The following is a 143,442-nucleotide window of genomic DNA, read 5'->3' on the forward strand; positions in this document are numbered from 1 at the left end:
CAGTGTTTCTTCAGCCAGTAACTAGGTTTTAAGAGACAGAAGGAAGATCAATGTATTGATTCTGTGTTGCAGTTAGTGGATAGAAAAGAAGTCATTGAGTTATCACGATGAGGCTTTTATAGGGCACTGGATAGTTTAAGGAGAGTTATGGGGAGACTCTACTAATGAAGGATACATGCTCGTGGCAAGATGATATATGTTAGCTGACCCCAAATGATTCATGTTATGGGGATCAATGTATGGATTCTGTGTTGAAGTTAATGGATAGAATTGAAGCCATTGAGTTATCACGATGAGGTTTTTATAGGGCACTGGATAGTTTGAGGAGAGTTATGGGGAGACTGTACTAATGAAGGATACATGCTCGTGGCAAGATGATTTATGTTAGCTGACCCTAAATGATTCATGTTATGGGGATCAATGTATGGATTCTGTGTTGAAGTTAGTGGATAGAATTGAAGCCATTGAGTTATCACGATGAGGTTTTTATAGGGCACTGGATAGTTTGAGGAGGGTTATGGGGAGACTGTACTACTGAAGGACACATGCTCGTGGCAAGATGATTTATGTTAGTTGACCCCAAATCATTTTAGGAGTAAGGCTTTGTTGTTGTTGTATTGCAAGATGATTTATCTAGCATGTTGTCCTTCTGAAATACGGTATATGAAGTTAGCAAGTTGGTAACTTGGTATTGGTGTATCAGGTCACAGGGGGCTCTAATTTATTAGGGTTTGTCTTGTATTGAAAAATTAACTTAATTGGGGAAATGGATGTTAAACAACTTTTAAGCATGTAAAATGAATAATATCAAGTGACTGGTACATTGTGTTATGGTTTTACCCATCTAAATTATTCAAGGTATTGGAGAAATTTATGTCTCAGGATCTACTGGTATTGGTGATCTATGTATATAGATGTGTGAATTGGGTCTCCTTGAGTAAATATTTTTTTTTGCTTCTGGACCCAAATCTTTACAACTATAGCTTGCAAAGAAGCGTGATGGAAAATGGAATAGATTGTGCTTTTAATGAAGATTCGAGAGGGCTCATGATGTTCTTTATATATATATATATATATATATATATATATATATATATATATATATATATATATATATATTTTAGAATAAATGCGCGTAACATGAAGTTTCCATGTTTACTCTCTATGGTTGAACTTTCTATACATAATCCCCTGTTCTTTAACTAATTTATAATCTTTTAGAAATTGTATCGTAATCAAAATCAAAATATCTTAACCTGTTAAGATGTTAAATTGTTTGTGTTATACATTGGAAGAACTAGCTACATTGAGCAAACATTTAAATTATTTTAACAATGTGCATTTGTGTTTTTTTAATCATAGGAAAGTTAGAAAATGTGGAACAATGAGGCTTTGTTTTTGTGTGTTGTGCATTATGTTCTCTTATTCATTGTCAATGGAACAATGGCGGTATCTCATGGGGTACTTTTGTGGTCTGAGTTTTTGAGTATTATAGTATGTCATTTACCCTGAAGGTTTGCATTCTGTTGATTGATATTAGATTGAGGCTTCTTGTAATTTGCAATTATTGGAAATGTTCACCCGTCACTGATTCACTTTCCTTATTTTTTGATGCCTTCTAATAGTCTATCTAGCTTATCTACTTTCCTCCCTGGGAATTGTTATTTTTAGCGGAAGTAGTTGTCCTTAATACCACAGTGATGTTTATTGAGCTTGATTGTGGTTCTTCAGCCCTTAACTAGGTTTAAAGAGAGGAAGATCAATGGTAGGAATGGATTCCGTGTCGAAGTTATTGAATAGAGTAGAAGCCATTGAGTACACAATGAGGGTTTTTAGGGCTCTGGACAGTTTGCGGAGAGCTATGAGGAGACTTTTTTTTATGTAAAGATGATTTATCTGGCATGTTGCCTTTTTGAAAGACGGAGTATGAATTTAACAAGTTGGTATTGGTGCCTCAATATGTTTTACCATTTTTGTTGAGAGGTGCCATATCATATTATCAGTTTACCATGGGGGGCTCCAATTTATTAGGGTTTGTCTTGCATTGAGAAATTAACTTAATAGTTGGAAAATGTTTATAATTCTTGAAGCATGAAAAATAGTGACTGTGTTATGTTGTGTTATGGCTTTACTCATCTATTCTCAAGGTTTTGGAGAAATTTATATTTCAGGATGGTTTACTTGTATCGGTGATCTATGTATGTGGATGCATGAGTTGCTACTCCTTGAGTTGGATTTTTTCCCTCTGGACCCAGATCTTTACAACTTGCAAAGAAGAGTAATGGGAATATAGAATAGATTGTGCTTGTAATGGAGACTGAAGAGGACTTATGATGTTCCTGTAGCTTCTTTCCATTGCATAATCTTAAATGAACTGCTGCATTAATGTTTAGATATTTTATTTTTCCATTTCTGTTTGTACTTTTAGAATAAATGAGCGTAACCTGAAGTTTCCATGTTTAATCTCGATGGTTGAACTTTCTATACATAATCCCCAGTTTTTCAACTAGTTTAAACTGTTTTTATTCTTCTCCTTTGGATCATAGTGTTATAACCAAACATTGGGCTGGCTTTAGGATGAATGGAGCAGGTAAACATAAAGATTGATAATTTGTGGAGGAAAATTATGTGAGAAAAAGGGTGACTGTCGACCTGTCCTCTGGGGGAGGGGGTATAAATATCATAGTAGAGTTAATCTGATGTGCACTTGCCTATTCTCACTTTGGATTTGTACTGGGTGGCTGAGATGTCCTAAGATAATGAGCAGAATAGGAGCTCTGGACTCTGGAATACTTGCATAGTGGCATTATGCCTTCTTGTCTTTACAACTGAAGGGAGATTGACTTTGTTATTGTTGATCTGGTTAATAAGCTTATTTTTTCTCTTTCTCAGCAGTATTTGCAACATACACTTGCCAAACTCACAGTATATTGTAGTGATGACTTGAATGCCAAAGAGAAAACTTGCATTATGACTTTGTCTTGAATGGCGTAAAACAGAGACATATGTGTAGTTACTTTCCTGTCTATTTTTTTTGTTAAGAGCATCTGCATCCTTTTGTTGAATTTCCTCGTGTCAGCTATAATAGGGTGTTGATTTGATCATTTCAAGAGCTCTTTTGGTCCTTCTTAGAGTTCAGGTTTGGTTCACTCTTGGCATCCTGTACATTGTATTCTGCCATCTTTGTAGAAGTATTGTGCTCTGTCAGTCAGCACTTGACTGTTTTGTGATTGTTACTTGTCTGATCTGCATACTTGCATAGTTGCATTATCCTCTATTATGCGTAATCTCTATCTCTTTATTGTTTAGTACCTGCTTGTTACATTTGTTGTAATGTTCTTGGCATTTTTTCACCAATGTCAGTTTTATATGATCTTCATCTGCTGTTTTTTCTTTCATGTGTAAGATCTTAGTTTCTTCTTTCCTAATGCTCTGTATTAGGAAATTATTAAAGCAAAATATTCGAAGGGAAGATATGTATGCTTGTCATATCCTCTAATCTTTTGAAGGTTCAACGCATGAAGGGATTGATATATCTATTGATGTCAAGAATTCCCTGTGGAATCATGTCAAGTTTATAGTTACTTTTGAAAAGAAAAAGGCTGAAAAAAGAGGAAGCTCATTAAACAAAGCACCGTGTTTCAAAATTTCAATTTTTATAATACTGTCTCCTAATATTATTTGTGATTCATGGTTCATGAAAAATAAAATCATGGTTTATTGTCTGTTCGCTTGAGAGCTGTAGTATGTGTGCTTTCTATCAGTTTCTGTGTGCCTGTGTGGATGATGAGTTTGAAAATTTGAAGTTTCTTAGGGTACTTTTCATAAGAAACTTGGTTCTAGCGATTATTGGATTTCATTGCAAGACTTGCAACCCTCATTCTCATTGACTCCTTTAGTACATTTGCTTGGTGTTGGAGCTATGTAAATTGGTTTGCCATGATTGCTTATTTACCATAATTTAGGATACTTTTATACCCAGTATTAGACAACTGTTACAAATTGGCTTCTCAAAAGCATTCTAATTTCTGACTATATATTAAATTTAGAAGACAATTTAAGATTTTTTTGGGCATATCCTGCCTGGATTTTAGATGTAATGAAGCCGCGATGTATAACTTGAATGCATTGGGCAAAGGAAAATGTTGTCTTTTGAGGTAAGCTATATGAACATTGAGTGGTATTGGTAATTGCTGAAATTCATAGAGAATTAAAGACCAAAATATGTAAGTGTTGGCACTAGGACGTGAGTGTCGTTGGTTGCTTGGTGGTCAGTGTGATGCAACGTAATTAAATTGCATTGTAAACAGCATACTGCTACTTGTGCTTTATTGATCTGTGTACTTCCCCAAATGATGCTGCAGCTGTATCATCTATATTGTTGTTAACAGGTAGATGTGCTTGGATCTACATACAGACGTTTGACTCTGTTTTTCCAGAAGAATTCAGAATTGCAGAACAAGAAGCTCGAGATGGTGGAAGACTTCAGCTTGCATCCTTTTGGAATCCAGACATCCAGCTCTCATAAATTCCGGAAGCTGCTCCTGTTATTTTTGGTATCTATCAACCCTTCAACTCTTTGGATTGAATATTTCAGTTCCTGTTGCACATTTAACCTTGAAGGTGATGATACTATGTCTTTCCAAATAGAGCCATCTTGACATGCTGGGTTTGGGTCCTTGTAAAGCTCATAAATGTTGTCTGCTTCCTCGTTCAACTCTGAAATTATCTTTAGGCACTTGAATTCCTCTGGATCAACAAGTAGGGTTTTGTCTCTGTCCTTCCATCCTATCAACTTTATACAATAATGGTCTTTAGTACAATAGTTTTATAAAATGCCACGCAAGAAACAGTTTAATATTCTGGCTGGCTGCGTGCAGGCTTGACGTGGGTGGTGTGGGTGAAATCGTTTTGAGCATGTGTGATTTTTGATTTCTGATTTTGTCCAGATCATGCACACACAATAAGATTGAATAGAAAATTGAATATTTCCTTCAGATGCGGGAATGATCTTATGCCTAATGTAACCATGGCTGTTTCGCTCTATGAATGATCTTAATTTGTAATTAGTGCATGTGCAGATACAGTCAGCCAGACAATAGAAAATAACACAGATATATATTTTTGGGCTGAGCAGATATAATCCTGATCTGTGTTGTGCCTTATTTACCAATTTTGAATGGTGATCTAATTTGTTTAGATGAATTTTGTTGGGGATGCTTTTGGTTATTTGTAATAATGACAACAGTAATGTTAACTAAACCATAGAAAGAGAGTGGGAAGGTGAGAAAAAATACCTTAGGTGGACCCTCCAAAGCATTTGTGCAATATAATCTGGCCTGGTCTACTAGTTGGCAATATGCTGGAAATGCTGTTGCAAATCTTTTGTGAGACTTTAGTTGTGAACTTACCCTCACACCTCTCCCACATAAGATAGCCCTCCTGCATGTAAAATGAGAAATTAATCATTAGTTCTACATTTGAACATTTATTTTGTCAGTATCCTGCCTATAATATATTAATATGGTATGAAGATCCTAATATGTCTGTTAAGAGAAATCTTGTAGGGATGAATGTTGAACTGTAAAAGTCATTCACATGCATATTTTCAGTTTTGTAAATTTTTTCTAAAATGTAGTCTCATATTTGACTGGTTTAATGCAGGTCTTTATGAGCTGTACTCCCTTTCTCACCTTTGTTTCCAGTGGTTTGTAATGTACTTAATATGACTAGGTATCATGCCTGCCATTATGCACAATATACAAGTACATCCTTTGCAACTCAGTTTTGTAGAAGGAATGGTGTTATATGAGTTGATGGTAGGAGTTCCATATATGAGCCTATGATTGATGGTAGCAGATTTATAGAACATTGCAGTATATGCTTACCTTATGCCTCTAATTACTGCTAAATAGGCATCACAAACAACACCAACCAACTCTATTCGGTATGGCCTTCTTTTTTTAATGGATGAGTGTTCTTCCTCTTCATCTTCTACTTGTTCCCAGTAGTTTTCTGTCACAGTTCCATCTTTAGCCACATGGTATCCAGGTCCCATACGATATCGTTTACGGTGGACATTCCTGGCCATAGTAATTGTCTGCACTACAAAGGGAAGCCAAGATAGGGTGCCATCCATGATAACATCCCGACCTTCATTCAGTGCTGTCACAAGTACTGAAGCTGCAGCGTCTGCAGATGATTGGTGAACCTGTTTGAAATAAAATCTTATGACCCAAACAATCATGATATGTCACATACTGTACACAAGAATAAGGAAATAGTGAAGATATGGTGCTGGCCTAGTAACTTAGGAAGTGCATATGCAATTTGATCTTTCTATGTTTTATCCTGCAAGATATAGACATGATACGTAAAATCTCAAGTTGTGATTCAATAGCTTCATAATATTAGATTTTTTAGGAATTATGTGTATTGTTATTTAAATCACAAGTTATTGTTATCTCTAGGCACTTCTGTTCAAATAGGTTCTGGAAGATGCACCTTACCCCTGCAAATCCTGCAATATGCACTGAGGTTTTTCTAACCGATTGTATTAGTTTTTAGAATGGTGATAGCTATTGATATTAATTGGTCTATATGCAATTGAGGCAAGATCATGTCTGGAGAAGAGAAAACAATTACCAGCTCTGCTGTGTGGACTGCGTCGTGATGTCCCCGTGAACTAAGGGCTCTATAAAATAAGTCTGTTTCTTTGAAAGCATCTGCTTCTATGACCACTGCCTGCCCTGATGCTTCTTGCCAAAATGGCCTGCATGGATGATCGAGATCATGAGGTTAGTTTTCAGAGGTTCCAGTACTTAGTTTTGCAGCTGAACTTTTATATTTGTAGCACTCAATGTCTAAGCATGACCAAATTGCATTAAGATTCTCGTTTCAATTGAAACATTATTGTTGATAGAGATTAAGAGTCATACGAGATCATATATATCGGTTATTATTTTAGTGAGCTGCAATAAACAGTAATTTTCCTCAACTTGACTCATTGGGCTAAGATCGTGTAGCAGCAAGCAGATTCAGGTATTGTCAACCCCTAAAATGTCAGCAGGGAACAATTTCTTTTGACCGTTAAACATATATTGGGAGTTAAGCAATGAAGTAGAGCCCTTGTGGCCCTGTCTTTTGTAAATTAGTAATTTGTATCAGGGGAGTAACCTGAAAATTTTCCTTTTGCAGAGACATCTGTTTTGATTGATTTCATCAAAGAATTATTTATTGTTATTCTATGATTCCCTTGTTGTTTAAATCATCTTTCTCAATATATTTTGCAGGTTTCATGCATAATAAAAGAGATGTATTCCTTACTCAATGAGGATGTCTTTAAGCACTGTACTTTTCCCAGCTCCCATTCCACCACCCATAAAGAGGAGAACTGGACTTCTATCTTTGAAAGCTACCGGTGCCATCACATCTGTGCATTCAGACTCATCGATCTCGGGTTTTGGCTGAGCGAGTCCAATTGCTTTCATTTCTTGTACCAATGTGGTAAATACTCTAGCTACCTTCAAGTCTTTGGTCACCTTCTCTATTATCTTCTCCCTAAACTCATCACATAGCATGAGAAAATGAATATTGGTTTCCCTTTTAGTGTCGCATTTCTCATATTGTATCATGTAAAAGTATTTAATTCATTGTAAGAAACCATATTGTTCGTTTCTCATGTTTTATACAATGCAAGAGTTTTTCTCTGACTTACCTTGAGGCAGCTAGCAAAATATTCTTGAGCTTCTTTTTCGGTTCTGGTTCTGGCCCTTGCATCACCTGAAATTTATACCAGCCTAGAATAAGATTCTGTCATGTAATATGGTACAAAAACTGCTACAAACTTATGGCTTTTTTTTGCAGGGCCTTAGGCAAAAGTTTCAATTACCCATTACTTTTCAGCATGATAAATTTTTGGGGTGCTAATTAGATTGCATGCCGGGTCTTTGATGGATTACCTGTTTGAGGGAAGTTTCTGCAAAACTCCAATGAAAGGCGAAATAACTGAGAATGCATCGTTCAAATTCCTCGACTAGCTTGATAAAGAGTGAATCACAATCTGGATCACGGGCGAAAAAGGAGTAGACGGTATCCTCCCAACCTTCTCTCTTTTGAATATAATCAGATGCCAATCTGTTGAGCTGTGGACAAAGCCGTCTGTCAGGGAATCCTAACTGCCTTGCTGCCCATATTGATCACAAGAGACATTCATGATTATATTATGAGTCATATTATGTAATGTCCCAAATTTTATATCAGGAGATCATAAGATGTATGTTAGCTTGTAATTGATCTATAAACATGTATCAGGTAGAATTAGATATAATTACCTACATAATGGGAAAATCGCTCGAGCTTTGCCACCCTCTTGGAGCTATCAAACTTGATCCTAGGGACAAGTTTTTGGTTTTTAAGGTTGCGTTGATGATATAATGCAGCAGCTGCAGCAATTATTAATCCAACAGTAGACGCGATAAGCATTGCATAGCCATCTGAGGAGTTGTGACATTTAGAATTGTCAGAATCAGATTGAGAGGAAAGGATATCATCAAGGTAAGTAGTTATGAAGGTTGATGTTTCCATTGTAGAAAAGATGATGCATTGCCAAAATTAGTAGAAATAGGAAGCAAAACTATATTTATTGATGGATTATGTTATTGAAAAGATCTTACCTTGCTGCATTTCTCTGAATGATTGGGCTGAGGAGAGAGAAAATTCATAATCTGTGTTGAGATGGCAGATAAGGGGGGTGATTAGTGGAAGAGATCACTCTTTGCCATGCAAATCGTTGTGATTTGTATTGGCTATGAATTTAATTCTTGTAATTTTGACAAGTGGGTTGTGTTTGTTAGGGAAAAATTTATTTCTTTTCTCTTCTATTATTTTTTTTCCTCAAATTAAATTCTTTCAAATTTTAACTTTTTTATTTATTTATCACGAGTAATTTATTATTTTACTCCGTATTATTTCAAGATTTTACTACTTTGTTAATTTCTAATTTTAAGATGAGCATTAAATTCTTTAAAAACTAACTGGTTTATTTATTTACAGTAAATTTATGATATATTATCTCAAGATTTAACTTATCTATTAATTTCTAAATTTAAGACAAGCATTTACTTTTTTGCGATTAATTATTTTGACAACAAAAATGAATTTATCGTAGTAGTCAAAAGTCAAAACTCCCAATATTTTGTACGGTTTTGCTGTTTAATAGGAGTTAAATTATTTGAGCAAGTCATTCACATTAGATGATATGGAGCAAAAAAAAAAACCTTTATTTGCATTAAGTATTTTAAATTGCTCCATGTAATTGGATGCTAAGCGCCTAAGAGCACTCTCATTCGTGGGCAAAAAAATGCCCATGAGGAGAATTTAATGGTAAAAATGCTAAAAATGTTATCCCACTCATGAGCAAAAAAAAAATATGCCCATGAGGAGATTATCAAATGCCAATAGGAATGGCAAAAATAAATTGCTACAGTACCTATGGGCCCATGAGTGTTTGTGAGAGAAAATATATGAGAGATGGTGGTGTGGTTTTTTTTTTTGTTTAGCCCATGAGTGTGGGAAGAGTTCTTAAATAAAATGCCCATAAGAAAAAATAGAAAAGAGGATTGAGAAAGTGAGTAGAGAGAGAGTGACATTTTTATTTTTTGCCCATGAGTGAGAGTGGTCTAAGAGCACTCTCACTCATGGGCATATTTTTGCCCATGAGGAGAATTATGTGAAAAAAATGAGTATTATAGCTCCACACTCATGGGCAATAAAAAATATGACCATGAGGAATTTGGCAAATGCCCATAGCTATGGCTAATGGAAAAGGCTACAGTGAAGGTGGGCCCCCATATTTAATTAAAAAAAAAACAAAACTTGAAAATGTAAAAAGGAGTCGTTGCATGGCTCACCTGACAGGACCGTCAGAGCGACCAATCATTTGCAGCCACGTGTCCCTGTCAGTCACCAAGGTTGACAACTTATGGTTAACATTCATAATTATATAAATAATTAGATGATGATGATAATGGGTAGGAGAGAGAAAGAGTAGGAGAGAGAGTGGTGTGGGGTTTTATTTTAGCCCATGAGTGTGTAAGAAGTTATAAAAATAAAATGCCCATGAGGAAAAGTGGGAAAGAGGAGTGAGAAAGTAGGTAGAGAGATAATGACATTTTTTTTTTCACCCATGAATGAAGCATAAGAAAACTCACCAATAGTTACACATTAAGACATTTGATTTAAAAGGGGTGGGATGATTTTAGATAGACATTACTAACATTTAAAACAATACTTGTATATACGAAGCACCTAAGAGCACTATCAGCAGAGATAAAAAAAAAATTCCCTCACCACTCTCTCTCTAACTTTCCCTCTCCTCCACATCAGATTTTTAAAGAAAGAATTTTTTCCATCCCACCAACAACAAACCAAAAAATTCCCTCACCACTCTCTTTCTTACTTTTCACTATACCCCACTATATTCTCTCTCTTACTTATTTTCAATTATTATAATAATTATTATTCATATACTTGATGATAATTAAATTGTGACTTTAATTAATTACGAACTAATTAAATAATAATGATTAGTGGAAGACATAAGTAATAAAACTAGAAATGCATTACATTAATAAAAAGTAAAATATGATTACGATACATGATGATTAAAGCGTCATTAGATTTTAAGGGTTATTGTCACCAAACTTTTCCCAAATGTGCTCTATCAAGTCATCTTTCAAGGATTGATGAGTTCGTCTATTGCGCATAGCATCCCTTATCTCCAAATATTTATTAATGTCGATAGGACGTCCTGTTTGAAACTGAAATGTCTCATCATTATTTGGAGTACCACTTGTACTAGCTTCACCTCCTAGACGTGACATTGGGCGATCTGTTTCGTAATATCTTCTTGTTACTTCAGCATTTTTATAAGTATCTCGTTCATCCTCTACTATCATGTTATGAATTATGATACAAGCCTTCATAATGTCAGCTGGCACATCTTCATCTTAAGCAAGAGCTGGTTGTCGTACAATTGCAAACCTCGCTTGTAGGACACCAAATGCACGTTCGATATCTTTACGTGCAGCAGCTTGTCGTTCAGCAAAAAGCTTATGCTTATGAGTTTGAGGATTGGTAAATCCTTGCACAAAAGTAGCCCAACTCGGATAAATACCATCAGCTAGGTAGTATATTTACTGTTAGAACAAAGCTCTTCCAAAAAATAATTTACTGTTAGATCAAGTTTTTTTTCCGTTGGTAATTTTAGTTTCTTTTTAAAAATAATTTACTGTATACAAAATAGCCGTTTTACACTAAAACGGTAATATATTTACTGTTAGAACAAAGCTCTTCCAAAAAATGACACGTGTAAGAAGATCAATGGCTGACAATTAAACTCACCACAACATTGTATTTTTACCGTTGAAATATTAATTAATGTTAACTTTATGGTGGGCCCCACACAAAATTAATAAAAAAAAAAAAGAAAAAAACACAAAAACCTGCGCCATGCCCCACCAAAAGTCAGCAACAATCAAGTTGAGAAAATTTTCTCCAAGAGAAAAAAATCTCATTTTTTCTAGATTTTTTTTGAGAAATTTTGTTGGTGGGATACTTTTTTTGGGGGAAAAAAAATTCTAGAGGAGAAAATTTTCTCTATTGCAAGTGCTCTAATAAGATCTAAGTTGCTTACATTTTTATTGATGTACATAAGGGCTTGCCCTAGAAAAAATAAAAACAATTTAAGGAGGAATAAAATGTGGCAAAACAACACTTACTGCATCATTATGCAAATACAATATAAATTAGGGTCTTTTTTGAGATACTCCTGGATTAACAAGCCAATTTGCAACTTTGTTTCCTTCTTTGTAAATGTGCTTCACTTCTACATTTTAGATTAGCGATAACTTTTAACAATTCGCAATGTGATATCATCTTGTGTATAAGTCAAACGGTTACCATTAATTTAAAACAGAGGAAAAACCAAATCGGGCCTCCGTTAGTCCGTTACATTGTGTCTTTTTTTTTTTTTTTTTTTTTATTTTTTTTTATGCGAACACTTCAAACCCGAAAAAAAAAAACATGTTCTAATTAAGAAAGTAATGAAATATGCTAATTGAGTTCACTAGTTCAACACTTCAACTTCCCTTGGCACTATCATTTCCTCTTTCGCTCGTTTGTGGGCATTGTGGCGCTGCTAACTGCTATTCATGGCTTTCATCATTCGAAGACGTTTTTCTGATGCACCATCAATGGCAGCTTCTGCAATAACGGGTAACAAGCTTTCATCTTTATTTCATGTAGATCCTTCCGAACTTACTCCCAGAAAAACTACTCTAAATTCAATGTCTCAATCTGAAGAAGGTACCCAATTGCTTCAATGGTTAAGTACTACTTGCAAATCAAGCAATATCACTATAGAAGAAGCAAAATCTTTATTTGATCATATGATTCATTTACACCCCACCCCACCAATTTCGTCTTTCAATTGTTTGTTGGGTGCTATGGTTAAAAGTAAGCAATTTCATCCTGTTATTTGCTATTATAAACGATTGAATTCAATTGGGTTGATTCCCAATTTTATATCCTTGAATACTGTGTTGAATTGTTATTGTAGTATGAAATGTACTAGTGCTGGGTTTTCGGTTCTAGGGTTGATTTTAAAGAAGGGTTTTAAGCCAAATGTGATGACATTAAACTTTTTGGTTAGAGGGTTGTGTTTGGAGGTCAAAATTGGTGAAGCTGCTGGTTTGTTTAGGAAGATGGTGCATTTGGGTTGTAAGCCAAATGTGGCTACTTGTGGGATTTTGATCAATGGGTTGTGTAGGACTGGGAATGCCAAAGCCGCGTTGCGGTTGCATCGAGAAATGGGGAATGGGAAACTTGGTTTTGGTTTTAAACCTAGTTTAGTGTCTTATACTGCTCTTATTGATGGTCTTTGTAAAGCAGGATTTGTCCATAAGGCGAAAACATTGTTCATGGAAATGAAATCCGAGGGTATTTCTCCCGATGTTGTGGCTTATAGTTCTTTGATTGATGGGTTTTGTCATTTTGGGACATGGAAAGAGGCAATAGGACTTTTTAACGAAATGTTGGACCAACGTATCCAGCCTAATGTGGTGACGTTCAATATGCTCATTAGTGTGCTTTGCAAAGTTGGCAAAGCAAAAGAAGCGAAAGGACTGTTGGAGAAAATGAAGGAGCTAGGTGTGCTTCCTGATGTGTTTACACATAACACACTTATAGATGGCCTCTGTTTACTTGGTAATGTTGATGGTGCAAGAGAAGTGTTTGACTTATTAGCAAGTAGTAGTGATGGTTGTGATGTAATTAGCTACAATACTTTGATGAATGGGTATTTTAGAAACCGGAACGCAGATGAAGCAATGAAGCTATATGAAGATATGGTTAGTAAAGGAATTAAGCCAACAATTGTAACAATGAATACCTTGCTAACTGGTCTTCTTAGAGGTGGAAGAGTTGAGGATTCTGGAAGAATATTTGGTGAGATAAGAGATCTTGGCCTCGCACCAAATTCAGTTACCTATACCATATATTTGGATGGGCTTTGCAAAAACGATTGCCTTCAAGAGGCATTGGAACTTTTTAATACTTTAGAAGCTCGTGGTTCTAAGCTGGAAGTCAAGACCTATAATTGCCTCATTGATGGGCTTTGTAAAGCGAAGAACTTTGAAGCTGCCAAAGAGCTGTTCTCTAGATTACCATCTGTCGGTTTGCAACCGACAACTGTAACCTATGGAGCCATGATCCATGGGTTATGCATGGAAAGCAAATTAGAAGAGGCTTACAGTTATTTTGGAGAAATGGAAGAGAAAGGTTGTGCCCCTAATGATTTTATATTCAATACCCTTATGCATGGATTTTGTAAGAAAAATGAGAGCAAGATGGTGGTGGAGCTTCTTCAAGAAATGAAGAAAAGAAAACTTTCACCAGATTTATTCACTGCTTCTATATTGGTAGATTTACTTTCTAAGAACGAAGATCATAAGAAGTTGCTCAATATGCTACCAACCTTTCCCATGCAAGCATCAGCAAAAAAGTCCTGATGATCTGACTAGGCTACAAAATTCTTTCTCTTCTTACTTCTTTGAAAGTGAGATTTGTCTACAGAGTAGCTGCTCTCTATGGCAGATTTGAGCCTACATTTAACAGATTGCCATGGCCCACCCACTCACAGACCCAGGAAGCTGATTCTTATTTCAGTAGTCTTGGTGACTTCAATTGTAATATGTACACACAGGCAGTCATTTTCTGGGACAATTTGAGCACATCTGGTAGGGTCATAGGGTGGTACTTGGTAGCACCTGTCTCCTTCGTAGTATGCCAGTTTATGTCCTACACGCTTTCAAGATGATACTAAGATTCCAGGACGAGCAGCACCACTAACAAGGTTGAGGATGCCCGTTGCTCTTACCTCTGTCAATTGTAGGCTAAATATAATCTCATTTGGATGCATATTAGTTCTTTGTAAAGCCATTGGTCCTATCTAGCAGTGAAAAAAAATGGAGGCAAAGTGACCGAGAACAATTGGAGGCTGCCTATTTTCTTGCCTGAGTTGGCGTTACATGATATCAAGCTGTGATGTAGATTATCGCTTGTCATTCTGTAGGTATGAAAGTTTTTGGCTTTCCTCACATGATTATCATGACTGTAAATGGATGTGGGCTTTACACTTCTATATGTACCAGAGACTTGCAATGTGGCCCATGAAAATCATGCTACGAGAACAACTGGTTGATCAAACTTGTAAGTTTACTGGTACTTTAAGCATAAATGAATCTCATTAATATTTTCATTTATGACAGATATTTATCAATCTTAGTAGACTCTCTGCACAATCAAACTGATTCAGACATTCCCTATGCATGTATTGCTCGGATCTTGTATGTTCATTTTAATTTTCTTGCAGTTATATCTTCTATATGAGTTGCATGGTCAGCCTTTTAATGCGGCATAAACTGTTTTTTTTTTTTTTTTTTTTTTTTTTTTTTTTGTGCTGCAGCTGTAGCAGCGAGTCTAAAGAGAGGAATGTGAGGAGTATGGTGATCAAAGTAGCATAGGTACGAACTCTAAGGTTCACAAAAAACAACTCTTACAAATATTGTTATGCAAAAAAAAAAAAAAAAAAAAAATTTAACTTATTGCTGATAGAAATTTACAGTGGCCCAAGTGGCCTCAGTGGGAACCACAATCCAGAAAATGTTTAATAGTGAATTGGTTTGCCTTTACCCTCATCCTTAGTTTACCTGGAAGAAGATGTTAGTATTAGAATGAAAAGTGTCTTTAATGGCCTCTTAAGAATTCTTTCAAACTAAATTAAAGCTTAACAATTGCTATAAGCTATACAATAGTGAATAGTGTGCATATAATGATATGAGATTGCATGTAAAGTCTAGGCTAGCCCTTTGGTAATGAGAGTGTAAAATATTGTTTGTTAGCTGAACTATTGTAAATATTTGTCATGTCACGCGTCATGTGAGGTGACAACGATTGTTTGGTTGTCACTGGCCTACCGTAACTAGAGTTGTCAATGGGTCAGGTTTGGGTCGGGTAAGAGTGGGTCGGGTCAACTCGGGTTGGGTCAATTTGGATTAATTCCAAAACCTATGCGGGTCGGGTTTGGGTTGGGTCATGCTTGAGTCGGGTCATACTTCTTATCGGGTTTGGGTCGGGTTGGGTGAACAATAGGTCGGGTTTAATTCGGGTTTTCACAGGTTAAAACGGGTTAGGGTAATTCTCGGGTTTGAGTCGGGTTCGGTTCAAGTCAATAATTTGCGGGTTAGAATCAGATCGGGTCATTCTCGAGTTTGAGTTGGGTTCGTTTCAAGTCAATAATTTGCGGATTATAATCGTGTCATTTTCAAGTCGAGTCATTCTCGGGTTCGAGTCGGGTTCGGTTCAAGTCAATAAATTGCGGGTTACAATCACTTTGGGTCATTTCCAAGCCGGGTCATTCTCGGATTCAAGTCGGATTATGTTCAAGTCAATAATTTGCAGGTTACAATCAGGTCGGGTCATTGCTAAGCTAGGTCATATTTGGGTTCAAGTAACTATAAATAGATAATTATTATTTTTACCAAGCTAATTATTTCCTTTGACAATAATATATATGACAATATACTAGGGAACCATAGTTTATAATTTAGGAAGATAATTATCTCCTTTGACCATACAACAAATATATACTATATTTAACTCTTAAATTTGAGGATGATGCTCTTTTCTTTTGGTGCCTGGACCGACTTGGTTTCCATAGATAAAATGCTTTGATCAACAATAATAATGTGGTCTAAATTGCATTTAAAGTGATTTGAAATCGGGTTAGGAACAATTTGGGTTGAATTTAGGTCGGGTCAATAACAAGTCATGTTAATATCGAGTCGGGTTAGTAACAGATCGGGTTGAATTTTTGGGTCGGGTAAGTAATAGGTCTGGTAAAATTCGGGTTGGGTCAATAACAAGTCGGGTTGAATTTGGGTCTGGTCAATAACAAGTCGGGTTGATTTCGGGTCGGGTTTTTAACAGGTTGGGTTAAATTCGGGTCGGGTTAGGAACAAGTCGGGTTGAATTAAGGTCGGGTTAGTAACAAGTCGGGTTAAATTCGGGTTTTGATGGGTTAAATTGGGTTAGGGTCAATTTCGGTTCAAGTCAGGTTCGGTGCAAGTTAATTAAATTGGCCGTTGTAAACCGATAAATCGGTGCAAGTTTAAAACCGGTAAATTGGCCGTTTAACAACAAATTGGATGGTTCTACACAACCAATTGGACTTCCGTAGGGTATTAAGGACCATGGTTAACATTTTGGCAATTTTTTTTCCGGGCAAAAAAAAGTAAAAAAAGTCCAAAACTGAAGGCTAATATCCACGTTTTTTTAGGATTTTGAAAGTTTCAGGCCCGGTGTCGAAAAGCTTTGAGATTTTAGGGAATACATCTCGGGGTCATATAATGACGTTTGGAACCATATATGATCATTATATGTTGTCATAAATGTTCGTTATAGGCTTGATTTAATGAAATCGGTGCAAGTTATAAACCGGTAAATAGGCCGTTCAAATTGGATGGTTGCACCCACCTAATTGGACTCCCGGAATGTAATAGGGACCATGGTAAACATTTCAGCAATTTCTATTTTCGGACTAAAAAAGTTAAAAAAAACTCCAAAATTAAAGGCTAATATACACGTTATTTGAAAAATTTTGGAAGTTTTGGGGCCCGGTGTCGAAAAGTCTTGAAATTTTAGGGGACACATCCATTGTGTAAAAAAGCTCAAGGCGCGCTGAGGCGATAAGGGATATGCAGCACCTTAGTGCGCCTCATTGAATTTTGCTTCAGGTGCGCCTAATCAAAATCGCCTCGCCCAGGCCAAAAAAAGCGCTTTCCCCCTATCGCCTTGCGCCTCAGCGCCTAGGCGCGCCTTTTCAAACACTGGACACATCTTGGGGTCATATAATGCCGTTTGGAACAACGTTACAAGGTTCGCGGTACGTTGCTGCGAATCGCGACCTGATTTGCTCGTACAGGAACACGGTACAGATGCGACTCAGTTCGCCGGTGGTCGCGACTCAAGTCGCCGGACTCTGCGACCCGATTTCGTAGCTTGGAACGTGTAAAAACTCGGCCGTGATTTTGCGAAGACTCCATTGTTAAGCTTGTTGTAGACTCCAAATTGAGAGAAAAGGGACAAGGCTACTAGGGTAAGTGGAGGGGGAGTTGGGTGGGACAGCTGTCCACATTTTGTGGTTTCTTTTATTTTCATCTTTTATTTATTTCTTGACTTTTTGACCCCACTAAAGAAAGTCACGTGATGATTTAGGGGATTTCAATTTTCTTTATCATTTTTTAAAATTCCACTACTTTTAATTTTCCATTTAAATTTAATTGTTACATTATTATACTAATATAAAAAATAATTGGATAGATGACAATTAATTTAGAATTTTAACTCTTTTTTTTTTTTGAAAAAGAGTAAACGTTATTTCACTTAAAAAGTACAGTATTAGATTTTTAAACACATCGTACCCATCGTACCGGATTCATACATGGTAACATACCACGTATCTGTTTCTGTTCCTCGTTTCGAATCGTACCTCGTACCTTGTAACGTTGGTTTGGAACCATATCTGATCATTATTTGTTGTCATAAATGTTCGTGGTAGGCTTTAGTTAATGAAATCGGTGCAAGTTGTAAACCGGTAGGTAAATTGGTCGTTTAAAGGAAAGTTGGATGGTTCCACCAACCCAATCGAACTCCCGGAGAATATTAGGGGCCATGGTAAACATTTTGGCAATTTTTATTTCTAGGCGAAAAAAGTCTAAAAATTCCAAAATTGAAGACTAATATCTACTTTTTTTTTAGAAATTTTGGGGCCCGGTGTCGAAAAGTCTTGAAATTTAAGGGGACACATATCGGGGTCATATAATGCCATTTGGAACCATATCTGATTATTATTTGTTGTCATAAATGTTCGTGGTGGGCTTGAGTTAATGAAATCGGTGCAAGTTGTAAACCGGCAAATTGGTCATTTAAAGGCAAATTGGATGGTTCCAGCCACCCAATGGGACTCCCGGACGATATTAGGGATCATGGTATACATTTCGGCAATTTTTATTTTCGGGCGAAAAAAAGTTTAAATTACAAAATTGAAGACTAATATCCACGTTTTTTGAGAAATTTTTGACGATTCGGGGCCTGGTGTCGAATGTCTTGAAATTATAGGGATACATCTCGAAGTCATATAATGCCGTTTGGAGCCATTTATGATCATTATATGTTGTCATAAATGTTCGTGGTAGGCTTGATTTGATGAAATCGGTGCAAGTTGTAAACCGGTAAATTGGCCGTTTAAAGGCAAATTGGGTAGTTCCACCCACCCAATTGGACTCCCGGAGGGTATAAGGGACCATGGTTAAAATTTTGGCAATATTTATTTCCGGGCAAAAAAAAGTCAAAAAAATCTGAAATTGAAGGCTTATATCCATGCTTTTTGAGAAATTTTGAAGGTTTCGGGGCACGGTGTCGAAAAGCTCTGAGATTTTAGGGAATACATCTTGGGGTCATATAATGACGTTTGGAACCATATATGATCATTTTATGTTGTCATAAATGTTCGCGGTAGGCTTTATTTAATGAAATCGGTGTAAGTTATAAACCGGTAAATAGGCCGTTTAAAAGCAAATTGGATGGTTGCACCCACCCAATTGGACTCTCGAAGGGTATTAGGCTAGGAAGCACGGGTACGGCAGTTTTAGGCCGTTTCCCGTACCGGAGACGGTTAGGGGACGGGTACGGTACGGGGACGACAAAACTACATCCCCAGGACGTTTCCAAAATTTTGGGTACGGCTGTAAATTTTGGGTACGGCCCGCGCTAAATCTGGGGGCGTTTCGGGTCCGGTTCAGCACATTTTAGACGTCCCCAAGAGCAAATTGAACATTCTGACTTTCAAAGCCCAAGCTCAGTTCAAAAAATAATAAAAAAAAGAAGGGCCCAAATAAAAAAAAAACCACTTACTCCTTGAATCTAAGGGAGCAGGGCTAGGGCACTCATTAGTCATTATAGTTTCTTTTTGAAACCTTAAGACTGAAGTAGCCGACCGCCCACCACTCAATCTGCTCGGCAGCGCCGCGGTGATCGGTAAGTTCTCTGATTTACATCCACAATAACCTTCGTTTCGCTTCAAGAAATTTCAATGAGTATGGAGATGATAACACGAAGATGTGGGATGTTGGTGGAGATGCATGTGATTCTATGGAGGATGTGGGATTTTTAGATTTTGCGGAACCCTCACTTGATGAGCCCGAGTTGGAAAACGAGTTGATTTTTGTAGAATGATCTGTTTTTTCACATGCTTTTGTCAAAAACTTTAATCTTGAATTTGTAATAATGACTTATGTATGAATTTAATTTCCTATATTTTTAGGTTTTTTTTTTTGCCGTATCCATGCCGTACTCGTTTTTTACATTTTTAATTTTGCCGTTTTCCGTCCCGGCACCCGTACCCGTTTTTTGTCCCCGTGCCCGTCTTAGTGCCTCTTTGGTATTGGGGACCATGGTAAACATTTTGACAATTATTATTTCCGGGCGAAAAAAGTCTAAAAATTCCAAAAATAAAGGCTAATATTTATGCTTTTTGAGAAATTTTGGAGGTTTCGGAGCCCGGTATCCAAAAGCCTGGAGATTTTAGGGAATAATCTTAGGGTCGTTTGGAACCATATATGATCATTATTTGTTGTCATAAATGTTCATGGTAGGCTTGAGTTAATGAAATTTGTGCAAGTTGTAACCTGGTAAATTGGTCGTTTAAAGGGAAAATTGGATGGTTCCACCATTGGACTCCCAGATGATATTAGGGACCATGGTAAACATTTCGGCAATTTTTATTTTCGAGCGAAAAAAAGTCTAAAAATTCCAAAATTGAAGACTAATATTCACGTTTTTTGAGAAATTTTGGAGATTTTGGGGCTCGGTGTCGAATAGTCTTGAAATTTTGGGGGAGATATCTCGGGGTCATATAATGCCGTTTGGAACCATATTTGGTCATTATTTGTTGTCATAAGTGTTCGTGGTAGGCTTGAGTTAATGAAATCGGTGCAAGTTGTAAACCGGTAAATTAGTCATTTAAAGGCAAATTGGATGGTTCTACCCACCCAATGGGAATCCCAGATGGTATTAGGGATCATGGTAAACATTTCGGCGATTTTAATTTCCGGGCAAAAAAAAGTAAAAAATTACAAAATAGAAGACTAATATCCACGTTTTTTGAGAAATTTTTGAGGATTCGGGGCCCGGTGTCGATGGTCTTGAAATTATAGGGGATACATCTCGAAATCATATAATGTCTTTTGGAGCCATTTATGATCATTATATGTTGTCATAAATGTTCGTGGTAGGCTTGATTTGATGAAATCGGTGCAAGTTGTAAACCTTTAAATTGGTCGTTTAAAGGCAAATTGGGTAATTCCACCCACCCAATTGGACTCCCGGAGGGTATAAGGGACTATAGTAAAAATTTCGGCAATTTTTATTTCTGGGCGAAAAAAAGTCAAAAAAATCTGAAATTGAAGGCTTATATCCATGCTTTTTGAGAAAATTTGAAGGTTTCGGGTCACGGTGTCGAAAAGCTTTGAGATTTTAGGGAATACATCTCGGGGTCATATAATGACGTTTGGAACCATATATGATAATTTTATGTTGTCATAATTGTTCGCGGTAGTCTTTATTTAATAAAATCGGTTCAAGTTATAAACCGGTAAATAGGCCATTTAAAAGCAAATTGGATGGTTGCACCCACCCAATTGGACTCCCGAATGGTATTAGGGACCATGGTAAACATTTCGGCAATTATTATTTCCGGGCGAAAAAAGTCTAAAAATTCCAAAAATAGAGGCTAATATTTATGTTTTTTGAGAAATTTTGGAGGTTTCGGGGCCCGGTATCCAAAAGCCTAGAGATTCCAGGGAATACATCTTATGGTCATATAATGTTGTTTCGAACCATATATGATCATTATTTGTTGTCATAAATGTTCGTGGTAGGCTTGAGTTAATGAAATCTGTGCAAGTTATAACTGGTAAATTGGTCGTTTAAAGGGAAATTGGATGGTTCCACCAACCCAATTGGAATCCCGGGTGATATTAGGGACCATGGTAAACATTTCGGCAATATTTATTTTCGGGCGAAAAATAGTCTAAAAATTCTAAAATTGAAGACTAATATCCATGTATTTTTGAGAAATATTGGAGATTTCGGGACCCGGAGTCGAATAGTCTTGAAATTTTAGGGGAGATATCTCGGGGTCATATAATGCCATTTGGAACCATATTTGATCATTATTTGTTCTCATAAGTGTTCGTGGTAGGCTTGAGTTAATGAAATTAGTGCAAGTTGTAAACCGGTAAATTGGTCATTTAAAGGTAAATTGGATGATTCCACCCACCCAATGGGACTCCCGGACGGTATTAGGGATCATGGTATACATTTCGGCAATTTTTATTTACGGGCGAAAAAAAGTCAAAAATTACAAAATAGAAGACTAATATCCATGCTTTTTGATAAATTTTTGACGATTTGGGGCCTGGTGTCGAAAGTCTTGAAATTATAGGGGATACATCTCGAAGTCATATAATGCCGTTTGGAGCCATTTATGATCATTATATGTTGTCATAAATGTTCGTGGTAGGCTTGATTTAATGAAATCGGTGCAAGTTGTAAATCTATAAATTGGTCGTTTAAAGGCAAATTTGATAGTTCAACCTACCCAATTGACTACCGGAGGGTATCGGGGACCATGGTTAAAATTTAGGCAGTTTTTATTTCCGGGCAAAAAAAAGTCAAAAAATTCCAAAATTAAAGGCTTATATCCACGCTTTTTGAGAAATTTTGGACGTTTCGTGGCACGGTGTCGAAAAGCGATGATATTTTAGGGAATACATCTCGGCATCATATAATGACGTTTGGTACCATATATGATAATTTTATGTTGTCATAAATGTTCGTGGTAGGCTTTTTTTAATGAAATCGTGGCAAGTTATAAACCGGTAAACAGGCCGTTTAAAGGCAAATTGGATGGTTGCAACCACTCAATTGGATTCCCGAAGGGTATAAGGGATCATGGTAAACATTTCGGCAATTATTATTTCTGGGCGAAAAAAGTCTAAAAATTCCAAAAATAAAGGCTAATATCTATGCTTTTTGAGAAATTTTGGAGGTTTCGGGGCCCAGTATCCAAAAGCCTAGAGATTGTAGGGAATACATCTTAGGGTCATATAATGTCATTTGGAACCATATATGATCATTATTTGTTGTCATAAATGTTCGTAGTAGGCTTGAGTTAATGAAATCTGTGCAAGTTGTAAACCGGTAAATTGGTCGTTTAAAGGGAAATTGGATGGTTCCACCAACTCAATTGGACTTCCGCGGGATATTAGGGACCATGGTAAACATTTCGGCAATTTTTATTTTCGGACGAAAAAAGTCTAAAAATTCCAAAATTGAAGGTTAATGCCCACGCTTTTTGAGAAATTTTGGAGGTTTTGGAGCCTGGTGTCGAAAAGTCTTGAGATTTTGTGGAATACATATGGGGTCATATAATGTCGTTTGGAACCATATATGATCATTATATGTTGTCACAGATCTTCGTGGTAAGCTTGAGTTAATGAAATCGGTGCAAGTTGTAAACCGGTAAATTGGTCGTTTAAAGGCAAATTGGATGGTTCCACCCAATCAATTGGACTCCCGGACGGTATTAGGGATCATGGTAAACATTTCGGCAGTTTTTATTTGTGGGTGAAAAAAAGTTAAAAAAATTCCAAAATTGAAGAATAATATCCACGCTTTTTGAGAAATTTTGGAGGTTTCAAGTAAAGCTGTCAATTCGATTAAAAGGGTCGGGTTTGGGTCGGTAAGAGTGAGTCTGGTCAATTCGGATTAATACCATAACCTATGCGGGTCGGATTTGGGTTGGGTCATGCTTTAGTCGGGTCACGTCAGGTCATACTTCTTATCGGGTTTGGGTCGGGTTAATAACAGGTCGGGTTACATTCGGGTAGGGTGAACAATAAGTCGGGTTTAATTCGGGTTTTCACGGGTTTAAACGGGTTAGGTTAATTCTCGGTTCGAGTCGGGTTTGGTTCAAGTCAATAATATGCGGGTTATAATCAGGTTGGGTCATTCTCGAATTTTGGTCGGGTTCGGTTCAAGTCAATAATTTGAGGGTTATAATTAGGTTGGGTCATTTTCAAGTCGGGTCATTCTCGGGTTCAAGTTGGGTTCGCTTCAAGTCAATAATTTACGGGTTATGATCAGGTTGGGTCATTTTCAAGTCGGGTTATTCTCAAATTCAAGTCGGGTTATGTTCAAGTCAATAATTTGCAGGTTACAATCAGGTCGGGTTATTTCCAAAGTGAGGTCATGTTTGGGTTCAACTAACTATAAATAGATAATTATTATTTTTATCAAGCTAATTATTTCCTTTGACTATAATATATATGACAATATACTAGGGAATTATAGTCTATAATTTAGAAAGATAATTATCTTCTTTGACCATACAACAAATGCATACTATATTTAACTCTTAAATTTGAGGATGATTCTCCTTTCTTTTGCCTTGGTCTCCCTAGAAAAAATGCTTTGATCAATAATAATAAGGTGGTCTAAATTGCATATAAGGTGATTTGAAATCGGGTCAGGAACGATTTGAGTTTATTTTAGGTCGGGTCAATAACAAGTCGTGTTGATTTCGAGTCGGGTTAGTAACAGATGGGGTTGAATTTTTGGGTCGTGTTAGTAACATGTCTGGTAAAATTCGGGTCGGGTTGAATTTGGGTTAGGTCAATAACAAGCCGGGATGATTTCAGGTCGGGTTTGTAACAGGTTGGGTTAAATTCGGGTCAGGTTAGGAACGGGTCGGGTTAAATTCAGGTCAGGCTAGTAACAAGTCGGTTTAAATTCGGGTTTTGACGGGTTAAAACGGGTTTGGGTCAATTTTGGTTCAAGTCGGGTTCGGTTCAGGTCAATAATTTATGGGTTACATTCAGTTCGCGTCATCTCCAGGTGAGTTCATATTCGGGTCTCACATACTCGGGCCAACTCGGGTCTAGGGTTGGTTTCCGGTCGGGTCAGATCGGGTTTGGGTCACCATTTTTAAGTGTTTAGATGGGTCGGTTAATAATCGGGTTTGAGTCGGTATTTCGGGTCGGGTCAACTTTTGACGGCTCTACCATAACCCTCCTTTATCTAGGCTTGGGACTGGCAGCGGGAAACCCACTGGCTGTCACTGTAAATAATACAGATTTAAAAGTCTGATTGATTGTAAGAACACTGAGATAGTATTCCTCATTTCTGTTGATTGATGTAATATAATGCTCTCTCTCGGAGCTTCTATTTAGCTGCAGTTCTCCAAAATTCAAAGTTTCTCAGGTGGCAATATGTTAACCTTTTTTTTTTTTTTTGGTTTGTTTGTTTGCTTGCAAGACCTTGTTTTACCAACTTAGAAAATCAGAATTTGCCTGCACAATGAATTGCTTCTGGACTGTCTGATGTCCATAATTCGCTCGATGTCTGGGGCTATTGAGGTTCTAGAAAGAAACAAAAAGGCCATGAAAATGTTTAAACTGATATTAAGTAACTGGAGAGGAGACCAACTAAGAGCCTAGAGGGTTCAAATAGCCTGAGGTGTCTTTAGTTCATGGTCACTTTCTCGAGCAGAGTCACTTTTGTTGCCAAATTGATAATATTGAAGCCTGTGTGATTCAACTAGAATTTGAGTGGTGTTAGATAAAGTAAAGGAATGTATTCTATCCTCTTATTAAAGCTGTTTGGTTATTTTTCTCTAATAATTGATTCCTCAAGCTCTGTTCTTTACTCCGCTGCCTTTGCATGACTCTGCTTCACATCCTTTTGCATGTCACCGACCATCCTCTCATCTGCTTAAAGTCATACTATCTCTAATAAAGATAATTACTGCTCCTTTCTCCTTGATATTATAATTGATGTATTGTCAACCATGGTTGCTGGGTCTGGGTGTGGGGAATTCATCAACTCTACGGCCAGATGTGGGTCATATGGTCTTTTAGTGGTGATGGACTCAACCCTTGATCAACTTGCTTGGTGTTGTGGGTATTGTCTATGATTCGTTGCAATTTGGTGTGATATTGTGTTCTCTCTTTTCCCTTTCCTCCCGAGGATTTAATCTTTTGTCTCATACTGATTTCTATTCATAATATTCTTGTGTGATAATCTAATTAAAGATTTCATGCTATTTTTTTTTATGTTGTTTTCTGAGGTGTAATCTAGAAATTGTGTAAATTGGCTGTGTTGGTCACATGAGAGAGTGGGAGTGATGCTATGGGGGGAGTGGATTTTGTGACCTGGGTTTGGAATGCATCATGCAATGGAGACATTGTGTTTTAAACCTTGAGAACAGAGTCTAAAATTGAAAGTTTGAACAAGCACTGAACAATAAAGTTTATCATCCAAACTTAATAATTAACTATTAAACAGCTTTTCAGAGTATTTGTAATTGATTTCAGAATATTTAGTGCAGTAATGTGCATGGGGCGATTCAATAAAGCCAAAACTTTTTATGAATTGCAATGGCCGGAAGAATTTTATACCGGATGCCATTTTCTTAGGCCTCAGTCCGTTGAATGACAAATGCATCAGTTTATAGATAAGCGGTTTTATTCAATTCGTATTCATAGATGCACAAAATGACCTTGTTTTCTTCTTTGATGCAGCAACTTCTTTTGAAAAAAACCAATAGAGAAGATCAGTTTGCTCTTAGCTGCACTGGGACAAAGGGGTAGCAAATTCCCTGATGTCTTTGAAGATCTGCATGCAAATGCTTACCAAAGATTTTTGGTTGTGTGAGGAGGGAGGTTTGCAGTTTGGCATATGCGGAAAATAACTTCTGGGTCGAGAAAGGCAGTGTTCCCACTGACTGGATATCTTTCAGCAATGTCTAGCGAGTGACCTTGTATGTTGTATCATAGGCATGCCTGGTGATTTATTTCGGAAATGGTGACATATATGGAAGATTCAGTGTGCTCAGGTTAAGGGTAAATTTTCCGTAATCAAATTTATACTGTAAATATGTAATAGATCTCCCAGACATGCTCAAGAACATGGACACTGGACAGCAGCAGTAGCATGGATAGCTGAATCTAGAGAACTTGATCATTTAAGAGAAGTGGAGAGAATCCATGCAAGCACTTCCAATCAAGCTGAAGGGATGGCTATGCTCAAAGCAATCAAGGGAATTCCAGAGAACTTTGGTAATATAATTATAAAGACGGATTCTCAGCAGGTTATTCAAGCTCTGCAGGACCGCAGTAAGGCGGAGGAGGAGCAGAAGCATCTCATCAAAGATATCAGAGAGGCTGTCAGCGCAAGAGATTTTGTTGTTTGTATAAAAGTGGATAGACAATCAGTCCAAGAGGCTCATGAATGCAGAAGATATGGGTAATTCGAGAGGACTACTGTCTTTCTTTGTAACCACTGCCTAAAAAAAAAAAAAAAAATCTGCTTGACACAATGACACTGGTGCAGAAACTGCGGAAGTATCATTGTTACAATGATGTAACATTATACTATAACATTCTCAATCTATAACTTTCCAAATTGTGCATTGAAAATCTTCTTGTATGCCTATATTATGCTGTTGCCTGGAAATTATTTTGACATTTATCTCATTTCAGCGGAATTGGTAACGAATATCTGACTGCTCTTTAACGTTATAACTAAAATTACAGCCACACCCCAGCACCGCGCTGGAAGCTGCAAAATGTTTTAACTGAAACTCACAACAATCCAGATTGACTGCAACCTTTAACTTTACACGATACAGAGTAACACAAAACATAAATCAAGCCAAATTGACTGAATATTTGCCATATCGTGCCTTTAATCAATTAATCTCTATAATTTTCGATCTATTTTGTGAACAACTTGAAAAATCAACTTGAAACCAAACACAAACACGACCCATTCATACAATCGTCAACTCTTGAGACGTACATACCTGCAGTCTCAGCAGAATTCTTTTTTGGACTGATATTGTTGTAGTTAGTATATGCAAGACTTAAACTCTGCAAGAAGTTACTGACATTGCAAGCCTGTCAATCTGTCATATCTTCCTATGATACATAATACATCTAACATAATGTTCTTGTACTTGATTATTATTGTGTGATTTAAATTTCCTTCACATTGTGAAACAAATTAATTGCTATGTAACGAAAAACAAATCATGTTTTCTGCTCTTTTTATATATGAACTTCCTGAAGAACATGACCCACATGTATCATTACTAGTAAAATTCACATGCAATTGATAACTTTCCTTGTATCATTCGAGCAATTTCTGTTTCAAATGCATGGAAGTTGCAAAATATTAAGTAGAAAAGTTAGAAAAAAACAGCTTATTTATTTCATATTATTTGTACAATATTAATAAATACATATTTTAGAAAAAGTAATGTAATATGCTAATTAATCAATAAATTATGTTTATATATTAAAAATTCGAAGGGCTTGTTTTGAAATGAAGAATGTATTACGAATTTTCTAAGATGGGTATGATAAATCAATCAATTTGTTAATGCTTTAATTTTACCTAACATACTACGGAGTACTATATAATATGTGTGCATAACCTTATAACATATGTACCTTGGTTTAAAATGCCTACTGTTTTATCATTGATAAAACAAAAACATGTGTTTTTAAATTAAAATCTGTAAAAAATACTTGAAATGATTTGCTTTCTTTTGCAAAATAATATGAAGTCAATCTCACAGCTGACAAATTAGATTAATTAAAAAAAAATAAAAATTGTCCACAATTAAAGCTACAAGATTCAAGTCCATATATAACAAACAAAGTAATTCTTATCGACTCTTAACACTTCTTGCAACAGCTCACCCTTTGACAGAAGATCAAATGTTCACATTTTCTTGAAACTCAAAACATACAAACCCTGAATAAAGATAAATAAATAAACAAAATAAATAAATTTCAAAGCCAAAAACATTATTGTTAATGCCTTTTTAGAATTATAAAATCACCAAATATATTCACACCTTAACTGAAGAAGATGAGAAGACCACACTTTGGACTTGAAAAAAGAATGAAACCACACTTTGATTAGTAAAGGAAGCATAAAACATTGATTTTATTAAAGAAACTCACTTTATATGTTTTGCTCGAAATAGCATGCATCTGCTAATGTTGCTAGTAAGGTTGTGTACATCTGAACCTTCTTAGAACCTGCCAGTGGTGTAGTAGTATGCACCATATGAAGATTAACCTACATGTGTATGTTGAGGGGAATGAAGCCTGGTCCGAAATCATTCATATTAAAAATATATATCAATAACTGAAAGACATCGAGCCAAACAACATTCCCCTCAACCATGATTCACAATAAGGAAAAGTTTGAGTTTGAGTTTGAGTTTGAGTTTGAGTGTGAGAGAGAAGTGGAATGAGAATGAGAATAAGAATAAGGTCTACTATTTGTTCCATGCATTATAATCTATCAATATTATTCAAGTTGTAAATTAAAGGTGTGAAGTCCATCCTCCCTTTATATGTAAGAATAAGTTCTTTTTTTTTTTTTTTTTATAAAAAATTTGTGACACGTGAAAATAAGTCCACTTTCTACAGCACCTCAAAAAATGCCTTGTTCACACGCAAAAGTATGTTATTTGATTTTTTTTATATATATATTTTAGTTGAAAATTTATGCAGGGAATTAATTTATCATTATTCTGACTTATTGTTGACATAATTAGTTAATTATTAATTAAATTACTAGTTTGACTTCATTTCTTTTGGTTGTCACTAAACGATAAGTTGGACTACTTCATTTGTAACATTTACATTACTAATAGTTAGGTAATTTGTACCCTTTTCCCACTAGCTACTCAATATAATTGGACGTGTAACAAAAAATAAAACCAGTTTTTCTGTATATTGGACCGGTATTCTACAAAAAAACTTGCGTGGACCTGGTCCACAATAATATTATTGTGGACCCGGGGTCTATACACACGCGACTGACATCTATACTTAGTATTTAAAAACTATAACCAAGGGAAACACATGTCTCTATCCTATTGCACTTCAAAATCTCTTTCTCTAACCTAAATGCCACATGTCCTCTTACACTATTAATTAATTTTTTATTACACTATATTTTTTTAATTCTTTCATTAAAATTATATGCTTCATCTTCTATATACACTTCATCTTCATCTCCCCTCTTCAATTCAACCTTTTGCTTTTCTCTCTTTAATTTTAACCTCTCCACCTTTATTTAATCCCCATTTTCAATTGCAATTCCAAAAATTAAATTTCTTAATCATATTTTTGATCACACATTATAACCATAATGACTTATTGATATTTCCTAATTCATCTTTCAATGCAATTTTTTATGAATAACCCGTGCATTGTACGGGTCAGAAGACTAGTTATATTGAATATAGTGACCATTATTTTTAACATAGTAACCTTTATTAAAACTACTACAACATTTAATAATATTGTGAACTTGAAATACGACGCTATTATCCTAGTGGCCTTTATTATTCATATTGATCAGTATATAAAATATTTCATTACAAAAATAACCACTTAGGCCTGTATATTACCAAAATGATTTTTATTTCAACATAGTGACCTTTTTTTTAATTATAGTGACCCTTTTTTTATTAATAAAAGAACCATACTTTCTCTAATGTTAGTGGTCCACAATAAATTAGTGTGAATCAGGTCCATTTAAAAATTTGTAGGTATTCTATGCACCCTTCAATTGAAAAATACTTATCGACGGAATAATTATAAGAAGCAATCTTTTCAAGAATGATAAAAAAGTAAAGGAAACAACTGTATTCAAACAAGAAAGTTTAGAAGGTTATTAAAAAAGATATTTTTGACATAAAGAAATAATTTATAATTTTGTATGAATTATTAAGAAGAACTTGTTTATTGTACGTATATATTAATATATTTATATTTTTTTTCCTGAATAGTACGTATTAATAATATGATAAATCATGGTTTAAAGAGCTGATATTCAATTCAATGTTACAATAAGTAAATTGGCCAATAATATAGACCTATTCATTAATATGTTTTTGTACCAAAACCAATTAGAGAGTGTCAATGATGATAAGAATTCCAATTTAGACTAAAGGTGTAGATTCCCTTTGTAGCAATATAATTGCAATCCATTCCAATTTAAAAAATATAACTCCTAATTATATAATTTACTACCCTATATTATAGTGTCACTATCATTGTTAAAATATTAATAGACCCTTTAATTCAATTTCAACAAAATGAGGTCTGCTTAATTGCTAATTTCAATTATCTTTTTACGGGCTATCAATCTTTTTTAAGGAGAAGAACCATGTATTTGGTAAAATTTAGGTCCTGTTCTCATTGATCAAACTGAGCTGAACTGAACTGAACCTATTAGAGTTGAACTGAACTGAAATGAATATTTTATAAGAGAAGGAAATCAAGAGCTGAACTGAATTGAACTGAACTTGTTAGAGCTGAGCTGAATTAAACTAAACTGAAAATAATCGCATGAGAACAAGCCCTTAATTTAGAGACCTTCCGCTTATTAATGACCAAATTTTATATAACCTTCTATTTCATAATCCATTTGCAGTCAAAGTATACTTCTACCTTAATTCCGTATTTCCATTCCAATTAATCAATTCAAAAATAGTAGTCATGCAAAAACTTCTATACAAAAGTTACATCATGGTATTGTACAATATACAACATATTTAGTCACTTGAATTTATTTAAATTTAATTAATTTGCATGTGCAAAGAGGTGATGAAGTTTATCATATATGACGTAAAATAATAAAATACACCTGTTATATACAAGTACAAGACTTACTTGATCGGTCGAGGAGGTAAGTTGTATGTCTTCATAGCTAAAAGGAATAAAGGATGAATGAAGAGCACAGAAGAATCCAATAATAATACAAATTAAGTATAATTTCAGACAAAAACACATGTCTTTATATTCAAAGTTAGACTAGTATACTTGTATAACATAACTAATAAATACATAAAGAAATTTTAAAAGCTATAATATCTACTGTTATTTTCCATTTTTTTTCCAGACTTTTATCCTGTAAGCCTTTTACCTCAAAAGGGCATTGAAAGGGTTAAGATTGGCATTTAAGCTTGGCATCAAATTAGCTCTCCATCTCTTTACTCTAGTGGGAAGTAAAAGATATATTCTTTTTATTGCAGAATCAAAATATTATATTAATTGACATTTTTCTTAACTTATTCATAAAACAAAGTTATGTCAAACCTTTCAAAAGTACTGTGAATTATTTCCTTTAATTTTTGTTGTGCTCATTTTTCTAGATTTTATTTCAAACCCACTAATCAAGATTTCAATGACATAAAATTTTTTGCTTAAAACAAACAAACAAATGATGATATTGCTCTATTTTATACAAAAGTCATGAGGTGAAACTGACCTAACTTGTTATTAAGTTCACCATTACTTCAATTCGGTTCCTCTAATTTCTAACAATAATAATTAATTTAATAGATTTGATTTAGAATTGTTACTCTTCTATAAATTGTTTTAAACAACCATGTTTCCTTTATAATGTCACCCGATATCAACTAGAAATCTCCCCTTTGCGAATAGAGACCTCCGTATACGATTTGGTAAAAATAGGTATATATGTTGTATACAATACTCGTTGTCTTTCGACAAGTTTAAACTAAAGTCCATTATAGTTCAAGTTGGAACTCACCTTGTGATTTTGAGGTCACAAGGTCGAGCCCCACCAATTACTTTTGCTTGGGAGTATAGAAATTTCCTTACCTCCCCCCTCGATCTACTCTCAAGTGTTGACTTGCGGAGCTGGACTGGTTTAACCTGTGAGAGGTGCCGGTTCAATAGAGTTTTTCATCTTACTTTAATAAATAAATAAATAAAAAATATATAGTTCAAGTTCATCCACCTCTTCTATAAAAACCTATATAGTAAGAAAACATAACACAATTTTACTTAATATGGAGTATGTTAAAGTAAGCTAAAATTCACTATCATCATTCTAAACCTTTCTTTGCTTGAGAGCGAGGGATAGCTCAAGTGGTTAGAGCATCCCTCCCGATTCCCGGAGATCTTGGGATCGATTCTCACCTCTGCCCTTGTGGCTCTCTAAAAACCAAAAAAAAAAAAAACCTTTCTTTGGTAGTGACACAAAAAATTACCTGTTAAATGATACTAGTGCACAGATGGTAACGGTGACCAAGTGTCACAATTTTAGTGTCAATTATCATCATTATTCCAAAGCCATTATTTTACAGCTTTGAAGCCCATACTTGCAGGGTAAATTGTAGCACAAGGGATAATACATTATTCATAGACAACTTTTACTAAGATCAGTAGAACATTTTACTTTGCTTTTGTTCAATTATAATTCCTAAAACATATATGTAATTAGGAAAAAAATTGACTTTAACACTAGTCAAGCATATTGAAAATGATTAATTATGTCTATAGTCTTTTGGCTTTTGATTTATAATATTGTAGGTTCTTACTTCTTAGACAAAAATGATGGTATGACTAATATGTAAATTATTGAGTTGGACTTAATTTTGTAAAGGTTTGGATTTGCATGGATTTGACCCAAATACAAATCCAAATGCTTGTATTATCCAAACAGGCCATTTGGCCCAAATAAGAATTTCAAATGAAATCCCCATATCCAAACAGGCCATAAGTACATTCGTGTATACAACATGTCAACATGACATAGAACAATAAGGTTATTTAGGCCATATAGACAAAGAAATAGCAAGTAAAAGAATTTGGTTTGGTTCGTCAAAAAAAAAGTCAAGCAAAAGTAGCTCGATATATAAAAAAACCTTCTTTGTAATTACTATTCAGTATATTCACAATCCCTACTTTGACTGGTTTTTTTTGTAATTTTATACGGAGTGATAAAACAGTCACGTGAAAACATGTTGAATTTGTCCATATACTTGTATATAATTTCAGAATACGAGATATCAACTTTTTACTATAATACTTGTTAAACTTATGTTACATGAATCGTGTTCAACTAAGAAATATAGCAACGAAACTTCTATGAACAAATCAATTAAAATTGCGAGAATTAGTTGCACTCAACTGGAACTCTTGTTGTATTAGAACTAATAACAGAGCCTGATACTGAAGTACAATGAACTCTTAATGCAACTACAGAAAAACATAGCAAGGAAAATAAAGATGATGAATCATCATGCATTTAATTATCTATATAGGAGCTGCACAGGTAGTTCTAAAATGTCCTGTTTGATTGCAACGGCTACAGTGCACAACTCGCTTCACTGGGCCAGCTCGGTCTTCAGCCCGGACACGCTTTTTCCTAGGACGTGGAGGTGGCCGAAGTGACTTAGGCGGGCTCAAGATGATGTCAGTACAACTATTGCTATTGTTATTGCCCTCATTCCACAGGGTCTTATCTGGAATAGGGTGAATGGTCTGGGAGTAAGCCTTTCTGTAAGTAGCTACTGTGAAGCAGCTCTCAGCAAACCGGTGAACATTCTGCCTACAAGAAAGTAAAGCCGCTACAGCATGAGCACACGGCAATCCATATGCCTGCCATCCATGACAAAGGCAACAACGATTTCTGATATCAACAATATTGGTCCCCTCATGGGATATAACTTCGAATTCAGCTTCATTAGCTCGGAGAACTTGGTAAGTCCGAGCTTGCTCTATGGCTTCTGCCACCTGTCTTTCTGCGTTTGGTACCAGTGTGCTTGCCCATTGCATACTTACCTCACGCCGTTCATTGAACAAAGTCATCAGCTGCCTTCTTATATTCTCCATCATCTGAACCATTGGGAGAGTAGAAGCTTCTAGAATCCATGGGCTCACTGATTCAGCCATACTAGCTGTTAAATGGCCAAATCTCGTCCCTTCAAAATATGCAGTAGCCCATAAGCGTGGTGGAAGCCGTCTGATCCAATAGGCTGCATCTGATGAAATTTCCTCAATCTCAAGAATTTTGGTCTCATACTCTATGACAGTAAGGGCCCGAGCAGCTTCCCAGAATAGATTGACGAGCATGGTGTTGTTAAACTCTTTACGAAAGCTTTCACTAAGATGTCGCATACAAAACCCATGGAATGCAGTGGGGAAATTTGCTTCCACCCCCTCAACTATACCCTTTTGCCTATCAGACAAGATGGTTAGCCTTGGCATATTCTCTGTATTCAACTCGAGCAAACTATGCAACTCAGAGAGGAACCACATCCAATTGTCATCAGTTTCCTCATCAATTACCCCAAAAGCTAAAGGGAATAGAGCTCCATCCCCATCATAACCAGCAGCCAGAAGTAAGGTCCCCAGGTATTTGCTCTTTAAGGCAATCCTATCAAGTCCAAGAAGGGGGCGACATCCATTGAGAAAACCATAAATTGATGCTTGAAACGACACAAACAGCCGGTGGAAAGAGTTATCCTCTGGATTGGGAAACACCGCTGCTATACTCCCTGGATTTGTTCGTTCAATCTGTTCAACATACTGAGGAAGGAGTCGATATCCCTCCTCGAATGATCCACGGACAGTAGCCATGATTCGTTCCTTCCCTCTCCAGGCTTGTTTGTATGATAAAGCAATTCCATGAACCCGATGGATCTCTTCCAATATTTCTTTTGGCTTGCAATTTGGATTCTCCCTAAGTTGCTGCTCCACGGAATGAGCAACCCATTCAACAGTGGCTTGTTGATGGCCAAGATGAGTTAAACCATCACATGTATGATAACTGTTAAGGGTTCGAATTGAGAATGTAGGAACACCAGGAAGCTTAGCAGCATGGATCCTCCAAGGGCATCCCTCGTTGACACATTTGGCAGTGAAGCGAGTTTTATCAGACTTGACAGTCTGAATTTCAAAATGAAGGGCGATGGCTGCATCTCTAAGTGCCCTACGACAGCTCTGCACATCAGGAAATTCCTGTCCCACATGCAATTCATGGTCAGGCGCTTGAACAACACACCGTGACTGCACAATAGGAGGCGCAGAGTAAATCATCTCAGGCACCCCAATTTCAAAATCTGAAGTAGGAGCGATGCTCATCTCTTGAGTATGGTTGCTATTCATCTCAAGGCTTTTATCATAATCATGGGTATCTGAAACATCTAAGTGATCTAACTTATGACTTTCATCTGTAGCACACAACTGATGACCCGGCTCCTCAAAACTCCCTTTGTCTACCACCTGTCCACTAGAACCTACATTTGATTCAGCCTCGTCTTCATGACTATATCCATCATCTTGATCATAATCACGAGTAACTAATTGAAGCGGACTCATATTATCCTCATCAATCTGGCTAATAGTCAAATGGTGGCTCTGCTCATGAGCTAATCCCAAATCATGCTCATTGTCATGTTGCACATCTAATTCAATCTCATGGTTCTCTTCTAAAGGTAAAGAATTCCCATGCCCTAAACCATGATTTTGACTAGAAATAAATTCATGGTTATTAAAAAATCCATATTCTTGTTTCACATTAGGAAAACCATGACTCGACCCAATAACCAAATCGCGGTCTTCCATGAGCCCACAACTAAATTGACTCACACCAAATAGAAATTAATCCTCCATATCACTCCCACTCCTATTTACTCAACAAGACTCATCAAGCAACAGTCAAGCAGTTCAGATATTCAGCTTCAGCAACAAGATTCCAGCAAACACACTGAAAACCCAATTACAAACAAGATTTCAACATTACATTTGATCTAAATGAACTAATAACAAAAATCAATCACAATCTTTGGAGCCCTATATATCATTAACTAATTAAGCATCAATTGGAGGAAAAATAATAGGAAAAATTGAAAAATCCATAGATGAATACCGAGCAAATTACCAGAAACAGCGAATTCTAGAAGCAGAAATTACAGAATCACCAAATTCTTGATCTGGGTATCTTCCAAATTGTAGAAAGATTCGAACTTTATAAAAAAACCCACCTCAGAAATCACCTGAAAAATCAAAACACAAACAGAATGAGACATTGATTAAACAAAAATTACAGATCTAGCAAACAAAATTGAAAAAAAAATAGGCACGAGAAGATAGAATAAGTTTAGAAAGAGAGAATCAAAATAGATTTTGGCGGGCACAAAAAAAAAATTGGGTAAAAAGACAGCACCTTATAGGAGGAGGGTAGAGGTAGGGAAGAGATAAATTTGCAGGGGCAAAAGGGTAGCTAAGAGTTGAGCAAGATTGTTGGCGATTCAAAGAGGATTTTTTTTAGGGTAATTGAATTATACATCAAAATTCATATAAAAAGGGGTATTTTTGGGTCATCCAACTACTTGCTCTGTTTTTGTTCTGTGCTTTCCCTTTACTACCCTCGTCAATTTCTGATATGATAGGGAATTTCTTTTTACTTTATTTTTTCTTTATTTTATTTTATACACTTGTTATTTTAATTTAATTTTGCTTCTATTAGGAGTTTAAGACTAAATTTGAAGGCTATAGTGCATGAAATTAAAGCAATTTCAGCATTTCAAAAAAAAAAAAAAAAAAAAAAAAAAAAAAAAAAAAGAGCAATTTCGGAGATTTTAAGAACTTGATATTGAAATTTTTTTAGATTATAGGAAGTGCATCCCAAGGTGAAATAATATTGTTTGGAACTATAAATAATCATTAGTCTGTCAAAGTATTGAGGTAGGCTTAATTATATATAAAATTATAAATGGCTAATTAACACTTTGTAGAAAAAATAGACAATTCCAACCACTCCAAGTGTCTCTTCAAGGCGTTGTGGGGTCCATGGAAAGCACCTCAACCTCTTTTTATTTGGTCCGAAAAAGTTGAAAATTGTCCAAAATTTAAGGTTATACTTATAATCCACACTTTAGGGCCAATTTTGAATTTTTACAAAATTAAAGAAGATGTGTCGGGTGTCTCTTAGGATCATATTTCGTATAAGTTGGTTTGGATATATAAAAGGTCTACCAATATGTTTATGAAGTCTTGAAAATGAGTTCGATTCAACTATATGGCATTTTAGGATTATGTTACAGTGGTAGTTAAGAACAATGTTTGTTTAAACTAAATTGGTATCACGAGTAGAGCTGTCAAAAATTGACCCGACCCGAAATACTGAATCAAACCCGATAATTAACCGACCCATTTGAACCCGAAAAAATGGTGACCCAAACCCGACCTAAAACCAACCTAAGACCCGAGTTGACCCGAGTATGTGAGACCCAAACCCGAACATGAACTGACCTGGAGATGACCGATCCAAATGTAATCCGTAAATTAATGACCTGAATCGAACCCGACTTGTACCGAAATTGACTCAAACTCGTTCAAAACCGTCAAAACCCGAATTCAACCCGACTTGTTACTAACCTGACCTGAATTCAACCCGACCTGTTCCAAACCCGACTCGAATTTAACCCAACCTGTTACAAACCCGACTTGTTATTGACCTGACCCAAATTCAACCCGACTTGTTATTGACCCGGTCCAAATTTTACCAGACCTATTACTAAACCGAACCGAAAATTCAACCCGATCTGTAACTAACCCGACTCGGAATCAACACGACTTGTTATTGACCCGACCTAAAATCAACCCAAATTGTTCCTGACCCCATTTCAAATCACCTTAAACGCAATTTAGACCACCTTATTATTGTTGATCAAAACATTTTGTCTAGGGAGACCAAGTCGGTCCAGGCCAGCAAAATAAAGGAGTATTATCCTCAAATTTCAGAGTTAAATAAAGTATATATTTGTTGTATGGTCAAAGGAGATAATTATCTTCCTAAATTACAAACTATAGTTCTCTAGTTTATTGCCATATATATTATAGTCAAAATAAATAATTAGCTTGATAAAAATGATAATTGTCTATTTATAGTGAGTTTAACCCGAATTTGACCTGACTTGGAAATGATCCAACCTGATTGTAACCTGCAAATTATTGATTAAAACATAACCCGACTTGACTCCGAGAATGACCCGACCTAGAAATAACCCAACCTGATTATAACCCACAAATTATTGACTTGAACTGAACCCGACTTGAACTCGAAAATAACACGACTTGAAAATGACCCGACCTGATTATAACCCGCAAATTATTGACTTGAATCGAACCGTACTCAACCCGAGAATGACCCGACCTGATCCTAACCAGAAAATTATCGACTTGAACCGAACTCGACTCGAACCCGAGAATTACCCTAACCCGTTTTATCCCGTGAAAACACGAATTAAACCCAACCTATTGTTCATCCGACCCGAATGTAACCCGACCCGTTATTAACCCGACCTAAAAGGCATTATATGACAACATATAAGGATCATATATGGTTCAAGCCTACCACAAACATTTATTGCCAATTTACCGATTTACAACTTGCACCGATTTCATTAATTCAAACCTACCACGAACATTTATGACAACATATAATGATCATATATGGTTCCAAACTGCATTATATGACCCCGAGATGTATATCCTTAAATCTCAAGCCTTTTCGACACTAGCCCCGAAACTTCCAAAATTTCTCAAAAAGCGTGGATATTAGCCTTCAATTTTGGAATTTTTTGACTTTTTTTCACCCGAAAATAAAAATTGCCGAAATTTTTAACATGGTCCCTAATACCTCCCGGGAGTTCAATTGGCTGGGTGGAACCATCCAATTTGCCTTTAAACGACCAATTTACCGGTTTACATCTTGCACCAATTTCATTAACTTAAGCCTACCACGAACATTTATAACAACAAATAATGACCATATATGGTTCCAAACAGCATTATATGACCCGAGATATATCATCTGGAATTTCAAGACTTTTCGATACCGGGCCCAAAAACCTCCAAAAGTTCTCAAAAAGTGTGGATATTAGCCTTCAATTTGGAATTTTTTGACTTTTTTTTGCCCAGAAATAAAAATTTCCGAAATGTTTACCATAGTCCCTAATACCCTCTATGAGTCCAATTGGTTGGGTGTAACCATCTAATTTTCCTTTAAACGACCAATTACTGATTTACAACTTAAACTGATTTCATTAATTCAAGTCTACCACGAACATTTATGACAATATATAATGATCATATATGGTTCCAAATAATATTATATGACTCCGAGATGTATCCCTTAAAATATCAAGCCTTTTCGACAGCGGGCCCTGAAACCTCCAAAATTTCTCAAAAAGCGTGGATAATAGCCTTCAATTTTTAAAATTTTTGACTTTTTTCGCCAGAAATAAAAATTGCCGAAATGTTTATCATGTTCCCTAATACCCTCTAGAAGTCCAATTGGGTGGGTGGAACCATCCAATTTGCCTTTAAACGACCAATTTATCGATTTACGGTTGGACCGATTTCATTAATTCAAGCCTACCACGATCATTTAAAACAATATATAATGATCATTTATGGTTTCTAACGGCATTATATGACCTCGAGATGTATCTCCTTAAATCTCATGCCTTTTCGACACTAGCCCCGAAACCTCCAAAATTTCTCAAAAAGCGTGGATAAGCCTTCAATTTTGGAATTTTTTGACTTTTTTTACCGGAAAATAAAAATTGTCGAAATGTTTACCATGGTCCCCAATATCCTCCGGGAGTCCAATTGGCTGGGTGGAACCATCCAATTTGCCTTTAAACGACTTATTTACCGGTTTACAACTTGAACCGATTTCATTAACTCAAGCTTACCACGAACATTTATGACAACATATAATGATCACATATGGATCCAAACAGCATTATATGACCCCGAGACGTATCCCCTAAAATCTCAATACTTTTCGACACCGGGCCCCAAAACCTTCGGAATTTCTCAAAAAGCGTGGATATTAGCCTTCAATTTTGGAATTTTTTGACTTTTTTTCGCCCGGAAATAAAAATTGCCGAAATGTTTACCATGGTCCCTAATACCCTCTGGGGGTCCAATTGGGTGGGTGGAACCATCTAATTTGCCTTTAAACAATCAATTTACCAGTTTTCAACTTGCACCGATTTCATTAACTCAAGCCTACAACGAACATTTATGACAACAAATAATGATCACATATGGTTCTAAACGACATTATATGACCCTCAGATGTATTCCCTAGAATTTCGAGACTTTTAGACACCGAACCCGAAGACTCCAAAATTTCTCAAAAAACGTGGATATTAGCCTTCAATTTTTAAATTTTTTGACTTTTTTTCGTCCGTGAATAAAAATTGCCGAAATGTTTACATGGTCCTTTATACCCTCCGGGAGTCCAATTGTGTGGGTGGAACCATCCTATTTTCCTTTAAACGGCCTATTTACCAGTTTACAACTTGCACCGATTTCATTAACTCAAGCTTACCACGAACATTTATGACAACATATAATGATCACATATGGTTCCAAACGGCATTACATGACCCAAAGATGTATCGCTTAAAATATCAAGCCTTTTCGACACCGGGCCCCGAAACCTCCAAAATTTCTCAAAAAGCGTGGATAAATAGCCTTCAATTTTGAAAAATTTTGACTTTTTTTTTCGCCCGAAATAAAAATTGCCGAAATGTTTACCATGGTCCCTAATACCGTCCGGGGGTCCCATTTGGTGGGCGAAACCATCCAATTTTCCTTTAAACGACCAATTAACTAGTTTACAACTTGCACCGATTTCATTAACTCAAGCCTACCACGAACATTTATGACAACAAATAATGGTCATATATGGTTCCAAACAGCATCATATGACCCCAAGATGTATCCCCTAAAATTTCAAGACTTTACGACACCGGGCCCCGAAACCTCCAAAATTTCTCAAAACGCGTGGATATTAGTCTTCAATTTCTGAATTTTTTTGACTTTTTTTCGCCCGAAAATAAAAATTGCCGAAATGTTTACCATGGTCCCTAATACTCTTCGGGAGTCCAATTGGGTTGGTGGAACCATCCAATTTGCCTTCATACGACCAATTTAATCACCGGTTTACAACTTGCACGGATTTCATTAACTCAAGCCTACTACGAACGTTTATGAGAATATATAATGATCATATATGGTTCCAACTAACATTATATGACTCCGAGATGTATCCCTTAAAATATCAAGCCTTTTCGACACCGGGTCCTGAAACCTCCAAAATTTCTCAAAAAGCGTGGATAATAGCCTTCAATTTTGAAAATTTTTGACTTTTTTTTCGACCGAAATAAAAATTGCCGAAATGTTTATCATGGTCCCTAATACCCTCTAGGAGTCCAATTGGGTGGGTGGAACCATCCAATTTACCTTTAAACGACCAATTTATCGATTTACAACTTGCACCGATTTTATTACTTCAAGCCTACCACGATCATTTATAACAATATATAATTGTAGGGAATAATTTCAAGCCTTAATCCCACTAGCTTGAAACCCACTGTGATCATACACTAAAGTACGGTGGCGTCCAAAAGGGAAGAAGATAGAGCAAAAGAGTCGCCAACAAGTTTTAGGAACTTGTAAACCGTTCACAGGGTGAAGGTTACACCCCTTAACGATCCAAGAGATCGTCAACTCCATAAGGTCTAGAACCAAATAAGGGTTCGGGGATGAAGGTACAAATCCAACCTAAAAGAGATTGAACCTGCCATAATAATAGGCCTCTACTTTATTCTGATCGTATTCATGTGCGCTTTTTAATTAACATGTAATCATTAGGTTAACCCTAAACCTGTTTAATCTATGTTGGTTGAACATTAATGCACAAATAAATCTATTATTGACGATCACTTGAAATTATAATCACAATTAACCCTAAACAAGATTATTAAATATCTTATTAAGCGTGATTACAAACACAAATTCCCTTTAAACATGCATAAAGGCGATCAAGCAATAACAATAAATAAGCATCAAGCAACATAATAAATAATAATAATCATCATAAATAAAATAATCATCAAAATAACAATAATAATATTCATGATCATGTTCATATTGATATTAAAGCATAATAGCAAGATCCTAGGCATGATACTAACAAGATTAATAACAAACCTTAGCATGTCACTAAGCAATAAAAATCAAATCTTTAACCCTAACATGATACTAACAATTATAAATATTAGGAAGAACATATGAAGCATCATAACAATCATATTTAATATTAAAGTTACCCTAGACATGATACTAGGAATATCATAATAACAATATAAACATGATTTCTACATCATAACATCAATAAAAACCAATTAAAGTACTTACTTTGATGCCTCGTACCTCTTTCTAATAACAAAATACACACGTTAGTAACTTCAAGGAAAATAATAAACAACAATTAAATTAAATAATTGAAATAGAGATTTGGGACCAAACCCTCAAAAATTAAAACCTTTCACGTCTAGGGCGAAGGCAATTTCGAATATGGCTAGGTGTTTCTAGATCTTGTGAATGCGGAATTTTGTATGCAAAAACAAAGTTTTGAAAAGAGAAAGAGAGAGATGATGAATGAGAGAATTAGAAAACTGATTGTCGATGAATATTCTTGAGAATTGGTGAATGAAAACGGAGTTTTTAATACGATATTTATAGAGAAAATCAGCCAAAAAAGATAAATTAACAAAACAGAGTCTGACGCTCAGAAAACAGGGCTGGCGCCAACCCTGGCTAGCTGGCGCCAGGCACCAACACTAGCGCCAGGCGCCAGGCCTGGTTCTAGGCGCCAAGGCCTGGGGTTAGGCGCCAAGCCTGATTCCAACGCGTTTTCGAAAATCCGATAAGTTTACCGTACTGGAAGATAAAATAATATAATTTCTTCGAAAATGCTATTTGATTTTGATTAAAACTCTGAAAAGTCAACAAAAGTCAATTTATCAATGCTAATTGAATTAGGAATGAAAAGAACCTTCTAGAAGAATCTAGAAGACTAAAACCATTCCTAATTGCATTAGGAATGATAAATCATATTAGGCCCTCGCCTAGATCATTGGGCCGTATATAAAGCTCAAACCGGGCCCAGTTTAGTAAATTGGCCATAACTTCCTCAATATTCATCGGAATTGGGCTTATAATATATCGTTGGAAAGGTCTTTGCAAGCCCCATCCAACTACACAACTATTGGACCCATATCATGGACCAACCAAACTGGATTGGCTGTTTTCTTAAAATAAGTTTTCAAAAACAGAGAGAAGAGAAAAGAAATAAAAACTTTCCGCAACACTAGACCTTTCCACACTTTCGTTTCATTCGATTATGATTCGACGTGAAAGGTACTCATCACTAGGTTTGGTTTTGGGGAGACACAAATGGGTGTCTACAATAATGATCATTTATGGTTTCTAACGGCATTATATGACCCCGAGATGTATCTCCTTAAATCTCATGCCTTTTCGACACTAGCCCCGAAACCTCAAAAATTTCTCAAAAAGCGTGGATATTAGCCTTCAATTTTGGAATTTTTTGACTTTTTTTCACCCGAAAATAAAAATTGCCGAAATGTTTACCATGGTCCCTAATATCCTCCGGGAGTCCAATTGGCTGGGTGGAACCATCCAATTTGCCTTTAAACGACTTATTTACCGGTTTACAACTTGAACTGATTTCATTAACTCAAGCTTACCACGAACATTTATGACAACATATAATGATCAGATATGGATCCAAACGACATTATATGACCCCGAGGTGTATCCCCTAAAATATCAATACTTTTCGACACCGGGCCCCAAAACTTTCGGAATTTCTTAAAAGGCGTGGATATTAGCCTTCAATTTTGGAATTTTTTGACTTTTTTTTCGTCTGGTGACAGGGTAAAGTCGTATCCCCTAATCAAAAATAAATACCTAAATCACTAACTAAGGTAGATAGGGAAGTAGGGTCGATCTCCACAGGGAAACAAGTCTTTTTACTTCCAATTAATTATTATAATCTAAATTATTTAAGTAACTAATATTTATGAGTGAATAAGAAGCTAAACTACAAAGAATAAGAGTAGGGAGAAAACAATATATAAAGGGATCTAGGGTATAGGTTCACCAATAAATAACACTCCGGGGTAAAGTAGAGTAATCAATCATTGACATTGCATAAATAACATGATTAACAGGCTCTCGCAATTTATTAACCAACATAGATCTAACAGGCTCTCGCAATTTACTAGATCTAAGTTCTTATTGAAAATAGCCTTTAATACCAAATTAACATCTGCTCGATTCATCAATTTAATATTGCTATACTTTTACAAGCCGCAATTGTAAAACATTAAAACAATCCAATAAGAAATCATCATGCAATACCAACAATCAATAATAGTCAATCATCAATGCATCAATTAACCAGATTGTAAAGGGCTCTCGCTACTTATTACAATCACACAATTAAATTACCGGTATTAAACCTCATCTCTCGAATCTTGACTTAACCATTTATAAATTAACTTGCCTATTGAAACTAGACCTAAACATTAATTCTCATCTCTCGATTCTTGAATCAATATTGTCAAACTCATGCATAAAAGATAGGCCTAATCTAGTCACAGAGCATTAAATCAATCAATAGGAAATTAATCTAGCATTGATAATTAACAACAATAAATTACTCCTTCATATTATTTATTAGATCCCCATAAACCCTAGAAATTAAACTACTCACACATAATTAAATATAAACTAAGCAAAGCAATGAAATAAATCATGATCAAAAGAATAAAATAAAGAACTAAGATTAAGGGAAGAGAAATCGTTACCAAAACAATTCTGGAATTAATTAAAGAAATAATAACAAAGGTTTAGAGAGAGATTAAGAGAGAGAAAACTAAGTAGAGAGAGAAAGTCTAGGAGAAAGGATTAAGAGAAAAGAAAGTCGTCCTAAAATCGTATTACGGAGGAGTATTTATACTCCGTACAAAAATCCTAAACTGAAACAAATTAAAACGACGTTAATCGTCTCCTAAATAAACACGCGCCCGATCGGGCGAGGCACCGCCCGATCGGGCACGCTTTTTTATCTTTAATAGCTATCTCGCGCCCGGCCGGGCGCGTCACCGGGCGCTCCTCCCGCCCGGCCGGGCGCGCCTCCGGGCGCCAGCCTTTTTGGCCGGGCGGATCATTTGGGCCAATATTTGGACTTCGATTGGGCTCCAATTCTTCGGGCCAATCTGGGTTTCCTCTTTGGGTCTTGAATACTCGGTCCAAACGCCCCGGTATCACCTCTACCGAGCCCTTAATCACCGGTTCGATGGCTCCAACCGGCCCTGGGCTATAAAATCTGGTCGTGCTTCTCCAGTGCTTGTGATTGCCCCTAAATATCTCGGGAAAATACTCCAAAAGCATAAATCCCTGCAAAAGTCAACCAAATCTACGAAAACACTAGAAAACACCAATTAGTAATAAAAGTGGCTCTAAAGAGCCAAAAACACTACTAATTATGACCAAGGGACGGGGGTAAAATACTATATAAAATGGATACATCACCTGGAAATAAAAATTGCGGAAATGTTTACCATGGTCCCTAATACCCTCTGGGGGTTCAATTGGGTGGGTGGAACCATCCAATTTGCCTTTAAACGATCAATTTACCAGTTTTCAACTTGCACCGATTTCATTAACTCAAGCCTATAACGAACATTTATGACAACAAATAATGATCACATATGGTTCTAAACGACATTATATGACCTTGAGATGTATTCCCTAGAATTTTGAGACTTTTAGACACCGGCCCCGAAGACTCCAAAATTTCTCAAAAAGCATGGATATTAGCCTTCAATTTTTAATTTTTTTTGACTTTTTTTCGTCCAAGAATAAAAACTGCCGAAATGTTTACATGGTCCCTTATACCCTCCGGGAGTCCAATTGTGTGGGTGTAACCATCCTCTTTGCCTTTAAACGGCCTATTTACCGCTTTACAACTTGCACCGATTTCATTAACTCAAGCTTACCATGAACATTTATGACAACATATAATGATCACATATGGTTCCAAACGGCATTACATGACCCAAAAATGTATCCCCTAAAATTTCAAGGCTTTTCGACACCGGGCCTCCAAACCTTCAAAATTTTTCAAAAAGCGTGGATTAGCCTTCAATTTTGAAATTTTTGACTTTTTTTTCTCTAGGAAATAAAAATTGCCGAAATGTTTACCATGGTCCCTAATACCTTCCGGGTGTCCCATTTGGTGGGTGAAACCATCCAATTTGCCTTTAAACGACCAATTAACTGGTTTACAACTTGCACCGATTTCATTAACTCAAGCCTACCACGAACATTTATGACAACAAATAATGGTCATATATGGTTCCAAACAGCATCATATGACCCCGAGATGTATCCCCTAAAATTTCAAGACTTTTCGACACCGGGCCCTGAAACCTCCAAAATTTCTCAAAACGCGTGGATATTAGTCTTTAATTTCGGATTTTTTTCACTTTTTTTCGCCCGGAAATAAAAATTACCGAAATGTTTACCATGGTCCCTAATACTCTTCGGGAGTCCAATTAAGTTGGTGGAACCACCCAATTTGCCTTTATACGGCCAATTTAATCATCAGTTTACAACTTGCACGGATTTCATTAACTCAAGCCTACTACGAACATTTATGAGAATATATAATGATCATATATGGTTCCAAATAACATTATATGACTCCGAGATGTATCCCTTAAAATCTCAAGCCTTTTCAACTAACGCCGGGCCCCAAAACCTCCAAAATTTCTCAACAAGCGTGGATAATAGCCTTCAATTCTAAAATTTTTTTGACCTTTTTCGTCCGCAAATAAAATTTGCTGAAATGTTTACCATGGTCCCTAATACTCTCCGGGAGTCCAATTGGGTGGGTCAGTGGGTGGAAGTATCCTATTTGCCTTTAAACGACCAATTTATCGGTTTACAACTTGCACCGATTTCATTAATTCAAGCCAACCACGACACATTTATGACAACAAATAATGATTATATATGGTCCCAAACGGCATTAGATGAACTCGATATGTATCCCATTGAATTTCAAGACTTTTCCACACCGGGCCGCGAAACCTCCAAAATTTCTCAAAAAGCGTGGATAGTAGCCTTTAATTTTGGATTTTTTTTTACTTTTTTCCGCCTGGAATTAAAAATTGCTAAAATGTTAACCATGGTCCCTAATACCCTTTGGGAGTCCAATTGTGTGTGTGGAACCATTCAATTTGCTTTTAAACGGTCAATTTACCGTTTTACAACTTGCACCGATTTACCGGTTTACAACGACCAATTTAATTAACTTGCACTGAACGCGACTTGAACCGAAGTTGACCCAAACCCGTTTTAATCTGTCAAAACCCGAATTTAACCCGACTTTTTACTAACCTGACCTGAATTCAACCCTACCCGTTCCTAACCCGACCCAAATTTAACCCAACCTGTTACAAACCCGACCTGAAATCAATCCGACTTGTTATTGACCTGACCCAAATTTAACCCGTCTTGTTATTGACCCGACCTGAATTTTACCATACCTATTACTTACCCAACCCAAAAATTCAACCCGATCTGTTACTAACCCGACTCGAAATTAACACAACTTGTTATTGACCCGATCTAAATTCAACCCAAATTGTTCCTGACCCGATTTCAAATCACCTTAAATGCAATTTAGACCACCTTATTATTATTGATCAAAGCATTTTGTCTTGGGAGACCAAGGCGGTCCAGGGCAGCAATAGAAAGGAGCATCATCCTCAAATTTAAGAGTTAAATATAGTATATATTTGTTGTATGGTCAAAGGAGATAATTATCTTTCTAAATTGTAGATTATAATTCCCTAGTATATTGTCATATATATTATAGTCAATGGAAATAATTAGCTTGATAAAATTGATAATTATCTATTTATAGTTAGTTGAACCCGAATATGACCTGACTTGGAAATGACCCGACCTGATTGTAACCTGCAAATTATTGACTTGAACATATCCTGATTTGAATCCGAGGATGACCCGACTTGGAAATGACCCAACCTGATTATAACCGGCAAATTATTGACTTGAACCTAACCCGACTTGAACCTGAGAATGACCTGACCTGATTATAATCCGCAAATTATTGACCTGAACCGAACCCGACTCAAACTCGAGAATGACCCGACCTGATTCTATCCGCAAATTATTGACTTGAAACGAACCCGAATCGAACCCGAGAATTGCCCTAACCTGTTTTAACCCGTGAAAACCCGACCTATTGTTCACCCGACCCGAATGTAACCCGACCCGAACCCGACCCAAACCCGATTAGAAGTATGACCCGACTCAAGCATGACCCAACTCGCATAGGTTATGGAATTAATCTAAATTGACTCGACCCGAGTTGACCCGACCCACTTTTGCCCGACCCAAACACGACCCGTTTACCCGAATTGACAGCTATTCACGGGGTCATGTTAAGACATTGGAAAATCATTTTCATTGAATTGTCAAATATACCCAAATTCATTACTTACCATATTATGATTATTATCATCCTGTATTATACGAGTTTTGTGTTTGTTAACACAATAGAGTCAATACGAATCATTGTTGTTGCTTTTGGTTGATTGATTGCTACAATTGTTCATTCATAATAGATTAAAAGAATCTTTCCCCTTTTAATAATAAAATACATCAATAAATATGTTTCAAAAAAAAAAATTGATCTGCTCTAATGTTAATTTGCAGCTTGGTTTCAAAAAAAAAAAAAATGTTCCAAAAAATATATATATATATAATCAATAAATAGTATAATTCACAAAAAAGAAAAAGAAACATGTCTACCATATACGAAGTATTTCATTTTATGAGAACAAATTATGTACGTACTAAGTCTATATGCAAACAATAATGCCCGTCCTTCATCACCAACAACACAAACCACACGGTCAAATAAAGCTTGATACCCATTTGTTGGATTCCACAGAGATAAAAAAAAAAAAAACAAAAAATTTACCACAGTTTTAAAGTTTTGAGCCATTATTATGAATTTATGATACTTTCAATTGAGAGTAGACACCATTTGAATCTTGAAGACTTCTGGTCTTCTGCATATTGTGCACAGTAATCTATCATTTCGTTAGCAGTCGCCAATGCCTATCAGCACAGAATAATATAACAGAATAATGCTTGAACAAATACATACGAAGTCACAAATTCACAATACAGGTCCCAACTTTAGATCAGGGTGTCTTTGTACCCGTCGCTCTCTAAATACAAAAATATTGCCAGATTTTTTTTTATACACCATTCACCAATGTGGCAGACACAGACCCCCTATTTTTACCAATATGGTGGCAATCTAAGTACATATCCTTGCAATTCTAGTTACAAAAATTCAATAGCTCTGCTATCACTTCCTCCTATCATATCTGCAACTATTAGCAGTTTGTTACAATGTAACAGTGAACCAAAATTCACACAGCCTATCCCAGAATACAAAAGGTGAAGGGATAGGGTGGAGAATGGGGCAAGATGCCAACAATCAATACTGGTATGTGCAGTAATAGAAAATGACTATGATTCGGAAGAGAAGACTTTAGTGAATAACTTGGCTAATTCAAGCTTACTTGTCAATTCAGGATATATCTTCTCGAAGGACACACAATTCAAATTACTATCTGTTTCATTGAATACTTTCTTTGAGAGCAAAGTGAATTCCTGATCCTCTGCAGATTTATCAAGAAGATCCCTCCAAAATTTGTCCTCCTCATTTAGATCACCAGCCTTGATGAGTTCCACTGCTTTTGTTAAGGTTGCAACATTCCTGCCAGCACCACAACCCATAGCTGTGGCAGCACCAACTGCATTAGCTATAGCTAATGTGTGAATCATAGGCATTTCATGCACGAAACCAAATGCCACAGCAGCTACAAAACTATCCCCGCAGCCAACAGTGTCAATGATCTTCACCTGAAACATTCATGGTAGCAACTTGTATTCATCTGTTATATAAAGGCAAAACAAAGAAAAACCTTTATACAATAACAAGTTCTATAAGGACAGATTTTCACAATACTTTATATAGTCAAACACATTTGGCGTCAAGACCAGAAAATCATTACAAAAAAGGCAGCATCAACCCAAAATGTGGGGAACCCAAACATATGTGAATTTGCTAAAAAGAGTTGCTAGAAAAGTCTAGTTAAGCAGGTAGTTTAATGATATTTTTTTTGCTACTAATATGGGGAGCTACAAAGAATGTGCTAGAAAGAAAATTTAATGAAGAGATTTCCTGTAGGTTAACACAGTTACACAGTAGATTTGTGAAAGAGGAAACATGGAAATAGTATGTGCACCATAGAAGGTAGGTTTGTGCATAGAGTAGGGGCTTAGTTTTTTTTTTTTTTTTTTTTTTGTTTGTTGGTTTGTACCCATTGTATATCATTAATCTTGAGGTCTAAGCCATCTGCATGCAGATTGAACAAAAAAACATACTCATTGTGCGGAATATAAACACTTAAAATCCTAGTCTCAGCATTTCTTTATCTTAAACAGCACATTATACGTGTGTTATCTGCACCAAAGCTTATTAAATTGAGACTAGAGCAAAGCCCCACACGTGTTGACATGGTCATAAACATCACACAAGTTGATCTTCATCACATTACAGCTTAAGGTATGTACCATAGGTAGTTTAATGTTTTATGAATTGATGACAACACTCATTTCAATTTACATCTGCGTGTGAAACAATTTTATAAAGTTAACACTTTCAGACATCATATATGATGACATCCCTCAAATTAGGTTCTCGCTAAGTTGGACAGATGCACAATAAAGTAATGAGAGTTCAAGAATGTATATGTGAACATGCAGCCAAGAACAGATTTCTCTTTCATTGAAACTTATTTAATGATAATTGTTCAGCATATGAAAAGTGCAGAAGGTGAAGACAATTTTCTACCCTTTTAAAGCAGCATCTTGGGTATACAGAGTATAAACTACTTTTCACAAAGTTTTAGATGACTAAATGTTACCTTGTATGATGGGGCACAAGATGTCCCAGAAAAAGTGACAAGTATTGAACCCTTCGATCCCATTTTGATGATGACCCATTTGGTCCTTGACCCTCTTTTGAGCAACTCTTTCCCAGCTAAAATTGGATTCCCAATGCCAGTCAAGGATTCAGCCTAAAAAATTGTTTGCATACACACGTTACAAACAAGCAGACATGATAGATACAGCAGCATGGTGATGTAAAGCATCTATAAAAAGCAAACAAACGCATGCCTAAAGCCTAAAAAAGGTCCAATAAAGAGCCAAATGAGGTTTTTGCAGAGGAAGCACAACATTCAGTATGAGGAATAAATTTAGACGCGTAATGTAGATTACTGGTAAGTTTATGAGCTTTAACCTCATCAGAAGTTAGAAGCAGAACATCACTCATCTTCAAAAGCTCATTAAGGGCAATTTGTTCTTCAGGAGATCCCATAGATAAAGATTTTCCCTTTGGTCCAGGATCAAAGAAGACAGAAGTTCCAACTTCCACAGCATACTTCAAAGCAGACAATATAAAACCAGGGGAGAGCTCATCAAAACCATACCCATTGACCACCAAAATCTTTGACTGTTTGATAGCCAATTTTACATCCCTTGAGAGCTCATTTATCCAACTAAAAGCAGGCTCGTCACTAAAATCTGCTCGGCTGATAGAGAAAACATACATTTAGTTAACAAGTAAAGTGAAAGTTTAATCATGAATTTTATAATGTCATGTCATTTTGTTTCGTTTGTCTTGAATATTCACAACAGATAATCTACTCTCTAGCACGTAGAACAAATTGTAATCAACCTTCATCACTTCTCTATCTATCCAGAACAACACTTAAGGAACACAAACCTGCAAAAACCATGCCTATGCAAAGGATCCACCAAAACCCAGCAAAGGAGGGTTTGATATGCTTCGGTTGCACTCTTAACAGCTTCAAGATCATCAACCATCTCCACAAAACCAATTCCCTCATCATCTAGCACATTCTGAAGAAAACTGCCATAAATTTCATTACCCACATGACCAATAGCACGGCATCGTAGTCCCAGTCTGGCTGCTGCAATGGCTGTATTACAGTGGCCACCAGCTTCCCAATATTGCTATGGGATAAACATATGATCACCAATGTAAGAATTCAGAAATACAGTCAGGAAAAGAAATATAAAAGTTAATCAACCAATCATTAAGCATTTAGCAAGCAACAAAGAACTCTATATAAGACAAAGAAGCTTACAAAATCACAAAGTAAAAACTTCACCAATTTTGAATTTATGTTAATCAAGCAATCATTAACCATTTAGAAAGCAACAAAGAACTCTATATAAGACACAGAAGCTTACAAAATCACAAAGTTAAAACTTCTCCAATGAAAGAACTCTAATTCTGGCCTTTTGGAAAACTCAACCTCCATGGAATTTAAGCTTTTATACTAGCAAGGTCTTAAACAAATTGCTGTAGAAGAAAGGAAGGCCCTAAACTTCCTAATTTCTAACATTGGGAGTTTTCTAATACCACTGACATCTTACTCTATAAGCACGAACATGCTTGCAGGATTCTAATCTGTATTATATCAAGCAAAGTAGCAACTCCTTCCATTTTTAATAGGGGGGCCTACTTCAGTTTATAATCTAAAGTTTAAATGCTATTGACCATCATGGCCCAATTGGTAAGTAATAATAAATTATGGTAATGGGAATGAATTAGCATATAAATTTGAAAGAAAAATCAATATTTATTTCCGTGGTAATGCTAGTTCAACCAAAAAGCTGTATTGGGTGGTAACGGACATTTATGAAGAAAAACACAAGTTGGGGATGAGAAAGCCTTACTATGGACATTAGAATGTTAGTTTGCTTGCCAAATTTAACGCAAATCTGTTCATATTATTGCTATTTATAACTATTATAACTTTATAAGTGGTTACCAAATGGGTTATCAATGAATCTTTGTGTCATGGACTAGATAAGGAGTAATATGTTATCCTAAAATCTTGGCGGCAATAAGATTATACATTAATCATCAGTTTCCATGGCCCATGGATAATCAAGTTATTAGTTAACCAGTAAAGTTTGGAGCTGGTAAATCATGTACGCATAGTTTGGAACATACCCAGGCACAACATAGGCTCCATTCTCAACCAACAAAACCATGATCAATATATTGCATTTAATCAAACAAACTCAAGTAAGCCTTTAACTTTCTTTCTTCATTTTCCCTTAAATTTCTTTCCAAATTGAGAGCAAAAACATAGGCTCCATTCTCAACCAACAAAACCTCTTTCCCATTACATTTTCTTGGGATTAAATTGGCACAAGATATTTCATGAAACAAGAAATGGCATAAGCATATTATAATTAAGGAACTTAAAAAAATTGCTCCAAAAAGAGGCTAATCATTGTTATCTAACATTTTGCTAATGTATAATCAATATATATACCCAAAGACTTAAATTAAAGCAGCAAAAATTAAGCAAACTATTCATTAATAACCACATAAAATATTTTAATTAACAAAAAAATGAAAATCAAACAATTTCTTGATAAAAATTGAACAAGAAAATGTGAAATAAAAGAAAAAGAAAAATACCTTATCAGGAGGAGAAGAAGACAGGGAATCCATGTAAGCTTTTCTTTCAGGCAATGGCTTCGGGGGAAGCTGAGGAACATTAAGAACAATGTCGACGCAAAGATTTCCAAGCGTCGCAATATCAACATCTTTAACATCTACATTTCTCAACTTCTCATTTCCAATTGAGCCATTATAATTCGAAGAACTGAGCGAATTGGAGTGATTACTTAGGACCGAAACTTCAATTCCTCTGCAATTAACGATGGAATTTCTGAGGGTTTTAGAAGAATTTGAGGGGATGATTGAATTAGGGTTTGTGGGAGAGAGGAGAGGGAGTGAGGGGAAGAAGACATTGGAAGAAATTAGGGATTTGGGGGATAAGATGAGGTGATGCATTCAGACTTGATTGATTTGGGGAAGAACAACTCACTCAACGAAGAAGAAGATGGAGGAGAGAGAAAGTGTGAATTGAATTCAAGTTCTGAAATGCATGGAGTTTTCGAGCCCAGAAAAGTGTGATTATTAGTACTAGTATAGTGAAGTTAAAATGGTCTTTTTTGTGGGCTTTTTATTCGATGTAATGACAAACAAAACATCTTTCAGTTGCTTTTGTTGTGGCGAATAGGCGCGATTCCTTTTCTAGTATGTACTATGTATGTACCTTTTATGGCAACACGTGTTAGTGTTTGAGATATATATAAGATGATATTATTACTTCGTAATAACTTTCATCGAACACTAAGTTGACTTAGTTGGTTAAAGTCTTGAAGGTGGTATGAGTGGTATCTGTGATTTGCGATTAAATCACGTTTACATCACTATTGTTTATCATTGTAAGCCTATAGCAAAAGGTAAGGTATCCTAGTTTAGTAAAGTGGTAGCCAAGCAATGAACGTAAAGAGCATTAAGGGCGTCAATCACCATTCACCAGCCACTTGCTAACTGTATAAACATGGTTTAGTTGAAGATATGAAAACAATGAAATGGCATAAGCGTATTGAAGAACATTAGCAATGAGGTAGCCATAGAGGAAATTGTATCGAGCTATAAAGAGCAGCAATCTGGAACAATTGTGGCTGAAAACTTTTATACTCAAGTAAATAGAAGGCGTTTCAACAAAACTTGAAAAGTAAATACAGAGACAATTAAAAACCGGAGGGGTAACCCCCATGAATTTTGAAGCGCAATACCATGATTGCACACCATAGTTACCACACAAGAGGATTTGATTACATGTAGACCCTGATATTAGAATTTTCTGAGTGCACAAAAATACTGTTAGACTACAAGATCTACCCAAACGCTCCCAACACCCCCCCCCCCCCCCACCCCCCACCCCTCTCTTTTTTCCTCAGAAAGGCACAAGGTCACAGAGCACTGGAAATTTGTCTTGCAAGTCCTGAAAATCATAATGAAATTTCAGGGCTAAATTGCTTCTCTGAAATTTCCTCTAGTCGCTTTATAACCTTCTGAGCCACATCAGTGTATCTTCTGGCACTGGTTGAATCTGGTGACGATATTACAATAGGGACACCATCATCACAGCAAGTTCTAATGTCCATCTCTATGGGTATCTGCAATGGTTATAACATAAACTTGTAAAAACATCTTTAAAGGAAATAAAATCATAGTCAAAATCCATCTAAAAACATAATATCTGTATATAGTTACATTAGCTTTCAATCATGGGGATAATTGGATATTTGCAGAGTGGGCTGAGAGCAAAGAATAGGGAACTCAGGGCTAAGTAACAGACACACAAACTGACAAAATGAGGACACTGAGAAGTACTCACATGCGGTATTGTGGTGTGTTGGCAAGGTAGTGTAATTGTTATTGTCAGGCACGCTTAGGATATTGTGAAAGGGCAAACTTTTTTTCTAGGGACTGAGGGCATAAGATAGTTCACAATCTCATCTATCATTCCTTAACCAAGCATAATCTTCACAGCTACACTTTTGGGGTTTCACTTTGAGCCTTAGAGATCAGGCTTGGTTATCTCCAATGAAGACAGAAACACTCAATCAGTTGGAAAACACATCATCTCTTCTAGCACAATTAATTCCATGACAATGCTTATCCATTTTTAGGGAGTTTCCTCAGAACTTCTTGCAGGATTTATTAAAATCGAGATTAACTATCTGTAGGTCAGGTTTTTGGATGTTGATATTTTTCCCTCATCAACTCTAAGGAAATATGCGGTTGGTGCACCAAGAGATCTTCCTTATACCATAACTCATAGGCAGGACAGGTAAAAACTTGTTTGATGCTAATGAACTAAGGCTGGTCTTGTAAAACACAAGTTCATCATCAACCAGTATTACACATAGCATGTTTCAGTTCCCACGCAGAGAGGGTGAGGGGAAAATCAACTGACAGGCAACACAAACAAAATTAAACCCAAAACAATTTCAACCCAAGCATTTGCTGGGAGAATGGACTTGAGACTTTGACAGTAGAATACAAAAGAACAATACTAAGAATTTTGATTCTTTATGATTCCAAAAAGAAAAATTTAGGACATAGCTTCCTCATACTAAAGTTCTCGAAAAGATAATCACTTACATCACCAAGAAATTCAAGAGACAATTCAGATCCTGTCCTCCTTGCTCCTCCTTCCCCAAAAATAAATGAAGGTTGGCTACAGTGAGGACACATAAAGCAGCTCATGTTTTCAATGATTCCTATAATCTGCAGGGAAAACCAAAGCCCATACATTATTGTACTATTGAACAGATATAACTGACAAGCAACATGGAGATTAATCAGCAAACTTCTAATCTCCTTAGTCCCAACTCTCAAGAGGCAAATCGTCCTTACAGATTCTGTCTCAGAGGTACCAGGTACATCATAACAGAAACAGATACTTACAGGTAACCAACTAGACTATAACGGTCCATCAAGACGATGGTCAAACAGTGAAGGTAAAATTATGCTTTTATTTATCATGGGATCTACTTAACTAGAGGATCAAAGAGCGCACAAATGGTCATCAAGACCAGAGGGCAGTAAACATCATTTAACCTAAAGGATGAAACAAATAGGCAGCAGAAGAGAGTTTATTAGTTTAACAATTGGTCAGCCTTAGGAAAGCTTGAGTTTTCATTCTTGAAATATATTAAGTCCTATGTACAGAATTTCAACACGTCCAAAAGCATCAATGTTCCATATTTGCTCAAATATTATCACATTAAGCGATTCAGGAGAGCAGTTAATAGTTTCAAAAGAGTTAATCATACCGGAACATTGACTTTGGAGAACATGTGAGCACCTCTTCTAGCATCAAGTAATGCAATATCTTGAGGAGTGGAGACAATTATAGCACCTATACAAGAAAAAACAGAAAAGTTACATTTCAGGGGAAATAGTTCAAGCTGGACTACTAACCAAAGCAACCAAAGTGAGCAAAACATATTAGTTTAAATGACATCACAGTGAACACTGTGCTGTCACCGCCTCCTGAATACCCCAACACCCCTCGCGGGGCCAAAACAGAAAGATTCTTCACTACAAAGATGCATTGACTTAATTAATCTGCTAAGTTTATTTACGCTTAATGATATAAGTGATGATGCTATGCGTAAGCCCGCAAACGAATGTTGGGTTCCTACACTAAACTGTTAACAAATTACAAAATTAAAGTACCTGATAATTGCAGCCGTTGAGAAATAGTCAGCTGAGCATCACCAGTTCCAGGTGGCATGTCAACTACAAGAATGTCAAGCTTCCCCCAATCAACTCCTTTGGCCATTTTCTCTAGAGCACTCATTACCTGAAAGACTAAAGTCAAGCCAAGATGAAACCCAGAGTTTGATGCCAGAAATCAAAAGATAATACAAGCATATGATGCAGTATTATGTACCATGGGACCTCTCCAAACAATTGGTGCATCCTTTTCCACAAGCAATCCCATTGACATGCACTTTACTCCATAGTTTTCCTTGGGAATCATCTTCAAATCTAAAAATTTAGCAAAAAAAGGAAATCATTTATATCAAGTATGAGATAATATGCTCATAGCAGAAAGAGCCCCTCAACCAGAAGAAGATGATGTATGAACTATATAGAGACAGACAAGAAATCAACTAAGTGTCCATTTACATATACACCAAAAATTTATAACATGTTACACAGAACTAAAAACTCACCCTCAGTGGCTTCTGGCTTTCCATGAATCTTCATCATTGTAGGGATAGAAGGTCCATAGACATCAGCATCAAGCAGACCAACAGCAAGCTGACATCTTTTAGCAAGGGCAACAGCTAAATTAACTGCAAATTAAATTATCACACAAAAACATATCAGCTATATTAGCAAAGTTTCTAATATGACTCTATTCCTCTTCAAATTAAGGTCAAAACATTTAATTAGAATCTCTAAGTAGAAATTACATGTAGTATTTGGAAAACTCCACTCATGCCAGCCACCCCAAAGGAAAGAAAAAAATAAAAATTTAGAAACAAGTCTTTGTCTTTTTTTTTTTTTTAATTAATTAATTTTTAATTTTTTTTTTAATGATATACAAAACACCCTTATTTCTCCTCCATGAGTGTGACCCAAACTGAAGAATCAGCGGAGGTGGAGATAAAAAATGACGCTAACTAAAATGCTAAGGATGCAACATCTAAAAGTGAAGACCTAGAAAAGAGAAAAGCCATTTTTTAAACCAAATTTACTCCTCCAAACTGAAATTCTAAGCTAGAAGCCAATATTAAGAGAAATAAATAAAAAAAAAGAGGGGGGGGGGGGGGGGGGGGCTAAAAGTAGATAGATAAATGATTCAGTCATGACTAATGCCTCAGTGATTATTGTAATTGGTCATTTTAGGAGTCACTAGCTTAATACTCTGATGGTTCATAACAAGAGTCAGCAGATCTCATATCTACGTGAGTACGTGAACAGTGAACACCACACTGTAGTGGCATCAATGGACAACTAGTTACACTATGAAAAAATTATCATTAATAACAAAATCAACATCAGAAAAGCTTGTCTTCCAGCACTCTCCTCACTGCTGAGTATCTGGACGGAGTATGTGAGCAAAGTTCCTAGAAACCTAGCATATCTTAATATCTACATATATTAACCTAAAACATTCTACAACATGTTCAACATTACTCCTATTTTGGAGCAGAGAAACAAGCATTTCTCCTTTATGTTGCCACCAATGTTCAAAAAACCTTACAAAAAAGCCAATATACAGCCATTTACTCACCATTTGACTGCCCTGAAAAAACTATAAAACAGTAATGTTGGAGTTCAATCAATTTCCTTCCTATGATTCATTTACCATACAGACAATTTCAACACAACTCCAAAATTCCACGGTTCGACATCTAAAAAACAAGCCAAAGTTTGAGACTTGAAATCATCAATTAGCAATTAAATTATACTATCAATCCCAATATCAACCAATTACTACACAATGAGTAACCAAATAAAAATCATCACAAGTTATCAACAGCAGAAAACCCCATTTCCTCCTTCATTCACCCTAACAAAATTCCAATATAATTTTAAGAGAAAGAGGAGAGAGAATGGAGGAAGAGGCAATACCTGCAGTGGTTGACTTGCCAACTCCACCTTTACCAGAAGCCACTGCTATAATATCCTTAACCCCAGATATTTGCAGCCCTTTTCCCTTTCCAGCCAATGCTGATAAACCCCTAATTCCCACATTTCTCTGCAAAATTCAATTAATTGAATCAATAAACCCCCCAAAAAAGAAATTAATAACACTCAGAGTTTCAAAACATTCAATAAATTTCAATACTTTGATAAACTAACAAAACCCAGAAATTTTAGTTACCCAATTATTAACAAAACTATTGATCTCGAATGCCCTTTTCATGGTTTTCCTTATTTCCTGAAACCCAATAATTAGTAAACAAGGTTTATTAGTTATAATTAATCACAGATATATCAACTTAATCAATCATTGAAGGATAATTTTACTTAACCCTAAACTAAAGCTGAAAATACCTCGAATAAATTCTGATATTTGCACCTCTGTTTGTAGAATTTGGTTTAATTTTCATGTATTTATTGAAGGAGATTAAAGCATTGCCAAGCTCAACAATGGAGTTTCGTACTTGTTCTCTTTCAGGTTAATCGAATCCAAGCCTGTTAACTGTGTCGAAGAGGCCCATTGGATTGGTATGATTTGAAGAAGCCCAACTTCTATATGGTGCTACAGACTAACGACAGCAAAATTCTCATAGTTGCACGGTTGCACTGTGCATTGAGTTTATATAACAATCTCTTATACTAGACGATGTTTGTAAATAGGTTTTCAATACGAAGTACTACTCTTATCTTTCAAGATTGTAACCAACTAGACTGTTACCATTTACTTAAGGAGTTTGTTGTAGTAAAGCGTGTAAATATCGACTCTTTTAATATTTATAAATATCAATTTTTAATCCATTGTAAATTAACGTGTTTCAACACTATGACAGTATTAAAAGTATATAAAACAAAAAAATTGTATGATGTGTATAATGTACTCTGTACTTAGGGTTGTTTTCTTCAGCTTAATTTCAGTTTAGTTCAGCTCCAATTAGTTTAGTTCTTAATTTCTTTCTCTCATAAACAATTTATTTTAGTTTAGTTCAGTAAATCAGAACATACCATTAATTTTATTTTATGGCCAAAGCTAAGCCATTGCAGCTTTAGATACGAGATCTAAATGTAAACACATCGTGATATGATGTAGCCGTAATTGACCACTTAGCTCCGTATGGATGATATCGTTTAAAATCAAACTAACCATTCAATAAAGTAAGCCATAAAGTCAACATTTGAGAATAATACTTATTTTATTTTATTTTCAACAACCAACTTTGATTTTAACCACTAATGATCCAATTATTCACAATCACAATATTCAAATAACATTTTTCAATAGACTATGACTCCAAAAGTCTCCCTCACTAGTTAATTGCCTTCCTTAGCTTGTTCCCTTCACGCCATTTTCAATTTCTCACCACAAACTCAAATCCTTAATCTTCCCCCTTGATGCTACAACAACCCGTGATTAGCGATTGCGAAACCGACAGCTTGGTGATCGATCACAAATGAACTTGGAAGAGTTGTTGAAGGAGCAAAATGAGTGGAATAATGGAAAACGCAGTAGGTGGACTAATAGCATCAGAAACTCATGGAATGCTTGCACTACTATTGTCACGTATCGCCGACGAAATCAAGCTAGGATGGGATTACACGAAAGAGTTAAAGGAGCTACAAAGTCAGTTCACTACACTAAGTTTATTATTAGAGGGTGCTTCCTTTCAATCCTACAACAACAATAGCCTAGTACATGATTGGCTCAACAAGGTAAACGATGCAGCCTACGAAGCAGATGATTTACTCGACGAGTGTTCGTATGATGCTTTGAAGCGTAGAGACCGGACTAGAAAGGCTAGAGGCAAGCTCAAAGATGGAGTTATTTCTTCCTTTTCGCGCTATCATATGGCGCGTAGGGTGAAGAAGTTGAGGAAATTGATAGATAAAATATATAGTGATGCTAAGGTTATTGGCCTTAAACCAATAAAAGTTGCTAGTGGTAATAATAATAATAATAATAATAGCACGTCAAGATGTCATGGTGATGAAGTTGAAAACAGGACACAACAAAACCGGCGACAATGGGTGGATGATCGGTTTCTTGTTGGAAGAGACGAGGACATAACTCGGCTTGTTAAGTTGTTATGTGACCCTAGAGACACCGCGACAGATTTAAACATTGTTGGAATTGTGGGCTTGGCTGGTAAGTTTACAAGTCATGATTAATACAAAGTGTTTTTTTTTTTACTTCCTTTATATACTCTGTATTTTCTTTGATTCAAAACAGAACATTTGATCACTTTGAATTTGGAAATATTTTAGCTATTTTTGGTTATTTGTTATATGTTAGTAGCTATAAACAGGGGTTTAATTGACACATAAATAAATCAATCCAATCATATTGTTGTTAATAAGAAATAAGTAAGAGCTTAAAAGATGATCATCAATCTAAGAAGCTAGTGTTTCTATGTATCAACGTTTGGAAAGAAAAATATATACTAGAACACTTATACCTTCCATATGTTCATGATAGGCTTAGGAAAGACGGCATTGAGCAAACGAGTTGCTAAGGCACAAGAAGTGATGGAATTCTTCAATTCTCATGTTATTTGGCTTGTGGTCTCTCATAGCTTTGATCAAATCGATATTTTGAAGAAAATGGTTGAGATTCTTTATGGAGAGGCTTCCAATTTGTCGGAAAGTCAAGCAATAGTAAAAAAGCTTCGCGACAAGCTCAATGGGAAGAGGTACTTACTCGTACTAGATGATGTGTGGGATACATTTGATTGGGAACCATTTCGATGTGCTTTGCAAGAAATTAGTGGTTCCAAAGGTACTAGCCTTCTAGTGACCTCACGAGGGAAAAATGTGGTGGCGAAGATGGACACATATAGTTGTGACAACTATGGTGAAAATGTCATACAAAAGGCTCATAGCTATCAGTTACAAGGGTTGAGTGAAGACGATAGTTGGTCTTTATTTATGGCGAGAATGAATAATGACTATCTAGTGGGTGCTGGTTATGAGGCATACGTGATAGCAAGGAGGATGATAAAGAAATGTGGCGGCGTTCCTCTAGCCATAAGAGCACTCGGAGACTTGTTAAGGGAACAAAATATAAAGGCATGGAAAGAAATTGAGAAAAGTGATTTATGGGAGAAAGAAGATAAATATGGTATTTTGCCTTCCTTAAAATTAAGTTTCATTTACTTGCCAAATACGGCGTTGAGAAGATGTTTTTCCTATTGTGCCATTTTTGGGGAAGACGAAGTCATAGAAAAGGACAAGTTAATTCAATTGTGGATGGCACAAGGCTTCTTGCAACCATGTGATAAAATGGAGTTAACAGGGGAAAAATACTTGAACATTTTGTTGAATTGTTCTCTTTTTCAAGAAGCTGAAATGGATGAGCTTGGAAATGTGGAGACGTTCAAGATACATGACCTTGTATTGTCTCTTGCACGCGTTGTTTCAAGTGACTCGAAGTTTTTGAATCTAGAAGAGAAGATAAAGATCAATGATACTTCAAGTGGGCATCAACACCAATCGACTACACTCTTTGAAGGAGAGATCACGGCTGCATATTGTAAGCAATTTCGTAAATACTATTACAGTCCTCGGTCATTTTATCTAAGGGTGTACATGAGTTTAAAATTCTTGGCGCATTCTAGGAGCTTAAGAGTGTTATGTTTGTGTAATCTAGGACTAAAGGAGTTGCCAGAGTCGGTTGGTTGCTTAAAACATTTGAGGTATCTAGATATCTCTGGGAATGAGTTTGGGATACTTCCGAAAGTGATCACCAAAATTTACCATTTGCAAACATTGAGAGTATTATCGATTGGTAAGGTATATGGAAGAAAACACTTTCCAATTCTTTCCAAAGAAGTTAGTAGTTTGGTAAATTTGAGGCACATTTGTGCCAGTAAATACCCAGGCATTGGTATACCCTTAGGCTTGTGTCATTTGACTGCTTTGCAAACTATACCGGTAATCGATTTAAGAGAAGATTGGGGTGGTAGATTAAGTGAGCTAGGTCCGTTGGTTAACCTTAAGGGTACATTGAACATCCAAGGCTTAGAATGTGTACATTGTTTAGACGAGGCTCGAGGTCTAAATTTGGGAAGCAAGTTGAATGTTGATAGGTTAATCCTAAAATGGTCTAGAATTCAAGATCAATCATACCATATGAATAATGAAATCCTAGAAGCCCTGCAGCCCCATGAGAGTTTGTCTACGCTTGAGGTTGGATTTTACGGCGGTACAAGACTCCCTAGGTGGTTGATGGAGATGAAAGGCATAGAAGGATCACCACTGTACAACCTCGTCTCCCTAAGATTGACTCATTTTACATACGCAGTGGGAAATCTTAATGTCGAAAACCTTAGGTCACTAAGATTTTTGTCAATAAAACAGTGTTACTTGTTAACTGTTACATTTCCAAAACATGGGTTCCAATGCTGCAGACTGCTAGAAGTACTGATGCTAGATGGTTGTAACATTGAAAATCTCCCGGACCTTTCGCCATTAACCCGGCTTCGTGCACTAGGCATCACATCATGTCATGGAAGAAGAAAGTACAAATTAGAGCTAGCAGGGTTGGCTAGTCTCCCCTGTTTACAAAAATTGTACACTGATGAACTGTTACCTACAGACTTGGTGAAAGATAGTCCACTTTGCGAATCGCTTCGGATATTGGATTTGGCATGTAGAGATTATTTGTATGATGGAAGGGAAACACTTCCTGTACAACTTCAGCATTTAGAGGGACTTCAAATGCTGGAAATAACCGAGTTCGAATGCCTCGAAACGTTACCGGATTGGTTAGGGAAACTGACATCCCTTGAAAGGTTGATGCTTGTTTCATTGCCGAAGTTGAAGTGTCTTCCTTCACAAGATGTTATGCAATCTCTCAACAACTTGAAGTATTTACAGGTTAGAGGATGTCCTTTGCTAGAGGAAAAGTTTAGCAAAAAGAATGGAGAGTTGTTCAAAGTTATACGTGTCCTTGATGTTAGCTGGTATGTTTATTTCCTCTGTCTTGTTTTTTTTTAAATAATATGATATGGAGTAAGATTATCATTTATCCTATACATTCAGGAGTACGGTACATCCTATAGTATTTGTTTGTTCATTTGATGATAAAATGATCAATAATCATCAAAAAAAAAAAAAAAAAAAAAAAAAAAAAACACTCTTGGGTGCACCGTGCACCCGTATATATAAAACAAATTCTAGCATTTTTTTGATGAATTATTACAATAGACCTCCACTTAAATTTTTAAGACTAATTATGTATATTTGGGACGCATGTAGGTTGAATAGCGAGAGGCAGGCGTCATCATCAGTTGAACAATCATTTGTAGAGGATAAATTTAATGTAATATCTAAAAACAATATGAGAAACTCAATATAGACAAATTTGTACGGTACTCCAATAGCAGGCACACATGGAAAATTGAACGAAGATTATTTCATGCTATATAATGACTCTAACTAATGAATCTAACAGTATACGTTGGTATTTCACATGATACTAACAACAAATTATATCGATATCAAAAAAACATTTTAACGCTCGTTGGTATCACTGAATAAGGTGGTTGGTATCATGGTGATACTATCTAAAGTATAATGAAATACCAACATGTGTTATGACATTATTTTTTTTAATTCCGGTAGAAGTGATCGAATGGACGATTATGCCAAATGACTCTAATAGTTAGAGTCCAAAAATTCCTCATATAACATTATACAATATACATAATTGATATAATTTGATATTTTTCATGTTTTTCAAGGTTAAAGTGAAAAACTTGTTTATGTTAAATTATACTTGTTCGTATTCTTTAATAAAAAATGATACAGTATATACAACTCTTATAACTGCATATAATACGAAGCTAAAATTAAATAATTTAGGGTTCGTTTGGCATTGCTGTGGTTTTCTGTTTTTTGGTTTTTTGTTTTCTAAAAGTATATGATATGAGTCCCATAATGAATCAAAAATTATATAAACTTATTAAAATTATGATAATTTTGAAAACTGACAACAGAAAAGTGGAAACTCCTTTTTCTTGTTTCCTGTTTTATGTTTTTGGTTTTTAAAAAAAAACAGAAAACTGAAAACCAAAACTGATGCCAAACAAGCCCTTAGGTAAAGTTTTTTACTCGGTTGCCCAGAATTATCCGATTAAAGTTTTATTGGGTGTCAGACTACTAGCCAGCCACACAAAATACGCGAATTAATAATATTTAACAAAATTAATTGCTAGAAATATAGGAAAAATATATTATTTTTAATTATTCGTTATGACTGCAATATAAGGTAGAGGAGAAGTAAAACTCCATCCAGCGACGTTCATCAATTGGCTTGGCAGTTGGCAAGCGAGCGAGTATACGGCGGCGGTGGCAAGCAGGTAATAAGCTTTCCAATTTAATTAGAAGGATAATTGCTGAAATCTAAAACTTCAAAGTTAAATTAATTCAGTAATTTGAAATCCACAATATTTGATCCGAAGTTATGTTAATTCATGAATCATGAATTCATGATTGATAATACATAAACCCTAATTATTGTAGGATAATGGAGAAGAGAGTAAGAAGAGAGGAGGAAGATCGGATATCGAAACTACCACTGGATCTCAAGCACCAAATATTGTACTATCTTCCCACCAAAGAGGCTGCTGCAACTTCCGTGTTGTCGACTTTGTGGAGGGATGTCTGGCTCACCCTCCCTCGGTTAAACCTCAGTAAACAATTCTTCCAACACATCCTACTTACTCACCCTGACCTTAGAAATTCTCACGAACAAATTATCATTTTCATCGATCATTACATCTTTAAAAGACGGCGAGTTCATAATAATAACATTATGCTGAAGCACCTCATACTTCATATTCCTAGATTGGATTTTAGAGGTGGCGACAATCTCCCTGAATCAACAATTTCGCTATTGAACCGATTTCTTGTTTGGGTAGTCGTCGAATTCCAAGTGAAGAAGATTGATTTTTCTCTTGGTTATCGTCAAGATAGATACACAAGGCAATGGCTTCCTGGAAACAGCTTCATATCATCCACCGTGGCTTCCTGGAAAGAATTAGCACAAGTAAGTGAGTTGAAGCTAAGTGGATGTGTACTCAACTCTTGCCTCGAAACCACTTGGTCTACCCTAAGGATTTTGTATTTGAAATGCGTCAGCTTACTCCATCAGCAGCTACTCGACAGTGTCATGGCTCATTGTCGTCTGATAAAATCATTGAGCATTGTCGATTGCATTGGTGAATTTGACACACTAAACGCCTTGGATCTCAAAAGACTTGTCACTCTATACATATATGATCGACGTAATTATTTCAAGATGATTCAGATAGATGCCCCTAACCTTAAGAATTTATACACTTTACATAGTATTGGTGGACAGACTAATGAATCAACTGGATCTTGCATTATTCGCAATCTAGCAGTCAGCAAGAGATTAAAAAGTATAAAGATTATCAGTAATGCTAGAATAACGGATGGATGGCTGAATCACATTTGTATTGACAATCTCTCCAAGCTAAAGCGACTCACCTTGGATAATTGTCATAATCTTAAGCGTGTTAGAATATCAAGTAAATCTCTTGAGACTATTTTTCTATCTACTAATGGGCTAGAGGAACTCAAGATTGTTGATGTCCCAAGATTTCTGTACCTAAAGTTCTGGTTTTGGTATGCTTATCGATCTTTTCCTACCCCATCTTTTGTGTTAAATGATGCTAGTCGTGCTTCAGCAATGGCTAATATTTGGTTGCGAGGGTACGACTACACCGATAATGCTCTTGAGTGTGAGAAGCTAGTTAAGTGTCTGGGCAATTTTAATGTCTGGAGAAGATTGAAACTATATTTTTTCGGGGTTAGTTATCTTTTTTAAAATCCTCTTCCCATATTGAAATTTTGTATCAGCGAGTAATTAAAAATATTAATGGTCAAAGATGAATGTGTTATGAAACCATGAATATGACTTAGCTTGTTGTACTTATTGTAATACTTGTAATTGTTTTTCGATTGTGCAGGGTATGGTGGTTCCTTCGGATATAAGAAAATTACTGAACCCTCCTCTTGTTGTCAAGGACCAGAAACTCAAATATGTTGTGTACTTTCATAAGAGGAACACCACTATCAATCAAGTTATTGATGGTCTATTTTGGCTTTCTGCATGTGGTCCAGAGACGATTACTATTAACTTCGCTCTCAATGCATCAAAGAAGTTTGAGGTATGAATACTAAAATATACTTCCTCCGTTCTATTAATATTACAACAAGGATAAAATTACGCATTAAAAAGTTTGAGTATGAGCTAGTTAGTAAATATGTATAATTTCTTTGCTTACATCTTGCTGTTTTAGCTTAAATATATGATAATAGTATTGTTTCAATGATTTGTGAATAGTTTGAGTACAAGGAGGACGATAATACACTAGAGAAGTGTGTTTATTGTGAATCCCTTCCAGTTAGATGTTGGCGGCATTGCTTAGAGAAAGTGAAAATCATAAATAATGGAGGTTTGAAAAATAGTCCAGTCAGTGCTAAACATGATGATGAACTAGAAGAATTCTTCAAGACCGCAACAAATCCTCGGAACATTGTCGTAGAGATCATTTATTTGTGACTTGTTGATTGATAATGCTAAAAATAAGTCACTCCGTACTATGCCCTCCGTTTTTTTTTTTAAATGCATCACTTTGATTTTTGCATTATTCACATATCATACTTCATTTAATTTTTTTACCATATAAAATAAATAAATGTGGAGTATTATATAATATATCATTAGATTTCTTTAAAAAAAAAAAGTGAATTACTAAACAACGTCCGGTATTTACCGGGTAACGCCCGTATTTTAACATGACTTTACAAACATGCCCCCATATAAAATGCACCCTATTCCGCTTTTACTTTCTTTAATCGCTCTCTAACTTGAACCACCCACCAAACAACACCCCATAGGGCTTGGGCTTGGGCTTGGGCATGCTCAGTTCATGGGCTGTGGAAACATAAGTTTAAATTATGGCCACAACTACAAGTCTACAAATACAATACACTTGCTATCATCATTAAAATTAAAAGCTGGAGAATTATATGGTTGATAACATGATAATTGTACTTAAAAGCATTCCTAGCTATGATTGCTTCCTCAACATCTATCTCAATCTACATTAATTTATATTTCTATAATTATTTATTTTGCAAATGGAGTAATGTAAGCATTAATTTCCAATATCTAATTCGGTTATTGTAAATATTTATATAGTGAACTAAAACGTGCCACGCCTAAACTAATGGCATGTATATGGAGAGATATGGGTAGAATCATGGGTAAGTATAGTTGTAATAATAAAAACAATTGGGGACCTTTATCTATCAATTCTAAGAATATTAAATTTGGGGAATAATAAATCAGGTTAGCAATTTGAGAAGAAAGTTAGGTTTAGTGTTTACTTTATACATACATTTTATATAGAGATAGCCATGTGACAAGGACATGGTACAATCCAAAGCAAAGTTAAACCTTGTCCAATTCTAATTATATCAACCATTTGGGTCACCTAATCCTAGCCATGTTCTTGATAATCTTAAGCATATTTCAATTATCTAGAAAGTTTGGTTGATTTTTTGATTTAAAAAAATACCAATGCAATAACAAAAGTCACCGGAATACCGGATAATAACAATGTACTCTATGATAAAAGACATGTATAAATGTTTGTATTAAGAGCGAATTTTTGTATTTATGACTTTGTACAATTGATTACATGCAGTCAACAATCAAAATTTAAGTATATCAATACTAGGTAACTAAGAAAGAAAGTTCTTAATAAATACTTCTTTGAATTAAATATTGAATCTCATCTATATCAATAATTTTTATGACATTTTATGTTTTATGTAATAGAATACAGTTAAATTTAATATTGGATATTACGAGTCTTATTATTACCCGGAGACCGGAGTACGAATTAGGGAAAGTATTAAAAACCAAACCATACTTTTTTTGTATTAAAAAATATGGACATTAGAAAAATTAGAAACCAAGCAAATACAAGTAGTAGATTTAATTTTATTTTATCTTATATTTGGGCCAACAGTTTTGGTGTTGGTTGAGGTTTAACGGTCAGTCGATTTCACATAGCCCAAAGGACGTCTTTGTCATTCCACCCCACCAACAAATTTCTTCATTTTTAATCTTCAAAAGCTTCCATTTTTATTCTCCTTCCCTCTTCTTCCTTCTTTTTGGTTCTTCACCTCTGATCCATCTGAATACCTCCATTCAATCAAGGTACTCTCTTTTTCTCTCTCCTCTTCTTTCTGATTTCTTCTCTTTCCCAAAATCTTAGCTTTTATTGCATTTTTATTTCTAAGTTAGCAGGATTTCTACCTTTGATATCTGAAATTTGTTGGCATTTTGAGAAATAAATCACTTACTATTAGGATTTTCTTGATATTATCATCTGGGTTTCATTTGAAATTGGAAATGATGTAATGGGTATATTTTTTTTTGGAATGTTTGAGGAATTGGGCAATGTTATATTGACTTTTAGTACTTGGGAATAATTGGGTTTTTGATAATTTCTTGTTTTGATGGGTGAATTGTGATTGAGGTGGGATTTATATTATTTGGGTGATTGTCGTGAGAATTATTTATCTGGTTAGTTGATTGATTATTTATGTTAATGTAGCTAAACTTTGATGATGATGATTATGTTGGCTTTTGAAATTGGTTTATGGATTATGAATTGTGGCATTTTTGGTGGTTTTAGGGTCTGATTTTGGGATGGGATCATCTTTATCGATTTTGGAACGTTGGAGTTCAGGTTGTTTACATAAGCTGGATTGTCATTTGGTTTTCCCAATTGAAGTCATTGGTTTATTGTAGGAAACCCTTGTAATTCAAATTATATGGCTGTAAAAGGATCCTTCCCAATTAAAGTGGATAGTAATGTACATGGATTTACCCGCGTGTTAAAATCAGCTGCGTGCGAGTGGTTGTTGCTGTTTCTCTTGTTACTTGATGCAGCATTTTCGTATTTCCTAACAAAGTTTGCTCAATACTGTGAGCTACAATTACCTTGCATATTGTGTTCAAGGCTTGACCATATTTTAGGAAAAGAAAATCCGGACTTTTATGTAAATCTGCTTTGTAATAATCATAAGTCAGAAATATCATCTTTGATTTCTTGTCATAACCATGGGAAACTTGTTGATGTTCATGGAATGTGTGAAGAATGTCTGTTGTCGTTTGCAAAGAACGACTCAAAGGAAGAAGCATACAAAATTTTGGTAGGTAAGTTGGGATCAGAATGTATTCAGAAACCATTAGTAAATTTGGATATTAATTCTGGTTCTTTGACCACAAAGTTCTGCTCATGTTGTTCAAAGCCATGGAGATCTAGACCAAGTGTGCAGAAGATGGTTCAGTCGAAATTACCTTCTGCACCTGTTTCTAATCCTGAGATTCCTTCACCAAAATCACCAGGACATAGATGTCTAAACAGTCAACAGGGCTTGAAGAATAGAAGGGATAGATTTTTGTTGCCAACTAAACCTCTTGTCCTAGGAAGTAGAGATCATGATTCCTTGTCTCATGTTGGGTACACTGAAGTAAAGATCAGTTCAGACTCTGAATCAGATTTCCCATTTTCTGATGATGATGATCTGATCAATGTGCCTCGGAACTGGAAAATGAATGAATTTCTATCACGACAGGGCTCCAAGTTCACCCCGAAGAGTCAGTATGCTGATGTTTTCCCAGCAGTGCAACGTCAGAAATCAACTCCTGCCACTAGCAATTTAATGCTTCTACATCTTGAGCCTGAAAAAGGTGAAACGACCACTCCAAGGTTTATATCTAATAGTGATTTAAGGAAGGGCCTTGGAGAGCTAAACTGGCAACAACTTATAAAAAAAGCAAGTCCTTTAGTACCTGAGCTTGTGTCATTGGATGATATTCCTTTATCATCCAGTGCTCAAAAGGGTTCACCAGCTATATCTGCAGATGAAGGTGACAGAGTTTCTCTCTCAAATATGCTTGATTCTTCTGGTTATACAGATTTTATTTCTCACAAAACTGCTTTGTCATCTGAAAACGTGCAACTGCCAGCTAGACTATCAAAAGAGAATTGTAAGTTCATATTGCCTGCATCTCATTCTTTTTGGTTTAGCTTGTTTAACTGTTGCAATTTCTTTTGGTTTATAGGTTTGTGATGTTATCCAAACCCCTAATATTTTGAATACTATTTGTTAATTTTTATAAACTACCTCCAGGTATCAAAACTAAGGAAATTGGTGACACAGGACTTACCTCTGCCATGAATAATTGGGAATCTATTGATTTGGATAGCACCTCAACTCTTTCTTCAAGGAAGGATGCTGCACTTGTGCCTAATAACAATTCTGTCATTGGTGCAAGAGACCTTGCTCCTATTACTATTAAGGACGTTAAAGCTTCAAACCTTTTATCAGAACAAATTGGCAGTAGCGCTTGCAATGTTATTGAATCAGATGAGGAAGTTTCAAAAGTATCAGACCCCCAAACAGATTCATTATCAAGCAATATGTGCCCTCCAGTGAATGGTCACTCTGATGAACCACAGAAGATTCAAAATCCTAGTTCCAATGATACTCTGATGCCTCCTAAATCTCCAACAAGTATGGAGAGGTCTCAGTCCCTTGAATCTCTAGAAGAAAGTGTAAGTGAAATTGAAGGTGAAAGTCTTGTTGACAAGTTGAGACGACAGGTTGAATATGATAAGAAATGTATAAAAAATTTGCACAAGGAGCTAGACGAAGAGAGAAATGCGTCTGCAATTGCTGCGAATCAAGCTATGGCTATGATAACTAAGTTGCAAGAGGAGAAGGCTGCTCTTAACATGGAGGCTCTACAATATCTGAGGATGATGGAAGAGCAAGCAGAGTATGATGTGGATGCGCTGGAAAAGGCTAATGAAATGATTGCTGAAAAGGACAAAGAAATACAAGAATTGGAGGCAGAGCTTGACTATTTTAGAATAAAGTATCCAGAAGATTTTCCAGAAATGAATTAGGAAATTTTGTTTGCAGAGGTTGCACAAGGCTCCTACTTTGAAAGCACTGAAGTTAAGAGTTCGTAGAATTGAAGATATTATCACACTGCACATCCTTGAATGTCGTACAATATCTGGAAGCTTTGCAGGGTATATTTATTCCTGGTTACTTTCTTGCTCCCTTAGTTATTCGTTCTGTTTCTGTTTCTTTTTAGATAATGCAGTATAGGACTATAGGTTTATTTTATAAATGTTTCCAGGCTCTGGAAAATGGCTATAGCACTAAACCACTTATGCTGACTATCTAGTTCATGTGGTTCTCAAAAAGTAGTTTGTGATACTTAAATGGCTAACAAAATTAGAAAGGGTTGTGAGTTAAAATCAGCAAATACATAGTTTATTACCAATGTTAAATGGAGATATTATATTCGTGTATGTTTACTTATTTATTGGTGTAAAGAGAGCCACATATTACAAATGATGTAGATGAGATTTGTGAACCAAGACCCTAACCAACTAAGTTAGTTGACATCCACATATTTGTGTATGTTTATGAAATTATGAATATATATAGAATTGAGTTTCTCAATTTAGATTACTGAAGCTCTAACTTTGCTACTGTGTTCTGACATTGGAAGTATGAAGACAACAGTAATCTTGTTATTTGACCTTCAGTTTTTTTTTTTCTGCAAGCAGATTCCTGCTGGAAAAAATGGACAAAGAAATTGAAAGCATCAGCTTGTTGCGAGTGATTCTGAGGAGAGGCCATGCTAACTTTCAGCAGCTGCTTAGATGCTGAGATGATTACGTAAAGAAAGTTCTCATTAAGGTATCAGCTCAATACTTTGATGAAAATGATCAGCGAAGTCTGCCAAATCTTTTGCATCCTCATTTTTTGTCTGAGGTGTGTATACATTCGATAGTTGTCATTGAAGCAGCAGCAGTGGCGTATCTTGTGGATATTCTCAGAACAGAATTATCAGACTGTATACTAGTGTGCATCTCTTGAGGTTTTGAGGCTGAATCCAATCGGCCAACATGCAACTGATTGTATCTGCCTATGTAAATTTTGACCCCATTGATTTGGTTTTCTTGTAATCCTCACAGCTTAGGAATACCATTGTTTTCCCAACTACGGAGTACAAAATATACTTGGTGTCTTACTTTGCTCATGGTGTCATTCTTTGCATATATTACCATGCCTTGCATTTTTCTTTGCTAATTGATTCCTGTAATCAAAGTTGTATCACAAACTACAGTAACAAGGGGCAAAGCAGTGGTTGTTTCGAAACAGTACAAAGTTGCAGCTCAGGTTGTATCATTTTTACGTTTCCATTTCTTACTTCTCGATGATCTCGTGCAACATAGTTTCTGTAACACAGCACATGTTTCATACTTTTATATGGAGTACTACATAGTACATACAGTGTATCAACTATCCAAGTAGACAATTGTAGCCAAGTCTGAACTCTGAAGCAAAATTGGGTTCTACATGATTTGGAGTCTAGCTTCTCATATATCTTCTCGGATGCTTCTTGGAAACCAGTAATCCGACATTGTTTCTTTTTTTTTTTACTTGACTTGATTAGAACCACAAGTCTGGGCATGTTCTCATTGACTGAACTCAGCTGAACTGAGCTGAATTGAACTGAACTGAACTGAACTGAATATTTTATAAAAGAAGGAAATTAGGAGCGGAGCTTAACTGAATTGAACTGAACTGAATTTTAACATAAGAGAACAGACCCTAAGTCTTTATTTTTCCTTACTCCAAATTGTTTATAAGATTCTACAAATATAAATGCATGTGCAAGTTTGCAAACCTGCATTGTAAAATTTATAGTAAATTAGTAAATTAAATTCGTACCACCCACTAAGTTGTCCTCTATAATTTTTTAACCGGATTTTATAGAACAATAATTAATCTTTTTTTTTCTTGGATAAAATTACAAGAATATTACTCCGTACTAAATATGCAAAATTAACTACTCTGATTTAAAAAAAAAAAAAAAAAAAAAATTCGGTTTCAAGAATATAATTAAGACATTAGATACCTCCCAATAATTTTTGAAAATTCATTATCATAGGACAATGTACTGTTGACCCTATTGTCTCACAGTAATTATGAATAACCAAACTTATATTATCTTCTTTCACGTGAAAATTCAAAATCGTGTTTTTCTTGTCATCAATATATACCAAAGGTTTTGATATTTCAAAGCCCTAGATTGGGACATCAAGTGACATTTTATTTTATTTTATATAATTTTTTGTTACAAATCATATAAACAAATACTAGTCAGAAAATGGCATTATATTTATTACATCAACTTACATATTAAACCTTAATTTATACTCAGAAACTGTCCTCCACAAGACCATGTTTGAGCTTAGCAAATTACTTCTTCCTTCGTTATGGCTAATCCTCCCATTGCTACTTATACTCATGATCAACAAGTTTTTCTCCTTCCAAACGCGAAAAGCTTGTCAATCTACTAACACCACGTTCCCAAAATCTTATCCTATTATCGGTCACTTGATCGCCATTTATCAACACAAGGATGAGAGGTTCCAATGGTTCTCATCCCTTCTACTCAACTCCCCAACTGGGACCATCGTCATCCACCACCCTTTCGGATGGCGGAGCATCGAAACTAGCAACCCGGCCAATGTTGAACACATGCTCAAGGCTCAGTTTCCCATTTACCAAAAGGGGCCTTATCAGAAGTCCATTCTGAAGGACCTTTTAGGGAATGGCATATTCAATGTTGATGGTGATATGTGGAAGTTTCAAAGACAGATTGCTAGCTATGAATTCAACACCAAATCGCTACGAAATTTTGTAGAAATGGTTGTTGATACCGAGCTTTCTGGTAGGTTGATCCCAATCCTGCAGGAGGCTGCCAGGAATCAGACTGTCCTTGATCTGCAGGACATGTTAAAAAGGTTTGCGTTTGACAATATTTGCAAGATTGCTTTTGGTTACGATCCAGAATATCTGTCACCTGCTTTACCACAGGCTAAATTTGCTGATGCTTTCGAGGATGCTGTGATGATTAGCGGTCAGAGAGCGAGATCATATTGGTCGATGCTGTGGAAAGTCCGCAGGTTACTTAGTATTGGTTCAGAGAAAAGGCTCAAAGAAGCAGTGGATGAAATCAGGGGTTTTGCGATTTCCATTGTAAGACAGAAAAAACAGGCAATGCTACTAAAAACACAGGAATTTTCTTCATCAGAACCAGAAGACTTACTGTCAAGATTTCTTAAATCAGGTCACTATGATGAAAAATTTGTTTCTGACATCGTTATCAGCTTTATCCTTGCTGGCCGAGACACTACATCGGCTGCTTTAACATGGTTTTTCTGGATGATCCACAAGAACAAACATGTAGAAGAAGAGATCCTAAGTGAGATCAACAAAGGCAAGGGAAAACAGGAAATTAAAACAGAAAATTCCTCTGTTTTTGAACAAGTAAAAGACATGGTCTACACCCATGCTGCACTATGTGAGAGCATGAGGCTCTATCCACCAGTGCCTGTAGACGCGAAGGAGGCGGCTGCCAACGACGTGTTACCGGATGGCACACACGTCAAAAAGGGGATGTGGGTGGTTTACATTCCTTATGTTATGGGAAGAATGGAAAGCATATGGGGTACTGATTGGGCTGAATATAAGCCTGAACGTTGGCTGGAACTGGAGGATGCAGAAAAGACAGGGAAGGAGAAATGGAAGTTTGTGCCAAAGGATCCGTATTCGTACCCTGTGTTTCAAGCCGGGCCTCGGGTTTGTCTAGGGAAGGAGATGGCATTCTTGCAGATGAAGAGGGTGGTGGCTGGTATATTGGAGAGGTTTCGGGTGGTTCCGGCAGTTGAAGAAGGGTTTGAGCCAGTTTATCTTCCTCACTTGACATCGGAGATGCAAGGTGGTCTTCCAGTAAGAATCCAAGAAAGGATAGTATAGAGGTTAACAATTAGAAATAGTAGCATGTAAAACATAATGATGTTGTTGAAGTTGAATGACCTTTTGTACTTTGAAAATTTCAAATGCAATGTTTATTGTAAGAATTTTCAACTTGTGTCAAGACTGTCAATCTGTCAATTATTAGCATTACAATTTTTTAAGCAATTAACAGTTAGTATCCTTGATTACTTATTACTTACTATGATCAATTCTTTTGCTTTTTATATTTATGTTTTATAGCTTTCCAAGATCAAATGTAAGTTTGAGCAGTTTTAGAATTTTAATCCAATTTTAGTAATTTTTGCAATGAGTTAGCACGCAAGTAAACAAATTTTTGTCACAAAATGTATGTGATTCTAATAAGTATGAGTTTTAGACACTTGAGTTTCGTGTACACAGAAAATACAAATAAACAGTATATATTGCCAAACATGTTATTACATTGTGTTAAACAGGTTAATCATGTTAGATTTTTAAAGTTTACTCCCTTGAAGATATTGCCAAACATGTTCTTTAAAATAGCAGTAACATAAAATAAAATAAAATTCAAAATTGCCTAACCATTAATCATGTTTGAGCTTGATAAGTTGTTGACCCCGTTTTTGGTGATCTTCCCATTGAGCATCTTGTTCTTCATCAGAAAGTTTTTCTCCACCCAAACACGCGAAACAGCAAAAATTAGCCAAACTACAGCCATCCAGTTCCCAAAAGCTTACCCCTTGATTGGTCATTTGATCAGTCTTCTGAAGCAAAATCAAGATGAAAGATTCCAATGGCTCACAAGTCTTGTACTCAACTCTCCAACCTCTACCTTTGTCATTCACCATCCGTTTGGACGGAAGAGTGTCGTTACTGGAAACCCCTCCACGGTTGAGCACATTCTTAAGAATCAGTTTCCAATTTACCAAAAGGGTCCAGTCTTTAAGTCTATTTTCAAAGACCTCCTAGGCGATGGCATATTCAATGCTGATGGTGAAATGTGGAAGTTTCAAAGGCAGATTGCTAGTCATGAATTCAATACCAAGTCTCTGCGAATGTTTGTAGAGTCCGTCGTTGATACTGAGCTTAATGATAGAATGATCCCAATCCTATCGGAGGCTGCCAGGAATCGGGCTGTCCTTGATCTCCAGGATATACTAAAAAGGTTTGCATTTGACAATGTTTGCAGGATTGCTTTTGGTTATGATCCAGAATATCTGTCACCTGCTTTACCACAGGCTAAATTTGCTGTTGCTTTTGAGGATGCTGCAATGATTAGTAGTCAGAGAGCCAAATCATATTCATCAATCCTGTGGAAAATCCGTAGGTTTCTTAACATTGGTTCAGAGAAAAGGCTAAAAGAAGCAGTAGGTGAAATTCGAGGTTTTGCAAATTCCATTGTAAGACAGAAAAAGAAGGAAATGTTCCAGAATTCACAGGAATTATGCTCAACCAAACCAGATGACTTACTGTCAAGATTTCTTAAATCAGGCCACTATGACGAGAAATTTGTAACTGACATTGTTATCAGTTTTATCCTTGCTGGCCGAGACACCACATCAGCCGCTTTAACATGGCTTTTCTGGCTGCTCCACAAGAATAAACACGTAGAAGATGAGATCCTAAGAGAGATCAGAAAAGGCAGGGGAAAACATAAAAACAAGACACAGCATGTTTCTGTTTTTGATAAAGTAAAAGACATGGTTTACACTAATGCTGCAGTATGTGAGAGCATGAGGCTGTACCCACCAGTGCCTGTAGACGTGAAGGAGGCGGCCGCCAATGACTTGTTGCCGGATGGCACACCCGTGAAAAAGGGAATGTGGGTGGGTTACATCCCTTATGTCATGGGGAGAATGGAAAGCATATGGGGCCCTGATTGGGCTGAATACAAGCCTGAACGTTGGCTGGAGGCGGAGGATGGAGACAATTCTGGGAAATGGAAGTGGAAGTTTGTGACAAAGGATCCATATTCGTACCCGGTATTTCAAGCTGGGCCTCGGGTTTGTTTGGGGAAGGAGATGGAATTTTTGCAAATGAAAAGGGTGGTGTCTTGTATATTGGAGAGGTTTCGGGTGGTTCCGGCAGTGGAAAAAGATTTTGAGCCTGTCTTTGTTCCTCACTTGACGTCGGAGATGCAAGGTGGTTTTCCTGTAAGAATTGAAGAAAGGACAGTATAAAATGTTACCAATTTAAAATATTAGCATATGTCATGGCATACAAAGATTAGCATATAAAATAATTCACGTATATAACGGAGAACCACATGACATTATAAATTTTTTTATGATTTCAGTGTAATATATATGCATCAAAAAATAGGACCTACAGATCCCATCTTCTGCCTTACTTACAAATTGATATTTTCTCCTTCATATTTGTTGTTTAGTTGCTTAAATAGCAGCAAACTACTCACAAATTGCCTAATAGCAAATCATGTTTGAGCTTGGCAAGTTGTTGACTTCATTTTTGGTAATAGTCCCGTTGCTTCTCTTGTTCATCATCAACAAAATTTTCTCCACCCAAACACCAAACACTTGCCAGACTACAATCATCCATTTCCCAAAAGCTTACCCTTTGATTGGCCATTTGATCACCGTCTTGAAGCTAAAGAAGGAAGAGAGGTTTCCATGGCTCACAAATCTAGTAGTCAACTCTCCAACCTCTACCTTTGTTGTTCAGCGTCCATTTGGACGCAAGAACATCGTTACTGGCAACCCCTCCACGGTAGAGCACATCCTTAAGAATCAATTTCCAATTTACCAAAAGGGCCCCGTCTTTAAGTCAATTCTAAAAGACCTCCTAGGAGATGGTATATTCAATGTTGATGGTGAAATGTGGAAATTTCAAAGACAAGTTGCCAGTCATGAATTCAACACCAAATCCTTAAGGAAGTTTGTTGAGACTGTTGTTGAGGCCGAGCTTTCTGATAGGCTGATCCCTTTGCTGTCCAGCGCAGCCAAGAACCAAACAGTCCTTGATCTCCAGGACATACTCCAAAGGTTTGCATTTGACAATATTTGCAAGATTTCTTTTGGGTATGACCCAGAATACCTGTCACCCTCTTTGCCACAATCTAAATTTGCAGCTGCCTTTGACGATGCTGTACAAATTAGTACCGAGAGATTCAGAGGATTTTTCCCAATTCTATGGAAAATCCGTAGGTTTCTCAACATCGGGTCAGAGAAAAAGCTTAAAGAATCAGTTAAAGAAATCCGGAACTTTGCCAAAGCTCTAGTTGGTCAGAAAAAGCATGGAATTGTGAAAAAATCTGAGTCATCAGAACCAGAAGACTTATTGTCAAGGTTTCTAAAATTAGGTCACACTGATGAGAGATTTATCACTGATATCGTTATTAGCTTTATCCTTGCAGGAAGAGACGGAACATCATCAGCTCTAACATGGTTGTACTGGCTACTCCATAATAACAGCCATGTTGAAGAAGAAATCTTACAAGAGATCAACAACAATATAATAGAACAGAGCAATAAAACAGAGCAATCCTCTGTTTTTGAACAAGTAAAACACATGGTTTATACCCATGCAGCAATATGTGAGAGCATGAGGCTATATCCACCAATAGCAATAGACACCAAGGAGGCAGTCGCCAACGACATACTTCCAGATGGTATGGAAGTGAAAAAGGGTACCTGGGTAACATACCACCCTTACGCAATGGGAAGAATGGAAGCTATATGGGGACCTGATTGGGCTCAATTCCGGCCAGAACGTTGGCTAGAAGTGGAGGATACAGAAAAGGTGGAAGGAAAGTGGAAGTTTGTGCCTCGAGACCCATATTCTTACCCAGTTTTTCAAGCTGGACCTCGGGTTTGTCTTGGGAAAGAGATGGCATTCTTGCAAATGAAGATGTTGGTGGTTGGTATTTCGAAGAGGTTCCGTATTGTTCCAATGCTGGAAGATGGTTTTGAGCCAGTTTTTGTTTCGAATCTCACTGCAAAGATGCAAGGTGGTTTACCAGTAAGGATTGAAGAAAGGTGATTTATTTTAGGGTAGCTTTGGTTAATGCTCAAACTTCAAAGTCAACATCATTATATTGATCACACAACTATGCTGATGTGAGGGAGATTGAGTAGAGTTACAATGCTTAAGATGCCAAGATAAAATAAGTCATCTCTCTTAATATTTCGCTACAAGTCCTGTACGGTTTTACAAGTCATTGAATTTTACATTTTAAAAATACGCATTTCATTGTTAGGAGTCCTGAACTAATTATGTGAAGGGCCTTGAAATGTAATCTTATTATTTGCGTGTGATTGAGATGAAAAGATACTCTTCTTCCAACTATTACTACTCCCTCCGTGTTTAATATCATTATTAAGATCGTTTGACCAAATCATCTAGTTTAGATATGTTCTACTAGAATCAAAGATTTTTTGAGATCTGAATGACCTAACAAAATCATAAGAAGTATTATTTTGATATCATCATATCATTGGCAGATATGCAACAACTCAATCATATGATTCAATTCTTATGGTAGTTTATTTTGGCTATCCACACTGCTCATGTTTCAAATAAATAAAGAACAAATGGCTCATAAATCGTTATATTTAGGGAAGAAACATGATATCTCTATTTCTCATCATTCTAAAAATAACTGTATTTCACAAGTATTATAATCAGATTATACAAATCAATTTTCCCAAACAAACTATCTATCAGGTTGATTGCTTTTATATCAAATAATGAAAACAATGAAGCAAATATGGTTTTATTTTGAATCTCAATTTGATAGATAATAAATTTTAACTGCATAAACTGCAATTCAAAGAGCAGAAATTGGAGAATTGGAATTTAAGCAAGTAAACATTACCAGAAAGAACATGGTGGTGTCCATTGTGTTGTAGAGGTGTAGAATGTGGACGGTGTTAACTAGCCTGTGGTGGTGGTCTGCCCGGAGTGCGCCGGCCAAAAAAAAAACTATTTTTATAATTGATTAAAGGTAACATTAACACAAAAGATCCAATTGACTTGAGTCTAACTGCACCTGACATACGAGGACAAACCTGAAATCAACGTGAACTTGAAGTCAACATAACTTAAAATTGAAAAACTACAAATCTAAGTTATGACCTGACCTTGAAATTGACTTGACTCAAAATTGATCTAACCTGGAATAAACCAAATCCAAAAAAAAAAAAGAATGATAAACCCAAATCAGCCTAACCCTTACTTGACTGCAACCAAAGTTGTTTCGTTTTAAACTTCATTTTCATCAATTTTAGTAAGGAATCATAAGTTAATTTTGTGGCCAATACTATTCGTGTTCAAGTTGTGGATGATTACGCCTTAAGCCAACACTCAACAATCAATAGTAAAGAGCGACAACCACATTTAACTTCCCTTAGCTTTCCGGGAGATGATGAAGATACCAAAGATTGTGTAATATTTGCCATGAGGGCAGAGCAAATATTTCATGCTCATTGCATATGCCGAGTTTTGTACAACTGTACAAGTGTGAGACTTATGTAAGTGCATTACTCTGTATATAATACGGTTTAATTTTATTTTGCATTTCCTTATTTTTTTTTGGGAGCTATATTTTATAAAGTACTAAATTACTTATTGTTAAGACATTTGATTATTGCTTCTTGCACAATATTCTGTCTTTAATTGTCAGGCTACTTGTAGTTTTAAACTTACTTCAAATAGAACTTCTGACCTTGCGCCATTCCAAACTACTTGAACAAGTCGTCAAAACATATTAAAATATGCTCAATAAGAGAGGATCTTCAAACCTCCTACCTTCTCATCTACAAACGTGGTTTCTCCTTCAGATTTGCAGTCCTTTTCCCAAAGAAACTCAAAAGTTGACAAATCATACATCATGTTTGAGCTTGGGAAGTTGTTAAGCCCGTTTTTGCTGATCTTCCCATTGCTTCTCTTGTACTTCACCAAGAGGTTTTTATCCACCCAAACACCAAAAACCTGCCAAACTACTAGTTTTGAGTTCCCCAAAGCTTACCCTTTGATTGGCCATTTGATCGCGGTCTTGAAGCAAAAGAAGGATGAAAGATTCAGGTGGATCGCTAGTCTGATAGTCAACTCTCCATCGTCCACCTTTGTCTTCCATCGTCTGCTTGGACATCAGAGCATCCTTACAGGAAACCCTGCCACGGTGGAGCACATGCTCAAGAATCAGTTTTCAATTTACCAAAAGGGTCCTTTCCAAAAGGCCATTCTCAAAGACCTCTTAGGTGATGGCATATTCAATGTTGATGGTGAGATGTGGAAGTTTCAAAGACAAGTTGCTAGTTATGAATTCAACACCAGGTCCTTGCGGAAGTTTGTTGAAACAGTGGTTGATGCCGAGCTTTCAGACAGGCTGATCCCGTTGTTATCTGATGCAGCCAAGAACAAAACAGTCCTAGATTTCCAAGACATACTCCAAAGGTTTGCATTTGATAATATTTGCAAGATTGCTTTTGGGTATGATCCAGAATACTTGTCACCCTCTTTACCAAAAGCAAAATTTGCAGTTGCATTTGAGGATGCTGTGACGATCAGTAGCCAAAGATTCAGATCTTTTTTCCCAATTCTATGGAAAATACGCAGATTTCTCAATATTGGGTCAGAAAAGGAGCTTAAAGAAGCAGTCACAGAGATCCGGAACTTTGCCAAAACTATTGTTAGACAGAAAAAGCGAGGGGAGGTGAAAGATTCAGAGTCATCAGAACCAGAAGACTTATTGTCAAGGTTTCTAAAATCAGGCCATACCGATGAGAAATTCGTGACTGACATCGTTATTAGCTTTATCCTTGCAGGACGAGACACCACATCATCAGCTTTAACATGGTTTTACTGGATCCTCCATAAGAACAAACATGTTGAAGAAGAGATCTTACGAGAGATCAACAAAAACAGGGGAAAACAGAAAAATAAAACAGAACATTCCTCTCTTTTTGATGAAGTCAAAGTCATGGTTTACACTCACGCTGCATTATGCGAGAGCATGAGGCTATACCCACCAGTGGCATTAGACACCAAGGAGGCTGCCAACAATGACGTGTTGCCAGATGGCACGAAAGTTAAAAAGGGTAATTGGGTAGCTTACAGCGCTTATGCTATGGGTAGAATGGAAGGTATATGGGGCCTTGATTGGTCTGAATACCGGCCAGAGCGGTGGCTAGAAGTGGAAGATGAAAAGATGGGGGCAGGGAAGTGGAAGTTTGTGCCCCGAGACCCATACTCTTACCCAGTTTTTCATGCTGGCCCTCGGGTTTGCCTTGGGAAAGAGATGGCATTTTTGCAAATGAAGATGGTGGTGGCTGGTATCTTGGAGAGGTTTCGAGTTGTTCCAGCAGCGGAAGAGAGAATTGAGCCAGTTTATGTTGCAAATTTGACAGCTAAGATGCAAGGTGGTTTTCCAGTAAGGATTGAAGAAAGGACTGTATAACAAGTAAACAAGAAAAATTACTTAATTTAAGCTCAGTAGGAAGGATTTTCTGTATTGAATTGCTTAAACAAATTGTCAATCATATCTAGTCCAATATATCTGCGTCAAAACTCAAGTTGATCTTCAAATTAAAGCTTGTCTATTTTCTTATCCATGAATTCATATTTCCTCCAGTAAATTTGTGGTTAAATTACTTAAATTCTTGTATTACATGAAATTACTAAGACTTCCATGTTAATGCAAAGCTACCTATTCAGAAAACATGTTTTAGCATGACACTTTCCTCCAGCTTCATTCCGCATATAAAATTTTTGTTACAGGCAGTCCCCTACCGTAGAGAGCTGCCTCAGGCTCACTTATGGAGGATAATCGAAAGACTATTTTCAAGTTCTTGGATTCAAGGAACAAAGTTAAAGATATGTCATATGGCTATGTCATAGTGTGAAGGGTATATAATTTTGTTTATAGATTAAATTCAGTCCACTTGCAATGAAAAGAAAAGTATGGACGGTGATTGAACAGCATATGAGTTGAAACACACTGAAGATAATAAGAAAACAAACTCCAAACAACAAGAAGTTGCAACAGATAAACTAACCTTGATTGAGCAGTAAAATGAACCCTGCTGCGAGCCTGTGACGACTGATGCATAATTGGTACATTGACAATTACCACTAGTTCCCAAGACTCCAGGACCCAGGCAAGCACATGTGCAGGTTAGAATTGGGCAGTGGAACGGGTCCAACTCAGTCAACCTCGGGTTCTGACCCAATCCAAATTACCAGCCAGGTTATCCCAGCTAGTATTAGCTTCTTTTTCTTAACAAAGTGGACTGCCTCCCAGCTCCGTTGCTTCATGGGTTGTTTCTAGTTCCTCCAAACCCAGTCTGACACACGTCCTAAAATAGTCCTTGGTTGAAATGCCAACAAAAGTGAACTTGGTTGAAATGATATTACAGGCAACTTCAGCAATGAAAATCCATGTATATGACGGTTTAGTAGAGGATTCTGCCAGTGTCTGGCAGTAGAAGTTCTGTAATATTTCATCCAACTTAGTTCAGAAATCACTTCCTATCACACGACCACACCCGACAAAAGCACTGCTCCAAAAACTTCTTCTTAAAGGGTACAGCCACAAATCCCTTTATTCAACCAAAAGCAGTTGCACAAGAGCTTCAACAATGCTTAGCTTCCAAAGAAGCACCCTCCAAACAGACACTTGATGACACTTTTCACAATTAAACCGTAAATGCCATATTCCCTTGAACCTTTCCCAAAGAAAAAATACAACCACGCAGATTCCAACACCACAAATTTCATGGACTGCCAAACTTTTCGATTCCTTTCATGGTGCAAAATCATAAATATCAGCATGTTTCATTGATCCCATTTGTCCACAATGAGCACATAGAATTCATAGGCCATGAGGCCCACGAGAGGACCTCATATCCTCCAAACTTACAAAAATGGATCATCTTGATAGCCTCGTTTTCTCATACACATCAGATTAAGTTTCCAAGGCTTACAACACCATTATCCTCAAAACCACAGCAATGTCCAACTCTAGACCCCTCTCGGCTGCATGTAAAAATAATCTGGTGGTGTTTATAATTGTGATAGAAAGATATACCAATAGAATTAGAAACCGCTTAACCATTATCAAAATTTTCTATTTCTCAACAGAGAATAATGTTCTCAATCTTTGTGAATTTTACTATCTAGAGACTTATAGTACCTGAACCTGCTCTCTGAACATTGCAAAACCTCACCTTTCTCAATCTGATGCACAGTCCAGGTTGTTTATTAGGCGGTCCAGAAATCTTACAGTTGCCAATCTGACCAACCTCCAATGTGATCTTAACTTCAATTCATACATCAATAATTAGTACATATAAGTTCTTCAGTAAACAACTACGACAAATAAAAAGCATTCAAAAACAATTAAAGAACAGAGGTATAGCATGTTCATCCCCCTTCTATCCAAACAATGTGTAAAGTTTGAAGAATCCTTGCGAGTTGCGAATTAAGGAAAGAATAACAGGTTAATATAAGTGTATGTCACTACCATCACTAATCTTCTAAATGATTAAAGAGACAACATCAAATATGTGGAAAACATGTGTTGAACCTAAGTTAGCCTAGATGATCCACAAAATGATTGTAACTTCTCGATTAGAGTTTAATCGGTTTTTACCAGAATTCGTAAGTCTCATTAGGCCAATTAGGGTTTCCACTGTTATCAACCAAAATTAAAATTCATCATCAGAATTCAGCAATAACCAAAATTGCCCTAATTTACATAAGAATATCCTTTCTTCCATCAACTTCAGATTAAAATTGAAAACAAACAGCAATCAATCCATCAATCAACAGATAAAACAACCATTCAATTGCAATTACAATGAAATTAATCAACCTTCCACAAAACCAAAATTGCATAATTTCCATTAGGATTTCCTGCAATCAATCAACAGATTTTTTTTTGAAAGAACCATTCAATTGCAATTACAATGAAATTAATCAACCTTTCATCCTAATTTCGGGTGAACCTTGAAAATTATAAAGCACAATTAATTCACAAAATCCTCGGAAAATAATTCGAAAATTAAATCAAAATCAAGCAAGTGTAGAAAAAATTTCAACAAACAATGATTACTTACCCAAATTAGAAAGAATTTGAGACATACGATGATTCTTTGACAATGGCGTCTTCTTTTGATGGAAGCGATGATAAATGCTTAAGAATAAAAATTGATAATTTATAATGAAATTAAAGAATTACCTTTAGGAATCATTTTTTTAGTATGGAATTATGAAAGATCAAAATAGTTTTTGCAGGAAAAAAAAAAAAAAAAAAAAAAAAGACGAGGAGTGAGTTTCAGTGAAGCTTGAATAATGAATACAGACATACAGTGATGAATAAACGAGGGAAAATAATTTTGGGAGGGAGTAAAGGTGACTACGTCACTCCATTTTGTTTTTTATGGTACTTTTTTTTTGTGACAATTTTTTTATTATTTTTATGGCACTTTTAAAATTCGTTTTAATGTCTAGTTTTTTTTTTTTTTTTTTTTTTTTTTTCATATTAGCAAAATTAATATTGACACGAACTTATCTCACTAGTTGAAGTAAATTAAAAAATTGACATAAAGGCATTAAACACTCAGATGTACCCCAAAACGATATTTTTCGAGTGCAGTAAGAACTACTAGTATTTGTTAACAAATGATTAAATGAATGTTGAAAATGCATTTTATTCTTTTATGATGGTTTAAATTTAAGTAAAATTGATTTTTCAATATCAACCACGTCAATTTTGTTATTTATGTCATAAATTGGTGTCAATACAACAATTGATACTATAATTTTTGGTGTCAATAATTATATAAAACACCTCAAAGTTAGTGTCATTGAAAATGCTTTTGTCTATTAATCTTTTTATAATTTATACTTATTGCTACTCCATAATTAAAGTTTTTTTTTTCGTCAAAATAATACGATGGTAATTGTTGATCAAAACTAAGCACGCAATTATTAAAAAACGGAGGGAGTACGTAGTAATAGGCAATTTGTCAAGTTATACTTCCAATATTTATTTTTAGTTGTGAGTCTAGCTTGCAACACTTTTAAATTTACACTATTTAGTATTCACATTCTTCAACTTGACCTTATCTATTGATTTCTGTGTTGGATCGATAAAATATGGCCATGAGATCTTATTATATTCGTCTCGATTTATTATTCACAATATCTATTTTTTTTTTTTACTTTTTACATATCTGTAATTAAATAAATAATGGATTAAATTGTACATTTGTGCATTGGCAAATGTAAAAGTCATGTACTAACTAAAAGTCAACGGAAAAAGTTATTTTTTTCATAATTTCTTATCTTAGTAATGAAAACTTGACATCATAATGTGATAGGTACAAATCGATAGTATTCGCGCAAATGTAAAACAGAATAAGTATCTCAGATATTAGGAGACACGATTACATGGAGTAAAAAAACCTAAATAAGCTTTTTATTCCAATTGTATTTGATTTACATGCAATGATGCAAGATCGATCACAAATGGAAATCACATGGAACAAAATCAAAGATGCATATGCACCAAAAGAGACACTACACTCAAAGAGTACATTGCATGCATGCATGCATAGAATTAAAAACACACATATTCCAATTAGAAATAAACTTGAACAAAAACCTACAATTTCACCAACTCAACCTTAACATTCTCACGTACTAACCCACAAAACATAACCTTCATTCAACCTTAATTTAGAAACACATACAAGTATAACATCCATAAAACTACTAATTCATCAAGGATGAGGTACAACCCCACTAGTTGCAGCACTAGGAGTACATCCCCCACCACCAAGGCCTCCACCGGCACCACCAAGGCCACCACCAGCACCACCGAGCCCACCACCAGCGCCACCGAGCCCACCAAGGCCACCACCACTTCCACCAAGGCCGCCAAATGGCATAGCCCCGAACCCCTTATCAAAACCACCTAAACCGCCAATAGGGATAACACCGGCAACTCCACCAATTCCTCCGGCTGCTCCGACTCCTGCAAATGAGATAAAGTTTTTCTCATCACTATTCACATCATTACCACCCTCCTTTGGTACACCTTTTGCCGCCTCTTTTGTTGGATCAACTGTGTTCGTGTCTGTATTAACTAGTTTAGTACCCGTACCACTGGGACCATTTTTAGGATCTACTATTACCTCATTGTTTTCATTCTCAACATTTTTAGGTTTTGGTACTTCTCTTGCGTTAGCATGCAACACTACTACTAGGGCTAACACCAAAAACACACACCAAAATGATGACCTAATACCCATTTTTATTTCTTCTCTCTTTTATTAAAATGGGTTATTTATTTATTTTTTTTGAAGGAGATGATAAAACTTAGGTTTATACAAACTCATTTTATAGAGGGATATATTATAAACGGTGCTGAAAAAGTTGGTTGAAGGTATTAAAGTGACCATAAATGACATTAAGAGAGTTGCATACATTGCATGCAATGTATACATAATGTTGCATGCAATAATAATAACAAGGTCTTTACAGTTCATCATTTTAGTTTATGTGGTTGCATGCATGATAGTTTCTCGTTATCGTTGAAATTGAGATGTTCGAGGTTCTTATAGCTTGACACTTGGTGCCACAACACAACAATAATTCAAAACTAAGCTAATAATAATTATAATAATATAAATTATAATAATAAAAAGTAATTATATTTTATAGAGTATTATAAATTTCGTCTTCATATATAACTAAGCTAATTCAAACATTAAATAAATTAGATTCCTTTTTTTTTGGTAGTACTCCGTAATAGTTAATTAGTATATAGTGTTTGAATTGGATTTGTATGTGTATGAATGACTTATTATTATTATTATTATTATTATTATTATTATTATATCTCAAAAACAAAAAGTTATACAACCTACAATAAATTAGTGGGAAGTCGGGATACAATTTAGGCTCCCATTCCTCTATTTATAGCAAAGCCTACATACCCTAGTGAATATATGAGCTGCAGCACGAGCACCAATGTTTTGCATCGTCGAGAACCTCTGAATCCGCTTCAGCAACGCAACAGCCTCCTTCTCTAATTCCCCAAGCGAAGAAAAGGAGAAGGGAATGAAATCATATCCAATCGCCAGACAACAAGTTTCATACTTAACCCGCTTCCGATGAGCCGCATCAGCCACAACATGTCCCGGAACAAAATCAGATAGCACTGACTGTGTCATAAAGGAGAAGACCCTGTGAAATGGACACATACATCACCACCATGAATAAAGTAAGACCCTGACTGTGTCATGAAACGACTTTAAATACGTAGCCAAAGTTTGCTTTACTCATGTAGAAGTATAATTGTATATAAAGATGTACTAGGATTAAATTAAAATATCTAGTCTTAATCATGTTGTGTTCATTGGACCCACTTAAAAGTTTATGTCTTTATGATACCTTTGAACTTCATGCACTAATGAACAATAGAGATCAAAATTAGTTACCAATAAGATATTGGACTGATGGAAAAGATTGAAGATTTGCATACCTATAATAGAAAATTTAAAAACGATTCGAGTTCCCTCTATCTTTGCCCATTTGTAATTTTTAATATCTTTGTAACTCATTCGAATAAAAAAAAAATACAATAGAGAATTTAAACGAAAGCTCTCGCATGTTTGGAGATTAAAAAAAAAGGTAGATGTACTCCGTAATAACTAATAATAGGACGAATTTGTAGGTGGCTTAGAAAGTTCACACATCACACTTGCATATATTATGTTATTTCGAACTTTCACCAAACATTAACCTCATGAAATGAGTAGGTCTGCCATTAACTCTAACATAAACCAATATCAACTTTCATTTCATTCTCACTTGCTGGTCAACTATTAACCTATACTATTTACTTTAATTAAAGAAATATTAATCAAGATTGTTTATACATGTCTTACATATTTACATTCTTTTTCTTTTGCTTTTTGTCTAAGTCTAAAGTTTCTTCCAATTTGATGGCTGCATTATTTTTTTGTAACCTCCCCTTTTAACTAAACTACTAAGGTCCATTTTAAAATTCAAATACATACAAAATTACAAACAATCAAGAAGCAATGTTTGAGCTTGGAAATTTGTTACTACTTTCCTTACTACTCATCCTTCCATCATCCTTTGTTCTTATACTCTACATTAGTAAATCATCCTCGTTACGGACAACACGGGCTAATGATCAAGATCACCCTCAATCATACCCTATAATCGGTCATTCGTTCGCAGCCCTTAAACAGAAGGATAGGTTCCAATGGCTAACAAAGCTCCTAATCGATTCCCCGACTTCCACCTTCATCTTCCGCCGTCCATTTGGTGTTAAGAGTATACAAACCGCGGATCCTGCAGTAGTCGAACACATTCTAAAAACTCGATTTCCAATCTACCAAAAAGGCCCTTTTCAAAAGAGTGTTCTTGGAGACCTTTTAGGTGATGGAATTTTTAATGCTGATAGTGAGACTTGGAAGTTTCAAAGACAAGTTGCTAGCTATGAATTCAACACTAAATCGTTGCGTAAATTTGTTGAGGATGTTGTTGAACACGAGCTTACAAACCGGCTTCTGCCAATGTTATCTGAAGCTGCTAAGAATGGGACAATCCTTGATCTCCAAAACATACTCCGAAGATTTGCATTCGACAATATTTGCAAGATTGGTTTCGGATATGATCCTGAGTATTTATCACCTTCTTTACCAGAAGAGAAATTTGCAGCAGCTTTCGAAGAAGCTGTAACAATCAGTACTAGCAGATTTCAGGCCTTATTTCCTGTCATATGGAAAATTACTCGATTTCTAAATATCGGGTCTGAGAAAAGGCTTAAGCAAGCTGTAGTGGAGATTCGAGGATTTGCAAACTCCCTTGTTCGAAAGAAGAAGCAAGAAATGATGAAAAATACATCAGACATGTCGTCGAAGAAGCCAGAAACAGAGGATTTGCTGTCAAGGTTCTTAAAATCAGGGTATTCAGACGAAAAATTTGTGACAGATATTGTTATAAGTTTTATTCTAGCAGGACGAGACACAACATCTGCTGCATTAACATGGTTCTTCTGGCTACTTAATAATAACGGCTCAGTCGAGGAAGAAATTGTCCATGAGATAAAACAACTGCGAGAACAGAAGAAAGAGCATTGTTCTGTTTTCGAGGAAGTTAAAGACATGGCTTACATTCATGCTGCATTGTGTGAGAGCATGAGGTTGTACCCACCTGTCGCGGTTGACCTCAAAGAGGCTGTAATGGATGACATGTTGCCAGGTGGGATACCGATAAGGAAGGGTACTAGGGTGAGTTACCACCCGTACGCTATGGGGAGATTAGAGAAGTTGTGGGGGGTAAATTGGGCCGAGTTTAAGCCACAGAGGTGGCTAGAAGTGGAGAGTTTCGAGGTAAAAAATGTCAAGAGAAGGTTTGTACCTAGAGATCCTTATATGTACCCGGTGTTTCAAGCCGGGCCTAGGATATGTCTAGGGAAAGAAATGGCATTCTTGCAAATGAAGAGGGTGGTGGCTGGTGTGTTGGAGAGGTTTCGAGTGATTCCGGTGGTTGAGGAAGGGTTTGAGCCTGTGTATGTTCCTCAATTGACGGCGAAGATGCAAGGTGGTTTGCCGGTACGGATTGAAGAAAGAGTCAAATTTTGAGTAAGGTTGCAAATTGATGTAATAAAAATATGAGCATCTCTAAAGAATGAACAAGTTGCATGAAGCTGAAGTCATGAAAATGTTGTTATTGTGTATGAATGAATGGTTTGACTTTGAAGATGGATTACATTTTACAGAGGATTTATTAAGAAAGCAAAATAAAGGCATATCATAGATTATTCAGTACTTTTATATTGTAATTATATAGTTTGGTTTGGTTTGATTAAATGATGTTTGACTTGTAAATATAAAACAAAATGCACTTTTGAAGTGTACAATTATTTAGTAAAAAACAGTAAAAAAAAGTTATGTGGCATAGAATTTTGAAACCATGGTAGATTATATTAATTGATCATTATATTCCACGGTGTTGTTTTGCTAAATGTTGAGATCATGCATTAATGCATTATGCATGACCTCAGTAATGTATAGGTTTGTGAGTGAGTAAAATTACCAATTATATATGGCTGCATTGTAATAGAAAAATATGTGCTGCTAAGCTCTAAAGAATGAACAAGCTGCATGAAGCTAAAGTCATGATAATGCAATCAATTGTGTATGAATGATTTGGATTTGATTAATTAATTAAGGTGGCAGAGTTGGTAGATTTTGACTTTGGTGTACCTCATTAATAAGAAAGTAAATGGAACCAGCTACAAGTTTTATAAAGTAGAGGTATTAAAAACCGACTCGACTAACCTAACTTAATTATCTAAAACACTCAATTCACATTTTGTCGAATATAACAAAATAATTTAACATCACTCAAATTTAAAATATATCAGGCCTCACCAAACCTAATCCATATACCTGAATTAACCCCTCTTCTAAAAAGTATTGTATCATAAATCATTACTCATTAGTAATAAGTACGAGTACTTCTTAATTTAATTTTCTTTCACTTTCAAACTAGGACAACACGTGTTTTTCATGCATAGGATAAATACAAATGACTTGAATTCTCTAGAACATATTCAACCTACTAAAAATCTACTTGGACTCCTGCTTCCAAGTTCCAACCATACAAATTTTGCACGTACGAATTCAAACAAGCAAGTAACAATAGCCACAAAATTATCATTGCAAACAAACAAACAACATTATCCTAACAAGTAACAAGTCTATATAATAATAAACTCATGTACATATATATATACACACTATCAAATAAACTCCATATTATATACTAGAACAAGAGAAGCAGAAAAGATGTCGTGCCCAGGTAAATTGCAAATTTGATTAGTTTCATAATTGATTAACTATTATCGATCTGTATTATTATTGATTAACGATAATACGTGATAATTTGATCATTACAGGGAAGCAAGCTTGGCCAGAACTAGTCGGAGAAGATGGGAAAAAGGCAGCAGAAATAATCGAGTCTGAAAACTCATTTGTGAAGACGATCATCTTACCAGATGGTAGTCCAACTACTAGAGACTTTAGATGTGATCGTGTTTGGATCTTTGTTGATTCCAAAGGAATTGTAGTCCGAACTCCCGTTGTTACCTAAGCTGTTAATTAAGACAATGTGCAAGCTTAGTAAATGTGCACTACATATATTATACTAGTATTAAATAAAATGTGCACGTTAATAATTGTATGTATTAGTATAATTAGTTAATTAATGATCATCTTGACCTCTCTACCTCTATGCTAGGCAGTGCAAGCAAGTAATATGCGCCACTATACCACTTTGATGTGATCGATATCATCAATAATAACGTTTGTTTGTGTCGTGGGATAGACATTTTGCGTAATTTTTATCACTATATACTTTCTCTGTTACATATTACTCGTAACAAAGGAATCTTATTTGTGAGATAAAATATCTTTTTGTTACAACTAATATGTAACGGAGAGAGTAAATATTTTTAATCTAGGTATTGAGATGAACATCTCAAAATGTGTTGATAAAGATAAATGTCATATTCGAGTGTATTAAACACAGCCTATCTTAAACATTGAGATCAATAATTAACCATAGTATGTACATATGATATAATAAAGTATGAGTGGCCCCTCTTCTCATAATATTTCATAAATTCAATAAGTCCTTTATTTGGACTCTAGAAGCCACAATTAAAATTTACGTACTAAATTTTGAGCACCAATTTAATGCTTATGGGTACAACGCGTACGAACTTACAAATTACAAACCACATGTTCCATGGATATAATTATTGGTAGAAATAGTCGGAAAACAGATAAAATGTTGCAATAGTAAGTGTAAGTGGTTTAAAAAATAATAGTGTTCGAATTTTTTTTTCTTGTTATTGAATAATTAGTAAGTAATTGTCAAATTTAGTCTGTAGGTAGTACCTACAATACTAATACTCCTACAAATAATACTCCGTAGTTTGACTTGCTAAATTAAGATTAGGGACCATACTACTTTATTCTTAACATGGTCATATAATACGAAGTACTCCGTATAAAATAGAGAAAGCATTATTTATTTTTATTCATGGAAACATAAAGCATTAATTATTATCCTCACCTACTTCTTTTCTTAATAATTCACCCACTCTTTGTGCCCCTTAAATGTTGGCAGAGTAAATAAAATTTTCCAACTGTAATAATTCCTTTTATATAAACACACATCCTGTGCTTTTTGTTTATATATTAGAGCTTGAACAAGTCATCACAAAAAAGGAGCAAGCTAAGAAAGATGTCATGCCAAGGTAAATAAACTTACTTCTTTTTTTTTTTTTTTTTTTTTTTTGGAAAGAAGGTAAACTTACATTTACATTGCTAAATCTTTGTATTGTACGTGGCTCGCCCGTCTTAGGGAGTCTTGACACTTATATATAACTAATTAACTATAGTGCAATACATTAAAAATATCCTAATACCCTATTTTAAGACCATCATATCATTGTTTCGTACATAAATTTTGTAAAAATGTTACTATAATATTTGTATTGTTATGAATCATAATTTGTTGATCAATAGGTAAGCTAGTGTGGCCGGAACTAGTTGGCGAAGATGGAAATAAGGCAGCAGAAATAATCGAGAAAGAAAACCCCTCGGTGAAGGCCGTTGTACTAGATGAAGATTCTGATATACCATTCGACCTAAGATGTGATCGAGTTTTTGTTTTTGTTGATTCGAACAACATTGTCGTTGATATTCCTTCTGTTGGCTAAGCTAGCTATGTTATGCATATCATATTGTTATGTGCAACTTTAGTATGTAGATCGATATAATGTGCACTTTAATTAAGGAAATCTCGGACTATTAAATAAAGGTGCACATTATTATTGTATTAATTATTATTGTATTAGTACTTGGTAGTGACTATTATTACTCCATATTAGTGCTACTTTATGTTTCTTATCAATCAGTACAACTTTTAATCCTTCAATTTATGTTACTTAAGCTTTTTGTGAAATTTTTAGTTTAACTTTGGCCGTATAAACTATAAAGTACAGTGTTTTATTAGCGTCTTTTGGAGAAAGGGAATTAAAATCAGCATTTATATAGCTCAAATTCGGCCTTATTTTTTTTTTTTTTGAGGCAAAATTCGGCCTTATTTAAAAGTGGAGTATTTGGTGTTTTACATTATACTCCATAATGTTTAGAATTTAGGCAATAGAGCATAGTAGATGGTACAAAAACATGTAGAGTATAATTTATATAGCATAATAGGAACTACTTTGAATCAATCCAACATAAATAAAGCTAAGCAAGTTGGCCAAAACTAGTCAGAGAAGATGAAAAGAAGGTAGCAGAAATAATCGAGTCTGAAAACTAGCTTGCTATGAAGACGATCATCCTACCAGATGGCTCTCCTGTTACTCAAGACTTCAAATGTGATTATGTTTGGATTTTTGTTGATTCCAATGGAATTGTAGTCCAAACTCCCGTTGTTAGATAAGACAATAATATAATGTGCTAGCTTAATAAATGTGTATTATTATATACATATATCATATCGGACAAGTAATGAATATAATGAGCACGTCAACAATTATGAGGAAATCCAAGTTAATATCTGATAGAAACAAGGGATGTTTATATCAGGGTAAATTTGTCTTTTCGCGTGTAAAAGTAAGGGTAATGTTGTCAACATTTATTGGACGGTCTTACGCTGTTACATGGGCGTTAAGAGGAGAAAGGTAACCATGGTTAGTTGCTGTCTCAGCTTTTCCTACCCAATTGATTTCTTTCAGCGACAGTGCGACACGTAGCGTCTTCTTCTTCAATTTGACTGTACATTCTTCAATTCAGGGTAAATTCTTGTTCTTCAATTTTAATAATCTGTTTCATAAAATTATCTACAAATAATAATTCATCACAACCTCTAAAATCACTTTTTCTCTCTCCTTGTGGCTGCCAAAGTACTCCATTGAAGCAGCCTTGAGTTTTCTCTCTCTCTCTCCCCGCCATAGTATCCCATTGAAGCAGCTTTTGAGTTTCCTCCCCACCATCGAATTTTGTCAAATACCCAGTTAATTACCGAATTTCAGTTTCACAATTTAGTATTAGTCGTTGATCATAGGATTTCAATTTCTAAATCTAGCAACTTCAATGGAGGAGGGAAATCACAAGAAAACGAAAAACGTCTATCCTTTAGGGTTAACCATACCCTTAATTTCTCCCGTATTCTTAGGATTTTCGTTAAATATAGCGGCGAAGCCGCGAATTGGCCGCCGGAAAAGATGGGTTAAGGTTGGTGTTAGTTGTGGTTTAGGACCTTTAGCTTGGAATTTCAATGACGAACTACTTGCTTCTGGCCTTTCTTCCCTTTTCAAAGGAGGTGCTGGTTGTGGTGCTTGCTTTAAGGTTTGCCTCCTTGTTAAAGTTGCTCGTGTTTCATGGTGCAATGGTGGGTACTTGTGAGGGAGGAGAGAGAAATTTAATGGAAAGTTAAAGAAGAAGACACAACTCACCCTCAGTTACCTTGGGTTAAGCTTGGTTAATGTAGACGGAAGTACACTAACGGAGTGAAGTGCACTTTTTGAATCAAAAGTGCTGGACGTCAGAACTTTTGTGGGACAAAATAATATTTTATTGCTCAGCGCGAAATTCAACACCATTTATTTACAAATCTGCCACGGAGATAAACAATTGTCGTATCAACTTGGGCCTGCTCAATAATTATTGTATCACATGATAAATCCTACGTATCTTTCACCATTGAGATTTTTTTTTGTAAAGGTTATAGAGTATATAAAATATATTACCTCCGTTAATTATTATGTTTCACAAAAAGAATATTTTTTTGGCACATAATAGTTAACGAAGGTAGCTAGTATGATAGATGTGTTCGAGACTTCTTGATAAGATGAACATCTCACATGTGTTGGTGAATAATATGATACATGTCATATGCAAGAGTATCAACGCAACCTAGCTTAGCTTATATTCATTATTATTCCTTTTCTCATAATTTCATAGATTTAATAAGTCCTTAGTTTAGACTCTAGAAGCCACACTAGATTTTTTACGCAACAAATTTTGAATTTTTTTTTTCGTACGTGATAAATTTAATACTAGCTAATAGTTGTATGCAACACGTACTAACTACTAAGATACAAATTAAATTAAAGACCACATATTCTATTGACAAGAGCAAATAGTCCCCTCAATCCTCGTCCAGCCCCCCTATTATTGTGATAGGATCATAGGATAGGGGGTGCACCCCGTATCTTGATCTTATCCTCGAAATTTGAGATGTCTTTTCTAATTTTTACACTATTTCACTATATTAAAATCATAACAAGTCTCTTGGATGCCTGAACTTGGAAAGGTAAAATGTTCTACCATATTCACCTTGCAAAGCTTGGCATGATTTATTCAGATAATACTCTAATTAATCACAAAACTATTCTATACATAAATATTTTTTTAGGGTGATGATATATGTAGCCTTTAGGATTATGTATAAGCATTACATATCCTTCTTAAATGAAATTAAGTTGGAAATTCATGATAAAATTACGTGTAGATTGGTGTAATTAATGTCAATTTATCCTCAATATGTCCTATTTTAACTTCTTATACAAACCCTAAGGGCTATATTTATCATTTTTTTTTTATCGTGATAATGTGTAGTCTGTGACTGTAGTGTGAGAGAGTATATGGTTGCATTGTAATAAAAAAATAATATATATGTGCAGCTAGCTAGTTCTAAAGAATGAACAGGCTGCATGAAGCTAAAGTCATGATAATGCATTTATGGTGTATGAATGATTAGGGTTTGGTTAATTAACGTGGCAGAGTTGGTAGATTTTGACTTTTGATGTACCCATTAATAAAACAATATTAAAAACTTATCCATAAATTAAAGCATATAAATTGATCCTGAACTACAACCATCAACTTATGATTTTGGTTCAATTGGTCCTTTAATAATTAATATAATATCAAGAGCCAACGAACATGACACAAAGGTCGCGAGTTCAAATCTCATAGATTCCTCCTTTCAAAATGGAATATTAAACACTATGTATGGTGGGGCTCATGCTACATCCACATTTCAAATCCAATGGACTCTCATGTACGTGAGGGGGCATGAGAAAGAATATAAATTGATTATGGGCTTCAATCATCAGCTTGAACTTTTAATTGAGTTAGTCTCTTAACAAAAACTCACCCAAGCGATAGATTCAATCTAACTCAAAAATATCCAATTAAGATTTTAAATGGTACGAACACAATAATTTAGAATGACTTAATTTTCAAATATACCAAACTTCAATGAACCCGATTTAAGTGACTAGGTACTCGAATTAACACCTCTAGATGACTACATGTTACATGTAGGTACAAAAGTGCGTGTATCATAACTCATTAGAAAGCAATTTAATTTTCTTTCATTTTCAAACGTAGGACACCACGTGTTTTCCATGCCTAGGATAAATACAAATAACTTCAATCCTCTAGAACATGTTCAACCTACTTAGTTTCTGCCAACCATACAAATTTTGCACGACGTACGAATCCAAGGCAAGTAACAATAGCCACAAAAATATCATTGCAAACAATCAACATTATCCTAACAAGTCTATATAATATAATAAACCCATGTACATACACACGTACTATCAAATAATCTCCTTACTTCTTTTAAAAAAAACAACAAAAAAAAAACTTACTACACTAACAGATACAAAAAAGATGTCCTTCTGCCCAGGTAATATTGAAATTTGATTAGTTTCATGGTCATTTAATTAATATAATCATTGATTATCGATAATATGAGATAATTTTAATTACTATAGGGAAGCAAGCTTGGCCAGAACTAGTCGGAGAAGATGGGAAAAAGGCAGCAGAAATAATAGAGTCGGAAAACTCATTTGTGAAGACGATCATCCTACCAGATGGTTCTCCTGTTACTCAAGACTTTAGACGTGATCGTGTTTGGATTTTTGTTGATTCCAAAGGAATTGTAGTCCGAACTCCCGTTGTTACATAACTACATAAGTTGGTAAGACAATGTGCAAGCTTAGTAAATGTGCACTATATATAATAAAATAATAAAAAATGTGCACGTTAGTATTTGTATTATACCAATAGTAAATAATAAAATGTGCACGCTAGTACTTAGTGTGTGTAGGTTTATGTTATGTGTTCTTGTTTTAATTTGTTTTGGTTGTAATACTGTTTTTCTTTCATTAGTACTTGTATTTGTTAATGACTCTAAGCTGCCTAGCGAGTTCTTCGTCACTAGGCAATTCACATGTAAGCGCTATTATATATAGTACTATATACCAATATGTAGTGGCTGATATCATCAATGTTAGTTTGAGTAGTCATGGGATGGATGAATATTTGAATAAATTTTACGGATAATTCTATGATTGTCGTTTGAATAAGACAATTATAATTTTTAAAAATAAACAGTTAAGATTTAACGAATTTTGGATTACATTTAAATGTTAAAATTAATAAAAAAAAATATTTTTAATTTTTTTAATAATTAAAACTGAATTTCATAATTTAATTAAAAAAAATAAAAATTTAGAAATAATTAAATTTCAAAAATTAAATTGAAATCTTAAAGTAAGGAAAATGAATTTTAATTAATTTTTGCATTAAAAAATAATTTAAAAATCATTAAATTGTAATAATCATTTGAAAAATGACTATTGTACGTAGTATTTTCAAAGTTTTACCACTAAGATATTTCAATATTTATTGGTTTATATAGTTAAACACGTCAAAAACTTATTGAGATGAACATCTCAAATGTGTTGTGTGATACATCATACATGTCATGATGTCGTATTTCAGTATGTATTTGAGTGTACATTCAACATAGCCTAGCTTAGCTTAAACGTTTGGATCTATAATTAACTGTAGTTAATGATTCAATTAATTACAACAAATTATGTAAGTCAATCTAAACTTTTACCGTTAATTGTGACTTGAAATCTAGTACAATGGTAAAGGGCCGACTTCAAATGTATATATCTCTCAATTCAGAAGTGAATTTTAGGTGATTCAAATTGGAGGTGGTACGTAGCTCATCCCAAGAGCTTTCCAACGATAGGTCATATGTCCAATTCTGATAAAAAACAAGAAAGTTATGACTGTTTTACTTACAACTATCGAAGCTGGATCGGAATTTCTTACGCGGGCCCAACAGTACGTCCAAACTTACCTAAATCAAACAAATTATTTAAATCAATCGAGCTTTATCTATTTCCTAAAACTTATCATTATTAAAAATATTCTAAAAAAAACTACAATTAATTTTAATAAAATTACAATAGTGGAAGCAAGCGTCCCGAGACACTCGTTAGCATTAGGCTAATTTGAAATAGAGAAAGCAAGCTCCGCGAGTCCGCGGGCACCCTTACTTAGCATTTGCCCTTTGCCTAATATAAAATTGACAAAGCATTTACTATTCAATTCATATCTACTTACTAAGTATTATCTTAATAATTCATCCACTCTTCACGCCCTTAAAATAACGTTGGTAGCAAGCTAGGTAAATACATTTTTATTTCCAACTGTAATAATATATTATTCCTTCATTCTATATAAACCCACATCCACTGCCTTTGGTTTTTGCACTATTAGAGCTTGAAGAAGCCATCACAAATTAAACAAGTAAGAGCAAGAACGATGTCGTGCGGTCCAGGTAAACTTACCTTTACTTTGCTTAATCGTTGTATATATTCTATGTGGCTCGCCATCTTATATTAGGGAATAGGGAGCCTTGACACTCATATATATAGGTAACCATAACAAAACTGACTCATATAAAAATATCCTAATATCCGTCGTATGACTCGTATCATTATGTTGTACTCCGTAGATAACTTTTTATTCATCTTCTATAGGCAAGCAAGAGTGGCCGGAACTCCTCGGCGAAGATGGGAAAAAGGCAGCGGAAACAATCGAGAATGAGAACCCATCAGTGAAGGCCATTGTACTAAATGAAGATTCAGAAATACCGTTTGATTTGAGATGTGATCGTGTTTTTGTTTTTGTTGATTCAAACAACATTGTTGCTTATGTTCCCTCGGTTGGCTAGCTAGGCTACGCACAAATGCACACAATATTGTTACGTGCATGCAAGTGCAATATAATAAAGTATGTAACGTAGATCAATGTGTATGTGCTTCAATTATTAAGGCAACCTCGTGCTACATACTAAATAATTGTGCACATTAAATAAGTATTCTACTAGCACTTGATAGGTTGGTAGTGATTATTAATGGTGATTGGAATCGGCTTTTGTTATGTTTCTTACCACTTTTATTCATTTAATCTATGTTACTTAGACTTGGTTAAAAGTGTTAGGCCCTAGGCATTAGCTATGGCCAATATAAGTTGCGCACCATATCAACTTTTTTTAGTGTTGTGTTTTGCCACGAACACTTAAGCTAAAATTAAGAGTCAGAGAAAGTACAACTCGAATTTGGTTGGATTTAAAAGCAACTTGTTCAATTCACATGATGGAATCTAGTCTAATTTGATCTACCTTTTCAATTTTGACCTAATTACGAAAATAAGATAGTCAAAGGTGAGTTCTATTAAAAATATAAAGTAAATTAAGCACAATATATTTAATAAAGGATTTTCATGGAATAGTTAATCATATACTTCGTATATGCTTACAAACAGCTTCTTACTACCTATAATCAGCAAAAATAAACTGCAAAAGCCCAAAAGCAGAAAAAAAAATAAAACAGGATCCCTAACATCAAAACGATGTTGCAAAGTACGGTGCAACACCACTAAGCCATTTCTCGAGCAATGTCAATTGATTGGTACGTTCGGTTCCCTTACGCAACACCACTGCATAGAACCTTTCTCGCGTGCTCATAAAACTGACGCGAGTATTTGTAGCATCCAGGACAATGTGATACCTTCCCCCTCCAACTGCCTCCAAGCATGCAGCAACCACACTTAAAAACTTAAATTTTTTAACCTGCTTAAAATTGTAAATCTTTGTTAGTGTTTTTACAGAAAAATACAAATCAAAAAGTAAAGAAAAGGATAATGTTTTGAGTAAATTATGGACCTTTTGTAATGCATTTTGTTGCTCAACAGCAAACTCAGCAAGTGCTATAATATCTTCATCTTTATTTGCTTCTTCACAAGGAAGAATATCTTTGCTCTCAGAATCCTGCTCATCAGCAAGCCCTTTTGACCATGGGTTGAAACCCAACTTTTCTACGATGATTTCAAGACCTTTTGGAACGCGAGAAGAGTAATTGGTCTCTTCTACCTTAAGCTTGTTCAAACATGCCTTTCCAAAGAAGGTAGGTTCACTAGCCGCGCCCTGATTAGCTGCTAGTGTGTTATGTGAGAATGATGGTGCTGGAGACTGAAGAGAGGGACAACTTGACAACGAAGGAAATAAGCAAGAAGCTGTTGCTATGTTGGTTGATGTACTTGGAGGGGTTGAACAACCTACATTTGGGCCGAATGAGAAAGAACTCGTACTTGGGTTTCCAGGGCTTGCAATAGATGTAAAAGCAGTTGAATGAGCACCATTTGCTGCTGCAGCTGGATGAATGAAAGTGACAAAGGCAGGGTAACTAATAAAAGTATTTGTGCCTTGAGTTGCCTCACTAGTATTGGCATGTACTACTGGAAAGGCAGCTGGGTTGATTCGAGCTAAGGCATTATCTTGGTTGCATTTGCAATTACAGAATCTAACCCCATTAGACGCGGCTTCTGGTATTGAGCTACAAATACCTTCAAAGATAGAATTATTTATGGTTAGATTTTCATTCATTATTGCCAGACTCAAATGTATCTGAAGTTGTGGAAAACGATGGAAAGTAGACACCTATAATAGAAGTTAGTTAAGTAAAACAGAGAGTAACATAAGAAAAAATCTCAGTATTAAAAAGGTTGTAAAAAATATTAATCATAAAAACAAAGACACAAACTTTTTTGGATAATTTGATGAACAGTTGAACACAAGGCGTATGACAGCCTGTTTGAATTATAACAAATTTACAAGTATATATAAATCCAAATTGAATGATACCTGTACTCTGAAATCCATGTTGTGATGTAGAGGTTGTTTTCCCAAATCCAAACTTGAATGGTGAGCAATGTGGTTCACGGGATGGAGGCCCAAATAGTGAGCCGCCGGGAGCTTGACTGGATGCAGACTGAAATGGTGAGCGGGGTGGTTCACGGGATGGAGGCCCAAATAGTGAGCCGCCGGGAGCTTGACTGGATGCAGACTGAAATGGTGAGCGGGGTGGTACCCTGGATGGAGACCCAAATAGTGAGCAGGGAGCTTGACTTGATGCAGGCTGAAATGGTGAGCGGGGTGGTTCACTGAATGGAGACCCAAATAGTGAGCAGGGAGCTTGACTTGATGCAGGCTGAAACGGTGAGCGGGGTGGTTCACTGGATGGAGACCCAAATAGTGAGCAGGGAGCTTGACTTGATGCAGGCTGAAACGGGCTTGTAGAGATTTTACCTGCATGAGGCAGTCCAAATACAAATAATTGCATGAAACAAAATGCTAGTAGTTACATAACAGAGGTAAATGTATACACAGAGTATTAACTTTTGATGAAGAATTGTTCGCTTGTCACAGAAATTTAAAGCTGAACCTTAGAATTGGTTCTTTCTTTCCTGTTTATTTCCCCATTTCCTTTTCTAAGGGTTAACTTAAATAATGTACTTAAATGGAACTGAGGACATAATATATATATAGGTGAGTACACAGGTATGTAGAAAAGAAGATGATAACGGAAAAGGTTACCTTTGTTTCCCTTCTCATAATCCTCTAATCTTAATTCTTCATGGCTCTTGTTGCAGTTAGCAGTCATAGCTGATATTGACATGAGCAGCTTTGGTGAAATTGCAAAATCGTTTTCCCGCTTATCCTCTGTTGGAGTGAAAGGATATAAGCAACTTCCTTGCTGTTTGAAGCTGCCAACAGTAGTACAAGCTGAACACCAAGAGAATTAAGTTCTTTAATGTACATCCAACAACACAAAGTTACATCCATGATCATTAAACTTCACTGGAAACAACACAAGAGGCTAAACTATTAAAATACCTACAATTATACTATAGTCAAAGAGCTTGAACATCAAAATTCTGAATCAAACAAATGATTATATACACAAAACACAACACATGAGCATATTGATCAGAAGACTAATATTAGTTACCTCCACAAGAAGATGGAGAAGCATCTGTTGATCCAAGTACGGCCGTTGATGATCCAAATGCACCCCATGAATTTGATGTCCCAGGTGCTTGGCCAAAAATTTCGGTGTTTGATTTACCGAAAGGACTTTGTTTGACTTGACCAGAAGTTCCATTGCTTGAATCAAAAGAGAATGATGAACAGGAAAAAGGTCGACGTGCTTGACCAAACGTTCCACTGCTTGATGAGCCAAAAGGTTCAAATTCGGGTTGAGGGTGTCTAAAGGCCTTCCCTAAGTCTATGGAATTACTTGGAAAAGTAAATCCTGTTAAGAAAGAGTAATGTGAAAACAGATTTCAGATTATAAATCATATAAATCTTGCGACTTTCTTGCCATTTTCCTCAATTTAGCATGAATAATTGTTGTGTAAAATTTGTACTCTATCAGACTATCCAAGTATGAACAGCCGCACAAGCAAAACTGCAAAGAAACTACCAAGACACCAATCTAATCTAGTGTACTCCGTACTAAGCTAATCCGCTTAAGAGACTATAAAAAGGACTAAAACACCAATCTAAAAATAAAATCCCAATGACACAATAATGCACAATCTAGAAACCAATTGTATTATAATAAATCAACATAATATCAAAGACGGGACTAAAAACACCAATCCTAAAACAATTAAAATCCCAATGACTTAATAATGCGCATTCTACACATAACTAATCAACATTATGTCTTATAAATCCTAATAATATCATATATTCATAACCTAAGTTAACAAATCAGCACATTGATTTTGCAGCCATCTCAATAAAAGTTTTGACACCCTAAACATTTACTCTTTTAGCAACCAGCTAATATTGCATTTATATAAACCAAACATATCATAAATTCATAACCAAAGTTACCAATAAAGATCATCAATCAAAACATACTTTATTTAATTCTATCTTCAATGTTTCACAACAATAGATTTAACTATCAGAATTGTTACTAAACAAAAATCGGCACGCTCATTACAATCAATTACAAGGATCAATATACATTCAAACTGATTGAATGAGTATAAAACATTAAGAAATTTACCAGAAAATGGAGTTGAGTTAGGTTGTGAATTAACATCCGGTGGTAGCACCATAATTAGATATTTCTGCAAGATAATACGAGTAATTCATAATGTATTAATAATCAAGACAAACTTCAAAAATAAAAAATTGCACCAAAAGATGTGATTTTAAATTTCTATATACCCTCCATTAACAAAGGCCGTACAAATGCATTAACTTTTTAAAATTATGTATAATACAAAAAGTTAAACCATTATTATATCAAAAATTGAAAATTTAACAGTAACATTATCAGTGGGAATTTTTTTTTTTTTTTTTGTGGGTATAAAATCAAATTGATAGTGACTTTTACATCAACAATTAAGCAAAATTGAAGCCAAAAAAAGTAGTCAAAATCATCAACAGAATATACCCCTAATCACCCACATTCAAAAAAATAAAATAAAAAAAATGTAACTTTACAGAATTTAGAACATAAATCAAATTGTGTAAAGGGTTTTGCCAGAAATTATACATAAACCCATAAAATTTAATCAGAAGAATAACTGAATTAGTGCAAAATCGAATGAAATAGATGAAAACTAACCGTAATATCTCGAGAAATTTCTCTAAAATTGATTGATATGAAGGATTTGTATAATTCGTCATATATATATACATGGGAGATTGGTTATGTTAAGGTAGCTTTAAAAGTAAGCAGAATTATATAACTAAATTTTCTAAAATTATTAAGCTTCGGATTCACGCTAACTGTGATGAAATAAGTTTTGAATTGTGAAGACTTTATCCTCACCTCTTTCCGGGTTAAATTAAAAAAATACTCCGTAAAAAATAAAAAAAAAATAAAAAATCTATGCATAGGAAAAAGTCTTATCGATAGCTGGTCACACGGTATGACAATTCATTACAAGGGTTACTTCATTAATGTAATAGGGGTTACTCGTTCAATATTATAGAAGTAGATATTACTTCATCAGTGTTATAGGGGTTACTTGGTCAGTATTACAGGGGTTACTGGATCGGTGTTTTAGGAGTTATTTTGTTCTTTTAAAAGTGGCCACACACAAGACGCACTGTTTCCTTTATTTTTTTTAACCGACCACAAACTATCATATGTGCTTGGTCACATCGTGTAACCGAGATTACTTAATTAGGGTTACTCGATCGGTGCAAGGTTACTCAGACAGTCGGATGGTAATAGGTTGTGTTTGGAAATGGGTTATTATTGGTGTGACCAGCCACACAGTAAAGCGTTGTTAAATGAGATTTTATCCATGTCATTGTACAGTATACTAGGAATTAATCTCATAAAAAATCTATATGAATTTATAGTCCATAATATGATAACTAGAGAAAAAAAAAACTTTGTGGCTGGTCAAAGTCTCAATATATAACCATGCCACACAGTTGTTAAATGAGATTGTACACATGTCATAGTACAATATACTAGGAATTAATCCCATAAAAAATTCTATATGAATTTATAGTCCATAATATGATTTAAAAAAAAAAAACTTTTTATTTATTTTTGAATTTTCTTTTTTTTTTTCACAAATGAGAATTGTAAGAGTAACACATGTTAAAGTTTGATCGATTAGCCTTTTTTTATTAATATATTATAATTAACTCAATTGAATTATGGATTTTAATTTTTTTTTTTTTTTTTTCTATTTGAAGATCGAGTAAAGATCATACAGAGTATTATTATTTTTTACGTAGTAATAAAATGAAATTAATAATGGATGAAGGGTTAATATTGCATTTATCGTAGTTTTTATGAAGGAAAATTTTATTTGATTCAATATCTTATGTATTTGTTAACGTCGAATCTCTATTGTAGTTGTCGTATGACTTTTAATTAATGAAATATTTTTGCTATTCAAAATAATGGATGAAGGGTGGTTTGAGTGTTTGAGACTTTTAGCTTCCAAATTTTGGGTTATGTCGAATATAAACTGAATACTTAGTTATTGGGCCATGGCCACACAGTTAGAAGTTTTAAATTTGGGCTTCAGTGAACTAATTATAAGGTAGTTGGCCCTGTCTTCTTCTTCTTTATTTTATTTTATTTTATTGATAAAAAAATAGTAGGATTTTCGGAGACCCTTTAACAAAGGAACTCCCAATGCCTCCAATACAACCAAGCTAAGCTTGGTCTATTGGTAAGATTGTCACCTTCCACCCTTAAGGTTGGAGGTTAAATCCCCACTAAGGACACTTTGAGGGTGAGGATCCCTTACCCTTCCCCCTCATTCTCAAAGTGTCTGACCCGCAAATATAGGACCAAAAAACCCGTAAGGGTTGAGGTATAATCATATTTTGGTGTTTTAGGTAACAGATAAAACTATGTACGCTAATCTTGTGTGATTTTCTTTTCAAAAAATATATAAATGAAAATCTGAGCGGGTCTAATGCTAGCTAGTTAGCTGTACATCAATATAATCCAACTCAATATTATCTCAAACACGAATGCAAGAATTCACGTATGAACAGTGAATAATAAAATGAAACAATATTAATTGTACAATGCATGCCAAAGTTGACCAAAATTACATGGGAACCTTCATTCTTAATCTTATACTTAGTATACTTTATTCAAAAGATCGTTATTCACATTGGCAATTTAAGCTTCCGTATATATTGTGTACCAAAGTTGCTAACATAGACCAAAATATTATTAAATCAAAGTTTGACAATTGTAGCTTAAGCTTACTCAACTATATATAGATGTACTCCTTTAACCTAAAAACTCATCAAAAAAATTCAAAGAATATTTTCGCGATAAATAAATTAAATAAAAAAGAACGTAAATCAAGAAAGAAAGATGTCTGAATGCCAAGGTATCTAATACATTTACATATAGCTTTAATTTCTTATAAGCTACAATTTTAAATTTATATCGTATTAATTTCTTATTATTACAATTATATTATTGTAATTATTGTATGTAGGGAAGAATGAGTGGCCAGAACTAGTAGGGAAAAATGGGCATGAGGCAGCTGCAACAATAGAAAGTGAGAATCCTTACGTGCAAGCGATCGTTTTACTTGATGGAACTCCTACTACAAAAGACTTTAGGTGTGATCGGGTTTGGGTTTGGGTCAATTCGTACGATGTTGTGATCCGTACTCCTAAAATCGGTTAAACCATATATATATGCTACTACTAATACTTGATCTAGCTTCGGGGATTTCAGCTTGTTAATTTACTATATATACGTTTGTATAATAAAACAATTGCCCTGATGAGGCCTTTTATGTTTTATGTAAAATAAAATTTAAACGCATGCAAATGTAATGTTATAGAGCATTATATTGTATGCGAGTGTATGTGAAAAAGCCTTGGCAGTGTTGTTTTTGTTCTACATATATATGATCTCACTCTAAATTTTCTTGTTTCTATGTATTATTAATGTATATGTTGGCTACTTTGTGTCCAAAAAAAATATTTAAAAATGTCTATGCTGGCTACTTTAATTAGCAAAATATTTGAGGTGCTAATCTTGATTTCGAATCAAATTCCATCTATAAATATTTGAGGCGATACTTTTATTAATTTCGGATCAAATTCCATCTATATATCCGTATATTTTGTGACTTTCTTATATACACTTAATATTTCTTAGATGTTTTAATGAAAGCATTTTTTATTAATTGATGAAAAAGGTGCTCTATAAATTAGCTAGTAAGCCGAAATATCCCTAAGCCAATTTTACGTTATCAGCGGAAATTTGAAGTTATTCAGCGGAAATTCATTGATGAGTATCGTGTAGCACGTCATTAATGTCACACCTTGCATTATTTCAATTCACAAATTCAAGAAATCTATGTAAAGTTTTTTTTTTTTTTTTTTTTTTTTTTTTTTTTTTTTTTTTTTTTTTTTTTAAGTGGTATGTTTAATTAAACTCGCTTAAATATTATGGCAAAAGAAAGTAGTTTCAACCATATATACGGAAAAAGTTAGAGTAGAGATGAAGGGAGAAACAAATGACACAATTTTTAAGAATGTGAACAAGTACTAGGGTAAATTGGAAGGAATAAGTATGTGATAGGAATATATATAACATGCAAGTTGGAACGTTAATTTTTTTTAGGAAAATAGAACAATAAACTTGAGACGAATTAAGTGTATACTTTTTTTAAAAACCAAAAGATGAGAGTTTTTTTTTTTTTTTTTTTTTTGAGGAAAAATATGAGAGAATTTTAGCCGGTGGATTAGAGGAAGGTAATACATTATACGTTGTAACTATGAATTACATCATCATAATTGCAAAAATGTATATAAATGATGTAGATTTAGTATTAGAGTTGCATGATCATGATAAAATTAAAACGTTACTTAAAACTTATTCAATTCAGCTTAATTTCAGTTCAATTCAGCTCCAATCAGTTCAGTTAAGTTAAGTTCAACTCCAATCAATTCAATTCAGTTTAGCTCTTAATTTCCTTCTCTCATAAAATATTCATAAAACTATCCCTTAATTTTTATCTAAATTTTATTTCCCATGCATCTCAACCCATTACATTTAATTTCCCTTTGCCTAAGTAAATACTTAAATTACATAGTCAAATCTTTCGTGATGCCAAAGAATATATATGCCACATCAAACTTAGCTAGATAACCCTTTATACTTTCCTCCAATATATAGTAAACTCTTGATATTATTGTTGAATTTAATTAGTACGGATTAGTGGTCGAACTACTCCGTACTTCATTGAAAAGTTTATCAGCACTATAAGTTATGAACTTATGACATTAACATCATCACCGACATCACCTCAGCATCTTATAATATAACAATAATTGTGATAGATGATGGTGATGATGATGTTGATCAAACGAATATCTTGTAAATATTCCTAATATTTGACCTTATCTTAAATCTAACCTACTAGCTCCGTTACATATTAGTTGCAACTTAGGAATATTTTATATCTCACAAATAATCCTCCAAAGTTGCAACTAATATGTAACGGAGGTAGTAAGCAAATAATCTTTTGCTCAATACTTCCTCCAGTTTTTAAGTTAGTTTATTTTAACTACACTTTATCAAAATTCAAAACGTGTAATTTTCAATTTTGATCCACAATATTTTGATCCAATGGAACACCAAAAAAAAAAGAAAAAGATGATAAATAAAAAAAAATAAATAAAAGCTAATAAATTATACTGATAATTAATATTTTAAAAAATTGAGACAAATCTAACAAGATATAAATAATAAGTAACAAATAATGGTTTGACAGGAATGGTGTCAAATGTCAAAATGAAACAAGTATGCTTTAATTATTAATGTCAATTTGTTGATACAAACATGCTTACTACTTCAAACGTGTACAGATAATTACAAGCTTCCATACTAATAATTATATGAAATATTATATAGAGTATATTATTTGATTCCTTAGAAGCGGAAGCTATACATCGTGTGATTGAACAAGTTTCAAAATTCAAAGTTTGACAATAGCAGCTAGCTTAATTTAAGTCATCATTTTAATTAATTCACGCAACTCTTTACTTTATTACATATTTACGTGTTTTATCAAGTTCTTCATGTATATATATACAGCCTTAAACCTAGGAGTTTAAAGGTACGTATATACTAATAGATCATCGAAGAACAAGAAGAAGAAGGTTATAAATTAAACAAAGCGAAAACTCGAGAAAAATGTCATCCGAATGCCCAGGTAATTTAGCTTCCTAATTATTTAGTTTTTTTTTTTTTAATCTAAACTCGCAAAATTTTTACACTTTAATTATACAATTTTGTTGATATATACATACGTTAATACGTAATAACTTGTAATTTTATAGGGAAGAATGTGTGGCCAGAACTAGTTGGGAAAAATGGGGAGGAAGCTGCTGGAATTATAAGGGAAGAGAATCACAATGTTACCCAAACTACCGTTCTAAAAGATGGAACACCGGTTATTCTTGACTTTAGGTGTGATCGAGTTTGGATCTTTGTTGATTGTCATGGCAATGTGGTTCGCCCTCCTATGATTGGTTAACTTTTTTATGTGGTGGTTACATAAAAATAATACTATCTACTTTGTAACATATGCAAAATTATACACGTGCGTGTACTTATTTATGTTGTTTTATGATTATTGATGTATTTTGTGCTACCGAATTATGTATAACAAATAATTATGTACAATAAAGTTATCCAAATAATAATTTAATAATGCTTTGAAGCTTTTATGTAACAAAAACTTTAGTGGCTTTGATTGTACTGTATTATTGTTTTTATAATAATGTTTAAGTTAATTCAATTACTGTATGCACCTTTTACAGTATTAAAAATTAAAAAATAAAAATAAAAAATAAAAAAATTGCTATATACACCTTTCTCATTTCTAGCTTATTATTTTAAGTTTAAGAGTGAAATTGGAGTTTATAGAAAGCTAAGGTGTAAAAGGTTAATGTGTATTTTAATGCAAATCAAATTTTAATGCAACAATAAAGTTTCTATGGATCTATACAACCTTCTTGGTGTTGTTTGTATTGTTATGTACACGTGATTTTGGTATATAAGAAGTCAAAAATTAATGATTTTAGCCAAACTCAATACTACTAGCTAGGATATCCATTATTGTAGATACCACCACGATATACTTTGTATAATTTAATTGACTAATTAAACAAGTAGCTTGTAGCTAAATATATACCCATATGAAGATACGTTTTGGTCTTATATTGAACCCTTCGAGAGGAATTTATGTATTGCATTGCAAATATTAGGGGTGCTAATTGAGTTGAGCAGCTCGCGAGCAACTCGTACTCGACTCGGTCAACGTTCGGTCAAAACTCGACTCAAATTCGACTCGACTCAAGATGTTAACGAGCACGAGTTGAGCAAGCTCTAACAAGACTCGATAAGCTCGTGAGCAACTCGATAATATAATATTAATATAGAATTTGCAATTAAAGTTACTATCTTTAAACAAATTTGACACTTATTAAGTCTTAATTTATATCATAAAAAAAAAAGAGTAAATGTTTAATAGTATCAATATATAATAAGGAAAACAACATGAATTGAACAAATAAATAAATAAAGGCATAAATAATAGAAGGACAAAAATTTTAACGAGCAGATCGTGAGCTACTCGACTCGAAACTTTAACGAGCATGAGTCAAGCGGGTTTTATTTGCTCAAAACTTTAACAAGCACGAATTGAGCACATCTAAAAAAATTTCGAGTTGAGTCGAGCACCCCTCAGCTCGTAATCGACTTGTTCGATAAGCACCCTAATAGCAATATAGGAAATCACTTCACAATTGCCGCATCTCAATAGTCAATTCTCAAGGATCGAAAAAAAAAAACATACTTTACTGAGAATAGAGATGCGGCAAAGCCGGCTATTGTGAGGTGATTTACTTAACCAATCATTTGTAAATAATTATATATCCAATATACAGTAAGTTGGTTATTGGATAATATATAGATCGTTTAATAAAAACATCAAATACATAAGATAGTTGACCAAAGAAGTGTCTAATTCAAACTTTGACAATGGCAGCTAAATAAGGCAGCACATCATCATTTCCTTTACTCCAAGCAACCATAATTGCATTATCCATGTACATAATCAACTCTAGATATACCGACTTGATTAAGCTCGAGAATTAAACTAAGCAAGGTTACTCACAAATTATCAAATTAATGAAGATTAAAAGAACATTAAATTAGATCGAAAAATATGTCTTTAGAATAATGTCCGGATTGACAAATGGTGATAATAAACCTAAGATAAGGCTAAACGGACAATGTAATTATTATTCGTCCTTTATTATAAAATAAATAAACATACTCCCCACCTTAACCACACAATTCTTATCCCACGTTTATGCTATTTTTAATTTTATTGGCATGGGATCACGAGGAACGGACGAGAAAACGATGGCCTTATCAATGCAATGTGCTTGTAAATTTGTAATCTTGTATTAAGAAGCAGATAACAATTTTGAATTTTCTAGTACTGAACTAATGAAATGTGACTCGCCTATAAATTCCACTGTTTTCATCGTTGTACCAACACAAGCAATCAAATAATTTACCAACAAAACATCAACTACAGAAAGAGAAAAAAAAAATGGAATCTGATAGTTTTTGCCCGCCTGGTAAGATTTATACTAAACTTAATTTAATTGCATGTAATATATATTATAATGATATACTATTCCTTAGCTTGTACTTAGTATATGATAATTATGTACGCCTACATGTTGGGAATAAATTAAAAAGGAAAGTTGCATAACATGACGTTTTGATCTATCTTCACTCTATATGTGTAAATATCTAGAGATGGGATTGAGTCTTTACTTATTCTCCATCATGACTAATTATGCGATTTTGCAGGGAAGCTAAACTGGCCGGAATTGGTAGCTTCATTGTGATTGAGTTTTAGTTTTGGAAAAATTGTTTAGAATAATCTCACCTTTCGATTATTTTTTAATAATCCAACCTTTGATATCAATCCGCTCAAAATGGTCTCAGGTAACCAGTAACCTATTAAACAGATTTTTTTTTTTTTTTTTTTTTTTACTTTTTGGTTTTAAAGTACATGTGTCACCACGTGATTCATCTTTTTCTCTAAGAAAAAGAAAAACATAATTAAAAAAAAAAAAAAAGAAAAAAATTGGCATCCCCAACAAGCACCCGCCATTCCCCAACCCTAGATCAACTCCTTGAAGTTGTCGTTAATCGACGGGGCGAAAAACGTTGCCAAGAGTGGGGCTGAAATCGAGACGGCGTTGTTGGGCAGGCAAGGGCCGGGGTTGGGCAAGGATGATTTTATGGCTCACCGGGAGTGCTTTAGACATCGCCTGGGTTTCGTGAGGGATCGATCAGAGGAGACGGGTCAGTGGTTCAGGGGAGGGGTTCATACGCGCCGCCGAGATTAGGGGTCTAGGTGGCCGGAGCCACAGGGCAAGGGGTCAGGGGCAGCGGGGAAGGCTTGGGCTGGAGGTGGTTTATTAAATAATTAATTTTATTATTTATTTTTTCTTTGAAAGAATTTAACTTTTTTTTTTAATTTTTTATTTTTTATTTTTCGAAAAGTCACTGACAAATGTCAAGTCACTTTTTATAACAAGTTACATGGCCGGTTGGGACCATTTTGAGTGGATTCATGTCAAAGATCAGATTATTAAAAAATAATCGAAAGGTGATATTATTTTGGACGGATATATAAGGCAAAGGTGAATTATTCACAATTTTTCCTTTCAGTTTATCTAAACTTGCAAAATTTTTACACTTTATATTCAATAATTTCATTATAAAAATGTTATATTGTTGATACATACATTAATAAGTAATAATTTGTAATTTTATTGTTTTTAATATTTATAGGGAAGTATGTGTGGCCAGAACTAGTTGGGAAAAATGGGGAGGAAGCTGCTGAAATTATAAGGGAAGAGAATCACAATGTTACTCAGACTACCATTATAAAAGAAGGAACACCGGTTATCCTTAACTTCAGGTGTGATCGAGTTTGGATTGTTGTTGATTGTCATGGCAATGTGGTTAGTCCTCCTATGATCGGTTAACTTGTTTAATGTCGTCGTTGCCTAAAATAAATACTTTGTACCCTGTAACATATGCAATATTATATCGTGTATGTACTAATTTAAGTTGATGTTACGATTATTGATGATGGTATCCTTTTAAATTTTAATCATTTTGTGCTACAGAATGATGACAACAAAATAATTATGTACAATAAAGTTATCCAAATAATAATATTAGTTTAATAATGCTTTGAGGCTTCTATGTAACAAAAACTTTAGTGACTTTGATTTGTATTTTTTTTTTTTAATTATGTTGATTTAATAACTATATTTTTATTTTAAGTGGTAAGATAAAAAAAATAATTACATACGAAGTCCTCCTCACGAGGGGTATTCCTAATGTATCTGTCGAAAGAATAGAAAACAAACTAGAATTATTACAAACATCAATATCCATATTATCAGAAACTAAATGACCGACATTAATAATCCAATTTGCTGCGTAATTTGCCAACTTCGAAACCGAGTGAGAAGAGAATAAGTGCCTTCAATAACATGCTCGATATGCAAAGAGACTGTCCAAATGCCTTTTATAGTGTTGATCACTAGAAGATTATCACAATTAATTTGAATGTTTTGAATGCCGCATTGAAGGGCTGCTAGTTGTACTCTTTTATGAAGCTAAGATAGCTTATCACCTTCAACTTGAATTTAATTACAATATGCACCTTTTCTCCGTCTCTCATCTTCAACTTCAATTTGTTTTAGGATAATAGATGGTTTAACATAAACAATAATCACGTATGATAGTTGACCAAATTAAAGAAATGTCTAATTCAAACTTTGACAATGCCAGCTAGGGCGAGCTAGCACATTGCTTCCTTTATTTTACGCAAATTTTTCAACATGTCCCTCATAACTTTTATTTAAAAATAAACAGATTAATCAAAATCTTCAATGATAAATCAATTAAAATCAATAACAAATCAACTTAATAAATCATTTGTATATACCATAGTTGGTAATATAAATAGATCGATGATTAAATTAAAGCAATTAGTACGTAAGATCGTTGACCAAAAAATTTATGATTCAAACTTTGACAATGGCTGCTAATTAAGGCAGCACATCATCATTTCCTTTACTCCACGCAACTTTATTTTGCATTATCCATGCGCATAATCAAGTCTATATATACCGTCTTAATTAAACTCGAGAAATTAATTAAGCAAGGATACTAACATATAATCAAAGAAGAAAATATAATTAGATCGAGAAAGATGTCTTCTGAATGCCCAGGTAATAATCCAACTTTTCGATTGATCAATTCATAATCCAAATTTGTTTCAAATGTTTTACGTACGTACAATATTGTTAATGAACAATTATGTAACGATGTTTAATACGTAGTACATGTAATTTTGTAGGGAAAAATGTGTGGCCTGAATTAGTTGGAGAAAATGGGAAGGAAGCTGCTGAAATTATAAAGAAAGAAAATCCAAATGTGATTGAAGCAACAGTTTTACCAGATGGAACTGCTGTTATTGAAAATTTTAGGTGTGATCGGGTTTGGGTTTGGGTCGATTGTAATGGACTCGTTGTTCGTCCTCCTATGACGGGTTAATTATTAATTAACTAAGCTACTTAATGTATAGCATGCAGTTGTGCTGAATAATAATGTACTATATGTACTATATGAATGTATGATCATACATTATTTTACTAATGATTCAAAGTTTCCATTGTGTTTTTATACATCTAGACCTCTATCTATCTTGCATAAAATAACAAACCACAACGTAGATTAATTATCATGTCTTCCTATTAAGCCAGTGTATTTTTTCAGTCCATACATAAGACGTGTCTTAAATTGTAAAAATGCTACTATATTAATTCTATATTCTGTAAATAAAGTGAAATCTATGGTCAAATTAAAGGTTCAAAATTTCGATAATTTTCAATTAAGCAATCTTTCAGAAATGAAAGGATTGACGAATTTTCCACCAAAAAATTGTTATAATAAGATGACGAGCATGATATGGACTATTGTATGAGTGGTGATAAACCTAATAAGGCTAAATAGATAGAGTAATTATTATTTGTCCATTGTCAAAAAAAAATAAACTATCATTTATCGTTTATAATACAGAATAAATAAACATACTCGCCACCTCAACCATACAGTTCTTATCCCACGTTTATGCTACATTTTTAATTTTTGGGCATGGGATCGCGAGGAACGCACGAGAAAACGATGGCCTTGTTAATGCAATGTATTAAGAAGCATATAACAATTTTGAATTTTCTGGTACGAAACTAATGAAATGTGACTCGTCTATAAATTCCACTGTTTTCATCGTTGTACCAACACAAGCAATCAAACAATTTACCAACAAAACATCAACTAGACAAAGAGAAAAAAATGGAATTTGATTATTTTTGCCCGCCTGGTAAGATTTATACTAGACTTAATTTAATTGCACGTTATATTCATTACGATATAATAGTTATCTTGTATATGAAAATTATGTACGCCTTCATGTCACATGATGATAGGAATAAATTGAAGAGGAACGTAGTTACATAACATAACGTATGTAATTTTCTAGAGGGATAAAACTTGTTTTGATCTTCACTGTATAGGTACAAATATCTAGAGATTGGATCGAGTCCTTACGTATTCTCCATGATGACGAATTATATGATTTTGCAGGGAAGCTAAGCTGGCCGGAATTGGTTGGAAAGAATGGAGAAGAAGCAGCTGAAATAATTAAGCAAGAGAATCCTCTTGTCGATCCCATTGTTTGGGATAAAGGATGGAGGCCACTTAACTTCAATTGTTATCGGGTTTTTGTATTTGTTGATTCGGATGGTAACGTTACTAGTCCTCCAACGGCAGGTTAAGCAATGCCATGAATCATTCGAATAATATGGACACATCAAATTATATAAGTACCAAATAAATGAATGTGTACGGGTATATATGTAGCATGTAGTACAAATCTGAGTATGTGTGATTGTGAAATATGATAAATAAAATTCTTTTATTTGGAAATAGATGTGTATATTAATTAATAAAATAAAGTCAATAAATGGAGCATATGATTCCAAAGTGGACCAAAACCACATTGGATAACCCATTACAAATTTATAATTGGAGTATCTAATTCATCGAAAAGCTTATCGGATCTGCACAGACGACATTTTAGCTCCCCTAATCACCTTGGCATCTAACTAATTACAAGTGGTCCAGTGATAAGAATTGTTTATTATGTACGAATTTATAATAACAAGATATATTAATAATAAAAATAATAAAAATAGTCAATTAAAATGAAATTAATTGAAATTAAATGACTTGTATAACATTTTTTTTTTTTTTTTGAAATTTAAATCTATTTAATGTCTAGCCTTAAAATTTTTATGTGTTATATATGTAAAAAAAAATTACTATTAAAGTGTATGTTCTTTTCGGTGATTACTTTTTTCGAAAGACTCTTCAGTGATTACTTTAGTATATAGTATAGAAGTATATATATGGATTTTGGAATAATCTCTATAAGAAGAAACTTGGGGGGAGTTCCCCCCACTTCTAAGGCCTAAGGGGTCTTGTTCTTGTCAAACTTGGGTTGGAATGACTTGTAAGGTAAAGACTTTTATCCGATAGAGCCTACCATTTAAAAAAAATAAAAAAATAAAAAAAAAACATTTGGCATCTAAGAATATAAAAATAACTTTAAATATAACATTCGCACTATACAAAATATTCTAAATCAAAGTTTGATTTGACAAAGGTAGCTTTTCTCAACTATAAATATATGTACTACCTACAACCCTAGAACTCATCAAGCTAAATTGTCCAAGAACATTTTTCAAGAGAAGAAATCTAGGTATATAACGAGCTAGAGAAAATGTCATCACTTCAATGCCAAGGTAATGCAGACAACTTCTAGTTATTTCATACTTCGTTGTATTTATTTCGTTGTATTTCATCTATTCTTCGATCTATTATTAATTATTGTAATAAATACTTCATGCACCGAATATAAAATTCATACATGCATCTATTTCGTATGTAGGGAAAGAGTCGTGGCCAGAACTAGTAGGAAAAAATGGGCATGAGGCAGCAAAAACGATTGAAAAGGAGAATCCCAACGTTAAAGCAAGCGTTTTACTAGATGGAAGTCCTGCTACAACTGATTTTAGGTGTGATCGTGTTAGGGTTGCAGTCGATTCAAAGGATGTTGTGGTCCGTACTCCTGTAATTGGTTAAGCTCTTCGCTACCAAATACGTACTTGACCTAGCTTGGAGGCTAGGCTTACCCCTTTTAACTTATGTTGTACTATAGTACTCCGTATAAAATAAATATCTCGAGGTTTTCACTTTCTACACTTATGTAATACAATATATATCAAATAAATATCTCGAGACCTTATATATGGGTGAGGTGTGAAATTTTTTTCGCATTATTAGTATTAATGTTCTAAATTTGGGTTGATCTAACATTTATTTAGGGCCTGTTCACATTTACTGAATTGAACTGAACTGAACTGATTGGAGCTGCACTGAAATGAACTGAATTGATTGGAGCTGAACTGAACTGAGCTAAAATGAATATTTTATGAGAGAGGGAAATTAAGAGCTGAACTGAACTGAACTGAAATTAAGTAAATGTGAACTGAACTGAAATTAAGTAAATGTGAACAGAGCTGAACTGAACTGAACTGAAATTAAGTAAACGTAAACTGAACTGAAATTAAGTAAATGTGAACAGAGCTGAACTGAACTGAACTGAAATTAAGTAAACGTGAACTGAACTGAAATTAAGAAAATATGAACAGACCCTTATTTTATATTTTTTACTTTTTTTCCACTTCATTTTGTGCATGTCACCTATTTCAATTGGTATCGAATTCTATTGGATATATGCTAGGATATAATATTGTGATAGTCAATCTGTAATATATATTGCTCAGGATCCTACTTTTCATGAACGAACAAATCATTTGAGGCAGACTGTCATTTCGTCAGAGATGCAATTACAGCCGACACTATCAAACCTTCATGTGTAACCACAAAAGTTTAGTTGGCCGACATCTTTACCAATCTTTGGTGAAAGCCAAGTTTGATTTCTTACTTCGCAAGTTGGACATTTGTGACCCATCGGCCGTATGCTCCAACTTGAGGGGGTATTGCAGATTATATGCTAAGATTGGATATTATTGTGATATGCTAGGATGTTGAGGAATATTTTTTTTTTTTTTTTTTTTTTTTTGACACTGATGTTGAGGAATATTAAGGTAGTGACAATTTTGAATAACTTAAACTAACTAATAAAACCTAACCCAAAAACGGTAAACAAGATAAAGGTGCTTCCACTTTTCTTTTACCAGTTTTTAAAATTATCATGATTTTGAGAATGTGAGCTAGCTCAAGTGGTTAAACAGCAAGTACGTACGTAAGATCGTTGACCTAAAAAAATTATGATCAAACTTTGACAATGGCAGCTAATTAAGGCAACACATCATCATTTCCTTTACTCTTCGCTACTTTATCTTGCATTATCCATGCGCATAATCAAGTCTATATATACCATCTTGATTAAACTCGAGAATTTCATTAAAAAAGGATACTAACAAATTATCAAAGAAGAAAATATAATTAGATCGAGAAAGATGTCTTTAGAATGCCCAGGTAATAATCCAACTTTTCGATCTATCGATATATAATTCAAATTTGCAAAATTTTATTTCAAATTAATATACGTAGGTACAATATTGTTGATGAACATTAATGTAACGATGTTTATTAGATGTAATTTTGTAGGGAAAAATGTGTGGCCTGAATTGGTTGGAGAAAATGGGAAAGAAGCTGCTGAAATTATATAAAGAAAGAGAATCCAAATGTGATTGAAGCAACAGTTTTACCAGATGGAACTGCTGTTATTGAAAATTTTAGGTGTGAATGTGTGATCAAGTTTGGGTTTGGGTCGATTGTAATGGACTCGTTGTTCGTCCTCCTAAGATGGGTTAATTAATTAAGCTACTTAATATATAGCAGTTGTGCTGAATAATGTAACAAGTGGCCAAGTGCCATAGTTACTTCTATATGTACTATATAAATGAATGTATGATCATTAGGGGCGAAACCAGGAATAAAAATTTATGGGGTCAAGAAACGATAAAGTTATCAAAGAAAAAAAAAAAAAAAAAACTCAAAAGTGGAGAATCAAACCTGAGACCTCTCTCTCCTCTCTCTCGCCAAGTTACCATGAATAAGGGTCTGTTCTCATTGATTGAATTGAACTGAACTAACTGAAATGAATATTTTATAAGAGAAGGAAATTAAGAGCTGGGTTGAACTGAACTGAACTGAAATAAACTGAATTTCAACGTAAGAGAACAGACCCTAACTCTTACAAACCTACTGGGATATCACTAACATCATGATATGTAGGACAAATATTAGCTATTTATTAGTTATTCTAAAGGGGCCATATTATATATTACATATATCACCAGTTGGGCCACGGGGGGTCGAGCTTCCACCAGCCCCCAATGGCTCCGCCCCTGATGATCATGCATATATATATATTTTTATGCTAATGATTCAAAGTTTTTTTTTTTTTTTTTTTTTTTTTTTTTAATCTAGACCTCTGTCTATCTTGCATAACAGTACAAAACAAACCATGACGTAGATCATCATGTCTTCCTAGCTAGTGTATTTTTCTAGTCCCTTAGAGGCTTTTTTTTTTGGCAATCCCTAGGCTAAGAAGTGTCTTAAACACTAAAAATATATCTGTATTTTTATACACATTACTATATTAATTTCTATAAATAAAGTGAATCCATGGTCAAAGACTAAAACATTTGACCCGATAATTTGCAATTAGACAATCTTTTAGAAATGAAAGGATTGATTAATTTTCCTTCAAAAATATTGTTATGATAGGACGATAAGCATTGTATGGAGTATAGACTATGGCCTGGTATGAGTGGTGATAAACCTAATAAGGCTAAATGGACAATCTAATAATTATTCGTCTTTTATAAAATAAATAAATGGAACCTCAACCACACAGTTCTTATTTCTTATCCCACGTTTTTGTTACATTCTTAGTCTTTTGGGCATATGGGATCGCGAGGAACGCACGAGAAAACGATGGGCTTGTCAATGCAATGTACTTGTAATCTTGTATTAATTAAGGAGGATATAATAATATTGAATTTTCTGGTACGGAACTAATTGGATGTGAGTATGTGACTCGTCTATAAATTCCACTGTTTTCATCGTTGTACCAACACAAGCTATCAAAAAATTTACCAACAAAACATCAACTAGAGAAAGAGAAAAAAAGATGGAATCGGATTATTTATGCCCGCCTGGTAAGATTTATACTAGACTTTAATTCCACGCAATATTCATTATGATATAATACTTTTATATGATATGATATATATAAGACTATATTATACCAAGTTAAAACTTGGTTTAGTGGTAAGGTTTACACCTTTTATCCTTAGGTTGTTAGTACGCCTACATGTTACAATGAATAAATTAGAGTGATGTATGTATGTATGTATGTAACATAACATAATGTACGTACGTAATTTCCTAGAGCGATAAAATTTGTTATGATCTTCACTGTATGGGTACAAATATCTAGAGATTGGATCGAGTCCTTACGTATTCTCCATGATGACGAATTATATGATTTTGCAGGGAAGCTAAGCTGGCCGGAATTGGTTGGAAAGAATGGAGAAGAAGCAGCTGAAATAATTAAGCAAGAGAATCCTCTTGTCGATCCCATTGTTTGGGATAAAGTATGGAGGCCATTTGACTACAATTGTTATCGGGTTTTCGTATTTGTTGATTCGGATGGTATCGTTACTAGTCCTCCAACGGCAGGTTAAGCAATGCCATGAATCATGCGAATAATATGTACACATCAAATTATATAAGTACTAAATAAATGAATGTGTACCGGTATATATGTAGCATGTAGTACGGATCCAAGTATGTGTGATTATGAAATATGAAGTGATGATAATCTAATTTACCTATAATAAAAGGAAATTGGGTAATAATATCTAAGTTTAGTTCCAAAATCCAAACAAATAGAGTACTCGCTTACTTTTTCACCAAAATCGTTAACAAAGCAAATGGTAGTAGCGGAAGCAAGAAAATATAGATCAAAATCTCATGATACCATGATAGAGTTATGAGAAAAGAGAATGTTGGAAAACTTCAAACCAAAAACACACTTTTTGCTCAACTCTTTTGGCACCCCGTATTTCATATACCAAGATATGCCATTGACATTTTTTTTTTTCTCCAAACCCCTTACATGGAGAAACAAAGTTTTTTCGATATCCCGTAGTTTACCTACCAAGTGTTACCATATACGAAATTCTCTCCAAAACCATTATGGAGAAACATAACATTATGTTCTAAACCACCATCACACCACCATTACAATTTTTCTATCTCGCCTTCAATGGTGGTCAAGGAACCTCTATATTTTTTTCCCTTCCATTTGTTGCAAGCATACGCTAGCCAATTTGAAATTTCTTTTTTTTTTTTTTTTTTTTTTGAATATTTACAATCAATGGTTCATGTGTGATTCGGTTGAGGTGATCGAAAAAGTGGACTCGGCAATTTCAGCTACCTAATGTGCCGAGTTAGCAGCCCCGTTTGATGGTGAGGAAGTACGAGAAGCTTTGTTCCAGATGCACCCTACAAAAGCCCCGGGCCCTGATGGTATGTCCGCTATATTTTTTCAAAAATTCTGGAATGTTGTTGGTGGGGATGTGGTTACAAACTCTCTGAGTATTTTGAATAATGGTAGTGATATAGCTCCTATTAATCAGACACACATTTTTTTAATTCCGAAAAAGAAAGAATGTGAGTCTCCTGTTGATTATAGGCCTATTAGTTTGTGTAATGTGCTATATAAAATTGTGTCAAAGGTGCTGGCAAACAGACTAAAAAAAGTTCTACCGTCTATTATTAGTGAGTCTCAGAGTGGGTTTGTTCCGGGTAGATTAATCACCGACAACATTTTGGTTGCCTATGAATGTTTTCATTTTCTGCGGAAAAAAAAGAAGGGGAAGAAAGGGTTTCTGGGCTTGAAATTGGATATGAGCAAAGCGTATGACAGAGTGGAGTGGGGTTTTCTGGAAAAAATGATGTTGAAATTTGGCTTCCCGGAGTGCTTTGTGAAGAATATTATGAAGTGTGTGTCCTCGGCTTCATTTGATGTGTTAGTAAATGGTCAACCCTCGAGACATTTTAAGCCGAGCAGGGGCCTCCGCCAAGGGGATCCCCTTTCTCCTTTCTTGTTCATAATGTGTGCTGAAGGATTATCTGCTCTTCTTCGGGATGCGGAGAGGAATAAACTCATTCACGGGGTCAAGATAGGAAGGCATGTAGAACCTATTTCCCACCTATTTTTTTTGCAGATGATAGCCTGTTGTTTGTTCGAGCTAATGAGGAAGAAACTGAGAAGGTTCTTGAAATTTTATCAACCTATGAGACGGCGTCAGGCCAGAAGCTGAATATGGAGAAATCGGAGGTGTCTTTTAGCCGAAACATTGATCTTGAGAAGAAAAATACGCTTCAGATGAAGTTATCTTTTAAGGCTGTCGAGGGACATGATAAATATTTAGGTCTTCCGACTTACATTGGAAGCTCTAAAAAAAATTTCAGAGTATTCAGGATCGGGTTTGGAAGAAGCTCAAGGTTGGAAGGAAAGGTACTTGTCTCAAGCGGGTCGTGAAATTCTTATCAAATCAGTTGCTCAAGCCATCCCAACATATGCGATGCAATGTTTTTCTATTCCCGTTAGTATTCTTAATGTGATAGAAAAAATGTGTAGAAGTTTCTTTTGGGGACAAAAGGGTGAAGAAAGAAAGATGAGTTGGGTGGCGTGGGATAAATTGTATCGAGCAAAAAATCAGGGAGGTATGGGGTTTAGAAATATGAAGGCTTTCAATAAGGCGATGCTAGCTAAGCAAGCTTGGAGAATGGTGATTAATAAGGAGTCTCTAATGGCATGGGTTTTGAAAGGGAAATATTTCCCACATTCTGACTTTTTTGGTGCTAAAATTGTTCCGAACATGAGTTTCACTTGGAGATCCATCTTGAGTTCTAGAGAGGTCATTGAAAAAGGAGCAATTAAAACAGTGGGAAGGGGGAATACTGTTCGTATTTGGGAGGACCTGTGGGTGCCCAACCTCCCAAGCTTTAAAGTTTTGTCAACAAGAGGTGAAGGGGATTCAGTTTCGGTTTTGGTGAACGAATTATGGGAAAATAGAAGCTGGAATTTGGAGACTCTCTCGGGTATTTTCACCCAAAGATAGTTTGAGGGAATTTGTAGCATCCCCATTCCTATGTTCGATGAAGATGATGGGTGGTCTTGGCAACATTCAAAGGATGGGTCTTATTCCGTGAGAAGTGCCTACCATCTGTTGGTCGAAGAAGATGCAAGGGAAAAAGCTTCTACGTCTGCTGGGCACGATTCGTTTAGGTGGAAAAATACCTGGCAAGCAGGATTACCACCAAAGGTTAAGCTCTTTGCGTGGAGAAGTGTTTGGGAGGGGCTGCCTGTGATGAGCCGTTTAGCTGCTAGAGGACTACAAGTTGATTCTCGATGTCCTATGTGCGGGGAAGGGGAGGAAACTACGACACATATGATACTTTTTTGTACAGCGGCTAGCAATATTTGGAGACATTCAGTGCTCCGAATTGACACAAGTCTGGTGAGTGTTGATAGTTTTCGTGGCTGGTGTAATTTAATGCAAGAAAAATTTAAAGATTCAAATTGGTGGAATGTGTTTTGGAGTATAGCCTGGGGAATTTGGCTCAAGCGAAATGGGTGGCTGTTTGACAAAAAAGAGAAGAGAGAATCTGATATTTTAAGCAAGGCTATGAGCTTGGTTGGGGAGTTTGAAGAGGCTAATGCAAGGGAGGCTGCTGTTGGGCATGGTCAGCTCTGCTCTTTGGTGTGGAAAGCCCCTGCTGATGGGCTGTATAAGCTGAATACAGACGCAGCTTTCCACGACCAGATGCTGGGAATTGGTGGTGTGCTAAGAGATGGGGAGGGTGCTGCTGTTGTGTGTTTTTGCTCGACAGAAAAGGGGAAGTTTGCTGTTGATGTGGGCGAGGCAATTGCAATGAGAGCAAGCCTACGGACTGCTATGGAAGCGGGTTTTAGCAAGTTCATCCTCGAAACAGATAATATTAAGCTCTTTCACCATATGAAGAAAGGGCTCACGCCTCCATGTGCCTTTGGAAAGGTGGTAAGGGATATTTTGCTGATCTCTCGTGGTTGCCAGAGTGTCTCTTTTTCCTTTGTTAGAAGATCTGGTAATGAAGTCGCTCACTGCTTAGCTAATTTAAGTTTTCAGTTTAGTGAATATCGAGTATGGTTAGAAGAAACCCCTGCTGAAATACAGGGTGCCTTATGTAATGATACTGCTCGTTTGATGAGTTAATAAATGTGCTCAGTCTTGAGTTTTGTCAAAAAAAAAAAAAAATGGTTCATGTGTTTAAAAACCGTGAAAAACATCCATTAAACAACTTCTTAATCTCTCTCTATATATACTATCTTTTAACTTCTTCACACAACTCCTCCATAAAAAAAAAAAAAAAAAAAAAAAAAAAAAAAAAAAAAAAACTCCTTTAATACACTTCCTTTTCCTTTTCTTCTTCTTAGCCAAAAAAAAAAAAAAAAACCTTCTATTGCTCCACTCCTTCTAGACCTTATTGGAGTATCGCAATGCAATGCAACCTTTCTCACCACCACTTCAATTCCTTCCTTGAACAAGATTTGAGATCTTATATCCAAGATTGGTCTCTCGTTCCGAACGTCCCTCTTGCGGGGGCGTATAAAGGATAAAGATGATTATATCATCATTATCATTATTTAGAATATGTAAATCCCTTGATTTACTCCTTAATTTTGATAGTCAAAGTATATCCCTTATAATTAGCTAACGTAGCTAGTCACATATTGTATCTAGTCATCGTTTGGTATGTTCAATGTTCTAATCTTGTACTATATATACTCGTCTATATTCATCAATATAATCAAGCTTTCCAACATTCTCTTTTCTCATAACTCTATCAGATTTTAGTAGTTAACCAATGACATCATGTGCGTAAAATACGTTTTATATTTGCGTCAACTCTATATTTTGAGACGAAAGGAATAAATATATTCTATCATTCTTTGCGTGTCATGATAAATGGTCATATAAAATTGGCTTCGTTTGTCAATTAGCGCCGACATTTACCAAGATATATCATTAAATCTAGCATAGTTGATTTTGCCAAACCATGGGCTATCCAATTACTTTTATGTTGTAAATGCTATAAGGGGCTTCGCATCAAGCCCAATCATTGAATGCATCATCAAGCCCAATATTTGTCTGGCCCAAGATATCAGGTTAAAAGCAAATCGAGTCAATAACGATTACCTGATACAATTCGGTTTAGTTTTGAGTCAGGTTTATGTGAATCAATTCGATACTTGTTTCAAATAATCAGGTTCTATTGTTCTAAGTAGTTAGCCTACTACTAGGTCTAGTCAATAGCGAGCAAATTTGCCGTTCAATTTACTCTTATATTTCACTATTTGTCAATATAGTTCCCACTTCTATATTTATGGTTTAACTTTGTAAACTTTGAATAATAGTAATTCTCATTTATGAATACAACAAATTATATAAAAATTAATTCGATCTGTATCAATACAGAGTTATTATAATATTGATTTTTTACAAACTATGCCACATAATTCAGAGTAATACACAATAAGTAATACAATCAATTGAAGTTACGTGTTGTGAAACGGATGGACTAAAAAAAACATAGGCAACGGGCCGTGCCGTGCCGCGGTGGTGGGCGTGCCGTGCCTAAATTTGGCACACCCCAGCCCACGGCACGGCACGGCCCACGTGCCTGGCGGGCCGTACCGTGCCGGGCCACGGGCCAAACCGTGCCACTTTTTTTTTTTTTTTTTTTTTTTTTTTTTTTTTTTTTTTTTTTTTTTTTTAAATGAACGAAAAAAAAACGATATATAAATATTTTTTAGTACAACTTAATTTTATATAAATAATGTTATTAATTTATGTTTATGTTAATGTTAATATATTTTGTTTTGAACAAACTTTATTTTAATTAAGGTTATAAAAATTATTTATCTAATTATGTTTAAGTTTATGTAAATAATTTTATTAATTTAGCAAAAAACAACAATACATATAATAAAAATTAAATTACCACTGCCGTGCCAGATCGTGCCACGTGTCGTGCCGGCGTGTCGACCCACGAGCCGGCCACCGTGCCTCATGCCGATTTCCGGATTTTTGTTCACGGCATGGCCCACGGCCCACAGGTGGGCCGCTGTGCCGTGCCGTGCCGGAATCGTGCACGGCCCATGCCCATCTTTAGTAAAAATTGATGACTAATTTTACTGTTTCATCACCTTGTTGTGGACTTGTGGACCTCGTGGTTCAAATGTGCAAGGTTGTTTTTTTTTTTTTTTTTCCTTAACTTTTTAAAAAAAAATCACGGGAAGAAAAGAATCCTAAATTAACCGGCCTAAGAGGGACAAAACAAAACAAAGTTACTTAAAAAAGAGGAAATGAAGTAAACGAGTAGCAATTTCAGATTTTGAAACCCTAGTTCATCTTAGATCTAAAATTAGTCAAAACCCCTCTTTTTTTCTAGAATTCGTGGTAGCTTCAAAGCTGAATCTGCAGATCATTTCATGTTATTACCCAGGTAATTTTTCAATTTTCCCCTAATCTATTTAGAATGTTCTGAAATTAAGCTCATTTTAGTGTTTAATTCGGCATAATACTATCTGGGATTTGATAAATTTGCAAATTTGTAGATACCCAGTTGAATTTTTTGTGAATTTATAGGGACCCAATTGATCATTGGGTCAATTAGTGTGGAAATAATTTTGTGGGTTTAGAAAAAAATGGGTCAAAATTATGTGTTGAAAGAGGAAGAAAAAGTTATGGTGGAAGCTGTTGTTGGAAAAGATGCATATAATTTCTTGATGTCAACAGCATGTGATGATTCTCTGTCAGAATTTAATCCACCAGGTGATATTTTGAATTTGCAACAAGGGTTGTGTCAAATTGTTGATGGATCTAGTTGGAATTATGCAATCTTTTGGCAAATTGCTAGCTCTAAAAATGGTAAGGCAGTGTTGATTTGGGGGGATGGGCATTGCCGTGATCCGAAGGCGGTATTAGCTAGAGAGAGTTTAGATGGTGGGAATGGGAAATTTGGTAAAAATGAGGCTAAAAAGAGGGTTCTTGAGAAGCTACATGCTTGTTTTGGGGGATCAGTGGAGGATAATTTTGCTGCAACATTGGATAAAGTATCAGATGTTGAGATGTTGTATCTTACATCTATGTATTATTGGTTTCGGTTGGACTCTTCTTTGGGTCCTGCAAAATCCTTTACTAGTGGCAGGCCAATTTGGGTTTCTGATGTTAGGAGTTGTTTAGATCATTACCAATCGCGTGCACACTTAGCGAAATCAGCTATGTTTCAGACGGTTGTGTTCGTGCCTGTGAAAACTGGAGTTTTAGAGTTGGGTTCTGTGAGAACTGTTATGGAAGAGCATAGTTTGGTGCAAATGGTAAAGACTGTATTTGGTGAATCACATTCTTTTCCGGCCAGAGCTTCCCCTAAAGTTTTCGGGCGTGATCTTAGTCTTGGTAGTGGTTCTAGACCACGCTCAATGAACATAAGTTTTGCCCCAAAGAAGGAAGATGATGCCTCATTTTCTGCAGAATCTCATGTTGCTGGGAGTGATATGGGTCCTAAGAATATATTTGGGTCACCTTCTAATGGAAAGCATGGTGAACATGGTGACAAGAAACTCTTTTCAGAGATCAATTTTGGGGGATCGAATCCAGAGACTGATTTCCCTGCGTTAGATGAGGCTAGTGAAGAGTTTTTGTTGCATGCTGCTGAGCTAAGAGCACGTAAGAGACCAGTTAGGAGACCAGCTAGTGGGAGAGAAGAAGCAATGAGCCATGTTTTAGCAGAAAGACAAAGACGAGAGAAGCTTAACCAACGTTTCTATGCATTGAGAGCTGTTGTCCCAAACATCTCTAAGATGGACAAGGCGTCACTCCTTCTTGATGCCATTTCATACATTAACGATCTCCAAACAAAGATCAGTGCGCTTGAGGCTGAAAAGGAGGCTGCTAATCCCAAGCAGGAGGAACTTCCTATCCCAGAGATTGATTTTCAGGCAAGGCAAGATGATGCACTTGTTCATGTTAGTTTCCCTCTTGATGATCACCCTGTTTCTAAAGTCGTAAGAACTTTGAGGGAACATCAACTTGTCGCGCTAGAGGCCAATGTTAGTACAGCAGATGATAAGATGGTTCATACATTCAAAATCCGAGCTCAAACTGAAGGGGCCGAGAATCTTAAGGAGAAGCTAGAGACTGCTCTTTCCAAATAAACTACAATAGGAGAAAGTTTAATTGTATAATTATTCTTTGTTGTATAATCATAATTTAAAGTACCACATGTTTCAGATGACGTTTTGATTTTCTTCCTTAATCATCTGTTTATGGTTTACTATCTCCTCCTCAGAGTTTTAGTAGATTATTGTGTGCGATGGTAATTGAACCAATCAATACCATTGCAAAGTCTCTATAGACAGGGTGTACTTGTAAGTTGTAACCTTAGAAAGTCGGTAGAAGTATCCAAGGCTATATGCTTGCTCGTTTGAAGCTCTCCAAATGAGGTAGAAATAACCTTGAAGGTACACCTGATTTAATAGAATTTCCGGAACCTCTGCTTGTTGCCTTAATGTTGAATTATCAATTTCTGGGATGTACGAAGTAGTAAACTTTATTACTTCAGACTCCAATAGAAGCAAAATGTTAGTGATCTGATTGCAAGAACAATAATACCTTTAACGATTTGATTGCATGAACAACAACTTTAACTTGCTAGAATCTCTCTTATTTAAAAAAAAAAAATGAAAACATTAATCTCGTGCAACACAAGGAATTTTAAAGAGGTCACCCATTTAGTTGTTCTAATGATTGGAGGGTATAAGTTTTTTTTTTTCCAAATAATTTTGACGTATTTGAACTCTTTTGAATTTATAAATCTATCATTTTTTAACCTATGTTTGACCTTATTCAATCTTAATCAGAACTTATATAATCAAAGCTTATTTTTGTTTCAATAGATCTTATTGTTTGAAACAAATCAGAATAAGTTAAAAAATTATTCATTTGATTTTTACTAGTCTGATCTTATGAAGTTGTTAAAACTACCCGTATCCAAACTTATTTTTCGTGAACTGAACTTATATTAGAATATGACTCAAGTCTATTATTCTAATTATTAATGCGACAAAACTACCAAGTGGATGAAACAAATAAAGATTCACTAAGCAAGTAATCAGTAAACAACACAAATAAATTAATTAACATGATAAAAACAACACAAATTAATAGCTATAGTATTCATATATTCCTTTGTAGTTGAATTGAATAATTAAATGAAATCATATCCTCCAACCTTCCCCAGGTCCCAGGACATTACATTATCCTGCTATATTTTCTCTCTCTTCTCTAATGGCTTTTCTATTAAGTTGCTATTCTTACACGTAACTTTACACCTTCATTTCACAAGATGCACAATTTCTTGTGTTTTTTAACTGTTCCACCTGTACCTCGTGCTCCTGCTCTACCTTTTTTTCCCTCTGATTTAAGCTGAAAAATAACCAAATTTTTAATTAAAGAAAACCCAAAAAAATCCCATTATCTGGAGCCCCAAAAACCCTGGAATTTTACTGAAGTTCTAGTAGTAAAGACTCAATCTTTTTGAAACCCTAGCTCTTGTTTCAAGGACCCTTTTTTTGTTCAATAATTTGTGGTAATTTCTGCTGAATTTGGGGTTTCTGCTGTTTCATTTGTTACCCAGGTATATAAACTTTCTTGCACTTTTATGTAGTGTTGTAAAGGTCATTTTGAGCTTGATTTATGCTTAGGTTTGTTGATTATTGAACTGGGTTTTTTTATTATGTTAGTAATTTATAGAAACCCAGATCGATTTTTTGTGATTTGTTGAGGTTTGATATGAATTGAGAGGAACCCAGATTGGTAATTAGCTTTAATTTTGAGATTTTTGATTCTGGGGTTTGAGGAAGATGGGTGTAAATTGTGAGATTAATGATGAGGATAAGGTTATGCTGGAAGATGTGGTGGGAGTTGAGGCATGTAAATTCCTGATATCTAGAGTTTGTGAAGATTTTCTTAGTGATTTTAATGATACAGGAAGTAGTGATGGTGGTATGCTGAATCTTCAGCAAGGGCTTTGCCAAATTGTTGATGGTTCTAATTGGAATTATGCAATATTGTGGAAGATTGTTAGTTCTAAGAAGGATGGTAGGTCAGTGTTGATTTGGGGTGATGGACATTGCCGAGACCCGAAGGCGGTTGTTGCCGGGGAGAGGGGAGATGGTGGGGAGGGTAAATTGGTTGAGGGTAATGGAGAGATTGGTAAGAAAGATGAGGCAAAGAAGAGGGTTCTTGAGAAATTACATGCTTGCTTTAGAAAGTCAGAGGAGAATAATTTTGTTGCCACTTTGGATAAAGTATCAGATATTGAGATGCTGTATCTCACTTCAATGTATTATTGGTTTTGGTTGGACTCTTCTATGGGTCCTGCCAACTGTTTAACCTCTGGCAGACCGATTTGGGTTTCGGATGGTAATGCCTGCTCAAATCACTACCAATCTCGGGCTCATTTAGCTAAATCAGCTAAATGTCAGACGGTTGTGTTTGTGCCTGTGAAAGCTGGAGTATTAGAGTTGGGTTCTGTTAAAATGGTCATGGAGGAGCAGAATCTGTTGCAAGTGGTGAAGCATATCTTTGGTGTACCTCAATCTGTACTGGCGAAGGCGTTTCCTAAAATTTTCGGCTGTGACCTTAGCCTCGGTGGATCAAAACCACCATCGCCCAACTTGAATTTTACTCCAAAGTTGGAAGATGATGCTGCATTTTCTGCAGAATCTCATGTTGGTGGAAGTAATGGAGGTGCTAAGCACACTTATGGGTCATCGTCTAATGGGTGTGTTAGTGAAGATAGTGGCAAGAAGTTGGTTTCAGAGATCAATTTTGGTGGTTTGAATCCCGAAGCCCAAACTCCTGGCATAGAGCCGGCTAAAGAAGAACTTTTGTTGCAGCCTAAACCACGAAAGAGGGGTAGAAAACCTGCTAATGGAAGAGAAGAACCATTGAACCATGTTGAAGCAGAAAGACAGAGACGAGAGAAGCTTAACCAACGTTTCTATGCATTAAGAGCCGTTGTCCCCAACATTTCTAAGATGGACAAAGCTTCGCTCCTTGGTGATGCTATTTCGTATATTACAGATCTTCAAATGAAGGTTAAGACGCTCGAAGCTGAGAAGGAGATGGCTAATCCAAAGCAAAAGCACATGGCTATCCCTGAAATTGATTTTCAGGCAGGGCAAGATGATGCACTTGTGCATGTCAGTTTCCCTTTGGATCTTCATCCCGCTTCAAGTGTTGTAAAGACACTTAGGGAAAATCAAGTCCTGGCTCCTGAAGCCAATGTTTCCACAATAGATAACAAGATCATTCATACATTCACCATCAGAACTCAGAATGGTGGTGCTGAGAATCTAAAGGAGAAGCTGCAGGCTGCTCTTTCTTTGTAAGATTGATCTTTGTCGCATGATCCTGGCACAGTAACGAGTAAAAAAACTTTCCTTTTTGAGGGTTTAGCCTTCTCTTTAATCTGTGCTCTTTGTTGTATCTGGTTACCATTTCTGATATATATTAATGTGTCATGTATGATCTGCCTTCTATAATTTGATATGCATATTCCGGCATAGCACTATCCAACTGGCACCCTCCCCACATCTAAAACCAATTGATTCTCGCTCTCATGTAGTTTTGTCATATGAATTCCAGCTATATACAGAGCTGCTGCTCAGATGAAGAGCTCAATTGCAGATTGACAGGAACATTCTCTGTAGATACCAGGTGAGATAAGATCAAATTAGATTACTTGATATATGTCTTCAAAAAAAAAAAAAAAAAAAGATTACTTGATATAAATATTTTGGATCAACAATATCTTTCAGAACTTATATAAAGACTTAAGGCTTTAAAGTTCATGGCTGTAACATTTCGTCTTTAAACCTTCTTTAGCTGATCTCTTCATTGGCACTATAGTTTCCTACTCCGTAGGTTTGTTGTTTGTTAATCAGCAAGATAGGCTAGAAAATGGTTATTGTATATATTGCAGTTGTGGGATGATGGTTGTGCTGCAACTATATGCCTGTTATTGCAATCTCGATCAAAGGTCTACAAAGTAACTGAATATAGCAAAATCTAACCTTTGAAAAAGTTTCATATTCGTCTAAAGTTTTTGTGGAATGATCTTATTAGAAATCTCAGATATATAATACAATTCTGTTTTCTAGTTACTTGTTCTTCTAGCACTCTTTATATTCACAATTATATGTGCCTCAATTTTTTGCAGGTACTGAGTTAACAGAACAAAAGGGAAATCTATTTATCATCTACTGATCAAATCTATTTTATATTCCATATCTACTGCTGCTATATAACTATAGTTGTTGTACAGGAGCAGATGTAAACAGCAGGTTTCGCTATCTTCTGATGTTTCCGTAAGTTCTTGGTATAGATTATTATCCCAATATCTCATCTTTTCAGAATTAACAAGGAGTAGTTGGTACAACATGGTTTAGGCTTCTCACTTATCAAAGTTGCATCTCCTTGGAGGATTTCTACCTGAAGTGGTCCAAAGCTGATCAATATGATCGAGCCTAATTGGTCGGGTCAATTTTCAGGTAGTGAGCTGGTCCACATAGCAATTTTTGAACATTTTGGTCCTCGGCTTGATTTTCTAGGGCTTTTGGCTGACTGTTATTGCCCCTGAATTTGTACCATCAATTTTCCTATTTGACAGCATAGCATTGATTTTTAAGTTTCTGCTGGTTGAAAGCAGGGGTATGAATGAGTCAGCAGATATCCAAAGACAGACTGATACTTTTCCAAATTTGGCAATAGTAACACTGATTTTCTGGCATTGAAATTTTCGGGTCTTGAATCGTAACAAGTCTTGTTGTTTCAGTTTACTGGTAAAAACCAACCTTGTACAGATGTGAAATCAAGAACAACATTGTTAGTTTGTAGCATAAATTTGTACTCAATGTAGTCAAATAAAGCTTCTGCAAAAAGAATTTTGATGTTCAGTCAGAATTTTGTAATCTTAAGTTTTGTCCAATTTCTCCCTTTTTGATTTAATTTGCTCCAAGTTTTCTACAACCAATCAATATTATTGATTTATTGTGATGCACAGTTGCTCTTGAAAGAAAGGTCAAAACAAGAAAAGCCAGCCAGGAGTATAGTGTTGAAAAATAAACTGTCTTTATGAACTTACATTGGCCCCCTTTATTGTTCAACCAAATTCATTTAAACTTTACCAAGTCTAGTAGTTAAGTTTTCTACTTTCAAATCTCTTTTTGTATTCCCACATAATTTTATTCAATTCCATCCGTCTCATGCTACCATGCTACATATATAAAGTACTATTTTATAATGTCCGGATAAAGTTTATATTGCTATTGGTTTCTTATTGGATTTCCTTGACATCACATCTAATTAGTGACGGGAAGAGGGTTTAAGTTTACTCTGTAATAACTTTTGTGTAGTGGGGACATGTATCATGCATGTGATAACTAGATATAAATGAAACCAACTAATTACTACATGTATTTGTTAATAACTAATTACAAATTAAGGGAGTACACCAACTAATTATACGAGACTATGCCCAACTACCCTAAAAAAACCAAGTATGAAAGAGTGGGGAGCACGTTTAAGTTCTTGATTAAGCTCTAACAGTCTAACACACCATGTAATCAACAAATGATTCAAATTTGACTCTAGTGATTGTCAACCTGTACAATATGCACCTTTGACTTTTTTTTTTTAAAAAAAAAAAAAAAAATCTACAATTGGTTCTAATATGAGGCAAATTTAGAAAATAATTTTCAAGGAACAAAATTTTCATTCAAGCTTATAAAGATCAAGTAAAAGCTTTGATGTATCTACTATCAAAAATATTTTAAACATTTTTACCTTAATATTTGTAGATTAATGTACTAGTAGCATTTAGATGTCAACGACCCTAGTAGTCCCCTCTATGTTCCGTTTATGTATTTATTTTGTAAAAGGTTTATATCAAATAGTATTATAGATGTATAATCAATACAGACGAAAATCCATCACAAATTTCGGATACACAATAATGTTATCTCCCTAAAGATCGAGTTTAGGGCCTAAACTGGAGTAGCTCATTAGCAACCTTGTTAGCTATTGGTTTTAAATTTGTAGTTCAACTACTGGATTGTTTCCTTCCTTGGTTTCTATCCCCTTTTTTACCGACCTGTTAATAGTCCATACAACACCTTTTAGTACATACAACACTTGTACATGCTATAACACTGCCGCACATTTCTTTTCATCTAACTGTGCTGGAATTTTCACCGGCCAAAAGTTGGTGAAAATTACGTTTTTTGAGAAACATAACTTTTAGGTCCGTGTATATATCAATACTTACCATTAACTATATATGAACATAAAACAATGAACTAGCACCCCTTTTATATTTTAATGACCAAGTATAACCAGCATATACAGAATACATTATAATAATTTTTCCACTCTTTTTTATTTATCATTAAGTTACAAATTATATACACGAGAATCAAAGCTGGCTTAGTGGTTAAAACATTGAAGGTCTTCTTTCTATCTATGTGACAGGGGTTAGATTATCACTCATTCACCCTAACCAAGTGAAATCTCTGATTTTCTCCTTAATTACTTGTAGACGAATTATTTATATAGAAAAAATAAAATATATATGCACTTTTTTAAAGGGAATGATATACGGAGTATTTTCGTATGTTGGATTTATATATGTAATACGTACAGAGGATTATTAATCAATCTAACCGTGTATGAAGGTGAGTCGTACAGTTTGATTAATTCCACGTCGTATATTATTTCAAACTTGGCAATTCAAACACCCTCCTAAACAATAGTCAACCACTTCCTACATTTTAACGGAAAAGTCAATGCCATCCATTCCCATTCATTCATTTTATAACTAGTACTATTCCGTGCAGTATATATATATGCCGCTACTACACATACTCTAACCATATCTCCATTCATCCCTTCAACAAATCGTACCGAGAAATCGAAATCGAAACTCCTACATCAATTTTCCCTACCACATTAACTAATACACTTTCGAGTTTAGATATATATAATAAACATGGGTTTTGCTCAAAGAAGAGGATGTTATTATGTTGTAATCCTTACAATAATGTTCATATTTTTAGTAACGAGTTTTGATCAAGTTGAAGCAATAAGACCATTGAAAAAAGATCAAAATTCGTTGTTATTAGCCTCGTTGCCTAAGGGTCCGGTACCACCTTCAAAATCTAGCCCGTGCACTAACATCCCCAAGAGTGGTGGCAAAGGTCGTTGTACCATGGAGGTGAATGTTGCCAGGGTTAGCACGCGACGACACGCCCCGAGCACCGCCAGCCTCACCTGAGTGTATATATATTTTTCATCCAAGCACAATTGTTAAGGGTGATCAAGTTTTGCCATGCGCTTAAGGTGAAGAGTGTGAACATATAGTTTTTTTTTTTTATTTATTTATTTATTTTTTTTCCCCTTGGTGGGTTGGTAGAGCGTATTATGAACCTAATATACAGCTAATTGTTTCTATACTGTAAATAGAAACATGTATAGAATTATGAAGAAATTAATTGTAACACAACATTCTTTATTTTTTTTGCTCTAATCAATAAATGAAGGCCTCTAAATATTATTTTTATTGGTGTTTACTCTAGTTTTATTTTTGAATGTATGAGTACTATAATTATTTTTCCTTTTAATTTTAAGATGATGAAAATTACTCTCTCGATTCCAGAAAATTTTGTTTTTAATACGTCACTAAAAGCCACCATCAAAATTAGTATGATAATAGGGGAAAAAAAGTCTAACGTGTCAATTATTATGGGACGAAAGGAGTACATTGATTTCACCTAATTTATCACCTCAACATGTGATTGAAGTTGGGATCTCAGAGATGAGTATATAATTGGAAACTATGAACGTATTAATTGTGATTGCACTACTTATTTCTCCATACAATAGTGAAAAGAAAAGGCTCATTTTAATCTTGTGTAATTACCTTTTACCAATTATTTCTACAATGTTTAGATGGGTTATTAGTAAACAATTTCATATCTAATTATCTAAATCTATATGGTCTTCCAAAAAAAAAAATTAAATAAATAAAAAACCTAAATCTATATTAGGGTAATTATACGGAGTATTTAACAAGGTTATCATAACAACTTTGTATCCATACTTGCAAAGTTCAATACATATCCTTAAGGATGTTTCTACTATGATCCACTTTATTTGGACCATCACTATACTTAATTATCATTGGTCGAATTTTTAATTTTTTTTAAACCTTGGTCAAACACTATTTTTAGTATTTTCCTTTTTTAATTCAATTTTTATTTTCCAAAATATAATTATTGAATTTCTGAAAATTATTTTATGATTTTCAAAATTTATTTATTAAAATCAGTTTTTAATTAAATAAAAAAATAACATTAAATTAAAATAATCAAAATAAAAAAATTGTTTATCAATGTTCTTCATTATTCATCATTGTTCTTCAAGTTTGTTTATCCATGGATGAGATTAACCACCATTATGGTAATCTTTAATTTGTCCCGTAAATACACTCGCACATCAATGAAAATTGAAAATATGCATCGATTTACATATTATATGTGAAGAGTTCATTCGAAATTTGGATTCATGTATGAATCTGGGATTGTATTTAATCCTAAAACAATAAGTGTTAATTGGATAATCGCAAACAAGGGATGAAAAATCGGTCATTATATGTATGCGAAAATAAAAAAAAAATAACAATTTTTCGAAATCTGGGTTTGTGAGCTAATTGGAGAAGACAACGATTTTTGTTTTGGAATACTTGTTTGATCCGGAAAAAAAAGATATAGTTTTCGATTCTGTTTGCATATAAGGTATTAACCCAAATGCTAATAGAACATTACCTATAAAACACAATATTATTGTTTATTTGGTCTACGACCATACGTTATTTTGGACATTGTTAATAATTAGTTCATACTGTGCATGCATTAGTATCCTAATATTTTTCTTAATTGATAGCAAATAGGATCGTGGTCCTCAATCCTCATTCACTAGCCAAGTCACAATTTACATATACCAAGTTTGGTATCAATGATCACTTATATATCAGCTATTGTGGTTTGATTTCTGTATGCATATTCCTCAAAATTTTAACTCTCAATCAAACCACCTTTAGAGCTATTCTAATGGCAACCTAATTGTCAAATTAGATGATTATCTTCTTATCTATCGTGTGACCAATGGTTGGATTACTTGGATACTAGTTTGTTATTAATTTAAATAATGAACCGTCTTCGATTATTATTATAATATTACAATAATTAAGGAGATTGAGACCAATTCTAAATATATAAGTAATGTCATATCCTAATATTGGACGAATCCCATATAATAACCAAATGAAAAAAAAAAATGGAGGTGAGCAATTACATGGCAAACCTTTTTTTTTTTTTTTTTTTTTTTGGAAAGAATACAATGACAAATTGTTAAATATAGTAAATATATTTTTGTATTTATAAATTAGGAAAGCCAATATTCAACCCCTTATATTTAGGCTAAATACATACTACTATTGCTAGTTGTTTCCTTATAATTAGGACATATCATGCTTCTGTTTTGTATATACATGTATTCTAGTTTTATTAATGATAATGAAAAATATTCTTTTTCCTATTTGTCAAAATAGCGTTACATGTTAAATGTGATTTTTTGTATTTTGTTTTTTACCCAATGTTTAGTACTACGACTCCGCGAGTATTTTTTTTTATTAGTTTAGTTTCATTTTTAATTTATAGTCTATATTTTATGTGTCATAAAAATTAATTGATAACACTATTGTATATCATTGATTTATTTCCTAAATAGTACGTTAAATATTATAATAGAATATTTGAAAAAGATTTGGACGACAATTTATATGGGATAACTTATGTTTCATTTAGTAACAATATTTCCTAAAAATAAGCAATCAACAACCATCATATAAGCAATATTCTTCAAATAGATCTTAAATCTAACACATTCCATTGTTAATCTAAATTTCAATTTTGATTGGTTGCTTTAAATATATGATTTTTTTTTACCTTATAGAAAGATGGTTTAAATTTCAAATTATTACACAAACCAAAAAACAAAAATTAATGTCCAAACCTATATAATGAGCAAATTGGTCAAAGGAAGAAGACGCAATTTTAGGATACAAAGATATATAATGAGCAAATCGATTAGAGGAAGAAGACGCAATTTTTTTAAAAATATTCTTCTCATAAACCTTGTTTGATATGTAGAACACAAGTGTGAGTTTTGTGATCTGTTTATAGTTCTGGTTTTAACTTATGTGTACTTTGGTTATTACCTAAAAAAGAAAGTTTATTGAGTTTGACGAATGACCATATGTATTTTGGATATTGTGAAAATTCCAACTTTATGATTTTTTTAACGTGGAGATGAGGGATACCAAAATTTTGATTTTATTTTACGATAAGCGTGTCAAAAAAATCAGAAAATATGATCTTATTTTAGAAAAAAAAGACTTAAAGTGTTTCCTTGAAAAAAAAAAGATAGATTTAAAATCATAAACCTTAATTAAATTATGGTATTGTCCTAAATTTATCTTTTTTCTAGGGAAAGTACGTAAATTTTTATCCTAAGATTTTGTTAAGATTCCATTATTCAAATTGCGTGAAGAAATAACAAAATCTCAGGAAAATCTAAAATTTGAGGGAAAGTAAATCATCTATTATCCTAAGATTTATTAATATTCCATTTACTAAATTTTATCCTCTTCTTAAATTCATTTTACACAATTGTTTATCAAACATTCCAGGTTTATTGCATTATTAAAAATATGTATTAATATAATTCTACGCGTGATAAAAATCAATAATTTTACAAAATCATAAGATATGTCGACAAAATCAATAAGATATATATTCTAATATTTAGATTATATTAGAATATAATCTTTTGAAATTTGAAAAATATACAGATTTTAAAATCTTCTATACAATAATAATAAGATAAGAAATTAGGAAAATATCCTTATTATAATTGGTGATTGAAATTTTTTTAAATAATATTTCTAATGTTAAAAGATATCTTAAAAGATATTGATTCCATTATATTTATTTTTATATATATAATCATTAAAATAGATTCATTTTAATTTTTGTACATGTTTAGCTACAAATATTTTGCAAAGGTCGTAAAGTACTTTAAAATAATTGGTTATTTCTAACATAACGTATGATCATAGTCGTTTAATATTTAAAATGTATATAATAGGTAATGTCCAATCCGTATGTGGGTAAATTCCTTAAACACAAATACGATTTGGAATTCGGTCTCCTTTTTTTTGGATCAAACAGTGTTTCGAAGAAAAATCATACATTTTCTAATTAGATTATCTTGAAGAAAGTAGATTACCGAATTAAGAAAATAACAAGATATTAATGAATTATAAATCAGTAATGGTAATGTCCAAAAGAACTTGATGTCATCATATGTTTTTAATAATTACAATTTTCATAACACGTAATGTCCTATCCTTTATTTGGGTAAAACATTTTACACAAACAAGATTTCAATTTCGATTTCCCTTTTTTTGGATCAAACAAGGTTTCGAAAAAATAATGATGCGAATTCTTTTTCAGATGTTCATGACAAACCCCGATTATCGTAAAACTTAAAAATTGTTATTTTGATTATATAAAATCACCGTTTTTGCAAACGTTGACTGATTTAGTACAATCCAAACCTATTATTTAGAGATTTAAATCGCTGCCCAAATTCGCAACGACGACTACAACTTTTTGATATCTTAAAATTTCGCATTTGCTTTTTGAATCGATCCATATTGTTATTCGCTTTCGATGCGCAAGTGAATTAAATGGACATAGTTCATGTGTTTGTGTTTAATCTCATCCATGAATGAAAAAACTTGAAGAACATTGATGAACTATGAAGAACATTGATGAACAATTTTTTTATTTGATTTTTTTAATTTAATCGTTTTTTTGATTTTATTAAAATCTGATTTTAATAATTAAATTTCGAAAATGTAATTAAAATGATTTTCGTAAATTCAGTAATTAAATTTTGGAAAATAAAAAAAGAATTAAAAAAGGAAATAACTAAAAATAAGGTTTGACCAAGGTAAAAAAATAAATAAATAATCGGTCAATGATAATTCAATATAGTGATGGTCCAAATAAAGTGGACCATAGTAGAATTTTCGTATCCTTAAGCCTTCCTTGATCATTTCTATTAGTACTAAATGTATCAAAATTACAACCTCCAAAAAAAAAAAAAATTCATTTACTATACCGCGAAACCTCTTCTTATTCACCAGCAAATCACCCATTCAAATTGTAATTGTGAATCACTTCCTTTATGAACATTATTATCTTCATATCAATCTCTATAATTCTTATTTTTATTACGTACGTAATTGTCTTTATATGACCATATACCCTATAAAATGACACACTGGTACAAACATAATGTGTGCAATGGATTATTTATGAAATCTTGTTAAATGATGTACGTAGTTGAAACATATCATGCATAGACTAAGTCAATTGTTAAACATCCATCTAATAAAGTATGAAATCTTTCAAATGAACTCCA

The 143,442-nt window shown here is 34.8% G+C and overlaps 12 protein-coding genes, 6 long non-coding RNA genes and 6 pseudogenes across 23 annotated transcripts; 17 read left to right on the forward strand and 7 right to left on the reverse strand.

Annotated features, from left to right (window-relative positions):
• Positions 1-3,929: 3,929 nt before the first annotated feature.
• On the reverse strand, positions 3,930-6,247 carry LOC145604329 (calmodulin calcium-dependent NAD kinase-like). Its single transcript, XM_081660250.1, has 3 exons — positions 5,889-6,247; positions 5,298-5,442; positions 3,930-4,795 (listed from the first exon to the last, which is right to left on the reverse strand). Exons 1-3 carry the CDS (start codon positions 6,245-6,247, stop codon positions 4,523-4,525), a joined length of 777 nt encoding a protein of 258 aa, XP_081516376.1. The 3' UTR covers positions 3,930-4,522.
• Positions 6,248-6,355: 108 nt separating this feature from the next.
• Positions 6,356-9,264, forward strand: LOC145604337 (uncharacterized). The gene is made up of 3 exons (XR_014104931.1): positions 6,356-6,797; positions 7,293-7,506; positions 7,867-9,264. It is a non-coding gene; the product is annotated as an uncharacterized LOC145604337 (long non-coding RNA).
• Positions 9,265-12,144: 2,880 nt separating this feature from the next.
• On the forward strand, positions 12,145-27,223 carry LOC145591079 (uncharacterized). 2 transcript variants are annotated; one of them, XM_081647469.1, is made up of 3 exons: positions 12,145-14,632; positions 14,712-14,769; positions 26,262-27,223. In XM_081647469.1, the coding sequence occupies exon 1, from the start codon at positions 12,213-12,215 to the stop codon at positions 14,067-14,069; it is 1,857 nt and encodes a 618-aa protein (XP_081503595.1). In that variant the 5' UTR covers positions 12,145-12,212; the 3' UTR covers positions 14,070-14,632; positions 14,712-14,769; positions 26,262-27,223. The 2 variants fall into 2 exon arrangements, with proteins under 2 accessions (XP_081503595.1, XP_081503602.1); XM_081647476.1 differs by lacking the exons at positions 14,712-14,769; positions 26,262-27,223 and adding exons at positions 14,829-14,906; positions 15,026-15,068.
• A 1,168-nt stretch (positions 27,224-28,391) lies between these two features.
• LOC145591093 (uncharacterized) lies at positions 28,392-29,033 on the reverse strand. Its single transcript, XR_014102244.1, has 2 exons — positions 28,604-29,033; positions 28,392-28,500 (listed from the first exon to the last, which is right to left on the reverse strand). It is a non-coding gene; the product is annotated as an uncharacterized LOC145591093 (long non-coding RNA).
• A 4,667-nt stretch (positions 29,034-33,700) lies between these two features.
• Positions 33,701-36,896, reverse strand: LOC145604342 (uncharacterized). 2 transcript variants are annotated; one of them, XM_081660262.1, is made up of 3 exons: positions 36,751-36,896; positions 36,466-36,580; positions 33,701-36,291 (listed from the first exon to the last, which is right to left on the reverse strand). In XM_081660262.1, the coding sequence occupies exon 3, from the start codon at positions 36,147-36,149 to the stop codon at positions 33,837-33,839; it is 2,313 nt and encodes a 770-aa protein (XP_081516388.1). In that variant the 5' UTR covers positions 36,150-36,291; positions 36,466-36,580; positions 36,751-36,896; the 3' UTR covers positions 33,701-33,836. The 2 variants fall into 2 exon arrangements, with proteins under 2 accessions (XP_081516388.1, XP_081516394.1); XM_081660268.1 differs by lacking the exon at positions 36,751-36,896 and having other exon boundaries at positions 36,466-36,734.
• A 12,755-nt stretch (positions 36,897-49,651) lies between these two features.
• On the reverse strand, positions 49,652-54,638 carry LOC145591097 (uncharacterized). Its single transcript, XM_081647496.1, has 5 exons — positions 54,121-54,638; positions 52,384-52,634; positions 51,898-52,189; positions 51,521-51,673; positions 49,652-50,453 (listed from the first exon to the last, which is right to left on the reverse strand). Exons 1-5 carry the CDS (start codon positions 54,496-54,498, stop codon positions 50,058-50,060), a joined length of 1,470 nt encoding a protein of 489 aa, XP_081503622.1. The 5' UTR covers positions 54,499-54,638; the 3' UTR covers positions 49,652-50,057.
• A 534-nt stretch (positions 54,639-55,172) lies between these two features.
• On the reverse strand, positions 55,173-60,338 carry LOC145591106 (iron-sulfur protein required for NADH dehydrogenase, mitochondrial-like). Its single transcript, XM_081647508.1, has 9 exons — positions 60,085-60,338; positions 59,912-59,968; positions 59,659-59,785; positions 58,251-58,373; positions 57,965-58,062; positions 57,748-57,874; positions 57,342-57,427; positions 56,668-56,793; positions 55,173-55,676 (listed from the first exon to the last, which is right to left on the reverse strand). Exons 2-9 carry the CDS (start codon positions 59,951-59,953, stop codon positions 55,509-55,511), a joined length of 897 nt encoding a protein of 298 aa, XP_081503634.1. The 5' UTR covers positions 59,954-59,968; positions 60,085-60,338; the 3' UTR covers positions 55,173-55,508.
• Positions 60,339-60,987: 649 nt separating this feature from the next.
• Positions 60,988-65,400, forward strand: LOC145591114 (putative disease resistance protein RGA3). The gene is made up of 3 exons (XM_081647519.1): positions 60,988-61,870; positions 62,201-64,685; positions 64,981-65,400. The coding sequence occupies exons 1-3, from the start codon at positions 61,210-61,212 to the stop codon at positions 65,078-65,080; spliced, it is 3,246 nt and encodes a 1,081-aa protein (XP_081503645.1). The 5' UTR covers positions 60,988-61,209; the 3' UTR covers positions 65,081-65,400.
• An 850-nt stretch (positions 65,401-66,250) lies between these two features.
• Positions 66,251-68,314, forward strand: LOC145577962 (F-box protein At5g03100-like). The gene is made up of 3 exons (XM_081635377.1): positions 66,251-67,558; positions 67,719-67,919; positions 68,096-68,314. Exons 1-3 carry the CDS (start codon positions 66,251-66,253, stop codon positions 68,312-68,314), a joined length of 1,728 nt encoding a protein of 575 aa, XP_081491503.1.
• A 1,532-nt stretch (positions 68,315-69,846) lies between these two features.
• On the forward strand, positions 69,847-74,067 carry LOC145604358 (putative myosin-binding protein 4). 4 transcript variants are annotated; one of them, XM_081660284.1, is made up of 5 exons: positions 69,847-69,982; positions 70,464-70,983; positions 71,083-71,824; positions 71,968-72,875; positions 73,422-74,067. In XM_081660284.1, exons 2-4 carry the CDS (start codon positions 70,603-70,605, stop codon positions 72,744-72,746), a joined length of 1,902 nt encoding a protein of 633 aa, XP_081516410.1. In that variant the 5' UTR covers positions 69,847-69,982; positions 70,464-70,602; the 3' UTR covers positions 72,747-72,875; positions 73,422-74,067. The 4 variants fall into 4 exon arrangements, with proteins under 4 accessions (XP_081516410.1, XP_081516407.1, XP_081516400.1 ...); XM_081660281.1 differs by having other exon boundaries at positions 70,464-71,824; positions 71,968-72,890; XM_081660274.1 differs by having other exon boundaries at positions 70,464-71,824.
• Positions 74,068-75,105: 1,038 nt separating this feature from the next.
• On the forward strand, positions 75,106-76,847 carry LOC145604388 (cytochrome P450 94A2 pseudogene; annotated as a pseudogene).
• A 408-nt stretch (positions 76,848-77,255) lies between these two features.
• LOC145604378 (cytochrome P450 94A2 pseudogene) lies at positions 77,256-78,961 on the forward strand (annotated as a pseudogene).
• Positions 78,962-79,035: 74 nt separating this feature from the next.
• LOC145604408 (cytochrome P450 94A1-like) lies at positions 79,036-81,266 on the forward strand. The gene has a single exon (XM_081660317.1). The coding sequence runs from the start codon at positions 79,102-79,104 to the stop codon at positions 80,662-80,664; it is 1,563 nt and encodes a 520-aa protein (XP_081516443.1). The 5' UTR covers positions 79,036-79,101; the 3' UTR covers positions 80,665-81,266.
• A 1,172-nt stretch (positions 81,267-82,438) lies between these two features.
• On the forward strand, positions 82,439-84,347 carry LOC145604398 (cytochrome P450 94A1 pseudogene; annotated as a pseudogene).
• A 3,738-nt stretch (positions 84,348-88,085) lies between these two features.
• On the reverse strand, positions 88,086-89,021 carry LOC145591124 (uncharacterized). Its single transcript, XM_081647531.1, has one exon. The coding sequence runs from the start codon at positions 88,938-88,940 to the stop codon at positions 88,410-88,412; it is 531 nt and encodes a 176-aa protein (XP_081503657.1). The 5' UTR covers positions 88,941-89,021; the 3' UTR covers positions 88,086-88,409.
• A 1,460-nt stretch (positions 89,022-90,481) lies between these two features.
• LOC145591134 (cytochrome P450 94A2 pseudogene) lies at positions 90,482-92,599 on the forward strand (annotated as a pseudogene).
• Positions 92,600-93,268: 669 nt separating this feature from the next.
• LOC145591143 (uncharacterized) lies at positions 93,269-94,055 on the forward strand. Its single transcript, XR_014102255.1, has 2 exons — positions 93,269-93,531; positions 93,629-94,055. It is a non-coding gene; the product is annotated as an uncharacterized LOC145591143 (long non-coding RNA).
• Positions 94,056-99,221: 5,166 nt separating this feature from the next.
• On the forward strand, positions 99,222-100,054 carry LOC145591150 (uncharacterized). The gene is made up of 2 exons (XR_014102256.1): positions 99,222-99,450; positions 99,539-100,054. It is a non-coding gene; the product is annotated as an uncharacterized LOC145591150 (long non-coding RNA).
• A 2,261-nt stretch (positions 100,055-102,315) lies between these two features.
• Positions 102,316-107,140, reverse strand: LOC145591158 (uncharacterized). The gene is made up of 7 exons (XM_081647562.1): positions 106,556-107,140; positions 105,989-106,052; positions 104,918-105,220; positions 104,503-104,691; positions 103,771-104,214; positions 102,793-103,472; positions 102,316-102,699 (listed from the first exon to the last, which is right to left on the reverse strand). Exons 2-7 carry the CDS (start codon positions 106,038-106,040, stop codon positions 102,472-102,474), a joined length of 1,896 nt encoding a protein of 631 aa, XP_081503688.1. The 5' UTR covers positions 106,041-106,052; positions 106,556-107,140; the 3' UTR covers positions 102,316-102,471.
• A 6,882-nt stretch (positions 107,141-114,022) lies between these two features.
• LOC145591168 (uncharacterized) lies at positions 114,023-115,731 on the forward strand. Its single transcript, XR_014102257.1, has 3 exons — positions 114,023-114,096; positions 114,335-115,176; positions 115,328-115,731. It is a non-coding gene; the product is annotated as an uncharacterized LOC145591168 (long non-coding RNA).
• A 7,014-nt stretch (positions 115,732-122,745) lies between these two features.
• LOC145591176 (uncharacterized) lies at positions 122,746-123,573 on the forward strand. The gene is made up of 2 exons (XR_014102258.1): positions 122,746-122,871; positions 123,209-123,573. It is a non-coding gene; the product is annotated as an uncharacterized LOC145591176 (long non-coding RNA).
• Positions 123,574-125,400: 1,827 nt separating this feature from the next.
• On the forward strand, positions 125,401-125,847 carry LOC145577973 (putative mitochondrial protein AtMg00310 pseudogene; annotated as a pseudogene).
• A 3,227-nt stretch (positions 125,848-129,074) lies between these two features.
• On the forward strand, positions 129,075-131,104 carry LOC145591183 (transcription factor MTB3-like). The gene has a single exon (XM_081647584.1). The coding sequence runs from the start codon at positions 129,477-129,479 to the stop codon at positions 130,983-130,985; it is 1,509 nt and encodes a 502-aa protein (XP_081503710.1). The 5' UTR covers positions 129,075-129,476; the 3' UTR covers positions 130,986-131,104.
• A 944-nt stretch (positions 131,105-132,048) lies between these two features.
• On the forward strand, positions 132,049-134,389 carry LOC145604416 (transcription factor MTB3 pseudogene; annotated as a pseudogene).
• The last annotated feature ends 9,053 nt before the right edge of the window (positions 134,390-143,442 follow it).

Source organism: Chenopodium album, chromosome 2, assembly GCF_948465745.1.
Source record: "Chenopodium album chromosome 2, dcCheAlbu1.1, whole genome shotgun sequence".
Classification (NCBI taxonomy): Eukaryota; Viridiplantae; Streptophyta; class Magnoliopsida; order Caryophyllales; family Amaranthaceae; genus Chenopodium; species Chenopodium album.

Excerpts from the sequence above, each read along its gene's own strand:
- LOC145577962 (XM_081635377.1), top strand. The coding sequence starts at position 66,251 with ATGGAGAAGAGAGTAAGAAGAGAGGAGGAAGATCGGATATCGAAACTA. Across the intron at positions 67,559-67,718 it reads TGAAACTATATTTTTTCGGG|GGTATGGTGGTTCCTTCGGA; the intron begins GTTAGTTATCTT and ends TCGATTGTGCAG. Across the intron at positions 67,920-68,095 it reads ATGCATCAAAGAAGTTTGAG|TTTGAGTACAAGGAGGACGA; the intron begins GTATGAATACTA and ends ATTTGTGAATAG.
- LOC145591079 (XM_081647469.1), top strand. The coding sequence starts at position 12,213 with ATGGCTTTCATCATTCGAAGACGTTTTTCTGATGCACCATCAATGGCA.
- LOC145591106 (XM_081647508.1), bottom strand. The coding sequence starts at position 59,953 with ATGAAAAGGGCATTCGAGATCAATAGTTTTGTTAATAATTGG. Across the intron at positions 59,786-59,911 it reads ATAGTTTTGTTAATAATTGG|AGAAATGTGGGAATTAGGGG; the intron begins GTAACTAAAATT and ends TGAATTTTGCAG. Across the intron at positions 55,677-56,667 it reads CTCTTGAATTTCTTGGTGAT|ATACCCATAGAGATGGACAT; the intron begins GTAAGTGATTAT and ends TAACCATTGCAG.
- LOC145591124 (XM_081647531.1), bottom strand. The coding sequence starts at position 88,940 with ATGGGTATTAGGTCATCATTTTGGTGTGTGTTTTTGGTGTTAGCCCTA.
- LOC145604358 (XM_081660281.1), top strand. The coding sequence starts at position 70,603 with ATGGCTGTAAAAGGATCCTTCCCAATTAAAGTGGATAGTAATGTACAT. Across the intron at positions 71,825-71,967 it reads TAGACTATCAAAAGAGAATT|GTATCAAAACTAAGGAAATT; the intron begins GTAAGTTCATAT and ends AACTACCTCCAG.
- LOC145591158 (XM_081647562.1), bottom strand. The coding sequence starts at position 106,040 with ATGGTGCTACCACCGGATGTTAATTCACAACCTAACTCAACTCCATTT. Across the intron at positions 105,221-105,988 it reads TAACTCAACTCCATTTTCTG|GATTTACTTTTCCAAGTAAT; the intron begins GTAAATTTCTTA and ends CTTTCTTAACAG. Across the intron at positions 102,700-102,792 it reads AACAAAATGCATTACAAAAG|GTTAAAAAATTTAAGTTTTT; the intron begins GTCCATAATTTA and ends AATTTTAAGCAG.
- LOC145591183 (XM_081647584.1), top strand. The coding sequence starts at position 129,477 with ATGGGTCAAAATTATGTGTTGAAAGAGGAAGAAAAAGTTATGGTGGAA.
- LOC145604408 (XM_081660317.1), top strand. The coding sequence starts at position 79,102 with ATGTTTGAGCTTGGCAAGTTGTTGACTTCATTTTTGGTAATAGTCCCG.
- LOC145604329 (XM_081660250.1), bottom strand. The coding sequence starts at position 6,247 with ATGATTGTTTGGGTCATAAGATTTTATTTCAAACAGGTTCACCAATCA. Across the intron at positions 5,443-5,888 it reads GCAGTAATTAGAGGCATAAG|GAGGGCTATCTTATGTGGGA; the intron begins GTAAGCATATAC and ends TTTTACATGCAG. Across the intron at positions 4,796-5,297 it reads CTTTGGAGGGTCCACCTAAG|TTGATAGGATGGAAGGACAG; the intron begins GTATTTTTTCTC and ends TATTGTATAAAG.
- LOC145591114 (XM_081647519.1), top strand. The coding sequence starts at position 61,210 with ATGAGTGGAATAATGGAAAACGCAGTAGGTGGACTAATAGCATCAGAA. Across the intron at positions 61,871-62,200 it reads TGGAATTGTGGGCTTGGCTG|GCTTAGGAAAGACGGCATTG; the intron begins GTAAGTTTACAA and ends TGTTCATGATAG. Across the intron at positions 64,686-64,980 it reads CGTGTCCTTGATGTTAGCTG|GTTGAATAGCGAGAGGCAGG; the intron begins GTATGTTTATTT and ends GGACGCATGTAG.
- LOC145591097 (XM_081647496.1), bottom strand. The coding sequence starts at position 54,498 with ATGCATCACCTCATCTTATCCCCCAAATCCCTAATTTCTTCCAATGTC. Across the intron at positions 52,190-52,383 it reads CATAGGCATGGTTTTTGCAG|CCGAGCAGATTTTAGTGACG; the intron begins GTTTGTGTTCCT and ends TTTCTCTATCAG. Across the intron at positions 51,674-51,897 it reads TGCTTCTAACTTCTGATGAG|GCTGAATCCTTGACTGGCAT; the intron begins GTTAAAGCTCAT and ends ACAATTTTTTAG.
- LOC145604342 (XM_081660262.1), bottom strand. The coding sequence starts at position 36,149 with ATGGAAGACCGCGATTTGGTTATTGGGTCGAGTCATGGTTTTCCTAAT.